Here is a 144,179-nt window from a genome sequence, read left to right on the forward strand (position 1 = left end):
ACCTCTAGCTCAGTAATGATACGGAAGGTGCTGCTTGTCCCATTGCTCTCTCTAGGCTTTATCAGACACCCAAATATTATAGCATTCTTAATTGTACCAGCCTGCTTTCCTACTGTGCTTAGTGTAGATAACTAATGACTAAGCACTGCAGGTTCTCCAATGTTGATTTTGATGAAAATTGTAACAGAGCCGCTGTGGAGTAGACTAACTTGGACAGACAATTAAGGATCCCTGTGTTAAACAGTACCCATGTGGATGTCTGAGATTGCTACCTGACTAAATTCATTAAGTATTGAATGCAATGATCTTCATCCTTCCTACCACTCTAAATCTGAGGTAATATATAGGCATGGTGAACTAATATATGTTCATAAAATTAAGAGGGGAGTTATTCAAAAATATCAGATATTTGATATCAATGCAATGTAAAGCAGAAATTAAAAGTGTGCACGTTAAAATTATTTCTTTTTACAAAATATATGCATGAAAGTACTTGGAAAATTATTGTAGACTATTCAGTTCATTTTTGTTATTGGACTTCAATAGTTTGTACTCCGCTATAATCTGATTTTTAAAATTTAGCATATCCCTATTACCATATGAGATACATTAATTTATTAAATTATCACTTGTTTCTATACTCTGTAATTGCAGAAAATATGTGAAACATTACATTAAATATTAAATTAGAAAGTGATTTAATCTTGATGGGAGAATAAGATAGTCAATTATCAGTCAATGAAGCAATTATTTAGGCTTCCTAAATAAAGTATCTCTGGACCAGGGGGATTAAATATTTTTACGGATGGGATTCATAATTTATATCTAAAATGATGAACGTTGTGCACCATTTTGTTAAGATCTATATACTGCCAGATTTCCTCAGAATATCAATAAAAGGTATCAGCCTGCAGCCCAGAAGCAGCCTCTTCGGTCCACTGTATCCATGCCAGCCATCATGCCGATCTCCACGAATCCAATTTACATACACTAATTCCATACCTATTTATGCTTTGCTCAATCAATTGGGCCATCCAGATGACTCTTAAAAGTTGCTGCTGTTCTTGCCTCCACCACCTGCTCTGGTAGCTCATTCCAGACACCAACTGCATTTTTTGTGAAATATCTACCCTTCAGAACCCTGCTAAAGCTCCTTCCCCTTGCCTTAAACCTATGCTCTTTTAACACTTCTCTCCATAAGAATCAGCCTCTGACTATCTATCTTATCAATGCTACTTATATTTCTTATACCGTTGCCATTTTATCTCTAAGTTGCTTGTGGGAATCAATCCTGGTCTATCCAATCTCTACTTATAGTTTAAGCCCTCCAATGCAGGTAATGTCTTTGTGAAAAATTTTGCACCCTCTCTAGTTTAATCAAGTATTTTCTGTAGCTCTTCAACCAGAAATACACACAATATTTGAATTGCAGAGAAACCAATGTTTTGTACAACTGCAACATGACATCTCAACAGTTGTACTCAATGAATCAGCCAGTGTAGGCAGTCATAACACAACATTTTTACCACTGAGTTGCCACTTTCAGAGAAATATGTGCTTGGATCTCTGGTCTGCCTGTTCAGCAACACTCCTTAGGTCCTCATCATTCACTCTGTAGAATTTAGCTTCTGAAAAAACACCACTTTGCATTTGCCTGTGTTAAATTTAATCTGCCATTCCTTTGCCCACTTTCACAGTTCATCAATATCCCATTGTAACTATAAACAATCTTCTTCAGTGTACATTATGCTATAATATTGGTATCATGGACAAACTTATTCCATTGACATTCTCATCATAACTGTTATGATAGATGGCCAACAGCAAATAACCCAATGCAAGTCATTGCAGCACACCATCAGTTACAGGCCTCCATTCTGAAAAATAAAACTCCTTCAGTGTCACCCTTTGCCTTCTGCTGTCAGGTTAATTCTGTATCCAAATGGCTAGCTCACCCAGGATCTCATGTATTCTAACTTTGCAGACCAGCCTATCATGCAGGATTATATCAGTTGCCTTGTTCAAATTTATGTAAGGTAGATCACACCCTACCCTTATTAATCCTCTTCAGAAAGCTCAAGGTCATGGGGGATGATATGATTTCCAACTCAGAACGTCTTTCTGACTACCCCTAATTAGCCCTTATCAATTGTATATCCACTTCTCAGGTTACCATTCTGGGGACTTAGATAATGGTGAGATCTATCACAGGCAAACTTCCAGGGCTAGAAATATATTTAGACTAATTTTTACATTGAAGTCATAATGTTCAACCTTTTAATCTCAATTTCATAGCATAGGGTCATTAAGCATGGTACATCAGTCTGAAGCCTTCTGTTGCATATTGAAGTTAACACTGGAAGAGGATTTCATCTCAGGTTTATGTGGGTTGTATTGATAATTTTCATTACAATGTAGTCAAAATCTCTCACAATAACTTCAAGAAGACTACTTCATTTCCTGTTGAGCTTAAAATTTGGAACATTATTTTACTTGTGTCCTGAAGAATAGTTTAATGATGTTTATGTGCAAGGAATATTAACGTTGAGGAAAATCAACATCAATGTTTTGGAAGCAAGTTGGAATGGAAAACAAAAAGGTAGCTGAATGATAATATTTCTTTGCAAAGTACACATACAGACACAAATGTCCTCCATTTTAAACTAGTTATATGCTTTATGCCAAGAATGCAGTCTTCTTGGCTTGAAAATTGCATCCAATTTGATATTCAGTATCAGTTCAGATTTGGATTCATGATCATTCTCTGACCCAGCTGTTCACAGATTTTAAGAAATTTTACATATCCTTGTGTTCAATATAATTGCTAACTATATTCTGGTATAAAAATACTTCAAGGTTAATGAACTGGTATCACAAAATAACAGCCCTTCAGGTATCTAAAGATACCAGTTGGAGGCAATGTGTAATTATGATTTTCATTTTCCTTAATATTCAACATTAGCTCAGTGTAAGCTTACTCACATTTGGTATATGTCTGTTTCTAGAGATTTGAACACAAGTTCCAGATTGTCTCTGTAGCCAAGTATAGACAGAATATTGCATTTGTATGAACATGTTCTCTTTTTAATCAGGTATAAAATCAAAGTCCCATCTCTTCTCTTAGCTTGCATTATTTGAAGAAAATACTTGTAGCCTAGGTGAATTAAACCCAAAGGTGTAATGTTAGAAAGTTCCACCAATGGCAGGATGTAGATGAGGTTTACTGAATTTTTTTAAAGAAAAGGATTTTAGGGAAAGAAAAGCTATGAGAGAACAAGGTGTGGCTGACACAGGCACAGACAAACTATTAGAAACTAAAGATATAAACTGTTAAAAGTGGAATTAGCAGTGAATATCTCTACCCTACTTACTTGAAAACCCCAGGGTGAAACCCCTGAAGGAGAGACGATAGCGATAAAAGATGTATTGAAGCAATGGCTATAACAAGAAGCAGCTATAATGAGACAATATTTGCAGAGACGAGTGTCCAAGATCTCTACCATGTAACTGGGAATTAGTTCTGTTAAATCATATGAAGGGATTTGGTGATTTAAACTTTTACTGTTCTGAGTGTATAATTTGTTTGTGAAATACGTTCAGTAGTGTTGAAATGGAAAAGTGTTAGGAAATGATGATGTTATATAGTGTTATTTTGAAATAGAAAATAGAATGTGAATAAAAACTTATGGATTATAATGCAGTTGTATACAGGTCAAGTTTTTTTGCATAAGTTTGTGAATTAACTTTCCATGGATGATCAATTATTTCATCGAACAAACCAAGAAGCAAGATGGCAACCACCCAAGATTGAAGAACCAGTACAGAAACAAAATATTTAGTGATGTGGAGGATTTAATACGGTTGGATGTATAAGCTTATTTCTTATTTGAAGGATCTGAATTTTGATTTTCTGCGAGAACTGATTATTTTTGCAAAGAATTTCGTAAGTTACTGAATGAGATTTACTTTGCTTAAAAGTTGTGATTTTGGAGAATTGTCATGAAAGGAGTTAGGGTGCATATGTATATTTTTGAACTTGAATTTGAATTTGTAGATATACTGACTGGAACTGAAACTGAAGTTAACCATAATACTTATGATTAGGAATTCAATATGTTTTCTAACTAACTAGAGATAAATAAAAAGGAAACGTTAGTCTGTAAACTTGGAATAACACTGATCTAATTAGTTAAAGAAATTAGAGTAATAAAGGTTATTCTAATGAATTTCACTGATTCTATCTAAAAAGGAATTTGTTTTTTGTTTGATATCTTATATTTGGAACCTAAACAGAATGTTGGAATTTTAAATTGTTCTTACTCATGTAAATATTTTTGTATATATTGCTTTTTTTATAAACCAAACTTAGTTCCAGAAGTTTGTATTTTCTATTCACTGCACATGATACCTAGAGTTTCTGATGGCCTACTAGCACTTATGTAGTACTATATAATTAGATTTTCTCACAAAGAGTGTGGCAACCAGTCACATGAGATAAGATCAGTGCTACACAGGATTTACATACTTCTCCCTAGGTTTATGATGGGTATTCACTTTCCAGGGCCTGAGAGGCTTACTGCTTCTACTTTTTAGCACAGCAAAATTACCTTTCCAAAGGACCAGAGTTGTTGGTGATAAAATTAAACTTTTGACAACCAGTCCCAAGTTCTTAATGTAAATTGGAAGGTGCAATCAGTTTGAAGTGAGACACAGCTTTGCAAAGTATAGTAACCAAGAGACTTGTCTTCATCAGCCAAAAACAGGACAATGGGTTGTGTCACTTAGCACATCAAATATGGTTACAAGTTTGTGTACTCAGGAAGTCAGCTCTCACAGCATTAATTGTGAATATTTGGGACCTCTGTCGCTAGAAGCTTTTAAGACCACTGGTGTGAGTTACAAGAAAAGTATCTGGAAAACATCATATGCAGAGGATGTCACCTAGTAGAAAATAGTATAAATGCCATCACAGTTTGGGGGTTGTTAGGGATGACAAGGAAAAGGAGAAAGATGGGGTTTCATTCCTCAACCTTTGGTTTTTGTGACAAATGGCTCGCTTGTCTGCAACTCATTGGTATGTTCTAGCTCACAAGAGTTGTACTTATATCTGAAAATACTTTGCAGTTTGTAAATTTTTGAGTTTTTGAAATACCTTATAAATTAGAAATCCTGTGTGTTAAATGTGTGTTAAAAATTGTTTGATTAAATTTTAATGTGTATTATTAAAAGTAAAATAAACTATGTTTAAACAACTTAGTAGCTGGAAGTATCTCCTCCTTAGTGGGTGGTGGGAGGACCCAGCACTCAAGAAGTGGGAATTGGCAGCTAAGCCTCCAATCAGAGACCAGGCAAGGAAGTAGGTTAGTCCGTGAAGAGCAGGTGGATACTGTATAACTTTCCTGTAGTGAGGGTACACATGGATATCTATATTGCAAAGGGCTTAAAATCTTCATTTATGTTTAGGGCTTCGTGGGCAACAAACCCAATATCATCACAGGTGCTATCGAAAAACTGAAAGTAGCATTGAAAGGAAATAATCTGGTCATTATCCAATTAATGTTTTTGATGTCTCACTGGACATAAATTGCCTGCTATGCTTCAGTTTCTGATTTGGATTTATTTATTTATCTCATGTACAGTGAAACAGACCACTGTCGTATGTGTCCTTTGTATAACAACCAACTTTTTCCAGCAGCCTAATCGAAACTAGGGAAGAGCCCACACACAGGATGTAAAAGAGAATTAAAAGTGGATATTGGTCCACTGGAAAAAGACGCAGGAGAAGTAGTAATGGGGGACAAAGTAATGGGGGACAAACTGAATAAGTATTTTGCACCAACCTTCACTCTAGAAGACACCAGAAGCATGCCAAAGGTTCGTGAGTGTCAGACGGCAAAAGTGAGTACAATTGCTATAACTAGGGAGAAGACGCTTGGGAAGCTGAAAGGTCTGAAGTTGGATAATTCACCTGGATCAGAAGGACTACACCCCAGTGTTCTGAAAAAGTTGTCTGGGCAGATTGTGGAGGCTTTGGTAATAATCTTTCAAGATCTTTATGGTATGGTTCAGGAGGGCTGGAAAATTGCAAATATCACTCCTATCTTCAAGAAGGGAGGGAGGCAGAAGTAAAGCCAGTTAGCCTGATCGCAGTGGTTGGGAAGATGTTGGAGTCAATTGTTAAGGATGAAGTCTCAGAATATTTGGCAGATCATGATAAATATTGCCCAAGTCAGCATGTCTGAAAATCACGTCTGAAAAATCTATTAGAATTCTTTGAGGAAATAACAAGCAGGATTGGCAAAGGAGAATTGGTGTGCGTTGTTCACTTGGATTTTCAACAGGCCTTTGATAATGTGCCACACATGACAATGCTTAACAAGATAAGAGTCCATGGTATTACAGGAAAAATACTAGCATGGTTAGAGGACTGGTTGATCAGCAATAAAGGGACCCCTTTCTTGTTGGTTGCTGGTGACTAGTGGCATTCTGCAGGGGTCTGTGTTGGGAACGTTTCTTTTAACATTATATATCAATGATTTAGATAGTGGAATTGATGATTTTCTGGCCAAGTTTGCAGATGATAGGTGGAGGGACAGGTAGTGTTGAGGAATCAGAAGGACTATCATCAAGTAGCACTTACTGTACATCCACAGTGATTAATTGTTTTGAGAGGTTTGTGTTGAAACATACCAACTCCTGCCTGAAGTGATTTGGATTGTTGCCAACTGGGATAATAGGTCCCTTGCAGATGCAAATCTCTTGCTCTTCACTCAATCTTGGAACAACTTGACAGCAAAGATGCAAATATCAGTATGCTCTTTATCAAAGACAGCTCAGCAGTCAATACCATCTTCTCCTCAAAACTAACCAATAAGCTCCAAGACATGAGCCTGTATACCTCCTTTGCAATTGGATTTCCTGGATTTCCTCACTTGCAGAGCACAGTCATTTTGGATTGGCAACAATTTCTCCTGCATGATTTCCATCAGCAGAAGTGCACCACTAGGCTGTGTGCTTAGTCCCATGCTCTACTCACTTTTTTCAGTTATGACTTTGTGGCTAAGAACAGCTCCCAAGCCTTGTTCAGATTTGCTGATGACATTGCTGTTGAAGGCCGAATCAGAGAAGCTGATGAGTCATCATTTAGGAGGGAGGTTGAAAGTTTGGCTGAACGTTGCCGTAATAACATCTCATCTTCAATGTCAGCAAGACCAAGCAGCTGGTTATGAATGTCAGGAGAAGGAAACAATGAGCTAGTCCTCATTGGAGGATCAGAGGTGAAGAGGGTAGCAACTTTAAATTCCTAAGTGTTATTATTTTGGAGGACCTGTCCTGGGCCCAGCACATAAGTGCACTTATGAAGAAAGTATGGCAGTGCCTCTATCTCCTTAGGAATTTGCAGAGATTTGGCATAATGTCTAAAACTTTGACAAACTTCAATAGATGTGCTGTGCAGAGTATATTGCCCAGCTGCATCACAGCTTGGTATGGAAACATCAATGCCTTTGAACAGAAAATCTTACAATACAGTGGCATGTAAAAATTTGGGCACCCCGGTCAAAATTTCTGTTAGTGTGAATAGCTAAGCGAGTAAAAGATGACCTGATTTCCAAAAGGTATAAAGTTAAAGGTGACACATCTTGTTAATATTTTAAGCATGATTACTTTTTATTTCCATCTTTTACAGTTTCAAACTAACAAGAAAGGAAAAGGGCCCGAAGCAAAAGTTTGGGCACCCTGCATGGTCAGTACTTAGTAAAAACCCCTTTGGCAAGTATCACGGCATACAAACACTTTCTGTAGCCAGCTAAGAGTCTTTCAGTTCTTGTTTGGGGTATTTTTGCCCATTCTTCCTTGCAAAAGGCTTCTAGTTCTGTGAGATTCTTGGACCGTCTTGCATGCACTGCTCTTTTGAGGTCTATCCACAGATTCTCGATGATGTTTAGGTCGGGGGACTGTGAGGGCCATTGCAAAACCTTCAGCTTGTGCCTCTTGAGGTAGCCCATTGTGGATTTTGATGTGTGGAAAGCATCATTATCCAGTTGTAGAAGCCATCCTCTTTTCATCTTCAGCTTTTTTTCACAGATGGTGTGACGTTTGCTTCCAGAATTTCCTGGTATTAAATTGAATTCATTCTTCCCTCTACCAGTGAAATGTTCCCCATGCCACTGGCTGCAACACAAGCACAAAGCATGATCGATCCACCCCTGTGCTTAACAGTTGTAGAGGTTTTCTTTTCATGAAATTCTGCACCCTTTTTCTCCAAAAATACCTTTGCTCATTACGGCCAAAAAGTTCTGTTTTAATTTCATCCGTCCACAGGACTTGTTTCCAAAATGCATCAGGTGTCATGGTCCGGTCCGATGTCCACACTCCGGTTCACAGTCCGGCCCGCAAACTCCGGACTCCAGGTCTTCTGGCTGTCCCTTGTTTTGGTTGAACTTAATCATAAGCACCTGATGCTCATCTTGGGGCTGGGAATATAAGTGGCCCTAGGATTGAGTGTGGTTGGGGGTGGATGTTTTGTCAAGATTCTCTAGGAGCAAATGGCTGGTGGAAGGATAGAATAGCTACTTGTCATCTTTAAGTTGGGTTGGAGAGCCATTGCTTCTTGGAGCCTTGCTCTCACTAGTTAGATCTGCCATTGCTGGATGGATTCAGCTGTTTCCTGAGCTAGCTGGGTGGCTGTCAGCCATTCCAAGCTAGGTAGGGATCTGGTTGTTTCTGTAACCAGTCAAGGTTGCTGGCTGTAACTATGACTTGGAGCAACCCTGATGCAGAGTTGGAACTGTCTGTTGTTCTTTGGTGTTTGTCTCTTCCTGTCCTTGCCCTGTGGGGTAAGTCTGGCTGTTCTGCCATTGCCCTGTGGGGGGGAATCTGTCTTGTCTTTGCCTCCATTGGGTAAGTCTGGCTGTTCTGCCATTGCCCTGTGGGGGGAATCTGTCTTGTCTTGGCCTGTGTTGTGTAAGTCAGGCTGTTCTGCTGTTACCTAATGGAGGGACCTGCCCCACCTTGGTGTGGAGTGAAAGTTGAGTCCTGGCTTGTTGAAAGGTAAGTCCTGGCTCTATGTCTATGTACTGTCCAGTCTTATGTTAGTGTCTTGTTAAAGATGAGTCCTGGCTTGTTAGAGGAGAAGCCCTAGCTCTATGTTGATGTATAGTTCCTAGTTTGCCTCCAAGCTCCAGTCTCTGAGTTATGTAAGCCCCCAGCCCAAGTTGTGACCCAGGTTTTGGGTACTTGTGCAGTTTCAGGCTTGGAGTCTATGCCCAGGCTCCTTGTTCCCAGTCCCTTGTCCTGGTCCTGCTTACCCTGCCTAGTCTATATCCTGTCCTTTAGTTTTGTCCTGTTCCTAGTACTTCAGTGTCTGTGTCCTGCATTTGGGTCCATTCCCAAAACCCCCATTATGACATCAGACTTGTTTGGATGTTCCTTTGCAAACTTCTGATGCAGAATTTTGTGGTGAGGATGCAGGAAAGGTTTTTTCTGATGATCATTCCATGAAGGTCATTTGTGCAGGTGTTGCTGCACAATAGCACAGCGCAGCACCACTCCAGAGTCTGTTAAATCTTCCTGATGGTCTTTTGCAGACAAACAGGGGTTTTGATTTGCCTTTATAGCAATCCTACAAGCAGTTCTCTCAAAGTTTCCTTTGTCTTCCAGACCTCAACTTGACCTCCACTATTCCTGTTAACTGCCATTACTTAATTACATTATGAACTGAGGAAATGGCTACCTGAAAACACTTTTTGCTATCTTATAGCCTACTGCTTTTTGGGCATCATTTATTTTAATTTTCAGAGTGCTAGGCAGCTGCTTAGAGGAGCCCATGGCTGCTGATTGTTGGGTCAAGGTTTGAGTCAGGGTATTTATAAAACTTTGAAATTTGTATCACCTGCCCTTTCCTAATGATGATTGTGAACAAACCATAGCCCTAACAAGCTATAAGGTCTGAGATATTGGTAAAACTTATCTGAAAGTTCAAATGTCTTGGGGTGCCCTAACTTTTACATGGTGCTCCTTTCCTCCTTTTTCACTCTAAAATTTTACAAAATAAAAATAATACACTAATCTTTATTAAAATGTTGAAAAGAATGCTTCATCTTTCTCTTTATGACTTTTAGAGATCAGTCCATCTTCTACTCGCTTAACTATTCACAATAACAGAAATTTTGACCAGGGTGCCCAAAATATTGCATGCCACTAAGTATTCAATATGCCCCTGTCATTCACAGGTAAACAACTCCAACCATTGAGCCTACCTACATGAAGTACTGTCACAGGAAAGCAGTTTCCATCATCAGATTCCCCCATTAACCAGGATATGCTCTTTTGCTGCTCCAATCAGGAAGAAGGTACCAGGGCCTCGGGACTCGCCACCAGGCTTAGAAACAGTTACTACCTTAGCTATTATGCTCTTGAACAAAAGGGGTTAACTGCACTCCACTTGCCCCATCAGTGAAATGTTCCCACAAATGGACTCAATGTCAAATACTCTTAATCTTGTGTCCTCTATATTTATTGCTTATTTATTATTATTATTTGTTTCTGTATTTGCAGTCTGTTATCTTCTGTATTTTGCTTGTAAAACCTAGTTGGGCAGTCATTCATTGATTCTGTTATGGTATTTATTCTATAGATTTATTGAGTATGCCACAAGAAAATAAATCTCAGGGTTGTATATATTGACATATATGTAATTTTATAGTAAAATTTACTTTGTACATTTGACTTAGACAGGTTAAGTCAATGGACAAAGTAGCAGATGGAATACAGAGTCAGGAAGTGTACGGTCATGCACTTTAGTAGAAGGAACAAAAACATTCACTATTTTCCAAACGGGCACAACATTCAAAAATCCAAGGTGCATCCTCATGCAGAATCTGTGACAGGTTTAATCGATGGTGATGTAGACAAATGTAATGTTAGCATTTATTTTGAGGACCAGATTATAAAAGCAAGGATGTAATGCTGAGGCTTTAATAGGAAGTGGCGAGGTCTCACTTGCAGTATTGTAAGCAGTTTTGGGCCCCTCATCTTAGAAAGGATGTGCTAACATCGGAGATGGTTCACAGGAGGATCACAAGCATGATTCCAGAGGAATGAGAAAGTGATCATATGAGGAGCATTTGATGGCTTTGGGCCTGTACACTCATTTTTCTAGTGAGTATCTCATTGAAACCTATTGAATGTTGAAAGGCTTAGAGAGTGGATGTGGAGAGAGCACAGTCTCAGAATAAAGGGATGCCCATTTAGAATGGAGATGAGGAAAAATTTATTTACTCAGATTGTACAATCTGTGGAATTCAGTTGCCACAAGCAGCTATGGAGGTCAGGTCATTGTGTGTATTTAAGGTGGCTGGTGACATGCTCTTTATTAGTCAGGGCATGAAAGGTTACAAGGAGAAGGAAGGAATATGGGGTTGAGAGGGAAAATGAATCAGCTGTGATGAAATGGCAGAGCAGACTCAATGGGCTGATTGACTGAATTCTGTTCCTATCTCTTACTGTCTTAACTCTAACTTTAGTTATAAAGTTCTTTGTGCTTTGACAAACCTAAATCTGTGTAATGTGATATTTATTGAAAATTCTTTCTTTAACCCACAATGTGTTTAAAATGTATATTTTTAAATTTCTAAAAATTCAATTTCTACTTAACATATTCAGTTTGTATAGGAGAATCACTGTCAATGTTTCAGGCCGAGACCCTTTTTCAGGACTAACCAAAAGGAAAGATGGTAAGAGATTTGAAAGTAGTGGGCGGAGGGGGAAATGCAAAATGATAGGAGAAGACCGGAGGGGGTGGGATGAAGCTAAGAGCTGGAAAGGTGATTGGTGAAAGTGATACAGAGCTGGAGAAGGGAAAGGATCATGGGATGGGAGGCCTCGGGAGAAAGAAATGGGGGGGGGGGGGTGTGGGGGGAAGCACCAGAGGGAGATGGAGAACAGGCAAACAACTAAATATGTCAGGGATGGAGTAAGATGGGGAGGAGGGGCATTAACAGAAGTTGGAGAAGTCAATGTTCATGCCATCAGGTTGGAGGCTACCCAGCTGGTATAGCCTCTGGTGCTTCCCGCTTCTCCCCCCCCCCCCCCAACCAACCTTTCTGTCTCCCAAGGCCTCCTGTCCCATGATACTTTCCCTTCTTCAGCTCGGTATCATTCACCAATCACCTTTCCAGCTCCTAGCTTCTTCCCACCCCCTCTTGTCTTCTATCATTTCACAATTCCCCCTCCCCCCACTACTTTCAAATGTCTTGGTATCTTTCCTTTTGGTTAGTCCTGATGAAGGGTCTCGGCCCGAAATGTCGACAGTGCTTCTCCTATAGATGCTGCCTGGCTTGCTTTGTTCCACCAGCATTTTGTGTGTGTTGTTTGAACTTCCAGCATCTGCAGATTTCCTTGTTTGATATTCAGTTTGTTTTTGCTTTACTATTGTATTATATTTTATGTTTTCTAAAGTGGAAAGCAAAAGTGAAAGTGTCCTGTTTTTTGAGGTTCTTTCAAGTTGAAAGTATTTGATGACTTTACAACATGTCAACTTTGTAATGTCAATGTTAGCAAGCAGTGTTTATTTTACAAAACCCAGTTGCAGCTTTAATCTGTGAATAGGTATTCTTGCCTGTTGTACTGTTATTCAAATTACACTTCCAAAGAGGAAGCCTTGAATTTCTTTTAGAATTATCTTTGTCACAATTAAATATTGTAAAGTGCATGTGAACTAACAAAGCTACTGCTGGAGGAGGTATTGATAGACCAAGTTTTTTTTAGTCTTCCTATATCAAAGCAATCTGTCAGATTGGAGGTCAGTATGCAAAATGAAACAAACATAGAAAACCTACAGCACAATACAGGCCCTTTGGCCCACAAGTTGTGCCGAACATGTCCCAACCTTAGAAATTACCAGGCTTACCTATAGCCCTCAATTTTTCTAAGCTCCATGTACCTATCCGAAGTCTCTTAAAAGACCCTATCGTATCTGTTTCCAACAGTGTTACCCATTCCACGCACTCACCACTCTGAATTTTTTTTTTTTAAAAACTTGCCTCTGAAATCTCCTCTGCATCTACTTCCCAGCACCTTAAACCTGTGTTCTCTTGTGGCAACAATTTCAGTCCTGGGGGAAAAAACCTCTGAATATCCAAATGATCAATGCCTCTCATGTACACCTCTATCGGGTCACCCCACATCCTCTGTCATTCCAAGGAGAAAAGGCCGAGTTCACTCAACCTTTTCTCATAAGGCATGCTCCCCAATCCAAGCACATCCTTGTAAATCTCCTCTGCACCCCTTCTATGGCTTCCACATCCTTCCTGTAGTGAGGCAACCAGAACTGAGCACGGTACTCCAAGTGGGGTCTGACCAGGGTCCTATATAGCTGCAGCGTTACCTCTTGGCTCCTAAATTCAATTCCATGATTGATGAAGACCGGTACAGCGTATGCCGCCTTAACCACAGAGTCAACTTGTGCAGCTGCTTTGAGTTCTATGGACTCAGACCCCAAGATCCCTCTGATACTCCACAGATAGAGTTGATCAATCAATAGTTGGGATAATTGTCTACTCGGAGTTAAACATCACAGCATTAATGTTCCCAGAAGTATCTAGATTATTTGTATGAGTTGGGAAGAAAAAGATGAAGTCAAAGCAAGAAAGTCTCTTGCTCTAACTTATTCTTTTCCAGTCTTAATAACCATATAACAATTACAGCATGGAAACAGGCCATGTCAGCCCTTCTAGTCCACGCCAAACACTTACTCTCACCTAGTCCCACTGACCCGCACTCAGTCCATAACCTTCCATTTCTTTCCTGTCCATATACCTATCCAATTTTACTTTAAATGACAATACCGAACCTGCCTCTACCACTTCTACTGGAAGCTCATTCCACACAGCTACCACTCTGAGTAAAAAAAAATTCCCCCTTATGTTACCCCTAAACTTTTTCAACTCATGTCCTCTTGTTTGAATTTCCCCTACTCTTAATGGAAAAAAGCCTATTCATGTCAACTCTATCTATCCCCTTCATAATTTTAAATACTTCTATCGTCCCCCCCTCAAGCTTCTACACTCCAAAGAATAAAGACCTAACTTGTTCAGCCTTTCCCTGTAACTTAGGTGCTGAAACCCAGGTAACATTCTAGTAAATCTTATGAATTACTGAATACCGGTAATGAATGGTTTCATTCCAAAATGTTGACTGTTTACCCTTTTCCATAGGTGCTGCCTGACCTGCTGACTTCCTACAGCATTTTGTGTGTTGCTTGGATTTCCAGCATCTACAGATTTTCTCCTATCTGTATGCATTAATGTCACAGCAAAGGTATCTCTGAAATATCACATGCAAATAATAGCAGCTGGTAGCAAAATGTTAGAAAGTATTGGAGACTATGAGGAATGACAATGAGAATAACAGAAAGGCAGGGTGACAGAAATAAGAGTGAGAATTCATTTCTCAACCTTCGTCATCTGCAATGGACCACTCGTTACCTGCAACTCATTGGTATGTTCTATTGATAATAGTTTTACCTCTGTTTGGAAATCTTTTGCAGTTTATAAATCTTTTATAATACTGAAACCTTTTACAAAGCAGAAATCCTCTGAGCTTTAAATGTGTGATAAGATCTATTTGTCTAAATTTAAATATGTATCATTAAAACTAAAATAAACTGTGCTTAAACTATTGTTAGCTGGAACCACCTCTACCTTAGCTGGGAGTGGGAACACACAACTCAAATGATGGGTACTGGCAGCTAGACCTCACCACAGAGATTAGACAGGGACGTAAGCTAGTTCTCAAAGAGAAGGTGGAATCAGTATAACCTTTTTATAGTGAGGGTGCCCATTGGTATTTTGATTCAATAGGGCTTAAAATCCTCGAGTGTAAGGCTTTGTGGTAGAGGTAAGGTGAATCCTTTTCTGTTGGGGAATTGCTAGTGTTTAGTATTTTCTTCCTCAATGAATCATGAAAGGAGAATTTTGGAATTTTATAATGCTAAAGTAGATTGATTCTTGATAAGATCCATGATTCTTGATGAGTGGAACCTGAAGATCCACACTCAGTGTCTTAGACACTGTTCCTGCTCCTCTGATAACAAATTTCTGAATGATCCATGAGCACGATCCATGAGCACCATCTCATTACTTGTCTTTAGGACTATTTACTAATTTTGTGACTTGCATTTTCTTGAGGCTCTCCGTTGGTCAGGGTCAACTGTGGATGTTTGGTTCCAGCTGTCTGATATGCCAGTTAGGGCAGTCAGTACAATATGGGGAGCAAGCTATAAACATATGAAATTCTGCAGGTTCTGGAAATCCAAAGCAACTCACATGAAATGCTGAAGGAATTCAGCAGGTTGGGAATCATCTGTGGAAATAAGCAAATAGTCAAAATTTCAGGTTAAGACCTTTTCTCCAGGACTGCAATAGAAGGGGGAAGATAATAGAATAAAAAGGTGTTGGGAGTGCTGTTGCCCATGTAGGAAATCCCTCCCCTTCCATGCAGCTGATGAATCCAAAGTAATGGCAGAGACTGATACACTTTGGCGTTGGTGGCATTGCAGGAATTCCCAGTCAGTGTTAAACTCAACATGGGACTCTTTTGGGACTTTAGCTCCATATTTTTCCTTGGGATTTACTCCCACCAAGTATTCCCCATGAGTTGGTATGGCCCAAGGCAGCAGAGTCTTGAGTTTAGAGTTTTGCCTCTCCTAAATGAGCTGCCAACCACAGTTGATGGAGCCCCATCTGCCAGAAGCAAATGGTTTAAGGTACCAGTAACCTGCCTTTGCCCCTTCTGTCAGTAGAAATGGTTTTGCTGGACTTTATGGCTAAGCCACATGTGAAGGCCAGGATCTGAACTTAGTTGTCAGAGGCTATTTGAGATGCAGGCCATTGGGATCATTTATTAAATAGTGGAGGCATATTTCCATTACTATCCCCAGCTATTAATAACTGTAAGGAATCTTGTAATGTACAGTAATTTCTGTATCTTGCACTCTATTGCTGCTGAAAAACAACAAATTTTACAATGCCTATCAGTAATAAATATGAATCTGATTGAGCAGAGGAAAATGAAAAGTGTTGGGGTTTGGGAGGTGCCTATAAGTATGTGTCTGGCAGGAATAGGCTTCCATTTTCACAATTGTATTAAATTTCATTGATTTTAATAATAATATGCTATAGTGAATTGGAAATCCAATTGGATTTTTAAATAATTGAGCTCTAGGAAAGATACATACCTTACATAACTTTCTGTGAGATGCATGCTATTCTACAATATTTTCTATTTTTTCTAGTACAGAATAAAATGTTCTAATAATAATGCTTCAAAAATTGCTGTTGATGATTAGATGGGCCATAATCTTACTGAAAGGCAGAGCAAGCTGAGGGGCTGAGTGGCCTATTTCTGGTCTTGATTTGCATGTAAATATGCATGTACAAAGTCCAACAGTATCACATATTAATTGAGCAATAACATCTGCTCTCCAGTCATTGTAATAAGGAATAACATCTGGATAAGTTGGATACATTTCAGAGTTGCACGAGCCAAGGGGTTTATAAGCAAAAATCTGAATTTCTTGCCAAGTATTTAAAGCAATGGAGAATAATGCTCCTACATGATCTAGTTGGAAAAATAAATTAAAACGTGACTTCTATTCTTTCTTATTGACCTCAAGTTTTGATTCTCTAATTGTCTCAAATAATACCAGAGAAATGCTGCATACTTAACAGACAAATCCTTGCTCTTTTGACGGTTTAAATCCAAGGACAATGAAGGGAGATGCTTGAAACAGTTTAGCCCCTTTTCTATATTTCTACTGTTTCTTAAATTACAGAATGACAATAAAATTTCTGAGTTGTAAGTAGTGCTTCTTTAGTTTGTCTCCAATACAAAAATGGTACTTTAGTGCAATGCTAAACTGCTCATTATTATTATTATTATGGTTATTTTGTACTGCCTTACCACAGTTTGCAATGCAAGTGATATGAACAAAGCAATCTGAGTCTGTGATAACAGCTTGAACTGATTACCCAGCACAGTTGATTCAGTATTGGAGAAATCAACACATTGGTTAACAACATAATCAAGTGCACAAAACTATTTGGTACACTTAATACAGTGAGTAGAATTAGCTTTTTTTACTGATTTATTTGAACATTCTTGTAGATATAAGGATTTTTTGTAATCTAATCATTTCTGGAGGAATCTTTCAACTTTTTTGTATTCAATTTCATATATTCAGATTAATGAAATTCACAAATGTACTGGAAGTAAGTGCTAAATTTATACATTTACAATTGAATGTACAGTAACTTGGTGTAATTCCCACAATGCCCCTATCTGTGCTTAGCAATGATCAAAGAGAAATGAATTGAATTAACTTTATTTCTTACATCCTTCATATACATGAGCAGTAAAAAGCTTTACATCTTCGTCTAAATGTGGAGTGTGCAATTTATACCAACTTATAATAAATAGTATGTAGAACAGGACAATCATATAACAGAAATGCAATTGTATCAGCATGAATTAATCAGTCTGATGACCTGGTGAAAGAGCTGTCCTAGAGCTTGTTGGTCCTGGCTTTTATGCTGTGGTACCAGTTCCCAAATGGTAGCAGCTGAAACAGTTTATGGTTGGAGTGATTCTGTTCCCTAATTATCCCTCGGGCCTTTTTTTACACACCTGTCTTTGTAAATGTCCTGAATAGTGGGAAGTTCACAATCTGCTGATGAGCTGGGCTGTCCACACCATTCTCTGCAGATTCCTGCTATTGAGGGAAGTACAGTTCCCATATCAGGCAGTGGTGCAGCCAGTCAGGATGCTCTCAATTGTACCCCTGTAGAAAGTTCTTAGGATTTGGGAAAGCCAAAAACTTCTGGTGTTTCTGCCATGGTAACTTGTGGGTGCTTGACATGGGTTCATAGACTGAATGAACTGTTCCTGTGCTGTATCTCTTTGACTCCTGCCTCTATGAAAGTAAGTTCAACTTATTATGGGGAGGCCATGTATATTAACACAACTTCCTTCAAGGGAGACCTTGAAAGTACTGCAGGTTGTGATGGGGAATTGCTGCATCTTTGTGCCTCCTTGTCGGACACCACGACAAATTGAACATTAGAGTGAAATCAATAAGACAATCACCACTTCTGGCTAACCACAACAGTGCTTCTGTATTTATGCAATTATTTCAATATCACAGCCAATTATTTAACAATTTTTATATCCAGGGAAAATACACTCAGGACAACAAATTATTTTCAGGTCTTTAATTCTTTTATCTATTTTAGATGTTTTAATGCAGAAAGGGGATATCAAAATAACACAACAAAATGAGTTTGAGAAAGCAACTGTTCTACTGTTGCAGTCTCAGCTTAATTTTGGCCCATACACTTTGTAGTAACTAGCTATGTACACAGTATGAAAATAAATAAAAACAAAATATACAAAACCCATATGGCAATTCTAAAAGACAATACAAACAACACCTGTACACAATGGAGCAGAATGCATTTCATCTTGACTAAGTATACTCACTTTAGTTTCCAAACTTCCAAATACATATAAGCTAGACCCTGCAACAAATTCTCCTTGCACATGCTATGTGAGCAGAGATTAACACATTCATAATAGGTCATAGAACAATAAGGTAAGATAAAAATAAACTTTTACAAAAATATTGACAATATATTGTCTAAATTAAACAGCAATGAATGCTCAAAAGACTAACCTACTAGGCCAATAAGGAACTCGCATGAGTACGCTATCCAATGTCAATAACTTAAAAAAAAAAAGCATACACATGTAAAAAGTGTCAAATTTTGGATATTCCAAATTTGTAAACAAGTGTAAATGAATTTTACTTTGATATTATCAAATATTATTCACTTTTCCTAACTAAATGACCAATATGGTTGGGAGAAGCAGTTCACTGGCATCTCATGTTTGGGCTTTCTGGAACATTGCAGCTATTACTTTCTATTCCCTATTTGCATAATGATGTTGCCCTTTTCTCAAAGGCACAGGCATCTATTTTAGCATTATCAGGGAGAATAGATATGTGCACTTTTAACAATAAAAAAAAAATTCAATAGTCACCTGGTTACAAATTCCACAAGGAATTGATGATGTTTAGTGTGAGAGAAAAATCAATAAACATAATGTTACAGAAAGTACCTGTTCTGAAGTCCTAAATTTAAATCAAGATTGAGACTTTATTGTCAATGTACCCAGAATCAGGTTTATTATCACTGGCATGTGATATGAAATTTGTTAACTTAGCAGAAGCAGTTCAATGCAATATATAATCTAGCAGAAAGGGAAAAAAGATAAATAAAATAAAATGTAATAATAAATAAACAAGTATGTACAATGAATAGATTATTAAAAATGTGCAAAAACAAATACTGTATATTAAAAAGTGAGGTAGTGTCAAAAGCTTCAATGTCCATTTAGGAATCGGATGGCAGAAGGGAAGATGCTGTTCCAGAATCACTGAGTGTGTGCCTTCAGGCTTCTGTACCTCCTACCAGATGGTAACAGTAAAAAAAGGGCATGCTCTGGGTGCTGGAGCTCTTTAATAATGGATGCTTCCTTTCTGAGACACCGCTCCCTAAAGATGTCCTGGGTACTTTGTAGGCTAGTGCCCAAGATGGAGCGGACTAAATTTACAACCTTCTGCAGCTTCTTTCAGTCCTGTGCAGTAGCCCCTCCATACCAGACAGTGATGCAGCCTGTCAGAATACTCTCCACGGTACAACTATGAAAGTGTTTGAGTGTATTTGTTGACCTACAAAATCTCTTCAAACTAATAAAGTATAGCTGCTGTCTTACCTTCCTTATGACTACATCAATATATGGGGACCAGGTTAGATCCTCAGAGATCATGACACCCAGGGACTTGAAGCTGCTCACTACCCATTAGAATCCTCAGTTTAGGGGGATAATACTATCTCAAACTATAATGCAAGGACACAACTGCTTTAATATTTTGAAGGGTTTTAACTGTCAATAATGATAATTTCAAGTGTGTTATCTTTCTCTCAACCAAGGAGGAAATTCTTATAAGTTAAATTAAACAGTTATTTCATTTAAATAATGTCATAGAATGCTATAGTATAGAAAGAGGCTATTTGACCATCTACTCTGTGCCAACCTGTTGTTTTGCCTGGTGCCATCTACCCACACCCAGACCATAGCCCTCCATAGGACACATTAATTCAAGGAGTAATTCAAATAGAGATTATAATTTTACGAAGTATTTCCGAAGACAAATGCATTTTTTAGAAACTAGATGAACATAGCAATGAGATGCAGACAAACATGTCGTCTGTCATAGAGAAGATGCTGGGAAGAGATCTTCTCAGGTCGAGGCTGAAAACTCTCTACACTTCAGTCACACCCTTGAGTAGTATTTCACATTATCTGCAGAATACTAGTAATGAAATGAAGTTCAAATTCAGTGTTATAGAGATAGTAATGTCAGAATGAAAAGGAACACAGTTGGTATCCAGTCCACACTAGCAATGAACATGCAAATTAGTTTCACAGAGCTGGATAAAACCCTGCAAAGTGAGTCAGCACAACCAGATGTTCATTCCCTCTCTGGGAACCTTGCCAATGTCAAACATCCTAGAACTGTGGGTTGTTAAACATTCTCCTGTGCAATAGTGTTGAAAGGTGAGAGATGCAAACCAGAAAATTGGAGACCTGACAACATCTGTTGTCAAGAATTTAAAAGAGTTTATAATTAAATGTAGAATGGCTTAGAGAATGGAAACATTCAATTTGTTAGTGAGAACTAGCCTGGGTTTATAAACGATAGGTCATGCTTGATGAACTTCATTGAACTTCTTGTACAGGCGATGAGAGTATGGAACAAAGGAGTGTCTATTCATGTTATTTATTCAGAATTCTAGAGACATTTGATGAAATGCTTTATAATTGTTTAGTAGAAAACTTAAGGCTCATGGATTTAAAAGTAAATTATTAGTTTAGTTGAGCAACAGAAGACAAAGAGGAAGCAAAATAACATGGCTAGTGCTCTACAAGGATCTACAGTTTGACAAAACATTTACTCTCTCTGTTAATTACTTTTTTGATGAGCTGGAAGTATTGCAGTTTGCTGATAACACAAATATTGTCAGTATCATAGGTAGTTTACTTTAACGCATGACTTTTCTGTAGTTTCTTGAAGAAATAGTGATACCACTAGATGATGGTTATGATGATGAGTTACCCATTCTAGAGACTTAAATTTAAACCAAGACCTTAAGTCTTATAACTTTAAGAGAATTACACTGTAGGTTTTCACAAATAAAGCAACATGAAGCATTTTATATTTAAGAAAAAAACTGTACCACCTCATTTATTGAACTCCAAAATATTGAATACAAAGCGAGGTAGAAGTACTTTATGTAATTACATAATCACCTCAAACTAGCTTCTTAAGGTGAACCCCAAATTAAGGTCAGTGGTTGTTAATTTTATATGTTTCCTCCAATTACAATACACCACATAGGCTCACTCAAAATTCACTAAAACAGGCACTGAGAGCTCGGACAAGGCATCCAACTTGACTCCAATGTTCCATAGTTGGAAGAACAGCAGGTCCCTCTGGCATATCCAGAGGTGTGTTGATACCCTCATGGTCATGCTGCTACCATGCCTCTGCTGTCACAGCATCCTCCTAAACTTGGTAGATCAATTTAAGGGGACCTAACAAAAACAATTCAGGTTTATCCCTCTTATCTATGATAAAAGTCTATTCTCTCCATTCCAAAACACAGCATCGAAAGGGGGCCGAACTTGATGTTGGTGTGTATCATGGCGGATGAAAACAAACGAGGTAGAATGTAGGTCAACAGGAACCCAAGAGTGCTATACTCCATGATGAAAGTCAGGAATAGGTGCAAAGGGATTGAACTTACTAAGGAAGGGAAAATGCTGGTCAGAGGCTGAACAGGTGATTGTGGCATCAGGAAATTAAATCACCTGGCACTCATAATGGTTGCCCATTTACTAACTCAGCCATTTAAGCTGTTGGACTACAGTTGATACAGTGTGTGATGTAGACTAATGTCAAGTTTCTGGGTTGGGGACCATGGTCAGAGGAGATATCAGATTGGGTACCAAACCATGCAAACCAGTGCTAATGAACACCCGAGCCACAGCTGCAGCCGTTGTTGATGCTAGAAGAATGACCTTTGACAACCCAATGATAGATCCACCATGGTCTTCTTCTTATCATGTCCACGGACAGTCTATACATGGCCCAGCTAGAACTGGACACATTTTTGTACCTTGTTGTTGAATTCGGCAAGATCTGCCCCAGTAGAGGGTTCCTCTAGCAATGGGCATTGCAGGAGATGTTGCTTAGTTTGTGGCTCAGTTCCACATTCACAAGTTGTCGGGCTGGTTGTATTTCCCCATTTGCTTAGTGACACCTTTGAAAGACCTACACCAGTCCTAAGTCCGTTAAGGTACTTCCAGGTTGCCCCGTTGCAATTAGCTCCTGGGGGAAGGCTTTCATCCGGTGGAATTTCCATGTTGTTTGAGACTGGCGAGCCAGTTTTTCCACAAGACGATGTGGGCTTCAGATGGGGTTGATTGTAATGGAACAACACTGTTCATGAAGCGCTTCCTTGACTATAGGTGGTTGGGTGTAGGTTAATGACCATGTGAACATCTCATCTGATGTTTGATGGAGTCGTTCTTTCTTGCACACTATCGTTCTTCTTATATCAGCGGAATTATACCCGCCAGGATATATAGATTGTTGGTGTTTGTTGGTTTTAAACAACCTGTGATAAGTCGGCAGCTTGCATTCAGATCAGCATCCATCTTCTTAGCATGAGTAGATCTTTCCCATGCAGGGCAGGCGTATTCAGCAGTGGAATAGCAAAGAGCAAGTGCACTGGTTCGCAATGTTTTTGAGCTTATTCAGGATGTTGTTTCCTGTGCTCACTTCTGCCTTTGTCTTATTGATGTGGTTCTTGAAAGTGAACCATCTGTCAAGAGTGGCTTCTAAGTAGATAGGGTGCTTGCAATGCGTCTGTGTTGCTCCACACCAGGTTACTTTAAGCTGTCGTTTGGCTTCACGGTTCCGGAGGTGGAATGTACAAACTTGCGTCTTTGACGGGTTTGCGCGGAAGGCCAAGGTAGAAGCGTTCACGCTGCGGCTCTGTTTCGACCAACTCTACCATCACCACGCGCAGCAAGTAGGGTATTCAACATTTTTCTACCATCCACCATGGTAAGGAGGTGCATGAAACCCAGGTGGTGGGGGGGAGTGGGAGAAGAGGATCAACAAGATCCACATTGACATAGTCAAACCATCGCTCAGGGACCTCAAAAGGTGCCAATGATGCCTGGATTGTTGCATGCTGGAGCTCCCTACAGGATACACTCCAATCACGCACGTCCTTGTTAAGGCATGATACGCAAGTATTTGCACCACCAGTTTCTGCAAGGCCTTCTGGCCCAAATATAAAAGACAATGCATGGAGTTAAGAACAGTTCACCTCCAATTTGCAGGTACAATAGGGCATTGAGGCATTGCACAGGACAGAAACTCCAGCTTCCCTAAACTTAATGTTAGCCAGTCACAGGCCCATGACTGCTGTTCGGTATGCCTGGACCTTTGGGTAGCTTGGTCGGCACCCAAGCTGGTATAGTCAACCTCTATGTGTATGGCCTCAGTGGCTGGCCATGAGAGCCAATCAGCACAGCATTAATTTTCCCCTTGATATATTGTATATCAGTTGTGAATCATGATCTGTAGGCCAGGTGGCATTGCTGTTGTGCAGATCAAAGATCTGATAGTTTGAATGAGGAGTTTGTGGTCAAAGAATGCTGTGAAATGGCTACCCTCTAGAAGTAATCAAAAATGGCAGACAGCCAGACAGAGACCGAGAAAGTCATAGGCAAACATGCAGTACTTCCTTTTGGGGAACAGAACTACCAGTGGAAGAAGGCGAGCGGCTGCCATATGCCTCTGACCAGCTGAACATGCATAGCACAGTTGAAAGCATCAGTTGTGGGTGTGTTGGGGAGCTGGTGAGCCAGTAGGGTCGCATTGAGATGAGCTCTTTTGGTATCATCAATTGCCCTGGTCATGTCCGCTGACCAGTCAAGCACTTCATTAGAGGAACTCAGCTGACCAGGCAGCATCTATGGAAAAGAGTAATCAGTCGATGTTTCAGTCCAAGGTTCTTCTTCAGGAGTTGATCGGAGGTCTAGCCTTTAAGCACTCTAGATGGGGGGAGCATAAGTTCAGCAGCTTGTGGAATGAAGCAGTGATAGAAATTCACCATGCCTAAAATCTTCTATAGATTTTTAGTGGTGTGGAGCAGTAGGAAATCCATAATAGCGGTGACTTTTGATGGGAGGGGTTTTGCACCTTCTGCGAAGCGGCTATAGTTGAGAAAGTCAATGGTTGACAACCCAGAACTGTCATTTAGTAGTGTTATTAATCAACCTGTGTTGGCTTGGGTGCTGGAAAAGTGTACGGAGATGAGAAGCGTATTTGGAGTTGGATGTCATCTGGGCAGATCAAAAGAAAATCTAAGTCTTTTAATACAGAGTCCATCACCCTAAGGGAAGTCTGTGCTGCATTTTTCAGCCAAGCAGCATGTGCAGAAACTCAGAGTCCAAAGAAGCTTATCACAGCCATTTTGGGAATGTCTTTCAAGCACACAGGCACCTGTGCCAGCCCCTAACTAGATAGACTTTGTAAAAAATAACTTTTCAATTAAGTGTGCTAAGAAGAGTCGGACGTGTGGATCTAGGTAACAGGTGGGGGTGGTGGCCTTGTTAAGGCATTGGTAATCTGCATGAGTGGCAACCACTGTTGCACTTGGGGACCGTATGGAGGGGAGAAGCTCAGAAGCTATTCAACCAGCATACAATGCCAAGTCTTTTCATGTTGGAAAAGTCGGCCTTCATGGTTGCCAGCCTTTCAGCGTTCAGTCTACCTGGGTGGCATGGACTGGTAGGCCAGATGCGGAAATGTGGTGCTCGGCCCCGTGTTTTGTGAGTGTAGTGGAGAATGTGGACTTGGTGAAGTTTAGGAATTCACCCAGAATTTGAGTACACTCACATGCATTGGTGCATGCACTTGACAGAGTCGTTGAGGAGAACTTACTGGGGGAGCAGAATACCAACCCAAAGTTCTTGACGTCCACAAGCTGGCAGTTCTTAAAATCGATTAATAGTACTTGGGGAAAGAGGAAATCGGTACCAAGCAGACATTTAGCCACTTTACCCAGGATGAAGTCCCATGTGTAATGTCGCCCACTGAAGCAGAGCATCACCCAGCGTGTCCTATAAGTCTGGATCCTGCTGTCATTGGCAGAGGTTTTGCCACTCTTTGCCTTCGCATCAGTAGGTTATACTGGCACCTGTGTCACACAGGAAGCGTCACCCTGAAATAGTGTCTGTATTGAACAGTAGTCGACCCTGGCATGTGGAACCCACAGTGTTCCTAAAGCTCAGATGTCCCGATGTGCCGGCACTGTCAAAGCTGTAAGGTGGTCAGTACTTCCTAGCATTCATAGCAAAGACAATGTGGAGAAGGCACAGGCCCGGCATTATCTGTTTCACAGCTGTGGGCATCCTGATATCGGGGGGCCTTGCTGACCAGGCTTATAAAGTAGAGAAAGGAGGAGGAATGATGCACTGTTACTTATGAGCCATTTTATCAAGATCCCTGGAGTCCTTTTTAAGGCGCATTAGTGAGGTTATGCAAACTTGATCAGGCATTTGCTGTATCAAGAGTTCTTTAAAAATAAAATAAGGATGGGAATTTTGCAAGACAGACAGCATGTGATCCATTAGCTCTGAAGGTTTAGCATCACTGAGGCTGGGCTCGGAGACCAACTGTTTGGTGCACTCAGACTCCGATAGTCCAAAAGCCTGTAAAAGTTGTGTTTCACATCAGTATTTATCTTCATTAGTTCTAATAGACTCACCACTCTCGCAGCCATAATGTTTTCAAGTAATGCTACCACATAGTAGAATTTGTTGTGGTTTGTGGTGATTTCTCGCATGTTCAACAATTCAGGAATTGTCCTAGAGTATCGGGAGCACCAATAGAGGTTTTTGCAAATAACACGATGTGAGGTATTTTATGTTTAAGAAAAAATGTACCAATTCATTTATTGAACTCCAAAAATCTGAACAAAAAGCATGGTAAACGTACTTTATGTAATCATATAGTCACGTCAGGCCTGCCTCTGAAGGTGAACCCCAACTCAATGTCGGTGGTTACAATATAACCTAAAATCTGAAGATGAATTTACTTAACTACATTAGTCTTTTATTAGAAGTGGTATAGCTATTAATAAACACTATTTTGAACAGTGAGATTTATTTCCAGTCAAGGAGTAGATACTAATGAAACTGATATAAACATAGTTATTTTATTTAAAATGGAACACATCTATTTTGTGGGATAATTATAACAGAAATTATAACTCTATAAAGGATTTCCAAACACAAGTACATTTCCCAGAGACTAGAAAGCTATACACGTGAGTTACAGATGAACATCTTGTCTGTCTCAAAAGGAAAGCTCTGGGAAAAGAACTTCTTCAGATCAACACTCAGAAGAGGGCTGTATGTCCTCATCTCTGTGACTTGTCCCCACTCTTACTGCCTTCTAATATTTATATCTTTTCTTTTGCCAGTCATCTAATCACAATCTCGTCTGTATGTAATGTTTTCACATCTGCATTGAGTGGGCCAGCTGGCAGGAGCCTTGGGTTAACAAATAATGTTTTTTATTAGTAGTGTAAGGGGGTTTCTTCTTTGTGAGGGTATTTTTTCTTTTTTTTGTTACTGCGTATGTTAATCAAAATGGCTTCTTTGTTTTGTTAAAAGTAGGAATGCTTCTTTGTTGCGAGAGAGTGCTGGAAGCTTGTTTGGATTAAAATTTACTGATAACGAAAATTGTATTCATTTGTAAGCCAATTGGGATTAATGTTTTTCTTCTGAGTCTGTAAGCTATTGTTGGCGGGCTTTTGGGGAGATCGGCGTGAGGGGGTGAGAGAGAGAGAGGACGCGATGCTGTAAGCTGGGCGAGGAACGGACCCCTAGTGGGGGTCCAAGGCCAGGAGACACCCCGAGGAGAGGAGACGAAGATAGATGTGCTTGGTTGACCACTTCGGGTGGTCCTGAGCTGCAAGTTGAGGAGTTCGGAGGGGATCGAATGGTGGCCAGAAGACTTCAGTAATTGAGCTCCAACGGTTGTGCACGAAGTGGTTTGGACTTTGTTAAGTTTGGCGCCTTTTCTTTATTTTCTTTTCCTTCATATATACTATATCATTATTAATCACTTAGTTATAGTAATCTTTATAAATTGCAATCATTTAATTGCATATGGTGTCCTGTCTGTTATTGGGTGAGGTGGGGACATCACACAGCAATCCACACAAGCTGATTATAACAAGCAGTTTGGAGGGGCCGAAGGCTGCTCCCCCTAGACGAGAACGAGCTAAGCCAGCCTGAGGCGACCCAGGGAGCTACAGTAGCAATCTCAGTTTTGTCTACAAATGGCTTTCTGAGCTTGGACAGTAATGTTTCTCAGAAGTATTTCTAAATAGTGCTAGTTGAAAATCAAAAATAAGCATGGAAACATAGAAAGCCTACAGCACAATACAGGTCCTTCGGCCCATAAAGCTGTACCGAACATGTCCTTATCTTAGAACTACCTAGGCTTACCCATAGCCTTCTATTTTTCTAACATTGTAAACCATGAACTTGTGTTGTGTGAAAAATCTGTGCTTTAGCATCAAGCCTTCTAACCCTGGATAGTGAAAAGTCATCACATGATGAAATAAAAACCTGAGACCTTACATCCATAAGATTAATATTACTGTACTGCAGGTGTGAGGCATGATGTGTTACTTAAGAAAATGGTAGCTCTGGGAGCTCCTAGCAATAATAAGCAACTCATACTTACACACACAGAGGAAATAAGGGGAACTGAAGGTCAGGAGGGAAGGGTAGTTCATGTGGATCAATGAGTATAAACCTAGTAAATGATGAAGTGCTAAAGGTGGAAAATGGAAACTCAGACCTAGTGGTACCAATGTAATGTAAATTGCTATTCATGAGTGTGCCAATTTAGAACAGTGAAATGGTTCAAATGTACAATGCAAGGTAATTTACAGCATCATTGTTTAGATTCAGGACTACACATCAGAGTGATGCCAGCCAAGCAGCTTCAGAACATGAGGGCAATACTTGTAAGTGAAAGCTTCAAATGAGAGACTTGCAGGATATGATATTGAAGTTGATCAGCTGAGTGAGGAGTGAAGCTTAAACTTGCATATATGCTACAAGCAGATGTACTGAACAATGCACAGAGTGAAGCATAATTGTCAATATATTTATGAGATGATAAACAGCTGTTAACAGCTTCACTGTGGTCAGAAAATATAGATTTAGAAGTTCTGCAAAGTCCCAGGAACTATCAGGTGAAAATGCAAGTGTGTTGTGTAGGTTTTGTTAAAGGTCAGCAAGTGAAACCAGAAATTATAGAGGCAAGATATAAGATAATTTGTAGTCGAAGGAGATTGATATAAAAAAAATAGAAAGAATGTGCTTATGTTGAGTATTTTGCAAGCAAGAATCCATAAGCAAACTAAGCAATATGTAAGTAGGTTGAAAAACATGTATAGATGCATTAAGGCACAAAACCCCCAAATGAATTAAGCCAAGTGCCAACGCAATTTACTGCAAGGCTAGATAAATAAGATATGCACAGAAGACACAAAGGGAGACACAGTTAAGTAACCTTGAATGACTCAGCACATTGTTCAGTCTTGCCAAAAGCAGAACAAACTGCATTACTTTGCAGGGATTATAAAGTAATCCTCATCTGAACTGGGATAATAAACAGTATTGCTACCTAGCTCACAAGGTCTGTAAACTGAATTAGCAAGAGCTGGACTTGTCACAAGCATACAGCCAATTATACATGAAAAAAACAATCAACACTCATGAGGGGCCTTAACTGCATATAAAGCTGCCCCTTATGACAGCAAAAAACATATTTCTTATGACCATGGAGGAGAAATCATAGAAAGTACTGCCAAGATATTGTTTTGGTTGCATCTGCCACAGAAGAGAAAAATCTATGTCTGGTTCAGCTGAATCTGAATGGGAAGCTGAAGGAAAAGCAGTTGAAGCAAGTCAAACATCACAAACAAAGCAAAATTCAGATTACATTGGCGTAAATGAGTTAGGTCAAAGGGCCTGTTTCTATTCTGTATAGCACCATGACTCCATAACATGATAACATTTGTATGGGGACTCGACAGGAAGATTAGACGTGATAGAATGTAATGATGTGTGGTTTCAGGCATTTCCTCACAGTGCAGGTATGAATTTCAGTCAGCTTTATATCAATGACATGATTTCATTGCTGAATACCGAAGAGAAGTGTGAGAAAAATGTTTACTTTAAATATACTGCTGAAGTAAGTCCAATTATTGGTAAAGAATTGACACAGTCAAGTACTGATACCTTCAATGATTCAAAAAATGGATATTTCATCTCCAAGATCCACATGAACAACAGCAGTATAGTCTACAAAATCAAAGTGAGTTGAAAACCCAAGTAAAACGCCCAAAGTGCTAGAGGAACTCAGCAGGACAGGCAGCATCTATGGAAAAGAATAAATAGTCGATGTTTTGGGTCAAGACCCATTATCAAAGCAGTACAAAAAAGATGAGATGTCAGAGTAAGAAGGTGGAGGGAGGGGAGGAAGAAGTGCAAGGTAGTAGGTGATAGGTGAAACCATGAGGGGGGGAGGGTTGAAGTGAAGAGCTGAGAAGTCAATTAAGGGCCGGCAAAGAGGGAATATGATAGGAGAGGACACAAGGCCATAAAAGAAAGGGAAGGACCAGAGGGAGGTGATAGGCAGGTAGGACATAAGGTGAGAGAGGAAATTGGGAATGGAGAATGGTGGGGGGGGGGGGGGGCATTACTGAAAGCTTGAGAAATCGATGTTCATGCCATCAGCTTGGAGACTACCCAGGCGGAATAGAAGGTGTTGTGCTCCAACCTGACTCTGGCCCTATCTCAGCAGTAGATTGAGGCCATGGACTGATATGTCGGAATAGAGGTGGGAAGTGGAAATCAAATGAGTGGCCACTGGGAAATCTTGTTTTTTCTGGTGGATGGGGTGTAGGTACTCAGCAAAGCAGGCTCCCAATTTATGTTGGGTCTCACTGACATACAGGCGGCCACACCAGAAGCACGATACAGTAGAAGACTCCAACAGACTCACAGGTGAAGTGTCGCCTCACCTGGAAGGACTGTTTGGAGCCCTAAATGGTGGTGAGGGAGGAGATCTACTTGCAAAGTTATGTGTCATGAGTGAGATCAATGGGGAGTGACCACTGGATGAGGGAGCCATGTAGGGAGCGATCCCTGCAGGAAGTAGAAAGCTGGGGAGAGGGAAATATGTTGCTGGTGATGGGATCTCGTTGGCGATAGTGGAAGTTATGGAGAATAATGTGCTGGTCATGAAAGCTGGAGGGGTTGTTGGTGAGGACAAGTGGAACCGTGTCCCTGGTGGGATGACAGGAAGATGGGGTGAGGGTAGATGTGTGTGAAATGTAAGAGGTGTGTTGAGGGCAGCATTATTGGTTGAGGAAGGGAAGCACCTTCCTTTGAAGAAGGAGGACATCTCCTTAGTTCTGGAATTAAACATCTCATCCTGAGAGCAGATGCAGCAGAGACAGAGGAATTGAGAGAAAAGGATGGCATTTGTATAAGTAACAGGCTGCAAAGAACAAGCAAGCAAGCACGATTTTTGTATAGAAATTTTCAAACACAAGGCTGTTTAAAGTACTTTACATAGAACAATATATATAATCAATCATCAGATTTCAGACAATATATAAAAGAATAAAATTACACAAAAATAGAAGTTATAATGCGGGAGATTCAAATTAAAAGCTACGGCAAAAAGGAACGTTTTAAGCCTTGATTTAAAAGAGTTTAAATTTGGGCAGATCTCAGATCCTCTGGAAGGTTATTCCACATAAATGGAGCATAGTAACTAACAGCTACTTCATCATGTGCAGTTTTGACCCTGGGAATGATATGAAGAACTGTCCCAGATGATCTCAGAGCTCAGGAAGGTTCATAATGCAGCAAGAAATCACAGATGAATTATGGCCTGGACAGGTATAGTCCAGGTAGCTGTAAAAGTCAGTGAGTTTATAAAAGACATCAATAAATAATGTCTCCAGAGTCAGAGATAGAGAGATCAAGAAAGGAGAGGGAGGTGTTGGAAATGGACTGGGAGAATTTGAGGGCAAAGTGGAAGTTGGAAGTTGATGCCACACTCAGGGTAGAGGAGCTGCACCTCCAACCTGATGGCATGAACATTGATTTCTCAAACTTCTGGTAATGGCCCCTCTTCTCTCTGTTCCCCATTCCCATTTCTCACTCTCACCTTATCTCCTTACCTGCCCATCACCTTTCTCTGGTGGTCCTGCCCTTTCCCTTTCTTCCATGACCTTCTATCCTCCCCTATCAGATTCCCCCTTCTCCATCCCTTTATCTGTTTTAGCAATCAACTTCCCATTTCTTTACTTCACCCCTCCTCTTCTCCCAGTTTCACCGACCATCTACTACCTTGTATTTCTTCCTCCCCTCCTTCACCTTTGTTGTTTTCTTTGTACCTACCATGGGTTACTAAGAACAAACCATATTCTGGAAGAAATAAAACTAGAACTTTTATTTAACAGCAAACAGCAACCACATTTAACACACAAGCTTCTCGATCATTCTGTAGTTCTGCACATGCTCACAACTCGGTCCAATCACATTCTGACACGTGACACATGATATCACCACAACCTTCCTATTCTGACTTCTCATCATTTTGCTCCAGTTCTGATGAACGGTCTTAACCCGAAAAGTCGACTGTTTACTCTTTTCCATAGATGCTGCCTGGCCTGTTGAGTTGCTCCATCATTTTGAATATGTTACTTGGACTTCCAGCATGTACAGGTTTTCTCTTGTTCAAAATTGAAAACCCAGTTAAGATGATTATGCTTATAAATTTGTAAAGGCAGCTAAACTAGCATCACTCTTTCTTTGCTGTTAGAGAGAGAAAGCAGTATAGGAATATAATGGAGTTGACTCCACTGTTTATTAAATTTGATCTGTTTTCTGAGAAGCTCAGAAAAATTCAGCACAATTTTAGCTCCTTGTGCTCCCCATGCATTACTCTGTACTCAGTACATAGTAGAAATTACGACCAAGTGGAGACCTTTGGTTAAGTGATATTGATAGATTGTGAAAACTTGAAGAAGAATGCAGCGTGCAGAAACGTGACATTATCAGTTTTGAACTCATAAGTTTAGATAGAATAATTTCTAAATTATGAAAATGGAGTAGAGATTCAAAGATATTTTGTCTAGGTCATGCTGGACAAAGGCATGAACTGTTTCATTTGCAGGGTAGTTGCAAATTAAATCAAACATTTATTTATTTGTTTGTTTGTTTATTTTTTATTTATTTTGAGATACAGTGAGAAGAGGCCCTTCTGGTCCATTGAACTACACTGCCCAGCAACCCCCGACACCCTTGACTTAATCTTTAGCTAATTACAGGACAACTTACAATGACCAATTCACCTATGAATCAGTACATCTTTGGACTTTGGGAGGAAACTGGAGCTCCTGGAGAAAACCCATGCACTCCACACGAAGGACAGGCAGATTCCTTAAAGATGATGCCGGAACTGAACTCTGAACGCCGACACCTCGAGCTGTAATGGTACTGTCCCACTTGCTAGGCTACCATACAATTATGAGCAAATATTTTCACTTCTCACCTTATGATAGATGAAAGGTCATTGATGAAGCAGATGAAAATCATAAGGTCTTGGATACTGCCCCAAGGAACCCCTGTAATGATGTCCTGGGGCTGGGATCATTGACCTCCAACAATCCTAACTATCTTCCTTTGTGTGATGTTTAGCTCTAAACATTGAATTCTCTCTTCTTGATACCTATTGATTTGAGGTTTACTAGGGGTGCTTGATGCTAAGCTGTTTCAAATCTGCCTTGAAGTTAAGGCCATCACTTTAAAATTCAGGAGCTACAAACTATCTGCTGGTAGAACTCAAACAAGCTGAGCAGCATCTGTGGGAGGGAAGGAAATCTCAATGTTTTGAGTTAAACCCCTGTATCATGACCTGAAAAGTCAACAATTTCTTTCTGCTCACTGATTGTACTTGACCTGCTAAGTTCCTCCAGCCTATTGTTTAAGGCTCCAGATCCCAGCATCTGCAGTCTCTTATGTCTCTGCTTCAAGATTCAGGTCTATAAAGTGGAGACAGTGGTTGTGACAAAACCCAAACTGAATATCAGTAAACAACACTTTTTTTCTGCATTGTCAGTAACATCTTTCATCAGTTTTCTGATAATTCAGTCTCATCTGCAGCCTCACAAACTTCAAAATAGATTTTTAACACCTATATATGTGTAAATTAAGAGGCATTACAAATAGATGAAATAAGTCCTTCCAAATTGTAGTGTCTTCAAAATATTTCAAAAATAATCTTGCTATCGATAAAATAAAAATCTTGACCTAATTGCCAGAAGAAATGGTTCATTGCTGTACCAAGCATGAGTCTCTTGCAGTGTCAGGTTAGGCACAGAATAATGCCTCTAATCAAATTGCTATTCCAAAATGTTTATACATTGATTAATTTATGCAAGAACTGTCAGTAATGGATGACTGGAAGAAATTCTTAGGACTATTATTCCTAGTTCTGATGCAGGATCTCAACTCAAGATGCCCACAGTTTCTTTCCCTCCACAGAAGCTGCTCGGCCCATTGAGTCCTTCCAGCTTTCAGGATATGCAGTCTCTTTCATCTTCTAGTATTCTTCTGCTATCACATTTTTTTTGACAAGCAATGGGAATCTTACGAACTGTATCATAGCCATCTTGGCTTGTGAGATTTGCAATTATTGCTTCATTGTCCTTCTTGCAGAGCATCCATTTAAAATGAAAGTGCATCCACTAGGGTGCATTCTGGAGTTGAGGTATATAGCAAATAGTAAGATCAACAGTAGTCATTCTTTAGAAATGAATGTAGATTGCAGATTGAGAACAAAGGGCTTCCTAGAGCTGCAGGTTGGTGTCAATTCCAAACAAAGGAATACTCCATGTGCATGAATGTGGTCTAGAATCAGTGATTAACCTTAATGTTCATTTTGAATGTCTGCAACATGAATTTTTTTTGAAAATTATATGCAATTCAAACATTCATTAGTTCCATTTAATATCAGAGAAGGTGAACAACATACAACCTGAAATTCTTACTCTCCACAGACATTCGTGAAACAGAAAGAAAGCCCACTAAGAGTGAATGACAGAAAAAAACATAAGAATCACAAAGCCCCTGCCTGCTCCCACTCACAAGCCACAACAAGTAGCTTCAACCCTCCCCCTCCTGCTTCCACAAATTTCTTTAGCATAAAGCATCAGCATTCCCACCACTCAACATACAAGCAAAAGCAAAGCCCTCAAAGAGATATCATGGTCCACAGTCCATCAAAAACTATTGTTCACTCCAACATATGAATATTCCACAAGCTCTCTCTCTCACTGACAGGAGAGCCAGCAGTCGCTACTTCGCTGCTACAGTCAGACTGAAGTGTTGTATTTTTTATTTCGAGTTCCCCGACTCGAGAATCAGTAAATCGATTACCAAGTTCAGAGCCCTCTGACAGCCACTCCAGCTGTCTTCGATCTTCCCACTACGCTTCAGCATGTGATACCTTTGAGAATTCTTGTCCACGGGGCTGCACAGGCCCCAGACGCACCCGACTTCAAGCCGAACCTGAACATGCTGAAATGCAGCTGATCAGTGAGCTCCAAGAACAGCAACATGCCATGGTGCAGGACCGCAGTCTTTGAGAGCTACTGTCAATCAAAGATCCCAATAGGATCCAGCAACCCCGAAATGAAGCATAGTAACTAGAGAATGTCCTGCAGTTACCTTTGACCTTTAGCATATAAAACTGTCATGTAATATTAGGTTGAGCGGGCCTCTTCTTCCAAGACTGTCTCGAATAGGACTCCTGAATACTCGTTTTGATAGAATAAAGGCTTCTATATCTGCTAGCTTCAGTGTCCCTCTATTGACTTTGTCCACAGTTAAAACATTTGGGGACTCATCCGGGATACAATCATATCCCATTGTGTGGCCAGCGATCTCAACAGTCGAAGTGAGCAAGTATTTTTTAAAGATTAGTACTCATACTTAGATCTGTTCAGATCAGTGACTATGGGATCACAAAGTATCACGGACATGGCAGAGAGCTGAACTAGTAGATATGGGGGGGGGGGGGGGGGGGGGGGGGTGTGTGTGTGTGTGTGTGTGTGTGTGTGTGTGTGTGTGTGTGTGTGTGTGTGTGTGTGTGTGTGTGTGTGTGTGTGTGTGTGTGTGTGTGTGTGTGTGTGTGTGTGTGTGTGTGTGTGTGTGTAGAACTGTATAGTAGCAAATGTATCTATGAATGTGTTTGTATGTTTTAAGAATAAGTCTGTAACCTTGCAGCAACACTTTTACATGCAAAGGGATACAGCAGGCATTACGAGTCCAGACACACGTAAATGGCAGATTGCTGAGTATGTACTCTATGGTTTTAAGTATGAACTGTTTAATTTTTATCCAGCATTTATATTTTGCATAGTGTGTGAAGTAACGTGGAGATATTTGTGGGAGAGTTTATACCCATTGATATATCTGTAGGGATGGCACCGACTGAGGTTAGCCAACGTCAGGTCAAGAACATTGATGAACAAGCCAGATCTTGACCTTGATTACAACTATCCATATGCCCTTCATCCCTGGGGAGAAGCAAAGCGTTTTATCAGAGTTGCCCTCACTTAAGGTCACCTGTGAGAAAGTAGAACTCTGGGGCAAGCTTGAGAAAATGATTGAAATTTACCAGATGCACCCTGAAGATATATACGTGTTGGTAAAAGCGTAGTACTCGAGGAATATGAGCACAGTATGGCCTAGGGGGTGCAGGACGGTAGACGGCAACTGCAGAGAATGTCAGCAATGTTGCTTCATTAAGGGGGAAGTGACTGGGGAACAATAATGTCAGTCATGCAGAGAGCTGATGAGCCTGCGATGGATTAGGCAGAATGTTAATATTGAGCGTATGAGGAGTATTCAGGTTGGATAACTCAGGGAGGGATGACCCAGTCTTCCTGAAAGCGCTGATGGAAGGCCTGAGCTCAGCCCACCAGGAAGTTTTAGATTTGGGGAAAGCAGTGCGATCGACCTGCTCCGCGATAGTATCACGGGTAGTGAGATAGATCAGAGGAAGGGGGAAGAGAAGTCTTTGAGTGGCTGCAGTGCATGTAGCTGCCATGAAGTCACAGAAAACCTGCTTAGTGTGCCAGCAACTGGGGCACACAGTAAGGAACAGCTGAAATAGACACGGGAGGGTAAAGGACATGATTTGTTACAGTTGCAGCTTCTCGGACCATGGTTGAAAGCCGTGTTCTGAAAAGAGAGCAAAGTGTGAGAATCACTCACAAAATTAGGCAGAATCCACAGCAGCACCCTCTCTTTCTGATTTGACTGCTGATCAGATTATAGAGCTGGTGAACTCAGACAAATGGCTGATGGCAGCCTCTGTAGTCAGTGGTGGTCATCCAGGGATGTACACAAGAGGGCCAGCAATGTGAAATGTCAGTGGACATGGGGTTGTCAGTACCGATAACTGATCTACCTTTGCCCACAACTGGAGAGGCAACTTACATTACCAGTGTAGAATGTAAAACAATGAAGACACAGAGAAGTCAGTCCGGGGTACTTGAGACTGAAGGAATGTAGCTTCCTGTACATTTCTGGGTTCGCCCTAACAAATTCCTGGGAATAGGCACACTGAGTAGGGCAGGTTCAAAGTTCAAAGTAGATTTTATTATCAAAATATATATAAATTATACAATCTAGAGATTCTTCTGCTTAACAGGCAGCCAGAAAACAAGAAACCTGATCAAACAGGCAGGTGGGATCTTAGACTCGGAAAAAGGAGAAATAACATGGACAAGAAAGGGACACCAATCAGGTGTGTCCCACAAAGAGACACCCCTTGCAGGGAGGGGAGACAGGGAATCACGTCAGGAGGTTCCAAGGGGAGGGGCCAAGCATAGTCAGAGGCTGTTAGAAGTAGTACAGCTGCCTGAGGGGGTAGAAACGGGAAATAGTTAAGAGCAGAATGTGAACGAGTGTGCAGACATCAGCGTGAAGAGGGTGCTAGAAGAAGAGGAAGCAACAGAATTTACATGTGACTAGGAAGAAACTGCAACTGCGTGGAGACATGAAGGACCACTGTAATGAAGGTAACATATTGTAGGTTCAAGCAAAGCAGTAGTGACATATTGTGGATCAGAGAGAGCCAGAGGGAGAGAAGATAGCCTCCCAGAGCCAGGTGACCAAGTCATGGTAAGGGAGCTGGTTGAAAAGACAGGTTCCGCTCTCAGGTGGATAGAACCACAGGTGGTGCTCCAGATGAACTGCGCCTGTGTTGGTGTACAGTCCTAGAGGCAGCCAGTGGAAACACTGGGCTCAGGCTAAACTGTATGATCCACCTTCTTGTCATCCCCACAGACAGAGAAAGAGATCAAGTTTGCACAGTAAAAGTGTCATTGCAGAGAACCTAAGTGATGAACACCAGCTAACTGCATCGGTTCTGGCCACACCTGATGGAAGTAGACCCATAGCAGACATGAAGGCAGAGGACACTGAGAAAGTGTGACAGCAAGCCATGAACAACATGTTAAACTATAATAGTAACTGTACTCTGTAATAAATGGGAAGGGGTCCGAGTTACAGCAGAGACATCAGGCTCCACAACTTCGATGGCATAGCAGATCGAGAAAGAAAAGTAATTACATACAGCATCCAAAGGCAGTCACCCAAACCTAAATGGGGAGTGAATACAAGTGATCGCACCCCTCTCAGTGGTTGAGCCAATGATTGAATGGACAGTCTAGAAAAGGGGGCTGCCAGGTCTTTACATTCATTCAAATATAGACCACACTAGCCTCTCCTGCACATCGATCAGAGCATCTGAGAGATTAGTCATCAAGATTTTGACAATCTATTGTCATAACATGAGTGTGACCTATTGTCTGTGAGTCTGATACATTTACCTTACTGGTGTTCCTGACCAGAGAGTAACCACTAACAGTCAGTACTAAGCTTTCACAATCAGAGATTGAAGGGGTGAAGATAAAAATGCAATTGGCCTGCAAGAAAGGAAGCAACAGGTATACAAATGACAAAGCTACAGCTTAAAGACTGTTGGTCAAATTTCTGAAACAGTCTCTGATTAGTTTTGTGGGTATGATTAGGGGTAATAGTGTAGAGATAGTTGAACAGAGCAGTTGAGATAATTGGGAAAGGGGGTCTAAAGTACTCAACATTTTTGCTGCTGTATTTGATTGGATCCTCTTTAAAGCTTGGCCTTTCCTGGAACAAATTTATTTTTATCCAGGAGGCTAAGAGGATAGGCTGCTCAGGCATATTCTGGAGTTAAGGTGTATAGCAAATATTAAGTACAACAGCTATTCTTCAAATTTGAACGTGGATTGCAGATGGAATTTAAAACACAATGTGTTTCCTGGAGCAGCTGGTTAGGGTTAATGGCAAACAAAGAAACACTTCACATAGACTTCAGATGCCTGCATATGCATGAATGCAGCCTAGAGTCAGAGATTAACATTAACATTTATTTTGGGTGTCTGGGGTGTGGGTCCAAAGAAGGTGATGTTTGCAAACTACATGTAATTCAAAGGAAGCATTGTAACTATAGAATAGCCCTGCTGTTCATTTTGATCTTTAGCATACAAAACTGTCATGTAATATTGGGTGGAGCAGGTCACTTCTTCCAAGAGTGTTCTCGAATATGATGCCTGTATACTCATTTTGCTAGAATAAAGGCTTCTACGTCCACTAGCTTCAGTGTCTCTCCGGTGACTTTGTTCACAGCTACAACTCATCAATTATCATCTTTATATTGTGTTCCAGCCCTTGAGACCAAATTGAACTTCGCCCAAGTGCTGTATGTAGAAAATGCTTGAATTTGACATTGAGAATTGCAAGTAAGCAGGACTCTACTTCTTCGTTATTATAAATTTAATTGAACCTTAATCACTTTGGCAGAAAGGTTGCCTGGTCATTAATACTAAATAGAAAGTGTAATACCTAAGCAAAATACCATGCCTAATTTTATTATACCCCAAGTTGTTAATGTTGCCAATATTAAATTTGCTCAGATGCAAATGAAAAATAATTCAGGGAAATATATCCCACAGTCTACTATTATTTTTTTCTTGCTTCTGTTTGACAAGTAACTTTGGAAACAGGTTCAGTGAGGTGAACAAACTTATTGCCTAGAATTTGAAGCATTCATTTGTGGATGAGGAGGAGTAAACATATCTCCGATAAATTAAATGATATTTCTTCCAGTAAGATGGCAGCACAGACAGTTGCAGCAGCTTCTACAGGGTCAACCAAATGTGTTATTGTCAGCAAGACCTTACTGGACATTAAGAACTTAAAATACTGCAGGTCTACCCCATCAATGAGTTGTTCGTTGGCGGAGAAACTTAACATGCTGGTGCCTGCATCAGAGAGTCATCATAGGAGTTAATGCCAGTCTGACAGTGAGTGATCATTTTAGTCGCATTTCTTGTGATTGCAAGACCCTGTTGGACATAGCTAACATGGAATGCTGCACAAACTCAGATTTATTGGTGGATGGGCGGGGCAGATGGTGGGGAAGCTGCATGGTTTCAGTTGTAGCAAGGACTAGGCTGCACACCACTGTATCGCCTGATTACAGCTGCACAGGAGGGAGGTGTCAAAATTAATGCGCTTCACTGGAGATGGTATAGCTAGCGTTGGTCCTGCCCCCTAATGTTTGCTGGTAGAACACAGGCTATATTGTGTTCACATGCAGACTACTGCAACATTCATTGACTCAGGGTCTTGAATGATATTTGTTTATGTGTGAATCTATTTTACTAATTATCTAACATGAGTTTGCTGTCTTATAGGTGCTACATGTGCCTTGAGCTGCGTGTGATTGTTACTGCTGTGTTTTGCAACTTGGCACTACAGTTTCACTGTTTTGTTTGGCTGCACTCATGAGTATTCATGTATGGTTGAATGACCAGATAAACATGAACTTGAAAATCATATTCTTATATTTAAATGCTTCAAAACTGACAAAACATGAAAATGGAATAAAGCCAGAAAAAAATAAGTATCACAACATTGAGTCAGATTCTGTGAAGAAAATCCCTGAGATCACTTTGTGTTGTTTTTCCAGTGATTGAAACTTAAACTTGGGGGAGGAAGCTTAGTGAGCTTGCACAGAATAGCAAGATAGGTCAGAGTGTAATTTAAAGCCTTAGAAATTATGGGGTGGTCAAATGATGTACATATCTGATGTCACCTATGGAAATATACAAGGATCTGTAGGAGATTGAAAGAGACATGGTGAGGGAAAAGATCCCAAACATGGGGAGTAAATGGTGAAGATACATTTAATTCATTAGATACGTAGATGGATAATTTTGTCCTGGATGGTCTTTATTTCTCTTTAGCCATTGGGTTTTCTGAGGCTTGGAGAACTTGGTCATCTGGAATTAAAATCATGGTAAAATATCAAATTCATAGCATTTCAACATTTAAATGGCAAAATAAAATCCTGGAAATGGGCTGGTTGGGTCTTCTAACAACATCTCTCAGTTAAAAGTGGAAACAATTATGTGACAGGTGCATTGTGATTATGTTTCAAATATGTTTTTTTTTATATTTAGACCCTCTGGTGTATTTACCGGAAAAGTATTCACACAACAGTAACAGTATAATTTAGTGATTGATAAAAAAAGCCAATGATTTAGAGGATTATCCACAATACTATTCATGTCTACAGCAGCGTGATAATTAGCGAGGAAATTTATTCTGTTTATACTTTCATCTTTGTTCCTGAGTATTGATTAAGAATACGTCTCTGACTCTGTACATATATAGTTCTATTTCCCAGATGTATTAATTTATTTGTCTGTCATTCCCAAACTGTAAATTTAAGGAATGAAGATTTAAGAGAGACTTGAAAAGAAGCAAAAAAAAACAAACTGCTGTTCGAATTCGGTTCGTCAGGCAGCATCTGGAGGAAATGAACAATTGACATTTTGGATCGAGACCCTCATCTTCATGAAGATTCTTTATCTGGACCAGTCCAGATGAAGGGTCTCAACCAGAAACATTCACTATCTATTTCCCTCTAGAGGTGTTGCCTTTCCCACTGAGTTCCTCCAGCATTTGATGTTTTGATTAAGGAATGAAGATCTAGAATATTTAGCTTAAAGATGCACAAACTAGAAGAAAAATAAGGAGAAAAAAGGTGTCCTGTGCTCTTCCTGCAGTCTCAGAGTCAACTCCTACAACCACCAAGGAAGCTGAGGTGGTTTTCACAGCCACAAGTCTCACCTGCCAAGCAGAGTTATTCCCTTGTCAACAAAGATGTTAACCCATAAGAGTAAGAAATCCTCCACAGTGATTATATCTTTAGGCCTGAATGTGACAACTTAAAATTTACTGTGCTGTGGATGTCTGTATATATTTGTTGTATACTGTTTACATATTTGAGATGCATTCTCTATTGAGGTGGAGTTAATAACTATGCAGGGAGGAGTGTTGTGTATTTAATATTTCAATAGTATTTGAGTAATATTGTAAATATTTTGTTTGATTAAGTATATTTGGCCATTTAGATAATTCATTATGGGATATATGTAAAAATAAGTGCATATGTCATGGCACCCACATTACATGTGTACACCTCACTTAAAGTTAAAACAAAGTTAGGCTATCATTTAGGACTCCCTTGTGTCTTCTAATTAGTTTTATCTTTTGGACTTACGCATCATAACAGAAAGGTGAAATGTTATTGTGGTGTTCATTAGCTAATTACAAAGACATTCAGCATATGTGAAGAGGAATGTTGTGAACTGAAGTTGTGTAAAAAAGACGGAATCACCGTACTTCTGCTCATTAGGGTAAAAGAGAGCACTTTTTGAGAATTTAACTGTCTTGGTATGTCTCATTAAAATGCTCTTACAGTTTGGCATTTGTGGTCTGCTGGAAGAATTACATACTCAGCTTTGTCCCATGGTAGATCATCAACAGCAAACTTTACAGAATGCATCGAGCCATGCAAGGATCATTAAGCAGGCTAGCGTGTCGGAGATAATACTCTCAATGTTGCAGGGCCAAATCTCTAGCCTGTGCTCACTTCATTGAGGATCCATGCCAAAAACCTTACTTTGCAAGTTACCTCTTACAATTTACAATTTCTCTGACATTCATGGCTCCATAATCCTGCTCTTGTTTGTGTGACAATTTAGTTCTTGACTTTCTTTCTAAGAGGTCTAGTATTAATTTCAAGGGCTTGGTTGCACAGCCCAGAAATATCAATTTCAGGCACCACTAAAATGCATAGAAACAGAATACAACCTCTAAGAATCCTAAGAATTGGAATAGTCACTGTGTCTGAACCCTTAATTAAAATAATGGTATTATTACTAACAGTCAAGTGTTTTCCTTTATGTTTTGAAAGTTACGATTCTTGAGATATATAGTTTAGTATTTAGCTTGGGCTTGCAGGTACTTTTTCAGTGGGGATGTGGTCGAGATGAAAATCTACTCCAAAAAGATTGCACAATCAACCATCAAAATTGAATATGGCGTCTTCCTGAAAATATTTTGCTTTATTGACACCTTTTCACCATTGTAAGCGGTTAAGAAGTACTAATTTTCATAGAGACAATAAGGCATCAAATCAATTCAGAAATGTTTGGTAAACCCAGATTTTCCTGTCCTGGCACAGCCCTGTAACTGTAAGCTGCAGGTAACTTTGTAGGATATAGAAAGTAGTACAGTACTGCACCGGAACAGGCCTTTCAGCCCACGATATTGTGCCAAAACAATTAAATTAGTAATCAACTCATCAACTTTAGACAACTAAACTAATACCTTCTGCCTGCATAATGTCCATATCTTTCCATTTTCCTCACATTCATGCACCTTTCTAATAGACCCTTAAAAGTTTCTGATATAGCTGCCTCTACCACCACCATAGGCAGTGTATTTCAGATACCCATCACTCTCTGTATAAAAAGCATGCCCCTGACTTCTTTGAAACTATCCCTGTTACCTTAAATGCATGACTTCTGGTAAGGCTTAATCTAGAGTAAGGATATTCCATGTTTTGATAACTAGCTTTTAAAAGCATCTCAAGGGTCAATTAATATCAGCAAAAATGAATAGATTAGAATTCCAACATTTTCAGTCTGGCAAGGAGTGAATGGTTCCTACCAAATCTATGTGATGGCAGTTGGCATCGAGAAGAACAATCCATAACTGTCCTGGCTTTAGTGAATGTCTGCCTGTCTGTTCACCAAATCTGGTCAAAGTTAGACCTTGTGTTTATAATTTCTAAATTGATCTTGCAAATTGAAGGATGTGCAACAATCGCTGCAATATCATAAATAAGGTTTTACACAAATAAAAAAAAACTGTAATTGTGATATTTTTAATTAGTTGTATTAAACCAGTTCCCTTTGAGTTTCCTTGATTCTTTGCTTATTTTTTGAGATAACTCTGAAATGCATCATTGGCTCTTTAAAATGATCTCATTTCATTTTTATTGTACTTACACAGTGTCTCATTGCTCTAGTGTACATTGAAAGCCATCATATAAATTGCCTCCAAATTCATTAGGTCATGTCAAGCAAGAAAGCAGAGCATTGTTAAAAATATGTTCTAGGGAGCAACTTACTTGGCTATAAACTCATTAAAGAAATATATAAACAGTTCACTGAGGATTTTATATAAACAATGAAATTATAAATAAATAAGGCTCATAGAATGCTCCATAAAATTAATAGAATGAAAATTAATGCAATATTGTAGTCATCCCTGCAGAGGGAATCAAATCTCACCCATTCATGACAGTGTTAAGGAAATCCATCAACTTATTCAAAAGCCATTACAGTTTTAATATTCTGCATTTAAGCTTATTTAATGTTCAGAATGACATCCTGCCTGTAAGAGGACATTAATGAATCAATTGAAACATGGAGAACAATTCAAAGGCTTTAGTATTTAAACCACAGGGCCATCAGAGTTATAAGATTTTAGTCAGAACCCAATGACTTCTCTGTTACAAAGAGACTATTGCATTATCTACCTCTTTGAGAATATTTCATGGTTTGGATTGTTCATAGATGTAATGAAATCCAATCCCATAAGAATGACAGAGAACACCTTTATTCTTCATATCTAAAAGAAAGTGGACAATTTGAAAATAAAAACGTGTACTGAATGAGTACATATGAAATAAGTGTCCACTGGGAGGCAAATAAGAAAGCTAGAGAATGTGGAATGTGTGAAGGTCTGGATATTAGTATTATTTGAAAGCAAAAAATCTTCACTATCACTTCTACTAAATGTAACACAGACGATTAATCAGATTAGGGCTTGCAAAATCTGCAAGTAAAAAGTAGATTGGATACCAAATTGACTAAAGAAGGGAAAACTGAAGGTAGAACAAAGCTAGTTATTCAAATTGGAGAAAGTGAAAAAGCAGAATCCCACAAGGATATGTGCTGGGACTACTAAATTATTAATTTAGATTGATTTGGGCTTAGAAACAGAGCACAGTATCAAAATTGTTCATCAATTCATGCTGGTTAGTCATTGATTGATAACTACTGACTTCAGTTGTAAATCAACAAATGTTTTTTGCTTCTGGATTGCCTTGGATTTGTTAACATATAAAAGTTTATATTGACTACGGTTTCTGCAGTGATGTCGTTTTCATTTATGCAGTGATGTTGCTCTCATTTATAGATGTTTTGAAAATCATTTCTTTTTGAGTGTAGTATGTATTGAGAATGCGTTGAGAGCAGGTAACACGTCAGAAGAAAACAATGTAAGTAGACAGTGGGAGATAGAAAATTTCCCAGGAGGAAACCACGTCCATCAAAGATTTAGGAAATAACTCTGTTATGTTCATCTCAATGAGATCAATGCATGAGATGTAAGCAATTCGTTATAGACTTGACATCTGAAATAGGTGCCAGGTCTCTGCCATAATACAACGTAGATAAGAAAGAAAAATTCATTGGCAGGATCTATTAAAGTTATGGTGCTCAGCATCTTATTTCAAGCTGGATGTGGGAATATCAGCATCATGATACAATTTCCCTCATAATGTTCTAAAAGGATTATGAATAAATAATCTCTTGTAAGTAAGCAGCAGGGCCATAAGTCAAAAGGATTTTAATGTTGGACTCATTGTTAGTGAGACCAAAGAGTTAATTGTGGACTTCAGAAAGGAGAAGACAGGAGAACACACTCTAGTCCTCACTGAAGGATCAGCAGTTAAAGGGAAAGCAGTTTCAACTTCCTAATGTCAGAGGATCTATCCTAGGCCCAACATTTCAATACTATCATGAAGAAGGCACACCAGTAGCTATACTTCATTAGGAAGTAATGAGACGATTTGGTATGTCACCAATGACTGCTGCAATAGGCCCACAGCAGCTGTCATTTCATTGGTTCTATACTCAACTCTGGAACATCTGGACAGCAGAGATGCATACATTAGGATGCTCTTCATTGACTACAGCCCAGCATTCAATACTCTCATTTCCTCAAAGCCTGTCAACAAGCTTCAAGACCTCGGCTTCAATACCTTCTTATATAATTGGATCCTCAATTTCTTCACTTGGGATATGCAACAACATCTCCTCATAGTTTCCATTAGCACAGGTGCACCACGAGGCTAGACAACTGCTGTACTCACTTTATACTTATGACTGTGAGGCTAAGCACAGCTCCAATGTTATATTTAAGTTTGCTGGCATCACTACCGTTGATGACTGAATCAAATGAGGTGACAAATCAGCATATAGGAGGGAGTTTGAAAACCTGGCTGAGTAGTGCCACAACAACAATCCCTTGCTCAATGTCAACAAGACCAAGGAGCAGATTATTGATTTCAGGAACATCAATGCTCTTGAATGGAAAATTCTAAAACAATAGTAGATCCAGCCCGATCTGTCACAAGTAAATCCCTCCCCACCATTGAGCACATCTACACAGAATGTAATCACAAGAAAGCAGCATCCTCTATCCAGGACCCCCACCATCCAGCCAGAGCTCTCTTCTCGCTACTACCATAACAAAGAAAGTACAGGAGCCCCTAGACCCACACTACCAGGTTCAAGAACAGTTATTACCCCTGAACCATGAGGCTCCTGAACGAAAGGGGGTAGTTTCACTCTGCCATGAATGAACTGATCCCATTACCTACAGTCTGCTTTTCAAGGACTCATCTCATGTTTGCAATATTTATTGTTTATTTATTTGTAATTTTTTTCTCATTTATACTTGCACATTTTATTGTCTCTACACATTGATTGTTTGCCCATCCTATTAGATGCGCTCTTTCATTGATTCCTTTGTTATTCTGAGAGTTACTGTGTGTGCTCACAAGAAAATGAATCTCAGGGTGTACATGGTGACAATTATGTACTTTAGTAGTAAAGTTATTTGGAAGTTTGAACTTTCTGAACCATCAGGGAGAAGGTGCAGGAGCTTGATGATCACACTCACTGTTTTAAGAACCGCTTATTCCCCTCCTCCATCAGATGCCCACACAGCCCATGAACTCATGAGCATTATATCCTCTTCCTCTTTTGCACTATTTATTTACTTTATTTTTATTGCAACTTAGTCATTTTTATGTCATGCCAGTATACAACAAACTTCATTAAATATGGCAGTGATAATAAACCAGAATCAGATTCTGTAAATTACACTGAATTGTACATTCAAAGCCCTGCATCTGAGCTTGGAAAGGCATTGCATTCAGAGTAATACCTATTTCTTCAATATATACAGCATACCAGTTAAATTAATACCCAGTCTCCTGGTAGCCTGTTATCATGCCTACATGTCATGGCAGTCCACAATTCGATTTGGTTATGAACCTCTCAGCCAACTAGATGGTGACCAGAAGTTGATAACTACTCTCCAATGAATACTTAACACTTAACTCTGCTGCTCAAACCAAGCTCCACCCTGCCAACCACAAACTGGTCGATACTGAGGATGCTCAGGTAATTACTCTGTTTCCTTCATGCACTGAAAGTGCACTGCAAATTTCCATAAAAGAGGTCTTAAGATTTACTGTGGCTATCTGCATGCTACAGATCCATACTACGATGGGCTCATTGCCAGTGGCTGCAATGATGATGGGGCAGAGGCAGACCTGTTGAAGGCAGAGGAAGAGAAGGAGGAAGAGCAGGAGAAGGAGGCACATTATGCCATCCCTTCCTGGCCAACCTATCTTAAAAAAAATCTGATTGTTCTACTAATAAATACACCCTCTTTCCACCAGCAATTATGTCTTCCTATCTTAGAACTAAAGGGATCAAAGTATTTTTGGGAGAAAGGAAAATCTAAGTAGAGAACTTGGATCAGTCATGTTCAAATTGAATGGCAAAGTAAGACTGACAGGCCTACTCCTGCTCTTATTTTTTTATGCGGCCTGTCTCTTGTTGCTGACCAACTGAGCTGAGTGCCAGATTGGCCATAGTAGAACATAGAACATAGAATAGTATAGCACAGGAAGAGGCCCTTCAGCCCACAACATTGTGCAGATCCAATTAAGTTAGTTCAAAGTTCAAAATTTAAAGTAAACTTCATTACCTGAGTACATACATGTCACCACATACAACCATGAAATTGTGTTTCCTGTGGGCTTACTTAGCAAATCTATAGAGCAGTAACTGTAAACAGGATTAAATGCAAATTAAAATAAGTGGCAATAAATAACGAGTATGAAATAACATGAAACGAAAGAGCATGAAATAATAAGATAAAAAGAGTCCTTAAAGTGAGACCATCGATTATGGGAACACTAGAAATAGAATGAGTGTAGTTATTGCTTTTGTTCAAGACCCTGATGGATGAGGGGTAGTAACTGTTGTTGAACCTGGTGGTGTGAATCCTGAGGCACTTGTATCTGCTACCTGATGGCAGCAGCAAGAAAAAAGCATGGCCTAGGTGGTGAGGATCTTGGTAACGGTTGCAGCATTTCTACAGCAATGTTCAGTTGTTGGGAGGGCTTTACCAGTGATATACTGGGCCAAATCCACTACTTTTTGTATGCCAGCCAGTCAACACACAGTTATAAAAGTTTGCCAAGATATTTGATGACATGCCATTCCTCCACAGACTCCTGAGAAAGTCGAAGAGTTGCTGTACTGTCTTTGCAATTATATTTTTAAAATGGGTCCAGGCCAGGTCCTCTGAGATAGTTACATTACTAACCCTCTCCTCCTCTGATCCTCTAATGAGTACTGAGTCATGGACCTCTGGATTCTCTCTCCTAAAGTTTCCAATCGGTTCCTTGGTCGTATTGACATTGAGTGAGAGCTTGTTGTTATTATACTACTCAGCCAAATTTTCAATCTTGTTCCTGTATGCTGATTCATCATCACCTTTGATACAGCCCAAAACAGTGGTGTCATCAGCAAATTTGTATATGGTGTTGGAGCTGTACTTAGCTACACAGTCATAAAGTAAGTGGAGCAGGGGGCAAGGCACACATGCCTGTGGTTCTCCTGTACTGAGGAAGATGGTGGAGGAGATATTTTGCCAATCTGGACAGACTGGGGTCTGCAACTGAGGAAATCCAGGATCCAGTTGCACAAGTGGGTATTGAGGCCCAGGTCTTATTTCTATTTAATTTTGAAGGGATGATGGTATTAAATGCTGAGGTGTAATTGATAAAGTGCATCCAAATGTATGTATCTTTGCTGTACAAATGTCCAGGATTGTGTGAAGAGCTGTGCTTTGCTAGACAAATTGGAACGAGTCCAAGTTGCCACTCAGACAGGAGGTGATATGCTTCAACACCAGCCTCTCAAAGCACTTCATCACTATGGAATGCAAGAGTCACTGGCCAATAGCCTTTGAGGCTGGTTACCACACTCTTAATGGATACTGGTATGATTGAAGCCTGCTTAAACCAAGTGGATACATGCCGGAATGGGAGGTTGATGATATCCGTGAATACACCAGCCAGTTGGTCAGCATAGGTCTTCTCTACTCAGCCAGGTACACCACCTGGACTGGATACCCTCCTTGGATTCCCTCTCTTGAATGCAGCCCACATGTCATCTTCAGATACTGAGGCCATAGTATCATTGGGAGACATGGAGATGCACAATGGTTCTCCCCTGTTCTAGTGGTCAAAGTGAGCAGAGAAGGCACTGAGCTCATCTGGAAGTGAAGCTCTGCCCTCCCCTACATCACAAGATTTTACTTTGTGGGAGCTTATGGCATTTAAACCCCACCACAGGTGTTGAGTATCCCTTGTTGATTCCGGTCTACTCCAGAAACTCCACTTTGCCCTTGAGATGACTTTTCAGAGATCATACCTGCACCTCTTGTAGCAATCTTGATCTCCAGACATGAAGGCTTTTAATCAGGCTCTCAGCAGATTCTGGATTTCATGGTTAGTAATCAAATGGCTAACTAAACTAATCTCTTTTGCTTACATCTTAACTTTTTCTCACATTAATGTATCTATCCAAACATCTCTTGACATTTTCCAATGTTTTTGCCTCTACCGCCAGTCCAGGCAGTGCATTCCAGCACCCAACCATTTCTGTGTAAAATTTTGCCCTTCACATCTCCTGTGAATTTATCCCTCTTCACCTAAATGCAGGCTCTCTGGTTTTAGACAGAGCCAACCTGAGGAGGGGAATCTCTCAGGCTAAACACACGTACAAACAGAGAATTGCAGAGCATTTCAACTCCTCGGACCCTGGTGCATATGGCATGGCTTACAGGTCATTATAGACTTCCAACCACCGAGTACTGTGCCCCCGTCCAGCTCTGCTTCCCTCCCTGATGAACTCAATTACTTCTACGCTCGCTTCGACCGGGATAACAAGGAGGTCACCCTCAAAGTGGATCTCTCACCTGGTGAACTGCTTCTCTCACTTTCCACCTCCGATGTTTGCACCACCCTGAGCAGGGTGAATGTACGGAGGGCGGCTGGTGTGGATGGAATACCTGGCCGTGTGCTCAGAGTCTGTGCAGGGCAGTTGGCCGGGGTCTTCACGGACATTTTCAATCTGTCCCTGGTCCAGGCAGTTGTTCCCACAAGCTTCAAGGTCACTACTATTGTGCCAGTGCCGAAGCATTCCACTGCCACGGGCCTGAATGACTTCCGCCCAGTTGTACTCACCCCCATCATTGCAAAGTACTTTGAGAGGCTGGTTCTATCACATCTGAAATCCTGTCTGCCCACAGCCCAGGACCCCCATCAATTTGCCTATCGTACCAACAGGCCAACAGAGGATGCCATCTCCATGGCACTTCACTCTGCCCTGACCCACCTGGACTGCCCCAACTCTTACGTCAGAATGCTGTTCATTGACTTTAGTTCAGCATTCAATACTGTGACCCCCTCCAAGCTGATCGCCAAACTTCACCAGATTGGTATCAGCTCATCCCTCTTCAATTAGACCTTGGACTTTCTGACTAACAGACCCAATCTGTTAAGTTAGACAACCTCTCCACCTCCACTCTCACCCTGAACACCGGCGTGCCTCAAGACTGTGTGCTGAGCCCTCTTCTGTACTCCCATTTCACCTATGACTGCATTCCTTTACATGGTTCTAACTCCATAATCAAGTTTGCAGATGTCACCATGGTAGTTGGCCTGATCAGAGGGGATGATGAGACGGCCTACAGGGACAAGGTCCAGCACCTGGCCACGTGGTGTGCCGACAACAACCTGGCCCTTAATACCCAGAAGACCAAGGAGATCGTCGTGGACTTCAAGCATGCTAGGAGCCACATTCACGTCCCCATCTACATCAATGGAGCTGTAGTGGAGTGTGTATCAAGCTTCAGATTCCTTGGTGTCCCCATTTCTGAGGATCTCACCTGGTCCCTGAACTCCTCCATCCTGATCAAATAGGTGCAACAGCGTTTTTATTTCCCGTGGAGCATCAAGAAAGCTCACCTCTGTCCCAGGATACTGATGGACTTTTACTGCTGTGCCATTGAGAGCATACTCACTGACTGCATCTCAGTGTGGTATGGAAATTGTCCCGTATCAGACCGCAAAGCACTCCAGCGTGTGGTGAAAACTGCCCAGCGGATTATCGGCACGCAATTGCCCACCACTGAGAACATCTACCATAAACGCTGCCTGGGCAGGACGAAAAGCATTATCAAGAATGCATCTCACCCTAACCATGGACTTTTTACTCTCCTCTCATCTGGTAGGCTCTACAGGAGCCTCCACTCCCGCACCAGCAGGCTCAGGAAGAGCTTCTTCCCTGAGACTGTGACCCTGCTGAAACTCACATCACAGCACTAAGCAGTATTGTACCCATATTGTACTGTCTCAGTACTTTTATATTTGTGTGCTGTAACACTTACTTTTTATTTGCAGTTATTTTGTAAATAACACTATTCTTTGCATTTCTGGTTAGATGCTAACTGCATTTCATTTGGCTTGGTACCTGTACTCGGCACAATGACAATAAAGTTGAATCTAATCTAATTAGACATTTCAATCCTTGGAAAACAATATAGTCTGCATGCTTTATCTATGCCTCTCATAATCTTATAAAGCGCCATCAGATCTCCCCTCAGCCTCAGCTGTTCCAGAGAAAACAACCCCATCTGTCAACCTCTCATTAAGCCCATGCCCTGTCATCCAGGCAACATTCTGGTAAAACTCTTCTGCACGCTGTCCAAATCCTTGACATTCTTCCTATAATTGAGTGACCAGAACTGTATGCAATCCTCCATATGTAACCTAAGTTTTGTAAAGCTGCAACATAACCTCCTGATTTTTGAACTCAATGCCTCGACTATATAGGCAAGCATGCCATATGCCTTCTTAATCACCCTATCAACCTGTGTAGCCGCTTTCAGGGATCCATGAGCTTGGATCCCAAGATCCCTCTGCTCATCAACATTGTTAATGTCTCTTAGCATTTGACTTAGCAAGGTGCAACACTTCACATTATGGCCTGTTTAAACTCCATCTGCCCTTTCTCCACCCATTTCTGAAAATGATCTATCTCCTGGAGTTTTCTTTGCCAGTTTTCTACATTATTCACAACACCACCAATGGTCATATGATCTGCAAACTTACTACTCTACATTTTTTTCAAGGTTATTTATATACATCACAAACAGAAGTCCCAGTACAGAACCCTGTGGAACACCATTAACCACAGACCTCCAGCTAAAACAAGTCCCTTCAACTGCTGCCCTCTGTTTTCTTTGAGCAAAGCAGTTCTGAATCCAAATGACAAATTCACCATGAATCCCATGCACCTTAATCTTCTGGCAAGCCTCCCATGAAGGATATTGTCAAATGCTTTACTAAAAAAATATGTAGACAACATCCACCACTTTACATTCATCAATCACCTTGTCAAAAAACTCAATCAAGTTTGGATGACACATGTTGCACCATACAAATTCATGCTGGCTCTTTCTAATCAGGCCATGGTTTTCCAAAGGTTCATAAATCTTATCCCTAAGAACTCTCTTCAGTAGCTTCCTTACCACTGACATGAGTCTATAGTTTCCTGAACTATCCCTGGTTCCCTTCTTGAATAATGGAACCACACTAGCTACTTGCCAGAGGCCAGAAAGGATGCAAAAATGTTTGTCAAAGCTCCAGCAATCTCTTCTCTTGCTTCTCTTAATAACCTGGGGTGAGGTCAGCTGAAGGGAACATCGGGGGTCTCTCTTTCTGCCATTACAGACATTTACACCACATGTTGCATCCGCAAAGATAACAGCATTGTGAAGGATCCACTCCACTCCTTTTGCAATTTTCTCATTTCTTTCAATTCCTGCTAACACATTGTTTACATTTATATTTACATAATTTATTATATAGTAATTTGCCCTTTACTGTGCCTAATGTCTTGTTTATTAATTATTGTACTGTCTTGCACTGTTTTTGCACTTTATGTAGTCCCGTGCAGGTCTGAAGTCTAATGTAGTTTTGTGTTGTTTCATGTAGCACCATGGTCCTGGAGGAACGTTGTTTCATTTTTATTGTGTACTGTACCAGCAGTTATGGTTGTAATGACAATAAAAAGTGACTTGACTATATTTAATCACACCATGGGGACTTATCTAAATATTAATATTAAAATAAAACAATAAATTGGTATTCCAAAATTTGCTTATAATTCCATTTAACCATCTATTTGCATTCCATTTGAGCCTACTTTCCAAGTACTTAACCTGTCCTGATATTTATTCACTGGCTGCAATTTTGGTTGATGAAAGGGCTCCAGATTTTCAGCAGAGGAATCAAGTGACCTTGAGGAATGTCCTTGAGCAATCACACTTGGGTTTGTTGACTGACAGACAACAAACAGTAAGGGCTCTGGCAAAATGGTAGTGATGAGATAACAAAAGCTGTCATGTTAAGAGAGTACAGAACCTTGTTTCACTAAGCCTTGGGCAGTAGTGTCTCACAGGCATGCAATGTCTTGTAGATCTGTCAGAGAACAATTTGATGGACTGCTGTGACAGCTGCAAAGATGCTTTAAACACTGCTATCTACTGTTGTAATGGTAGCTGCCTGAGCTTGACAAAGAAAAATCTGACTTTCTGCAGCTGGACTCACATGATTTTCTTCATACTATAGGCACTAAAGAGAGCCCAGGAGCTGCCAATCCCATTCCATCTTAGCAAAAGAGTTGAAAGGTATATTTCCAAGTCACCTGGGGAATCATTAAAAGTCTGATAAATATTGAATCATTAGTTTTAGAAAGGATGCATCCTACTTTGGTGTATACTACAAACCTCACTGAACATCCACCAAGATGCTTAGCCCTATCTAAATCATCTTGTAGAGTTAGGGAAGACAGGGGAGACAACCCAACACATCACTTGTTTCAAGATCAAGGGCAAGGAAAACAGAAAATTAAGAGATTTATACCCTGTACGTATTCCACCAAAGCCTCCAAAACCACATCTGAAAACTTAAGCTCCCTCTCTATTAGCTCTGAACCATCTCATTTCAAACAATAAGACTGCCAGATAAATTTCAATTAAGGCAATCAGAAGTTAGTCTTTAAATCAGGTACTATTACCAAAAATAAAACAGAAAATGCTGGAAACATGAAGCACTAATAGAAAGAGAAACAGAGGTAAGATTTCAGGTTCAGAAACTTTCAAAAGGGTTAGGGTTCAACTTTATTCAAAAAATCATTGGTAACCTGCCTCAGGTACTGCTTAAATATATACTTCCTACCTCTAAATCAAACACTTATTTCTTGGCTTCTGAATATCGTTTCTAGAAAAAGTAAGAGTTCGGATGTTTCTGGCGTGGATTTTCATTTATTTTCTGTTTTCAAGACAATTTAACCAAGTTCCTTTTACTGGAATTTGTAATGGTACAAAAACTTGTAATGAATAAATAATAATATGGATTCTATCAATGGTTTTACTATGGAATAGAGTTTATTATCAACTTAACTGTCAGGGCACTGGAGCAGGGATCCAATCCAGACCCAGTACTGGGCACACAGAGAGATTAATTGAGTAACAAATCCTGAGGTGCAAACAAAGTCAGTGTCAAAATTCAGGCAGAGATCAAAATATCCAGAGAAATCAAAAAAAAATCAGGAAACAGGCAGAGTCAATATTCAGACAGAGTACAGCTACAAATGCTGGAAAGGTTCAGGAAAATTCACTGGCACAATCTAGCTACAAACAGGTGAAAACACAGGACTGAAATACACTGAGCAATAAACAGAGAGGCAGATGATAGGTGGAGCACAATGAGACACAGGTGGCAGCAAAACAGGTAATAATGAGAAACAGATGAGAGATGGAGTACTCAGTAATATAGGGGCCGGAGAAGAGCAGGAGTCAGACTGGACTGGACTGCACTGCAGACTGAACCACAGCCAGGGGGAAACATACAAAAAGACAGATCAGCTGGAGGTACTGACATTAACACATAGTCTATTATATTCCAAGGATTAGTCTTGTTGGAGGCTGTGAAAATCTGTGGTATGAGTTATATCTTTAATAAGTTTGAAATCATATCATTAAATGAAGGAAGGAATATTATGTCTTTAACTCTTTTGATTCAGGGGTTGGAGAAAGCAGAATGTTTCTTTTTCTTTAATCATCCATTCAAGTTTTATAATAATTATTACCACATATAACATATATTAAATGCTTGAGGACTTGTAATGGGCATCAGAGTTTATGTTTCAGCTATCTCCAAATGCCTAAGATTGACTGAATCTTCAACTAGAAAATGAGTTCAGGGCACATTAATAGTAACAGCCGTGGAATTTTCTGTTTCTTGCAATAGAAGTTTTTTCCTTAAGAATTTCTAGTGTACTGTGTACCTTCATCATTAAAGAATATATTTTCATAATACCTCTTCAAAGGATTGTGATATACTTAAAATGCTTTTGATGATATATACCAATTAATTTTTACACTGTGGTGAATAAGATATTTTAATAAGGTCTCAACATTAATGGATCATTGCAATGTAATAATTCACAAGACATTATTAATAGACCAAATAGAATTCATTATACAGACTATGCTCAATATATTTCACCCATGTAAGCAGGAACTGAATTTAGTAAGTGTCTTCAGGAGAGCTTGTCAGCAGAAAATTTACTAACACTATTTTGCCATGAAATATGTTTGTTAATCTCTTCTTTCAGTTGTTCCATGTACACAGTAATGCAAATTGTACTAGATCACACACCAGTAAATGTATGATTGCAAATAAACCTCTGCACCTGGATAGCATGCTTCCACTCCATTGTATAAATACGTTTGGCTAATATTTTGTTTAGGAGACTATTTCCATTGACAAAGTTGCATCCACTTCATTCCAGAGAAATGCAGTTAGAATATTGGAAGGTGAGGAAAGTTGGGCACTGGCTGCTAATAGTGAACATTTAAGTAATTCTTCAATAAAGTTCATCTCAAAATTCAATTTGATTGTTTTACCTTTAATGTACAATTTGAATTCATTGCAGATATATATGAGACCCCAAGTGGTAATGGTTTACAATATTCGCACCACACTACAGGTAATGGTAAAGACAAGTCAGTTCATAGTGAGATGAAATGAGGACATTAATAAAATTACTACCTGTGTGATGTCATAATACATTCATACCACTCAGTTTTTATATAGCAACTAAATTGGAGAGCTTCCAAATGCTTTGTGGACTGTATTCTTTAAACTTTTGTCCATCCTTAAGAAATCAGGCCCATTAAAGGAAACAGCTGGAGACTCAAGCATGCAGAGAGGGAGTTAGGCATTTTAACTCTTTGAACATACACTCAGTAGCCATCTTGTTAGGCACACCTGTACACCTACAAATATCTAATCAGTGAATCTTGTGGCAGCAACTCAATGCATGAAAGCATGCATACATGATCAAGAGATTTAGTTGCCTTTCATGGTAAACATCCGCATAGGGAAGAAATGTGATCGAAGTGACTTTGACCATGGAATGTTGGTTGGTGCCAGACAGGGTGGTTTAAGTATCTCACGAACTGCTAATCTCCTAGGATTTTCAAGCACATCACTCTTTAGAGTTTACAGGCAATGGTATGAAAATCAAAACAAAAACATCCAGTGAGTGGCAGTTCTGTGGGTTAAAATGCCTTCTTAATGACAGAGTTCATAGGAGAATGGCCAACTGGTTCAAGCAGATGGGAAGGCGACAGAAACTCAAATAACCACGTTGTTACAACAATGGTGTGCGGGTGAGCATCTCCGAATGCACAACACATTGAGCCTAGAAGTGGATGAGTTATAGCAACAGAAGTCGACAAACATACGTTCAGTGGCTACTTTATAAGGTACAAGAGGTAGTAATAAATTTATGAGCATAAACTTGTGGATTACAATAGCATATCTTTGAAACATTGAGTTTGAAATTGTCAGCCATTTATACTGTTCATGAAAGGAATGTAAATGTTCCAGTTGATGTAATATAGTTGAGAACCCATTGATGACACAAAATAGGAAGACGTGCCATTGTGTGAGAAGAGGAAGGAAGGAAATGGTGTTTCTGGAGATGAAACCAGGGGCATGTGAAACCTTGCTGAGATTACTGATCTTGTAAACCACTGGTTAGGTCTTCAAGTCCTTAATCTAACTTTGAAGGAATTTACTGAGAAATTCAAGTTTGGCTTGTGCAACCAGAGACTAGAAAAAATGATTGGCCATCATTTGGTCAAATAAAAACACTGGCAGATATTGAAAATACTTGTTTTTTCGATTGCCCACTGTTTAGTTTGCCATTAAGCAGAAGTGCAAAATTGAGCAAAACAATATAATATTGAAGACTTAATATTCAAGACTTATTAGGCATCACAGTGATACTGGAGCAAAACATATGAGGTGGCTTTACTTGGGATTAGACTGCTATGCACAAACAAGAAAGAAACCCAGATATGTGTCATCTTCACATGTGGATACTAGAAGTGGGTTCAGTATGAAAATCAGTGAATCATGTGCATACAAAAGGCAAGAGACCTTGTTGTGAATGTTGCCGGAGCCATTTGGCTTCACAGTTCTCATTCAATTTGGACCAATTTTCTAAATGTCACAAAATAGATCACACTGTGCTCATTACACCATCAAGGAGGAGATACAGGAGCTGAAGAGACACACTCAACATTTTAGGAATAGCTTTTTCCCCACCATCAACAGATTTCTGAATGGACAGTGAACCAATGTACACTACCTCACTACTATTTATTATTATTTTTGCTCAATTTTTGTACTGCTTATCTCCTGCTCTCCTGCTGTCTATTCTTATGTATTTCTTATTCTAATTTATTAAGTTTATAATGAAATATATTTCTGAACATATACCAGTGATATTAAACTGATTGTGACCGTGTAGGAGGAGAAATCCCTATAGAAGTTAATAGTCAATATGGATGGTAGTACCTTTACAGTTCCAATGGAAGAAGACACAAGACTCTGCAGATGCTGTAATTCTGCAGTTAAACACAAGGCTGACAGATCAAACAGCATTGATTCCTACTAGATGTAATGAAGGATTTCAACTGCCCATTTGCTTCCATGGATGCTGCCTGACTCATTGATTTCCTCAAGTTCTTAGGTTTGTTGCTTCTAATGGAATGAGGGCAGATTGTGGTATCACTCTATAGGATTTCCCTTTTCCAAGGGTTACAGATGACCCAATGATTTATGGACTGGATTTGTATGTTCACAGAGAAGTTACAATTGCTGCAAATTTCACAATATAAATATATAAAAGAACATCTGGCCCATAACATGGAACAAGATGGCTAGGAAGTAGTGGAACAGCTCACTATAGTTATCTTCCTATTTGTAATTTTCTTGAGCTGGTCAAAGTGTTAAGCCAAGATTTACTTGGCTCTACTTTGCTACATCTCCCCTTCTCTGATTCTGCTCTGCCACGACCTGCTTTTATGGTTGACTTTAGTGACAAAACAGAGCCCCAGATCAATCACCCATTTGGAAACACCCCTTAACTCGTTCATTCAATTGTAAGAAGACAGGTACCCAATTGCGCTCCTCCTTGATCAGTTAACTGAAAAAAAAGTATGTCTTTCACAGGGTTTTCTCTTATCTGTGGCCTTGTTAATGTATCCTTATGCATAGTTTTGCACACTGTACCATTGCACATATGGTGCTTTTGAATGCACAAACTAAATGCTTTAATCATCTGCAGGTGTTCATTATAAAACCTTTTTCATCATTTCTGTTTTAACTACGAAGTCAGGTCTTTTATCATCCCAGTATCTCTCCTTGGTGTTCCAAGATACTTGGCTAACTTATCTGGTTTCCAGTAGGAAATCATCTTTTAAACTCTTTAAGTTAAACCCATCAAAGTTACATTACAATCACCACTATAATCTCACTGGTTAGCTAGGAAGTTTATTTTCAGCATATTAATTATCTACCAACTAAAGCCTTGTCTACTTACGCAGAATGAAATATGATATCCTCATTGAATTCTCACAACTATGCCTTGTATAATTTGGCTATTTATATATTTTTTGCTCACAACACCTAATTTCTTAATTAGATGTTGTAAATAACTCATCCAGACAATGAAACTCATAATACTTCTTGTGGATGTGGGCTGTAATTTTTTTCAGTGCTCTTTTTAAATTGTATTTACTCTGTGCTGCAAAAAATGTGTCTTTAGCTCTTGATTGTCTTTGCTTCCAGGTATCATTTATTTCTATTTTACACAAATATTTTAACTTTATTAAGATTGTTTCATTATCAGACTTCTAGTACTATGGCCAAGCTCCATGTGTTTAGTCACAGCGGCCTCTCCATGTCCAAGAAAGAGTAAAAATATTTGTGTTAAATATTTTTCTTGTGAATGCAAGACCTTGACAGATATTGGTAAGACAAAATACTGCAAGTTCAGTTCTTTGGATCATTGGTGAGACTGCTGGCGAGTGAATTGCGTGGCATCGGTTGTTATGTAAAACAAGCTCTCGTGCAGCAGTGTCGCGTGTTACAACCACCCAGGTGAGGAGGTGCCAGAGGTGGTGTGGGAGAAACAGAGGTGCAGCAAGTGTGCTGGAACTCCAGCAGGCCAGCACCCATCGGTGTGCTGTCTAGTATTTGCTCCCTGGAAGACAGCTGGACTGCCTTCACCTTCAGCTGCAGAAGGTGAGGTACTGCTGTGTGCTTGTTCTTCCATCACAGATACTGTGGGCTGAGTGTATTAAAAAAAAAAAAAATTGATTTCATCTGACGAGACCGAGGCAACTTAATAGAGCCGTTGCCTTGCAGTGCCAGAGATCCGTATTCAAACTTCATCTTGGGTGCTATCTGTGTAGAGTTCTCACTTCTTCCTTGTGACCATGTGGGTTTCCTCCAACATCCCAAAAACATATGGAACTTTAGGTTAATTTGCCACTGTAAGCTACCCCTAGTTTGTGGGTGAGTGGTAGAATTTGGGGGAGTTAGTGCCTTTGTGAGAAGAAGTTGAGAGATGTGATTAACTCAGATTTGTGTAAATGAGTGTTTATAATAGGACTTGTGTGCTGGATCTCTTAATGGCTATATGGCATTTGTTAGTAAATTATGCCCAAGCAATTTCACTAAATTCAAAAACATTTGGGGAAAACTTCTCATATGGTCTTTAACATGTATGATATACTTCATTTCATTTAAGGGCCATACTGGGCTCATGCCAGATTCCAGCAAAACAATTTGAGCAGTTCCCTTTCTCCTTTTTAATTTCCCTGCAATTCAGCAACCTACCCTCTCACACATCACCATTAATGCTCTTCTTGATTATTTTGCCAATTAAGAGGTCATTTATAGCAGTTCACAGATCAGAACACATTTCAAATAGAGGAGTTACCAGCTACTTTTTGATGCAGCAGCTACTGCAGATCTAACCAAAGGTGTATTTGTTCATCCTGTATGTCTTTTTTTTGATGCAAGTCATGGCTGGATACCAAGAACAGCAAATTCTATCCCATCAGTGAACTAGTCGATTGCGATGGAGCTGGATTTATTGTGCACCATTGCTGCATTGTTACCCGTTGTCAACACCAGTGCCAGAGTCAAAGCTAGACTCACCTTCATTTTCAGAAACCTTACCTTGGGAGTCTTCTTAGCTTTTACTGCAGAAATAAGACGTATATTGTACTTAGACAACACACACAAAATGCTGGTGGAACACAGCAGGCCAGGCAGCATCTATAAGGAGAAGTACTGTTGACGTTTCGGTCCTGACAAAGGGTCTCGGCCCGAAACGTCAACAGTGCTTCTCCTTGTAGATGCTGCCTGGCCTGCTGTGTTCCACCAGCATTTTGTGTATGTTGTTTGAATTTCCAGCATCTGCAGATTTCCTCGTATTGTACTTAGATGTTGATTGTTGCGTTGTTTTAGGCGAAGGTAGCTATGTTAGCAAAGTGGGTGTCTTTTTGCTTTAACAATTGAAGCAGGTTTCCGGCTGTTGCACAAGGGATCCAACAGAACATCCTCAGAGAATATGCTTCCCCTCCCAGACAACACCTCAGTAACACTCTACCAGGTCTATCCTTTACACAAGAGCTCTGCTTCCTTCCCATGCTATTCTTCATGAGTCTGTGAGTGTGATTCTGACTCCACCTTATCCTCCATCAGAGAAGGGTTCTGCTACTGACTCCCTTCACTATAGAAATTACACATCTCTGTTTAATGCTCTCCACTCCTGAAATGTGACTCTACTTCCTGAGGTCAGAGGTGTTTCTAACGTGGGAGATTTAAGTGCTAATGCCTACTGTACTGAAGCAGAAGAGAGTTAGGTCAGCAAGCCTGCTAGGACTATTTTGGAACTAGTACTCAAGTTGTTTGCTAAAACAGTTTGGGTGAATTTCTAGGCTCAGATTTGTAACATAATATGGATGTCAGCAAAATGAGCATTGCAGGATTTTAAAAAAACTGGATGAGAAAGCTGTTACATATAAAAAAAAACTGTTACAATTTGCTTAGTTAGTGGAAACAAGATTTTAGGTTGGATTACTATATGTTCCAGGACATGCTTTGATGTTCACTATAATGTAAGTATGAATAAAGACAAAAGAATGAGAAAGAGACAGTTGCAGTTTAACTGTGTAAGTCTTATTTTGAGAAAACACCATCATGAGCGATGGCATTTGTTTTCCAGTATTGGCTAAAATTAAACCTGGAACCTGGAAACACAAAGAGGTTATTGAGTGAGCTTACCTCAGGTTTGAATTACTTAGTTGTGGCTGTTATCTTTTATAACATATAATGGCTCAATTAGAAAACTTAGTTTGAAATTAAAACCACAAGAGATTTTGCTCAGTCTTAGAAATATGTCATCTCTGAGTTTTCCAGACAGATGGCATCAGACTGTGCCGAGCCATTGACATTATACATGGATTTGGATCATGCACTGAATCGAAAAAACAACTAGATTTCCAACTGTGAATAGCTAATATTAACCAAGGAGATAAAAGATGGCAAGCTTGCACCTTTTAACTCATTCAAAATTTGAGCTACATTAATGATAATTTAATTACTTGCCAATTCTAAATACCAAAATGCCCAATTAATTCTGCAAGCTCCAACAAGTTAACAGAAGTAATGAACTTACATAAGTAAACTGAAACAAATAATTCCTGAAGAAATGATCACTATTAAATATGTGAAGGACCTGATTTTCAATACATGACAGTGATCTATTCAGAAAATGCACAGCTGTAGCTGTGAAGGGAATGCATTGACTATCTAATTACCGGTGCTTCGATAGAAATGCCTGTTTATTAATGTTTTTAACTAAAAGTATGCAAGAAATTTTAAAACATTTATAACACCTGATCAAGATGAAATAAGGGTCAGCTAACCATCTTATTTGTCCATTATTATTGAAAGGAATTGCATTTTTCAAAATTGAAATATCTTAGAATTTTATGTGAGGGTCACCAAAAATATAATTACACTTATTTTTTAGTATATATTTTATAAAAAGGATCTCATCCCAAATTTAAACAGCAAGCTTCTCAAAGTCCTCTATCCTACATTGTTTAAATATGTCTATTCAATAACAGCAGTGACTCAAGGTGTATCCAAGTATCTCACTTTGGAAAAAGTCATTCATAGTCAGCAGTCAAATAGATTCATTTTGGATTTATCACTTGAGGAATAACTTCATCATAACTGCTAGTTCAAAAGTTTATTAAAGTTTATTGGTTCAATGTAGTTACACTAACTTCAAAAGAATTAACTAGCCAACAAAGCTTGTATTAGGCAGCCAAAAGAACACTGTGGCCTAAAAAAGTATCTACAATGTTATTTTGTATGTTAAAGATTTTAAAGATTTCTAGAGTCAACAATACTGTACAGTGAACTTAAAAAAAAAAGAATCATTGTCAGTCATGTTTTGTCTTTTTTAAACACTTATGCAATGTCTAAAATGGCAACAAATGCATTTGGCAGTAGCAACTGGTGTTAACGTAAAATTAAATCTGTTCAATACAGCTTGCTGATAGCCACACAACCTTTAAGGACATATTACCACCTCCCTTCTACCTGCATGTGGTGAACTAGATATACCTGTCTGACTGCTCCTGTGGCTCCTCCCAAGACCCTGCTGACTACCCCTGTGGCTCCTCCCACAGACCCCTGTATAAAGGCGACTGTGGCCTGCTGCTCTCCCTCATTTTCCTCAGGATGTAGTGTTGTCCTTCAGTCAATAAAAGCCGATAATCTCACTTCCTAAGTCTCGGCGTGAGTTATTGATGGTGCATCAATTTTATTGACTGAAAGTTACAACATGGAAACCGCTTTACGCCCAGAACGCCTAGACTTGGACCCCCGAGACCCGGGAGCAGCTCTTGCCTTTGAACACTGGCTGGTGTGCTTCCAATCGTACTTAGAGGAGGTTCGTGCCACCGATTCGGCTGTTCGGCACAAACTTCTCTTCTCGAGGGTCGCCCCAAAAGTTTATTCGTTCATCAGGGACATATCCACCTACGAGGAGGCGCTTGCCGCCCTCCAAAGACAGTACCTGCGGCCAGTAAATCCAGTTTATGCACGGCACCGCTTGGCCACGCGAAAACAGCGGCCTACGGAGTCGACTGCTGAATTCCTCAGCGAACTACAGATACTCGCGCGAGACTGTGGCTGCAAAGCGCTCTCAGCGGAACAGCATAAGGAACTCTTGGTCCGAGACGCTTTTGTGACTGGGGTTCGGTCAGTGTGTATCCGCCAGCGGCTGCTGGAAAAAGCTGATCTTACCTTACGCTCTGCGATAGAGACGGCCAGTTCGATAGAGGCTGCGCAACTGTACGCCGAAGAAGTCCAACCGAGCCATTCCCCGGTTCCGAGCGAATTCGCCAACGCCGCAGCCAGTCGCGGTATCTCAAACCCCACGAATTCGCCAGGTATGAGACTCTGTTACTTTTGTGGGCTTCGGAAACATGCACGAGAACTCTGTCCGGCGCGCGAAGCGACTTGTTCCCGCTGTGGGAAGAAGGGCCATTTCGCCAAGGTCTGTAAATCTAAACCGCGCCCGGGGTCGAGCAGCGCCGCGTCTGAGACCTGGGGGCCGCCATTTTGCATGACCGGATGTGGACAACCATCTTTGCCGGCGTCACCTGGCCCCGCCCCTACCTACCCGTGTGCGACCTGGGAGCCGCCCTCTTGCATGCCCGGATGTGAGCGGCCATCTTTGCCGGCGTCACCAGGCCCCGCCCCCGCCTCGCCATCTTGCATGCCCGGATGTGAGCGGCCATCTTTGCCGGCGTCACCAGGCCCCGCCCTCGACACGCCCCGTTCAACGCTGGCTTCCGTGACCCTCGATCAAAGCGCTCCGCACCAGCTCGCAAGGTCGATGATGGACATCCTGGTGGAGGGGCACAGGACTCGCTGCCTGTTTGACACGGGCAGCACTGAGAGTTTTATTGACCCGGCCACAGTGAAACGCTGCGGACTCGTGACACGGCCGGTCCGTCAGAAGATCACCTTGGCTTCAGGGTCGCATTCCACAGACATCCGGGTGGGTTGTGTAGCGACATTGGTGGTGCAGGGCACAGAATATCGGAACTTTGCGCTACTGGTCATGCCTCGACTGTGCGCACCTGTGCTATTGGGGCTGGACTTCCAGAGCCATCTCAAAAGTGTGACTATGGCATATGACGGGCCCCTCCCACCACTCACTGTCAGGAATCCTCAGTTTGGTGGGACTTCGCCATATACTCCGTTACCACACGCACATACACCCCGAACCCCACATCCCGCCCAGCACCATGCCGATAGCTGTGCTGCTGACACTATTTGCAACCTCTCCACCCTCAAGATCCCTCCCCCATCGCTGTTCACCAACCTGACCCCCGACTGTAAACCTGTGGCAACTAAAAGCAGGAGGTACAGTGCGGGGGACAGGGCCTTTATTCATTCAGAGGTGCAGCGGCTGCTCAGGGAGGGGATCATTGAGCCAAGCACAAGCCCATGGCGGTCCCAGGTGGTCGTTGTTCGGACTGGGCAGAAAAATAGGATGGTTGTGGACTACAGCCAGACCATCAATAGATTCACGCAGCTTGACGCGTACCCCCTACCCCGCATCGCGGATATGGTCAACCAGATAGCTCAGTACAAGGTGTACTCGACAATTGATCTGAAATCCGCTTATCACCAGCTCCCCATCCGCCCAGAGGACCGCCCCTACACCGCCTTCGAGGCGGGTGGCAGGCTCTATCACTTTCTGCGCGTCCCATTTGGTGTCACAAATGGGGTCTCAGTCTTCCAGAGGGAGATGGACCGGATGGTGGACCAGTACAAACTGACGGCCACATTTCCCTATCTAGATAACATCACCATCTGTGGTCGCGACTGGTCGGACCATGACGCCAACCTCCAGCGTTTTTTCCAGGTGGCCGATGCTTTGAACCTCACTTATAACAAGGACAAGTGTGTGTTCAGAACCACACGGCTCGCTATCCTTGGGTATGTCGTGGAGAACGGGGTCATTGGCCCTGACCCCGACCGTATGCGCCCCCTGTTAGAACTCCCTCTTCCCACTACTCTCAAGGCCCTCCGGCGGTGCCTGGGGTTTTTTTCCTATTACGCCCAATGGGTTCCCCATTACGCAGACAAGGCCCGCCCCCTGGTCAAGTCTACCACCTTTCCCCTCTCTGCCGAGGCCCGAGCGGCCTTCAGCTGCATTAAAGGGGACATTGCCAAAGCAACGATGCATGCGGTAGACGAGACCATTCCCTTCCAAGTAGAGAGTGACGCCTCTGATGTCGCGCTGGCTGCTACCCTCAATCAAGAAGGCAGGCCAGTGGCGTTTTTTTCTCGTACCCTTCAAGGCTCTGAACTTCGGCACTCCACGGTGGAGAAAGAAGCCCAAGCCATAGTGGAAGCTATTCGGCACTGGAGGCACTATCTCGCCGGCAGAAGGTTCACCTTGCTGACCGACCAGCGCTCGGTTGCGTTCATGTTCAGTAGCCAACAGCGGGGCAAAATCAAAAATGATAAAATTTTGCGATGGAGAATAGAACTCTCCACCTATACTTACGATATCCTGTACCGGCCTGGCAGGCTCAATGAACCGTCTGATGCCCTATCCCGGGGACCGTGTGCTAGTGCCCAGCTCGACCAGCTGTATGCCCTTCATGCCCAACTTTGCCACCCGGGGGTCACCCGGTTTTATCACTTCATTAAAGCCCGGAACCTGCCGTACTCCCTGGAGGACATCAGGACGATGACCAGGGACTGCCAGATCTGCGCTGAGTGCAAACCGCACTTCTACCGTCCTGACACTGCGCAGCTTGTCAAGGCCACCCGCCCTTTTGAGCGACTGAGTATTGACTTTAAGGGCCCCCTTCCCTCCACCGACCGCAATGTCTACTTTCTTAGTATTATTGACGAGTACTCGCGATTCCCCTTTGCCGTTCCCTGCCCCGACACTACTACCACGTCGGTCATCAAAGTCCTGCGCCAGCTCTTCACACTGTTCGGATATCCCTGCTATGTCCACAGTGATAGAGGGTCCTCCTTTATGAGTGACGAGTTGCGCCGGTTCCTGCTTGCTAGGGGCATAGCTACTAGTCGCACCACGAGTTATAATCCCCGGGGGAATGGCCAGGTGGAGAGGGAGAATGCCACAGTGTGGAAGGCCATACTTTTAGCCCTTAAGTCACAAGGGTTGCCGGTCTCCCGATGGCAGGAGGTCCTCCCTGAGGCACTCCACTCTATCCGCTCCCTGTTGTGTACGTCCACTAATGCCACCCCTCACGAACGCTTATTCTCTTTTCCCAGGAAGTCTGTCACTGGGACCACCCTGCCAATTTGGCTGACGTCCCCGGGGCCAGTGCTGCTGCGTAAACATGCGAGGAGTAATAAGTACTCACCACTGGTCGAGAAGGTTCACCTCCTGCATGCTAATCCCCAGTATGCCTACGTGGTCTTGCCTGATGGGCGGGAGGACACGGTCTCTGTCCGCGACCTGGCGCCCGCCGGAGCAGCAGACCACTACCCCGAGCACTCCACGGTAACTATGCACCCTGTACCCGAGGTGACTCCGCACGCCCCGTGCCCCACACAGACTCCGTATGCGTCTGTTCCAGGGCCCTCGCTCACACGCGAGGGGTCCCTGACACCTCCTGTTGGGACAGAATTAACCCACTCTCCGCCTTCGGAGCACACACCACCTCCGGCACCTGTGCCGTCATCACCTCCGGCTCCTGTGCAATTGCAGCCGGAGCTACGTAGATCGCAGCGAATGATTCGACCACCTGATCGACTTAACCTGTAAATATGCTTGGGAATTTTTTTAAACAAAGGGGGGGTGAATGTGGTGAACTAGATATACCTGTCTGACTGCTCCTGTGGCTCCTCCCAAGACCCTGCTGACTACCCCTGTGGCTCCTCCCACAGACCCCTGTATAAAGGCGACTGTGGCCTGCTGCTCTCCCTCATTTTCCTCAGGATGTAGTGTTGTCCTTCAGTCAATAAAAGCCGATAATCTCACTTCCTAAGTCTCGGCGTGAGTTATTGATGGTGCATCACTGCAGAAACATCTTCTCTATTTGCAGATGGTGGCATCTATGATTACTGACAGCAGAGAGTGCCCTCCAGATTTCATGAGAGGTAGCTCCCAAATCTGATGCCATTGGAAAGATACCATATGTTCAAGGGCATTCAGAATATTAGTGAGTAAGACTGAATCCCAATGAAGGGTCTCAATCCAAGCCATAAACTATTCATTTCCCTTCACAAATGCTGCTTGATCCACTGAGTTCCTCCAACATTTTTCTTTTTACTCCAGATTCCAGTATCTGCAATATCTTATGTCTTCAGCGTTATAGCTTGGCAATCATGGCATGTCATTACTAGTGGTTATTTGTACTGGCATGTGTAGATTCTATGAGTGCCCACACTAATGAAACATCTGAAATGGCAGCAAATGCATTTGGCAGTAGCAACTCCTGTTAAAATACCTAAAAATGTGAGCAAAATTGCTTCATTTTGCATTAATATGATTTATAACTTTCAAATGTTGCTCTTTTATCCTTATAGAAGCAAGTGTTTATATCCATCTGATGAGCACTATGAACAAAGATACATTTCAAAGGTATTGGCTTTACATCTGTACTTAGAAAGCTGAAGAAGGTCAATAGTATCATAGGTTTATATATCTGAAAGTTGGAATTTGCATTTGTTCTTTCAGTATATATTAATGTCTTTGAGGTGTGCACTGCTAGATGCTATTGTTGTGATATAGTGACTACATGTACAAAAAAAAAGGCAATTATCTATTGCAACACACACAAAATGCTGGAGGAACTCAACAGGCCAGGGAGCGCCTATGGAAAAGAGTGCAGTCAACATTTCGGGCTGAAACCCTTCAGCAGGACTGGTCTATTGCTCAACTTTTGCAGAATACGGGAAACAATGCTCAGCTTCTGCCATCAGTATGCAAAGGAATTGAGGAGTTTCAAACATGCATTTATTAAACCAGAAGTCTGAAAGTTATTGTCAGTGACTCCATGTGTGGAGTCTCCACGTCTCTTGTTCAGCATGGGAGAATGAACTTGGTGCAAATGGACTGCACTTAGGTCTCTTGTTCCTCATGACAATCTACACCATGTCTGCAAAGGCAGAAGGGATCTTCTCCTCAATTTGAGTCGAGGAGAATTTGAGAGTCTCCAGTAAGAAGCTGGGAATTTACGACAACTCTTTTAACTACATGTAGATCAGCAATGAAACAAACTTATTAGTTCAGCATTTTGAATCTAACAGCAAGGCCCATGATCAACAGCAGCATTTGCAACCAACACAATCAAAGTAATTGGACCTTCCTAAGAAGCTATATATATTGAACAACTTCTTGAACAAATATTCCACGTTATTATAAGCACAATGTTGGCACAATGACTTTGCATCAAGATCAAGTTCTTCCCAGGCTGTGCTTTTAGATTATGTTGAATGTCTCTTGATTAAAATGCAAGGCAATCAAAATACTGTTGATGAGCTGGTCCCACTCCCACCTCTGTGATTTTTGAGTTCAAGTCCCATTCTCGTGGTTGGAGTATAAATTCTCATATTAAGGAAGAACTGCCTTTCAAATGAGACATTGCACACCTTCTCAAGTGGATCAAAGGTATTATTTCAAAGGGAGATGAACTGGCCAATATTCACTACTTGCTCAAAACTTACAATTCCTTACCTCACATCGTTTTAGTTCAAGAAGAATACAGACCTCCAGCTTCTTAAGAGCAACTAAAAAGAACATAAAATACTGGTCATGCTGGTAATGTGTTGTGCCAAGAATGACAAATAAAAATCAGTTTTGCTTAGGGACTGCTAACAATTATCAGATGTTTAGAATTATCTCTCAAGCAATCAGGCTGATAGTATTTGCTCAAATCTTTGGTCATTATTGCTAATATATTTTTGAAGTGGTTGGGATATGATGTAAACCAGTGGATTACAGCACGTTATTCATTCGGTTGTACAGAAATCGTTTATGATTCATTCATCCAGTAATAAGTATGTATTTTATTATTTATTAAGGTAGCACTGTATAGACATTCTAACCTTCACCAATATACATGTATTATTACATTGATATGGAAATCAAATTAAACTAAAAATCAATCCAGCATATTTTATTATTCTTCATACGATTTATTTCATACTAAAATTAGTTGTTCAATTCTTCTACAGGGAAATAGATCTTTTAACCTTGAACCACTACACATCAAAATTCCCAGTTCTGTTATTGACTTAACTTTGCAGTGAGAAGCTGTCAAGGTCTGTAAAAGCTCTTTAAATGGAAGTCAGATTGCTTTGGCCATACAATCTACTGTATATTCAAGCGTGCTCTGACATTGGGAATCTGAGCTTTCTTTTCTTCTGCGAGGAAATGACCCATGATGTCAAGCATCCCTGCAGTACCTATAAACAGATTTGAGTTACTCTGGATTGCACTGACCTCCATAACTCACTATGCTGCTGAGTACACCCTGATGCATTTACTGTATACATAACGGATCAGATCAAAACAGTGCATTCAGTATTTTTTTTATTTTGCAACTCCAACCAGGTGTCCCTGATATAATCTGAGCGGACGCTATGGATCGGAATATAGTCAAAGACTAACAAGGCGTACAGACTGTTCAAAGAGTTGTTTGCAAGCAGAGAATGCTCATGCATTTTGAATATGATGAGAGTTATGAATTCAGAATGAGTTTGCAGTGCACAGCATGAGGCATCAAAAACGGAGGGCGGAAGGATCCAAGAACAAGTTCGGTGTTTAAAAATAAGCTTTGATTAAGCATTAGTTACAGTAGCAACATGTTCATTTTTATATGCACATCTGTAATAAAGTATAATATTTGTTATTTCATTGTTCTTTTATATATTATAATGGCAAATAGAAAAAACTGCAACAATATTTTCTTGTAATACATTTAAAAATACATGTGATAGGGAAAGTGTTAAAGGATATAAAATAACACCAGCAGCAGGTATACAATATATTCAGTTGAATGATTTCACTTGGATTAATTCTTTTCCGTGCTTATGTGCTAAAGATACCAAAGCTCAAATCATTATTACTGAACTGTTTCTCTTGATTAAAGTCTTGTCCATAACACAGAATATAGACCTTTAAATGCTAAAAGCAGGCTGCGAAAAGTCTTCTAGATTACGGTAAGCATATCTTTCAATAATATCTGCACTGGGGTACTGAGATGGTGATGGGACTACAGCAAAATTGAAACGGCTGCATTTTTCACCTACAATATGTTGAAAATCCAAGAATGCCACAAATTCAAAAAAAAAGTTGTATTTATTTAGCAATCCAGTTTATTTGTACCATGTATATTAGCAGAGGGCGTTATTATTGAATGAATCAGTGTTCCAAAGGGCGGGGGGGGGAGTGAGTGTGTGTGTGTGTGTGTGTGTGTGTGGGGGGGGGGGGAGGGGTTGTTTCAACACTTGGAAATAGTTCTTCCAGAGGGGAAGAGAGCTCTACAAAGGATGGCAATCAACAGTGTCCACTGATGGCTTGCACATTGTCACTGGGGATAAGAAGATCTTCCAGTATTAATACCAAAATAAATAAATATTATTTTGTTGTCAGATTAGGTTTAGTCATAAAGAATCCTGTAAATTCTGTTTTGTTATGCCACAGACAGCAAATCAAACAATTTGTTCCTTGTCAGTGTGCAATCTTTCCCGTTTTAATTCTGCAGAATTCAAGTGTTTTTCGGAAGAGATTAGAAAGCAGATTACTTCGATGTAGTTTTGAAATCAATACATTTTTATTATATCGTATTACAATGTTAGTGTTATTCATTGTGCTTAGTGGCTTGGTACAGAAATGTCTTCAGCTTGCAACAAATCAATGCAAACATCATAAAAGTAAATGTGGTTGAAGCTATAAAAATGTTTTCCTGGAGATCACATCATATCACCACCATTGCTACTGTGATTATGATACATCCTGCAGATCAGTGATGTAACCTGGGGCTGTTGGGTGTTTCAGGTCTTTCAACATCATACACCCTCACCTGACTGACCCAGTCGGGGTTGATCAGACCCCAGCTTGTTGTCACAAGGGGACTTGGAGACTGGACCCAAATGCAGGATGCAGGCACTGAAGTACTAGGGGCAGGACAGGAACAACGAAAAGATAGAACAAGATGGGGAGACCGTGGCATGCAACGGTAATCCTGGGGTTCAGGGAGTTCATGGCAAAGGCAGGACACTAGCTAGGCTAAAGGATGGGTCTATGGGCCAAGTAATGCTGGGAGGATAGCCCCCTGGGTAGGCCACATTACTTCTGGGCAGGGCCCAGCCTCCCAGGCAGGAACACAGAGGTCTGGGAAGGTCACAGGGCACCTGAGCAGGATGCAGGATACAACCCATCAAGAGCAAGGGGTAGGAAAGGGTCTGAGTCCTCAGGGCAGGCCACATAGCTCCTGGGCAGGGCCGCCTCCCAGGCAGGAACACTGGGGCCTGGGCAAGATGCAGAGCACTTGGGCAGGTTGCGGGGCATCACCCATCAGAAGAGAGGGGTAGGAAAGGATCAGAGTCCCCCCACTGGGCCACAGCAGTCCAGCCTGCTTACCCAACGGAGGCAAGGGATTGGAAGAGAGTCAGTCCAGGGTGACTACAAGAACAGACTTATAGAACTAGATGATTAACAGTGGGTACTCCAAGCCAGGGTCAAAACAGGACAGCCAGGTGAACAGCACAACAGCGCAAATAAGGCAAACCAGACAGAACAGCAGGTACAAGACAAACAGGGGAACAGTACAAAACAGGTTCAGAGCAAACCAACCAACCAAACTCAGTCCCAGAGCCCCTTATATCCACCTGCAAGCCGATATGTCTCAGGTGTACCTCCTTAAGCCAAGATGATCCTATTTGAGCTTAAGGGTGAAAGGAGGGACGGTAAAAGACCCGGAGTCTGCGGACCGGATCAAGACCTGGAAAGTGGGCTCCGGACCGGACCATAACACTTGTGTCCCAGCAGCACTGGCCCACGGATCACCTCTTCTGATCCATAGCCCTCTGGAGCCTCTCTCAGCGTCCTCTGTGATGGTCCTGATCGCCTTCCTCTTGCCAGCCCCAGTGATGCCAAGTAGGGTGTAGACTCTGCAGAGTGAGCGGCCGGCAAAATGCCTCACCCTACTTCGATGGGTTCACAGCGATCCTCCAGCACTGCTCCACCAGCTCCCGGTACCAGGCCCCCTTCTGCTCATTTGCCTCCTCAATGTGGTCCTCCCAGGGAACTGTCAACTCGATGAGGACAACCTGCTTCGAGGACACTGAAGAAAGGACCACATCCGGCCTCAGTGAAGTTGTTGCTATTTGGTCGGGAAACTTCAGCTGCCTCACCAGGTCAACTTGAAGCAGCCGATCTGCTGCAGTGCTAAGCAGGCCCGATGATAATGATGGTCTGGGCTGACGTAGGGACTGTGCTCCAGCTCTGACAAATGAAATGTTCTTCCTCTGACCACTTTGTTTACTGGTGGTCATGGCCATCGCAATGCTCTCTGTCACTGCCTTCAGCACCTGGTCATGACACCACCGGCAGTGACCTTCCCACAAGTCTTTAGGGCAGGTGCTAAAGATGTGCTCCAGTGATCTTCTTCCTGGACAGAGAGGACATGCTGGTGTATCACTCTTGCCCCAGACATGGCGATTTGCAGGGCTTGGCAAGACATCATAGACAGCCTGGATCATAAATTTAATGCGCTGGGGTTTTGCCTGCCAGATGTCAGACCAGGAGATTATCCGCACCAGTGCACCTTCCCACCTTGTCCATGCTCCCTGCTGCCACGTGCCCACCATCTTGCTATCCCTCTCCTCTTCAATGCCAGCCCACACTTCCTCCAGGACTAGTTGGCGTCTGTCCTCACCTTTGGCCTTGTCATAGCGAGGTTGTGAGATGGAGCCCAGCCCCTCTCGCCCAGTTGACACTGTCCCCACCAGAGCCCTGTGTCTCAGCCGGGACTCTGCTATCACCAGCCCTTCCTGTGCCTTCCTCTTCCTGCCCATCCGTACCTGATGCCCGCTGCTGTCACTTAAGGGTCGTTGGAATCCCTGTACTGCAGCACCTCTCTTGTGCGGGAAACCCTGAACTCCTCGTCCAGGCTGCTGAAGGGAAGTCTCAGATTATTGCACCTTTCATACAGGCTGCGCCACTTGGACTATGAGGTGGGCCCAGCCACCTTCAAAGGTAGTTATGGACCTTTTTCTGCAGCAACTCCACAGTTGTCATAGGCACCTGGTATACCAGTAGCGGCCATAGGATTCGGGGTAGGATGCCATGCTGGTAAATCCAGGCTTTGAACCTTCCAGGTAAGCCTGACTCAAACACCGTGGTGAGCCAGCTCTCAAGTTCCATGGAAGTAGATCAGATGGCAGCTGTATGTCTGAGGCTACAGTCAAAGACCTTCCCAAAGCTCTTGACTAGCTTCTTGGCGATGGATGGAATTGTAGTGCCACCCAAAGTAAAACGAAACTTGTCCAGCACTTTGTCCTTCTTCAACAACATGGACCTGATTTAGCTGGTTTGAAGCTCATCCTTGCCCATGCCAAGAGCTTTTCCAGGCTCTGGATGATCCACGTGCTGCCAGGAACCGATGCTGTCATGACAATGAGGTCATCCATAAGGGCTCTGATTGGGAGCTGCTGAACACCAGACTTGGTCAGCGGGCCTCTACATTCTGCCTCAGCTGCCTTGACTATCATAGTCAAGAGAATAATGGAGATTGTGCACCCATTTATAATCCCCTTCTCCAGCCTATGCCAGCCTGATGTCATAGCTCCAGAAGTGACTCTCAGTCTGAAGTTCCTGTAGTAGTTCATGATGAGGTGCTTTATCTTTCTGGGAACGTGGTGTTGGTCCAGTGTAAACTCCCCCAGTTTGTGAGGTATTGACCCACACGCATTGGCGAGATCTAGCCAAAGCACGACCATGTTTCCCTTCCCCAAGTGTGCCTCCCTGATCAGCTGGGACACCACTCCAGTGTGCTCCAGGCACCCAGGTACTCCGGGAACTCCACCCTTCTGCACTGAAGTTTTGATATAAGCGTTCTTGAGGAGAAAGTACGTCATCCAGCAGGGCAAGACACTAAAGAAGATTTTCCCTTCCACACTAAGCAGCGGGATGGATCTGAACTGCTCCAGGTTCGACAAATTTTCCTCCTTGGGGATACAGACCCCCTCTGCGTGCCTCCACTGGTCTGCCACAGTCCCCCTGTGCCAGATCACTCACAGAATCTTCCAAAGAATCTTGAGAAGCTCCGGGCAGTGCTTGTACACCTTGTAGGGTACTCCGCTGGATCTTGGCGCAGAACTGGCTCTGGCTGAAGACGCAACTTCCTGGACTTGCTTCCAGGAGGGCTCCCTCACATCGAACTCCACTATGGGAAGTGGTTGGCTTGTAAGGGCTCTGTGGAGACCCAGCTCTTGCTCCCTTGCCGGGTCGCTCAGGATGTTATGAAGGAAATGGTCTACCTCTTCTTTAGAGCACACAAGGCGGCTACTGTGTTTCTGCCTTCGGAGCTGTTTTGTAAAACCAAACGGATTGGCTATGAAGGCAGTTCGCTTCCTGGCTCCTTCTCTCCCTTGCCTCCTGTGCCATTCTGCTCTGCGCAGGGTCATTAGCTTCTTCCTGCAGATGTTCCAGAGCTCAACCAGGGAAGGTTTCTCCTCCTCTGTTGCTACCCTGAAATGCCATGCCAGGGACCGGAGCTTGTGGCGCAGTTGCTGGATCTGGGCTGTTCTGTGCTTCATAGTATGTGGGATCTGCTGGTCTTTCCCTCTTCTATCCCACACTTCTCTGTGGCAAAACTGACAAGGATGGTGGTCATTGTCTGAAGCTATCTGTCAACATCTCCCTTGGCTGTCAACTCTATGATCCTTGCTACATCCACATCGAACTAGAGCCACACTTTCTTGTTGCTGGTTGGGGGCCACTTGTTCCGATGCTGTTGAACTATGTTGCTTGGGACAGAAGCTTCTGGCCCTTGGAGATCCTGGACTCTGTGGGGTGACTCCAGGCCGGGCTCCTCCAGCGTCTCACCAGACGTAAATCCTGGATGCTGCGCAGCATTCTCCTGCTCCAAGCACTTCATTCTGGCCTGATGGATCTTTAGGCCGCGCTTGTTCTTACAAATCTTGCTGCAAATGCATCTCTCTCTCGTCATCGATAATACATTTGCCTATTGTTTTAAGTAGATAATTTCCAATAGACATCCATATCTACTTTAGAAAGGCCATCCTCTTCGTCATACACAATTTCAAGAAATTTGAAGCAATCTTAAAATAATTAAATCAGCTTGAAGCATCCGTTAATGACGAATTTGTCTTTCCTTATGGACTTAATGGTAATGTTAAATATTTTATCTTTTTCTCTTGATTGAATTATCCCAGTTGGAAATTAAAAGTTGATTTATTTATTTTTGGAAGGGACAAGATTTGAGTAATGCTAATAAACTGCTAATCCGAAAAGTTATTCCATATTATCGTTCCAAGGACTATTGAAAAGTGGGCTTCATCTCTCTCGAGTTGTGGAATTCAGTCATTTTGCTGCAGTTCATCCAGCCAGGACTTTGTGAAATTTGTTGACCTTCAGGCCTAAGTGCTTCTGTGATGCGTTACAAATGGGAAGGTTGAGGCAAACTGAAAGGAAGGTTCAAAGGTCCAATTTAATGTCAGAGAAGTGCATACAATATACATCCTGAAATGCTTTTTCTTCGCAACCGTCCATGAAAACAGAGGAGTGCCCTTAAGAATGAACGACAGTTAAATGTTAGAATCCTGAAGTACCCCCCCCGCTCCCCTCCCTCCCGCACGTAAGTGGCAGCAAGCAACAAACCCCCCTCCCCCCACCGGCATGAAGAAGCATCAGCACCACCACCGAGCACTCAAGCGTGAGCAAAGCAATAGCAAAGACACAGACTTGCAGTTACCCCAAAGACTTGGTGTTTCACCCCGTATACGACATACCATAGGCTCTCTCTCTCCCTAATAAGGGAGAAGGAGGTGCCTCCATTTTCCCAGCAAGTGGGGAGACACAACAAACAGCTCACTGGTTTACGGTATTAAAATCCCTTTACGTTGCTTTTTTGGGGCTCTGTCCCTGAAGATCTCAAAGGTCTCGGGTCTCCTGGCACACAACCACAGATATCCTGACTCCCCCGCTGACACACTGGTCTCCTGCCATGACACCTACCCTTGAACCACCCATCTCTAGAGTTCTGAGATCCTAGGTTTCCAAATCTTAGCCTGAGCCCTTGGCGTGCTGAACAATGACCAGTCTTGAAACCCCAAGAGCAGGTCTCATTCCCGCAAAGAACCAATATCCGTGTGTAACTCCAGGTCAGGGTCTTCGAAAGGGGAAAAATAAAGATATTAAAGATGGAAATAGAACTGTTTCTGAAAATACAAGCAAAGGAGCACATCATTAATCCGCTCCGTCCTCTGAAAGGTTGCAGCAATTTAAGGCTGAACAAAAATACTGGAATTTCTTGTTTTGTGAAAGGGAAAACTTCCTTGAAAATTATTTGATAAGTGGAAAGATTACTTATCAAAAAATATGGGTGAAATGAATTATAGGTATTTTGATCATCGGTATTTCCACAGTAATGAATGGAGACCCACTTGCTATAGCAAAAAATATATTTGCATATCAAAGATACAAGCCTTAAAAGATTAATGAGTTAGAGTAAAAGTTGGTAAATACAATATTTGTAAATTGATAAATACTTGAGTAGCTTGATAATGTTGCCACATTCTGGCTCTAGCTCAAAGAAGCCTGTCAGGAACATAGAGATATTTCAAAGGAAACAAAGTTTTGTGCCAGTGTCAGATGACAGTGACACTTATCTCATATAATGTATTAAGAGGAAAGATCTGTTCCTGCAATATCATTTGCAGACAATCAGAGACATGAAAAAGTTAAAGATAGTGACCTCAAGCTGGGAATTTCAAGGGCAAAAAGGACTGGATGTGCTTTTAAAAATGCTGTTAAACCTGCATATGGTCATATATAGAAGAGTAGCAATCTGCACACCATTAACAGATCAGAGTAAGAAATCAAGCACAAAAGGGTTTTGAGTATTGGAACTGTTGACTTTGAGTTATGTGTTCAGTACAATGTGAAGCTCTCTGTTGTGCATAATCCTGTAGAAATTACCCAGTCCAATGTTCTATTTCAGAATTACAAATCATAATCAGATCCATAACAGCAAGAACATGTTCTTTTTTCTCTCTGTATGGTCCTCTAAGATAGTTAAAAATTCCAATGTATTTCACAAGAAACAATATTAGTACCAAGTCACATAAGAAGATGCTACAGGGTCTAAGTAAATGGAAATACTTTGGGGGGAAAAAAAAGATAAAATGCAATAGGTCATGTGTGAAAGAGGGATTTATTGAAAAAATCCCAAATCCTAACTTATACAGCTGAAGTCAGAAGTTTACATACACTTAGGTTGAAGTCATTAAAACTCATTGTTTAACCACTCCACAGATTTCATATTAGCAAACTATAGTTTTGGCAAGACATTGAGGACATCAACTTTGTGCATGACACGAGTAATTTTTCCAACAATTGTTTACAGACAGATTATTTCACTTTTAATTGACTATATCACAATTGCAGTGAGTCAGAAGTTTACAAACAAAATCAAAAGAAATCAGCCAAGACCTCAGAAAAATGTTTGTGGACCTCTACATGTCTCGTTCATACTTGGGAGCAATTTCCAAATGCCTGAAGGTAACACATTCATCTGTACAAACAATAGAACACAAGTATAAACACCATTGGACCATGCAGCCATCATACCGCTCAGGAAGGAGACGCATTCTGTCTCCTAGAGATGAATGTACTTTGGCACGAGAAGTGCAAATCAATCCCAGAACAACAGCAAAGGACCTTCTGAAGATGGTGCAGGAAACAGGTAGAAATGTATCTATATCCACAGTAAAATGAGTTCTATATTGACATAACTTGAAAGGCTGTTCAGCAAGGAAGAAGCCACTGCTCCAAAACCACCACAAAAAAGCAGACTACAGTTTGCAAGTGCACATGGGGACAAAGATCTTACTTTTTGGAGAAATGTCCTCTGGTCTGATGAAATGAAAATTGAACTGTTTGGCCATAATGGCCATCATCATGTTTGGAGGGAAAAGGGTGAGGCTTGCAGGCTGAAGAACACCATCCCAACCGTGAAGCATAGGGGTGGCAGCATCATGTTGTGGCGGTGCTTTGCTGCAGGAGGGACTGGTGCACTTCACAAAATAGATGGCACACAAGGAAGGAAAATTATGTGGATATATTGAAGCAAGACATCAGCAAGGAAGTTAAAGCTCGGTCGCAAATGGGTCTTCCAAATGGGCAATGACCCAAAGCACACCTCCAAAGTTGTGTGCTTAAGTACAACAATGTCAAGGTATTGAAGTGGCCATCACAAAGCCCTGACCTCAATCAGATAGAAAATTTGTGGGCAGAACTGAAAAAGCATGTACGAGCAAGGAGACCTACAAACCTGACTCAGTTACACCAGTTCTGTCTGGAGGAATGGGACAAACTTGCAGCAACTTATTGTGAGAAGTTTGTGGAAGGCTACCCGAAATGTTTGACCCGTTAAACAATTTAAAGGCAATGCTACCAAATACTAACAAAGTGTATGTAAACTTCTAACCCACTGGGAATGTGATGAAAGAAATAAAAGCTGAACTAAATCAATCTTTCTACTATTATTCTGACATTTCACATTCTTAAAATAAAATTGTGATCCTAACTGACCTAAGACAGGGAATGTTTTCTAGGATTAAATGTCAGCAATTGTGAAAAACTGAGTATAAATGTATTTGGCTAAGGTGTATGTAAACTTCTGACTTCAACTGTAGATAAGTTGAGTAGTGCAACATTGGGAGAATAAATGGTATATAATAATTCAAATTATTATTTTAAGATTCTAAATTTTTGCCTTTGAGTGATTGTGCAGAAAGTTTGAAGTTAATAACTCGTCCCTTCTACCTTAGGCCACGAACCTATCAATCACCCCTGATGAGTTATTAACTTCAAACTTTCTGCATAATCACTCAAAGAGTTGAACTGCATGTGCATGTAACGAGAGCTGTATAACTCATCTCCTTCTATCTTAGGCCATGAATTTATCAATCACCTCTGCTGTGGACACTTTCTGGAAGTCCAAGATCCGTATGCTCCACGACCGCTGGACTAAGTGTGTTTAAATGTAGGAGGGGACTATGTTGAAAAATAAACGTGCTAGGTTTTTTAATATTGACTCCTTCTACTGCAGGCCATGAACTTATCAATCACCCCTCGTATTGTTTGGTTTACAGCAATTGTTGGGGTCCTGTTAGCTAAAATATTCTCTGCTGGCTCGATAATCTGTTTTTAGAAGCACTGCAAATTCAGAATGGAAAGCAGACAGATTGCTGATTGATAGATGCAGGAGACGAGTGCACTTTCTCTTTGAAAAGGGAAGAACTTTTGTTAACTGTGAATGAATAATTTAGATCATTTTAAGGCATGAGCTTCCACATTAAAATCCCAAAAGAAATAGTCTGCTTGTGAAGTCCCTTAGAAAGGCTGAAATGCAACCAGAGAACAAATGTAATTTTGAGGTATATATATTAGGCAAGGCTTATTACTAGAGTCAGTGTGTATGAGGAACGCTGTGTGAATCACAGTATATTATTAAAATATTCTATACTTAAACATGATATGTAAGTTAGGGATTCAGAATTGATGTCTTCTGGATTAAAAGTTAGCCATTGGCTACCATTGTTCTTGACAATGTGATCTTTACTTATATGGAGAATACAACATAATATTTTATACTAAACAAGATATTTTCATCTGTTCCATAATTCTTAGGAAGCTCCAATTAATCCTTTGATAGCTTAAAAAAGAATATTCCCACTCCATCTGTTGTCAATGTTTTGATAAGTACAGAAATTTAAATTGAAATTAACCAACATATATTCCCCTATTTCATCATCAATTGTCCAAAATTTACATGATTATTGTTAGTTATAAATCAAACACTAACATTGAAAATTCTTGTTGAGCTTAACTAGTTCAAAAGAAAACATAAACAAGGTTCAAGGATAAAGATCACAATTTCTCCATGCTAAGATACAACTTCTCACACTTCATAATCACTCTTCATAGTCCTTCAATATCGTGGACTTCAGACTTTCATGCAGTCTCCTCCAAGGCGTTAGGAAGAAATCTCAGGGTTTGAAAGTGTCCTCCTTTTGTGAACAGACAGACACATTTTAAGTCAATTTATATGCTACAACAAGCATGCAATTTGACTTTCAATCAAATTGGCACTGAAAGTTACATGAAGTTGTTAGCATTTGCTTTCTTAGATGAAAAATGCATGAACAAGCAATAATTTAGTGAAAAGAATTTGCATTGCCTTTATGTCCTAGCTATAATTTTAATGATGCTCTTCTATGCTGCAGGAATGAAGATTTCTCCCATGTAGTCCCTTATTTCCAAATTGCTGTAGCCACTGGACATATTATGAATACAAAGGAAGCTTAAGAGTAATTTTTTTCCATATCAAAATAATCTGTAATTATTCTCATCTGAAGTGTCAGACACAAAGACCCTGATTTTAACCTGTAGAGCAGCCTACCATGTGGATCCTTATGAAAGACCTTCATGGTCCATATTAACCATGTCTACCACCTTGGCCACATTAACTTTCTTGATCACATCATCAAAAAAATTGATCAAGTTTGTAAGAAATGATTGCCCATTCACGAAGCCATGCTGACAAAACCTCATCAACCCCTGTATTTCTACATTAATGTTTATCTTATCCCCCAGAATACTCTCCATTAATTTAACTACCACAGATGTTAGACTTACTGGTCTATGGTTCCCAGGGCTTTCTGTATCTCCTTGAATAAAGGCCCAACGTTCACTACCCTCCCATCTATTGACACCTCACTGCTGGCTAATGATAATACAAATGTCTCAGCCAAGGCTTCAGCAATTTCTTCTCTAGCCTCCTATAATATTGGATATACCTGGCCAGGCCCAAGCCTTTTCTACTTTCATACTTTTATAAACATGTGACATCTCTTCCTCTATAATATAAATTATCCATAAGACATCTCAATTTACCATTCCTAGTTCCAAAGTCTTCATATCTTTCTTCTTGGTAAAAAAAAAAAGAGAGAAATATTCATAAAGGTCCTTGTCCAGCTCCATATAAAGATGGCCCCTTTAACCACTTAAGGGCCATATTCTCACTCTAGTTATTCTTTCTTTCCTTAAAATACAGTATTATGCCATGGACCCCTTTGACAATCTGGTGAAGCCTATGGACCCCTCTCAGAATAATGTATTTCTACAAACGTTTGTACATATAAAATATAATACATAGGATTACAAAAGGAACCAATTGCATTGAAATATAGTAATCAAAATATATAAAGAAACAAATTTGTGATATGGTAATATGTGTGCTTCATTATTAATACATTAAATAACAAGAATATACACTTAGAATAAAAGCAAGTTAAAATTAATTTTTATTTTTTAAAAGCATCTCCGTGTGAAGACTGTTGTTGCTTAGTTTGCATAAGAACATTGAACTGCTATGGTCTTTGACACAGCAACACACAGCTCATGTTGGACATCCAATCACAGGGCTGTCTGATAACTGGCCAGCTACATCACACAAGCACCTACAGACAGACTGTGATCACATTCTATCTAGCGGTGGGTCTAATAACTACAGTAATTTCATAGTAATGACTTTGTATCAGCTTCAATGTGCTATGAAAATATCTGAGATTTCTATTGGTGACAAAGTCACAGGTACTGCTAATACTGCTATGGTTTGTTGCCTACCTTCATAATTGAAGGAAATGTTAAATTTCATTTAGAGGTTAGTGAAAATGAAGATGTATTTTTTCCCCAGCCAAGTTCACGGACCCTGGAGGGTCTGTGGACCCCAGGTTAAGAATCCCTGCTTTAGATTGTCCATTATTATCTATCAAAGTGATCTTCTTCTGATTTCCTTCCTGAGTACACTTCTGCATCCCCATTGATTTACTTGATCCCAGATGCCTATCCTTGATTACAGTTGCCTATATATGGTCCATTTGTTTTTTGATGATATTCTGGGTATTAGATCCTTGGTTGCCAGTTGTGAAGAAAAGCTATTTCTGGGGATTCATTGTCCTGCTCTGTGTGATTGCAGTGGGACCATATAACCGTGATTCTCATAAAGTGACGTGGGAAGTGATGGTAGACTATGGGAAACTCTTATCGATATTACAGACACATCAATAAAGATGTGGACTTTGTTGCAGTCATTTAGAATTAAATTTATGACTTCACTAAAAGCTGCTAAGGTCCTGTGGTAGACATGAAAATTGATTAGAGGCAAAAAGGGAGATCGAAAGGAGATGGACATTTAAGCTACAGGTGATGGTGTGATGGTGTGACAGGTGATGAGGCAATAATTTGCAATCTTACGTTTTATGATTTGGTTTTGAGCAGGAGAATTATGATTGATTTGATGGTCAGTGAATGAGTACATTACGAATGAGAATCTTTAATAATACTGCATCCATAACGGGTATCAACTGAAGTTAATCGTTCAGGATTTTAAGGGGTAATAGGACCTAACACAGCTACCTTTTGAATTCCCTGTCATTACAGAAGCCATTATGCTGCCAGCTTTGATTTATTCCACATAATATCACATAAAACAAGTGTGAACATTGGATACAGCTTAAAACTATGAGAATGGAGAAAAAGTAGTACTGAAAATTTGTGTTCCAGAACTAACTGCACCTCACAGCTAGCTGTTACAGTGCAATCACAGCACAATTTGGAAATTGGCCCAGGTATATCCTATTAACAAAATCTAGAGCAAATTCAAGTTGACCAATTATTGCCCAATCAGAATACTCTCAATCAGCATGACACAGTAGGAGCAGTCATCATCAATGCGATCAAGTGTTATTTACGGAAGAATAATCTCCACTCTTGGGTTTTGATGAGATCACTAAGATCTGGATCACATCACAGCCTTAGTTCAAATGTGAGCCAGGACTGCATTCCAAAAAAGAGGTAAGAGTAATTACCTTTGGCATCAAAGCAACATTTAATGGAGGCTTGGTTAAAATGAAGTTGACAGGCATTAAGAAGAAAACACTCCAACAGAGAGAAGGTTCATTGCAGTAACTGGAGATCAACTAAGCCAGCCCCAGCATATTACTGCAAAAGTCCCACATGGGCTCACCTAGATTTGGCTGCATGAACAGTATTCTTTTACCTATCACAAGTCCAGTCAAGGAATGTTCACCGCTGACGGGACAACATTCAGTTCTATTTGTAAATTTTCATAAACGAAGCACTGCATGCAACAAGTTCAAGACGATATCCCAATAGATAAGTAGCATGTAGAAGGAACCTGATTACCTATCTTTGACATTCAATTATACTACCACCCCCAAGGCCCTCACTATCAACATTCTGAGAGTCATCATGAAACAGCAATTCAACTGGACCAGTTGTGTAGGTATCATGCCAATAAGAGCACTGCAGAATGTTGTTATCCTGCGAGAAGTGACTCATCTCAATGCATTTTAAGTCCTTTCCATCTTCTACAAGGCACAAGTAAGTACCATGATGCCATATTCTTCATTTTCCTAAAAGAGAAAAATGTCAAAAATTCTCAAAGTTTGACTCCAGTTTACCTGACTGGCACCACTTCTAGATGAATGAACGTTTATTCCTCCCATCCTTAGTGCACTGTGGCTGTAGTGTTTACCATTTACCAAATACGCTTTTGTTATTCACTCTGGCTACTTTTCAAAAATCCAGAGACTATCATTAAGAAGGGCAAAGACAGCAGCCACATGGGAACACCACCAACCGCATGAGATCCGAAATCTGCTGAGAGCCAGATCAAAGACATTTAAGTCTGGTGACCAAGAAAGTTACAAGAGGTCCAGGTACCATCTCCAAAAAGCCAGCTCATGGGCAAAGTGACAATTCTGGACGAAACTTGGGTCAACAAAGAATGCTCAACAATTATAGCAGGGCTTGAATGGTATCGTCTCTTATAAAGTTAAAGTTAATCCTATGATTTCAGTCTCTGAAGCCAATGTGTGATCAGCATTCATGAGGGTGATCCCACAAAAAGTACTGTCTCAGATGAGGTACCTGGCCAAATACTGAAGAGTTGTGTTGATCAACTGGCAAGTGCGTTCACTGAGATCTTTAATCTCTCCTTCGGTAGTGTGTGGTACCCACCTGCTTCAAGTAGGCTTCAAATATACCAGTGCCCAAGAACAGCATGGTAACTTGCCTCAATGACTGTCACCCAGTAGCACTTACATCCTCAGTGATGAAGAGTTTGAAAGGTTGGTGATGAAGCGTATCAGCTCCTGCCTGAGAAGTGACTTTGTTCCACTCCAATTTGCCTACTGGTGCAACAGGTCCACAGTGGATGCCATCTCATTGGCTCTTCACTCAATCTTGGAACATCTGGACAGCAAAAATGCATTCATCAGGTTGCTCTTTATCAACTATAGCTCAGCATTCAATACTCTCATCCCCTCAAAACTAATGAATAAACTCCAAGGTGTTGACCTCTGTACCTCCTTGTACAATTGGATCCTCAATTTCCTTACTTGTAGACCCCATTTTGTTCAGATTATCCATGATCTCTATCAGCACAGGTGTACCACAACGCTGTGTGCTTAGTCCCCTGCTCTGCTTGCTTTACATTTGTGACAGTGGCTAAGCACAGTTCAAATGCCATATTCAAGTTTGCTGGTGACAGCACTGTCATAGGCTAAATCAAAGGGGGTAAAGCATCAGCAAATGGGTCGGAAATGGAATATCCGATTATGTGGTGTCATAATAACAGCCTCTTACTCAATGTCAACAAGAACAAGGAGCTGATTATTGACTTCATGAGAAGGAAACCAGAGGTCCATAAGACAGCTTCCATTGAAGCACCAGAGCTGAAGGGGACAGCAGCTTCGAATTCCTCTATGTTATTATTTCAGAGGATGTGTCCTGGGTCAGGCATCTAAGTGCAATTACAAAGGAAGCATGGCAGTGCCACTACTTCCTTAGGAGTTGATGAAGTTTTAGCATGACATCTAAAATTTTGAAAAACATTTAAGAATGTGTGGTGGAGAGTATATTGCTAGCTGCATCATAGCCTGATATGGAAATACCAATGCCTTTAAATGGAAAATCCTACAAAAAGTAGTGGGCATGGCTCAGTCAATTATAGGTGAAGCCCTCCCAACCGATTGAGCACATCTACATGAAGCATTATTGCTGGAAATCAGCATCCAACATCAGGGACCTCCACCACCCAGGTGATGTTCTCTTCTCCCTGCTGCCATCAGAAAGTACAGGAGCCTCAGGACTCACACTGCCAGGTTCAGGATCAGGTACTACCCCTCAACCATCAGGCTCTTGACCAAAGGGGATAATTTTACTCAACTTCACCTGCCCCATCATTGAAATGTTCCCACAACCAATGGATTCACTTTACAAGATCATCATCTCATATTCTTGACATTTATTTCTTATTTATTTATTATTATAATTTTTTTTTGTATTTGCACAGCTTGTTTTTTGCATACTGGTTGAACAACCAAGTTGCTGTGGTCTTTCATTGAATCTGTTATGGTTATTATTCTATAATTTATTGAGTATGCTCACAAGAAAATGAATCTCAGGATTGTGCATGGTGATATATGTACTTTGATAATAAAATTCACTACGCTTTTGCAAGTTTCACTCCAAGACTTACATCATCTTGGCCTGGAAATTAGTTACTTCTCCTTCATCAATGTAAGATCAATGGAACTGCTTCTCCAATAATATTGCAGGACAGCCTTAAGCAGAAAGATAGCAATGGTTCAAGAAGTCAGTTCCTCACCACCTTCTCAAGTAAATACACAGTTTATATACTGGTCTTGCATAAAAGCCAAGGTCTTAAAAATGGATGTAACAAAAACTAAAAGAAAACTATGAAGTACTAATACAGCAAGAATAATCTCTGTAAGAAGTTTGGATTGGTACATGGATGAGAGAGGTATGGAGAACAACAATATGGTCCAGGTACAGGTAGATAGGACAAAGCAGACCTGGGTAGCATGAACTATATGGGCCGAACAGCCTGTTTCTGTGCTCAGTGCTCTATGACTCTATAACTATAAGCCTCGATGGAATTGAATTCATATGCTAGATTTTTGGAGCAGATTTCAGACTGCGAGTGCTGGCGAGATGAAAAATTTAGTTTTGTTCCTGCACTCAATGAGGAACTAAGTGCCTCCAGCTTCAGCAAGCTTAACTTCACTTATATGGAAACATAATGTATCTGTTGGCACTTCTATATGAAATGCCCAAACTACTGGCAGTTTTCTTTAAAATCTCCCCTACAAGAATATCATTGCTTTTGAGAGCATAGTTTACTTCTCAATATACATATTACTTTCATTTACTAGAGTTTCTTTAAATGCTCCAGCTCTAGCTATGTTAGTCCATTTTAAAGTCCTTTGAGCAGAATTTTACTTGTAAATTCATCTTGCTATTTCATTCTTTTAAGTGGAATCATTTGCATCATTTCTTGAAATAATTTTACGGAATGGCAAACCTACAGTAGCAATTGGACAATAAATTTGATAACAATTTGTTTAATTGGAAAATCATCAGATTTTCTATACTGTTCTAACCAACTTATTGTATCATTGTGCCTCATTACATCAGGCTGCATGTGTAGTCAAAGGGATGGTTGACCCAAAATGTTGACCAATGCTCCGACTCCACAGATGCTACTTAACCAACTGTGTGCTTCCAGCAGATCATTGATTGTTTCAGATTCCAGAATCTACAGTTGTGTGTGTCTGCAATACAATCTTGATCTGCATCTGTACAGTTGTAATTTATTATGCAATGAAATTTTGAACTTAATTTTATCTTTAACACGGATTATGAAAGCCATGCTCGGCATTATAAGTTGTCATTAAAATTATGAATTATAATATTGACCCTGCTGCTAATGCAGTACATTATACATTTATTAGTTCTGTTCTTTCCCAAGTATGCAAACCAAAATGAATTGAGAAATCAGTCAATATTTCCGAATATGATTTTCTTTTGTCTCACTCTATACTCTCTACATCATTTTCCATTCTGAATCTGCATGTAATGAATGCTATGATGCTTTGAACTGTTGTGGCATTTTCAATCCTTAACAAGGTAGCAGTTCTTGTTTTGGAGTGCCAGTTTGTTATAATTTCTTGCAAAATACAAACTTATAAATAGAAATGAAGAAAACTGATCCCAGCTCTTCCTGGATTTGCCATTTCTGAAATATGTCATCAATTGTGTTTGAGGCGTAACTGCAGAAGCTAGTTTTAAGAGTAACATGTTTACTCTCATATTCTAGAGTAATCAAGTAAATTATTAATATTTTTTGGCCAAAATTACATTTTTGCTGTTCCAATCAAGATTTCCCATATGACTTCTTCAGCTGAAGTGAAAAGCAATAAAGCAAAATATACTCCCACACCAAAGTGAAGTTTTGATAATAATCATTATCTGCAATTTCAAAAGTTGGTTGACATGAGAAAAGAAAATATCAGACATCTTCTAACAATTTCAGAAAGCATATGGTTTGACATCTGATAAGATATTGACCCTGCTGCTAATGCAGAATATTATACATTTATTAGTTCTGTTTTTCACCAAGTATTCAATCTAAAATAAATTGAGAAAGCAGTCAATATCTCTGACTATTATTTTCTTTTGTCTCATTCTACATGGTAGCATACTGGTTAGCACAATGCTTTACATTATCAATGACCCAGGATCAATTCCCGGTGCTATTTGAGGAGTTTGTACATTCTCCCCATGACCACGTGGATTTCCTCTGTGCTCTTGTTCCCTCCCAATCCAAAGACGTACTGGTTGGTAGGTTAACTGGTTGACTCAGTTCACAGACTTGTTTCGTTCGGCTGCCTGGCTCTCCGGGATTAGGTGTCGGCTTCGGGGCCAGACCTGATCGACAGCCCGGGCCCCCGGCAGTTGGAAGTGGCAGCGGAGCCTCCTCCGTCACTCGGCCCGATCTGGAGCGCCTGACGACGTGGGAGGTGTTCATCAACCTCAAAGAGCTGCCAACAACACACCACATCGATGGAAACCTGGAAAGATGCACTATTTACCAAGGAAGTGTGGGAAAAGAGCTGGGCTGCTGGTCAGATTGAAGCGGACGGGCTTTAGGGTCCCTCTGCCCACCATCCTACTAGCCAATGTGCAAGCCATAGAGAACAAGGTGGATGATCTTAAAGGGAGACTCACTTACTGCAGGGAGATGCAGAACTGCTGGGTATTCTGTTTCACAGAGACCTGGCTCTCCCCTGCCACCCCCGACTGTGCCATCTGACCGGAGGGATTTTCGATCCATCGGATGGACCGCACAGCATCTTCAGACAAGATGAAGGGAGGTGGTGTCTGCCTATTGATCAACACTGCGTGGTGCTCGGACACAGTGGCACTGACAAGCTCCTGCAGTCCGAATCTGGAACATCTGTCTGTGAAGTGTTGTCGCAATTATCTGCCACAGGAATTCACCTCTGTCATACTGACAGTGGTCTACATTCCCCCCCTGTGGACGTGGAGTGTGTGGTGAATACACTATATGCCAACATCAGTGAACTTGAGACCAGGTATCTGGAGGCTTCGCTCATTACAGCCAGGGACTTTGTGGTGAACTAGATATACCTGTCTGACTGCTCCTGTGCCTCCTCCCACAGACCCCTGTATAAAGGCGACTGTGGGCTGCTGCTCTCCCTCATTTTCCCCAGGATGTAGTGCTGTTTATTCTTCCAGTCAATAAAAGCCGATATCTCACTTCCTAAGTCTCAGTGTGAGTTATTGATGGTGCATCAATCACCCCCCCCCCTTTGTTTAAAAAAAAAAAAAATCCCCAAGTATATTTACAGGTTAAGTCTATCAGGTGGTCGAATCGTTCGCTGCGATCGACGTAGCTCCGGCTGCAATTGCACAGGTGCCGGAGGTGGTGTTTGCACCGGAGGCGGAGAGTGGGTTGGTTCTGTCCCAACTGGAGGTGTCAGGGATCCCTCGCGTGTGAGCGAGGTCCCTGGAATAGACGCGTACGAGATGCCCGGTACATGAGCGTCGTGAGGAGTCTGGGTGTGGCACGGTGTGTGCGGTGTCACCTCGGGTACAGGGTGCATAGTTACCGTGGAATGCTCGGGGTAGTGGTCTGCTGCTCCGGCGGGCGCCAGGTCGCGGACAGAGACCGTGTCCTCCCGCCCATCAGGCAAGACCACGTAGGCATACTGGGGATTAGCATGCAGGAGGTGAACCCTCTCGACCAGCGGTGAGTACTTATTACTCCTCGCATGTTTACGTAGCAGCACTGGCCCCGGGGACGTCAGCCAAACTGGTAGGGTGGTCCCAGTGACAGACTTCCTGGGAAAAGAGAATAGGCGTTCGTGAGGGGTGGCATTAGTGGACGTACACAACAGGGAGCGGATAGAGTGGAGTGCCTCAGGGAGGACCTCCTGCCAGCGGGAGACCGGCAACCCTTTTGACTTAAGGGCTAAAAGTGTGGCCTTCCACACTGTGGCATTCTCCCTCTCCACCTGGCCATTCCCCCGGGGATTATAACTCGTGGTGCGACTAGTAGCAATGCCCCTAGCTAGCAGGAACCGGCGCAACTCGTCACTCATAAAGGAGGACCCTCTATCACTGTGGACATAGCAGGGATATCCGAAAAGAGTGAAGAGCTGGCGCAGGGCTTTTATGACCGACGTGGTAGTAGTGTCGGGGCAGGGAACGGCAAAGGGGAATCGCGAGTACTCGTCAATAATACTGAGAAAATAGACATTGCAGTCGGTGGAGGGAAGGGGGCCCTTAAAGTCAACACTCAGTCGCTCAAAAGGGCGGGTGGCCTTGACAAGCTGCGCAGTGTCAGGACGGTAGAAGTGCGGTTTGCACTCAGCGCAGATCTGGCAGTCCCTGGTCATCGTCCTGATGTCCTCCAGGGAGTACGGCAGGTTCCGGGCTTTAATGAAATGGTAAAATCGGGTGACCCCCGGATGGCAAAGTTGGGCATGAAGGGCATACAGCTGGTCGAGCTGGGCACTAGCACACGTTCCCCGGGATAGGGCATCAGAGGGTTCATTGAGCCTGCCAGGCCGGTACAGGATATCATAATTGTAGGTGGAGAGTTCTATTCTCCATCGCAAAATTTTATCATTTTTGATTTTGCCCCACTGTTGGTTGCTGAACATGAATGCAACCGAGCGCTGGTCGGTCAGCAAGGTGAACCTTTTGCCGGCGAGATAGTGCCTCCAGTGCCTAATAGCTTCCACTATGGCCTGGGCTTCTTTCTCCACCGCGGAGTGCCGAAGTTCAGAGCCTTGAAGGGTACGAGAAAAAAAACGCCACTGGTCTGCCTTCCTGATTGAGGGTAGCAGCCAGCGCGACGTCAGAGGCGTCACTCTCTACTTGGAAAGGAATGGTCTCGTCCACCGCATGCATCGTTGCTTTGGCAATGTCCCCTTTAATGCAGCTGAAGGCTGCGCGGGCCTCGGCAGAGAGGGGAAAAGTGGTAGACCGGACCAGGGGGCGGGCCTTGTCCGCGTAATGGGGGACCCATTGGGCGTAATAGGAAAAAAAACCCAGGCACCGCCGGAGGGCCTTGAGAGTGGTGGGAAGAGGGAGTTCTAACAGGGGGCGCATACGGTCGGGGTCAGGGCCAATGACCCCGTTCTCCACGACATACCCAAGGATAGCGAGTCGTGTGGTTCTGAACACACACTTGTCCTTGTTATAAGTGAGGTTCAAAGCACCGGCCACTTGGAAAAATCGTTGGAGGTTGGCATCATGATCCGACCAGTCGCGACCACAGATGGTGATGTTATCTAGATAGGGAAATGTGGCCTTCAGTTTGTACTGGTCCACCATCCGGTCCATCTCCCTCTGGAAGACTGAGACACCATTTGTGACACCGAAGGGGACGCGCAGAAAGTGATAGAGCCTGCCACCTGCCTCGAAGGCGGTGTAGGGGTGGTCCTCCGGGCGGATGGGGAGCTGGTGATAAGCGGATTTCAGATCAATTGTCGAGTACACCTTGTACTGAGCTATCTGGTTGACCATATCCGCGATGCGGGGTAGGGGGTACGCGTCAAGCTGCGTGAATCTATTGATGGTCTGGCTATAGTCCACAACCATCCTATTTTTCTGCCCAGTCCGAACAACGACCACCTGGGACCGCCATGGGCTTGTGCTCGGCTCAATGATCCCCTCCCCGAGCAGCCGCTGCACCTCTGAATGAATAAAGGCCCTGTCCCCCGTGCTGTACCTCCTGCTTTTAGTTGCCACCGGTTTACAGTTGGGGGTCAGGTTGGTGAACAGCGATGGGGGAGGGATCTTGAGGGTGGAGAGGTTGCAAATAGTGTCAGCAGCACAGCTATCGACATGGTGCTGGGCGGGATGTGTGGTTCGGTGTGTATGTGCGTGTGGTAACGGAGTATATGGCGAAGTCCCACCAAACTGAGGATTCCTGACAGTGAGTGGTGGGAGGGGCCCGTCATATGCCATAGTCAACACTTTTGAGATGGCTCTGGAAGTCCAGCCCCAACAGCACAGGTGCGCACAGTCGAGGCATGACCAGGAACGCAAAGTTCCGATATGCTATGCCCTGCACCACCAATGTTGCTACACAACCCACCCGGATGTCTGTGGAATGCGACCCAGAAGCCAAGGTGATCTTCTGACGTGCCGGCTGTGTCACGAGTCCACAGCGTTTCACTGTGGCCGGGTCAATAAAACTCTCAGTGCTGCCCGTGTCAAACAGGCAGCTAGTCCTGTGTCCCTCCACCAGGATGTCCATCATTGACCTTGCAAGCTGGTGCGGAGCGCTTTGATCGAGGGTCACGGTAGCCAGCGTTGAACGGGGTGAGTCGGGGGCGGGGCCTGGTGACGCCGGCAAAGATGGCCGCTCACATCCGGGCATGCAAGATGGCGAGTCGGGGGCGGGGCTTGGTGACGCCAGCAAAGATGGCCGCTCACATCCGGGCATGCAAGATGGCGGCCCCCAGGTCTCAGACGCAGCGCTGCTCGACCCCGGGCGCAGTTTAGATTTACAGACCTTGGTGAAATGGCCCTTCTTCCCGCAGCTGGAACAAGTCACTTCGTGAGCCGGACAGCTGTTTCTGGAATGTTTCTGAAGCACACAAAAGTAACAGAGTTTTATACTCGGCGAATTCGAGGAGTTCGTGATACCGCGACTGGCAGCAGCGTTGGCGAATTCGCTCGGAACCGGGGAATCGCGCGGCTGGACTGCTTCGGCGTACAGCTGCGCAGCCTCCAACGTATCGGCCGTCTCTATCGCTGAGCGTAAGGTAAGATCAGCTTTTTCCAGCAGCCGCTGGCATAAATACACTGACCGGACCCCAGTCACAAAAGCGTCTCGGACCAAGAGTTCCGTATGCTGTTCCGCTGTGAGCGCTTGGCAGTCACAAGTCCGCACGAGTGCCTGTAGAGCTCGGAGAAATTCAGCAGTCGACTCCGTAGGCCGCTGTTTTTGTGTTGCCAAGCGGTGCCGGGCATAAACTGCGTTTACCGGCCGCATGTACTGTCTTTTGAGGGCGGCAAGCGCCCCCTCGTAGGTCGAGAGGTCCCTGATGAATGAATAAACTTTTGGGGCGACCCTCGAGAGGAGAAGTCTGAGCCGAACAGCTGAGTCGGTGGCACGAACCTCCTCCAAGTACGATTGGAAGCACACAAGCCAGTGTTCAAAGGCAAGAGCTGCTTCAGGGTCTTGGGGGTCCAAATCTAAGCGTTCTGGGCGTAAAACGGTTTCCATGTTGTAACTTCCATCAATAAAATTGATGCACCATCAATAACTCACGCTGAGACTTAGGAAGTGAGATATCGGCTTTTATTGACTGGAAGAATAAACAGCACTACATCCTGGGGAAAATGAGGGAGAGCAGCAGCCCACAGTCGCCTTTATACAGGGGTCTGTGGGGGGAGCCACAGGAGCTGTCAGCAGGGTCTGTGGGAGGAGCCACAGGAGCAGTCAGACAGGTATATCTAGTTCACCACAGACTTTAACCAGGCCTACCTCAGAAAAGCGCTGCCAAAGTTATACCAACATGTCTCCTACTCCACTAGAGGCCCGAATATACTTGACCACTGCTACACAGCAGCCAAGGATGCCTACCTTTCCATCCAACGATCTCAGTTCGGAAAATCGGACCATCAGGCCGTACTCCTCCTCCCGGCTTACAAACAGGAACTGAAGTGGGAGGTCAGGGTGTCAAAAGTGTGTCACATTTGACAGAGGAAACGGATGAGGTCCTCCGTGACTGCTTTGAATCGGTGGACTGGTTAGTATTCAAGGACTCGGCAGCTAACCTCGATGAGTATGCCTCAGCTGTCATGGACTTTATCTGGAAATGCACAGAGGACTGTGTGTCTTGCAAGACGATCCGGGTATTCCCTAACCGGAAACCTTGGATGAATTATGAGGTCCAGTCCCTTTGAAGGCTAGAGCTGCGGCTTTTAGGTCCGGAGATACCAGTGGCTACATGGAATCCAGGCGTGAACTCCGGAAAGCCATTAAGGGCACCAAGAGGCAATATCGAGCCAAGTTGGAAGCCCAGGCTAACCAGAGAGATGCCAGTAGACTATGGCAGGGTCTAAATGAGATCACTGGGTGCAAAGAAAAGGCTTGGAATATTAATAGCTGTAGCACTTCTCTTCCTGACGAACTTAATGTATTCTACGCAAGATTTGAACAGAAGAGGAGCGTCCCGCCCCCTCTGGATGAACCAGACCTGGTGGCATCAAAATTCATTGTCAAGGAGGAAGACGTTAGAAGAGCCTTCCAGAAGATAAATCCAAGGAAGGCGATGCCCCCAGATGACGTACTGGGACAGGTTCTCTGGGCCTGTGCAAGCGAGCTAGCTAAAGTGTTTGCTGACATCTTCAACTGCTCCCTGCTTCAGTCTAAGATCCCCTCGTGTTTTAAGAAGGCAACGATAATCCCGGTGCTGAAGAAAAGCAAGGTGGCCTGCCTGAATAACTATCGACCTGCGGCTCTGACATCAATTGCTATGAAGTGCTTTGGGCGATTGGTTATGGCACACATCAACCATAACCTGCTGGTCAACCTCGACGCTTTGTAATTCGCCTACCGGAGCAACAGGTCAATGGCAGATGCGATATCTCTGGCACTACATTCCTCCTTAGAACACCTGGAGAATAAAGACTCATATGTAAGGCTCCTTTACATCGACTACAGCTCTGCCTTTAATACCATCATTCCAAATAAACTGATTCCTAAGCTCCGGAACCTGGGTCTTAGCACTCAGATCTGCAGCTGGATCTTCAACTTCCTCACAGACAGAACCCAGGCTGTAAAAATAGGGGACAAGCTCTCCTCTACAATCACTCTGAGCACCAGTGCCCCACAAGGCTGTGTACTCAGCCCCCTGCTGTACTCACTGTACACCCATGACTGTGTAGCCAAGTTTCCATCGAACTCAATATTTAAGTTTGCTGATGAAACCACAACTGTAGGCTGTATCTTGGGTAATGATGAGTCTGAGTACAGAGAGGAAATTAAGAACCTGGTGGCATGGTGCGAAGACAATAGCCTATCCCTCAACGTCAGCAAGACGAAGGAATTTGTTGTTGACTTCAGAAGGGGTAGCGGACCGCACAACCCTATCTACATCGGTGGTGTGCAGGTGGAACAGGTCAAAAGCTTTAAGTTCCTCGGGGTGAATATCACAAGTGATCTGACTTGGTCTAACCAAGCAGAGTCCACTGCCAAGAAGGCCCACCAGCGCCTTTACTTCCTGAGAAAGCTGAAGAAATTTGGCATGTCCCCTAAAACCCTCACTAATTTTTATAAATGCACTGTAGAAAGCATTCTTCTAGGGTGCATCACAACCTGGTATGGAAGTTGTCCTGTCCAGGACCAGAAGAAGCTGCAGAAGATTGTGAACATAGCCCAGCACATCACACAAATCAATCTTCCATCCTTGGACTCACTTTACACCACACACTGTCAGAGCAGTGCTGCCAGGATAATCAAGGACACGACCCACCCAGCCAACACACTTTTTGTCCCTCTTCCCTCTGGGAGAAGGTTCAGGAGCTTGAAGATTCATACGGCCAGATTTGGGAACAGCTTCTTTCCAACTGTGATAAGACTGCTGAATGGATCCTGACTCGGATCTGGGCCGTACCTTCCAAATATCTGGACCTGACTTGCACTACCTTACTTTCCTTTTTCTATTTTCTAATTATGATTTATAATTTAAATTATTTTTATATTTACTTCAATTTGTATTCCAGGGAGCGCAAAGCGCAGAATCAAATGTTGCTGTGATGATTGTACGCTCTAGTATCAATTGTTTGGCGACAATAAAGTAAAGTAGTAAGTAGTAGCAGTAGGTTGTAATAAATTGTCCTGTGATTAGGCTAGGGTTAGATCAGAGATTGCTGGGTGGCAAGACTCGAAGGGCTGGAGGGCCTACTCTACACTGTATCTCATTAACTAAGTAAAATTCAGCATTCACATTCTTAGATGTTAAGAAATTAAAGAAAACCATAATCTGTGAGAAAATGTTCAAAGTGATGATAGGATCATTCATGTATTACAATAAAAGCATTTAACCAGAACATATCGTAGCTCCAGTTGTAATTAAATTTGTCCAGAAACACTTTGCATTGTATATCCTACCTCAACAAATTCAAATAAATGCCATTTATCTCAGACAAAATATTAGATGAGTAACTTTGTTTCAATTCCTCTGCATAAGACCATAAGACATAGGAGCAGAATTAGGCCATTCAGCCCGAATCTGCTCTGCCATGCCATCGTGCCTGAATTATTATCTCTTTCAACCCCATTTTCTTGCTTTTTACTTGTAACATTTGACGCCTAAAGAAACTGCTCCTCATCTCCATTCTGAAGGGGATCCTTTTACTCTGAGGTGGTGCCCTCTGGTCCTAGACTTCCCCACTATAGGAAACATCCTCTCTATATCCACTCTGTCTAGACCAGCGGTGGCCATCCTTTTACATTCCATGCACGAGTTCAGATGTGCCACACAACTCTTTTGCCCCCATTCAATTCTTATAAAAATATGTTAATATAGACATACTTAACATTTTTACATGATATATTGATTTAATATAGAACAAAATAAACATTATTTACCTTAATAAGACATTTAACAAATATATTTTGTCTTCTCCTTTTGATTTCTTCCTTTTTCTTAATCACATATTCTTTCTGTAACTCAGACCCAAGCACTAGCTTCTGTTTTCCTTCTATTTCAGTCTGATGTTGTGTTTCATAGTGTCTTCTATTATGTGAGAAAGTGTTTTCACAAACAATGCACAACGGTTTTCCTGATGGACCCGCTATAAATAAGAACTCATTTTCCCACTGTTCATTGAATTCACGCTTACTATCACTTCCTGCTTTTCTTTTGCTCATTTTCTTTTGCACTGTGATGGGTAACTGAATGTAAAAACAAGGATTAATTTTTGAAAAAGTACAAAACTGCAAATGTTCACAAAGGACGAACAAAGCACAACTCCGTAGCGCACGAGTGTCAATTGTAAACTGACTGGCAAAAATGTGCGATGCACCGCTGGTGCAGACGCCTGGCATCTCTGGATCAAACAAGTATCAAACGTGTATTGAACAGTTATGGAACAACTGCAGAACAGAAGTCCTTCTTTCCTAGTTTAACTCTTTGAACATTTTTCTTAATTGAAAACAGATTAATGTGAAAGAGGATAACATTCGCCAAAAGATGTGCATAAAGTAACAAGTTCGCTAAAAATAATTGCGAAGTTTTAGATTTATTCTCAGTAAACCAATTTCTAGCTCTAAGCTACTTGAATTCCTGTTACAGATTTTTTTTCTACAAATTGGTTTTTGTTTAATACTTTTTGCATGAGTAGGCTTACTTTTTTATTATTATCACTGGGGTGCAATGTGCCACTTCTGGCACATGCACCATAGGTTGGCCATCCCTGATCTAGAACATTCAATATCTGATAAGTTTCAATGAAATCCTCCCCCACAATCTTGTAAGCTCCAGCAAGTAAAGGCCCAGAACCATCAAACGTTTCTTTGATCTGTGTATGATTATCTGTGATCCAAGCAGAGTGATGGAATCATGGTGGCACAGAAAGAGACCATTTTATTCAACCAGACCAACATAACATTAATACCGTTACTCACACATTGCTAAAACTATTTACTATCCACCAAGATAAGAACATAATCTCTCCATTGCTGATCCTTTGCATGTTATCACATGAAATGCATTTTTTTTTGCTTCTTGTTTGAAGTATCATATTTTCCTCAATATATAACTACAGCAGATTTTACTTCATATGATTTCAAGAAGCAAAACATTCAGGTCACTGTTAACCAAAGCAAAATTACCCCTGTGCTCTGGACACACTTTGCATTTGGTGCAGTTGTTTGAGATTATGGGATTTCTTCTGTTTGTGATCCTCATCTTTCCACTTCTCATCCATGACTCCCTGTTATATGTGTCATCTCTGCTGTAAGTTTAATATTTCAGTAGTATTTAGGTTACATTGTAAATATATTGTTTGATTAAGCATTCTGGTTTGTTTAAATAATTCATTGCGGGTTATACGTAAGAATACATTTAGTGCATACATCTTCATGCTTCCATGTGATACATGCCCACCTCACTTAAAGTAAACTCGAAGTTACACACGCATTTCGGGTTTCCATGTCTTCCTTTGAATTATTTTAATGTTTTAAAGTTATAAAACATAACAATCTCTATGGCAAACCAGAATTAAGCAAAATATTAATAATTTACAAATTGAGTACAAAAGAATCTTCATTCTGTGAAAGTTCACTGCCTTTTATCTATGAGTTTGCAGTGAAATGCTCTTACAGATAAAAGTTATTGACAGTTTTAATCAACCCTTTCTTGAAACAATCAGCCTATCTGTTTTATTTCCTTCTTTATGCTAAAACAAATATCTTGAAGCATCTGCTGTCCTATGTTTACTTGGTTTTGACGTGCTTACAGAATGATCAATGAATAAAAATGAAACAAGTACACTGGAAATTTATTTGTTTGTAGCAAGCCTGAATTATACAAGATCCTGTTGCTACTGCAACACACACAAAATGCTGGAAGAACTCAGCAGGCCAGGCAGCATGTATGGAAAAGAGTGCAGTCAATGTCTCAGCCCGAAATGTCCACTGTACTCTTCTCCATAGATACTGCCTGGCTTGCTGAATTACTCCAGCATTTTGTGTGTGTTGCTTGGATTTCCAGCATCTGCAGCTTTTCTCTTGTTTCCTATTACTACTGGGAAGTTTCTTGGCAAGCAACTATTGTGTTTAATGCTATACAATTATTCTGTACAAAGCTGTTCCTTATCAACATCATCTCTTGTTTTCTTCTATTGTATCTGGTGCTGCTGGTGTGGTCTCCTCTACATTAGTGACACTCTTTGTAAATTGGGGGATAACTTTGTTGAACACTTCAGTTCCAAATGCCAAAAGCAGAATTTCCCAAAGACCAACCATTTTAATTCCTATTCCCATTTCTGATTTCACATGTTGTTCCAATGCCACAATCAGGACATCCTCAGGGTGGAGGATCAACAGCTTTTATTCTGTCTGGGTAGCCTCCAACCTGATGACGTGAATTTTAGTTTCGCCTTCTGGTTTAAAAAAAAAACCTCCCTCTCCTCTCTTCCCCACACTGGCCTCTTACCTCTTCTCACCTACCTACCACCTCACTCTGTGTCCTCTCTTCCTTCCCTTTCTCCTATGGTATACTCTCTTTTGCTCTCAGATATTTCCTCTCCTGTCCTTTACCTTTCCCACCAACCTGGTTTCACTTATCACCTCCTGGCTATCCTCTTTACCCTCCCCACACCTTTTTATTTTGGTATCTTCTCTCTTCCTTTCCTGTCCTGAAGAATAGTTTCAGCCCAAAACATGGCCTGCTTATTCATTTCCATGGATGGTGGCCTAGTCTGCTGAGTTCCTCAAGCATTTTGTGTGGGATGCTTTAGATTTCCAGCATCTACAGAATTTCTTGTCCCTATCAACATTAGATAGTTTGGATGCAAAGTGGACACCAACAACTTGGACTAAGAGAAACTATTGGTTTATTACTGATAATGCTAATATGGGCAACTTCTGGGTCTAAACATGAAAAAGTAATATCACAAAAATTGAATCAGAGTACATCTTTTTCTGTGTGACTGATTTGCTTTGATTCATCAGTTATGGACCCATATTGCATAGTTGTAGCATACATTGTGCTACTAGTTAAATAGACTACTTTGACTATGTGCAAAGCATACAGAAAAGATATGAAAATCAAATATAACTGTAGATAAGACCACAAGACCTAGGAGCAAAATCATACTATTCATCCCATCAAATCTGCTCTGCAATTCAATCATGGTTGATTTATTATCCTGCGTCAACACCATTCTCCTGCCTGCTCCCCATAATGTCTGACTGCCTTACTAATAAAGAACATATCAATCTCCTCTTTAGATATAGCCTAATGACTTGGCCTCCACAGCTGTCTGTGGCAACAAATTTGATTGATCCACCATTCAGTTGCTAAAGAAATTGCTCTTCAAGTTTGCTGTAGCTGTGCCCTCTGGTCTTAGACTCTTTCACTATTAGGAAATTCCTGTCCATACCCACTCTATCTACAGTAGACCTTTCCATATTCAGAAGGTTTCAATGAGATCCTCCCTCATTCTTCCAAACTTCAATGAATACAGGCCCATGATTTGAAAATCTCCTCAATCCTCTAGCTTCCCATTATTTTTTCTATATTGTATGCTCTCTCTTTTACTTACAGTATGTGCTGTCGTTGACCTCCCCTGTCAGCCATGGTTACCTCTTCCTCCCATTAAAATGCTTCTTCTTTGGGATGAACTGACCCTGTGCCTTCCAAATTACTCCCTGAAATTCTTCCAATCATCTTCGACCAGCCTCTATAATTTCCTTTACTCCACTCTAATACGTATACATACAACTTTAGTTTTTCCCTCTCAAACTGCACGATAAATTCTATCATATTATGATCATCGCTGCCTAAGGGCTCCTGTACCTTAAACTCTCTAATCACATCTGGTTCATTTCACAACACCAAACTTAGAATTGCCTTTTCCCCAGTGGACTCAATTGCAAGCAGTTTGAAAAAAAGACATCTTGTATGCATCGACAAATTCCTTCTCATGGGAAGCAATGCGAACCTGATTTTCCCAATCTACCTGCATATTGAAATCCCCCATGACTATCATAACATTGTAGACAGCATAAAAGCCAAAGAGAGGGCATACAATATAGCAAAAATGCTGGAAATCTGAAACATATAGAAAAAGCTGGAAAAATCTCAGCAAGTCAGGTATCATCATTGGAAAGAAAAACAGTTGATACTTTTGATCAGCAATCCTTTATCATAAATAGCATTTGCATGTTGTACAGCATGATATTCTTACAACAGAGCACGAATAGTTGAGGACATCAGTCCTTGGGCAATGCTGAGTTAATCCTGTCCTGCCAATTTGGGGTGCATTGTTTCAGCACTCCCAATCAGATCTGTGCTGAATTTTAAACCTGCACTATTTAAAGATCCTTTGTTACTTGGTTTCAGTATGGATGGAATGAATGATTCACAGGCAAGTTACCTTAGAAATTGTATCCATCATTCATCTGCTGCATAATGGGATGTATGGTGTGATTTTAAGCAAGGGTCCCATAATTGTCCTACCCTTGTTGTTGTAGAGAGAACCTAGCTTTTACAGAGGTGTGATCTTGGCCTCAATCAGAAATATTTGACCAGTATGAGCAGCTGATTATAATGCTTTTGGAATTTTTAATGTGCTAACAGAAAGGTTGGAGCTGCATGATGCTACAATATTTTGTCTGACTGGTACACAATCCAAGTGCACTGCACTGAGCCAATGGCCAGATTGCTCGAACATTGTCATTGCTGCATACATAATCCAGCAAGATCAAATTTCTCATCAAGATACTCAAATAGCAGCATGCTTTGCTTTACCTAGAGTTATAAATTTGCACAACATGGAAACAGGCCTTTGGGCACAACTGGGCCATGCTGACCAAGACATTTATTCAAACTATCCTGCTTAAAGTTTCCTATCTATTCACCTGCCCATCTGCTTTTAAAAGTTGTTATTGTACCTGCCTTAATCACTTCCTCTGACAGTCTTACATTGGTCTCATTAATCTCCTCTGAATGCAAAAAACTAGATTGGAAGCCATCAGGTTTGTACAGTTAGGCACCTCCCATTCTCCACCCAGCTAACAGGAATCAACTGACACTCATTTCCGACGCATCACCTGTAGTTTATTTAAACCCAACGCTTCATCGAACCAACCAGCCTCAACCACTTGATCCTAGCCTTCTGTTATCTTGTTGATTGTGGTGTTTACCATCGGTTCTCTCTTATTTTGTAGTCCCTCATAGCTTAACATTTTGTATTTTATTATTAATGTTATTCCTCACTGCTAGATTGTTTCTACGGCTCTGCTTTTGGGTCAAGCCTACTTTGAACTTTCTCAGAGAAGCAAGTCATCTTCAATCTCAAGGAAACATCAAAGAAGAAAACACATAGAGTTGCATGTAGGTTTTGAGGAAACATTGGGTATGTTTAATTTGGAATAAAAGAGACTGAGAGGGACTAAATAGAAATGTATTGTGAGAATACATGATGATGGTAAAAGGCAGATTTCTGATGGCAGAGTTCAATAAACAGAATGCACAAATTAATTAACCCAAGGACTAATGGGACTTTATGGAAAATGTGCTCCATTCAAGGTGTAGTGAGAGTTTGGAATTCATGCAAAAGGAGGTGATGAATGCAAAAATAATTTTCATATTTAAAAGGAACCCAGGAAACACCTGAAGTTCAACGGTCTACAAGGTTGAAAGTTAAGATTAACCCAGATATGAATTTTGTGGCTAGCCTAGATGTGATGGGCTGAATTACCTCCTCTGTGGTATATTCTCATCAACATCCAATTCCAAAGATTCTCTTCCATATTTTGCTCTCTTCCCATTTTATTGCCTTTTGACTGTACACCTAACTCCCCACCTTCCTCTTAACCCACTCACCTCATCTACCCACTGCCTTCCTCTTTAGTTCTGCTAACCCCTTTCCATGACTGGAATAGAAACTTGCATTTTGCAACCAGCTTCAAACTACATAATAGTCTTCATCATGATTATTAATTCCTGATCATTACTTGGCAACCTGCGTCAACAAATAAACATGAATCAGATGTCAAGCTTCCCTTGCAAGGTTTGGCTTCATATTTTCTCATATTTAGACTCAGGACAAAATGCTGTAAATGTCAATGAAAGCAATTCCAGTGTTACCAATGGGCACTGAATATTGTTTTTATAGCACATAGAAGTAATCATTTAAATTGCACCGAAAGCTGAATTCTGTTCTTTTGCAGTTCAACTAAGAGTGCACAACAATTCAGCTTGATGGAGTCAAAATACCTCTTTCTGATGGCTATAAGGGTCTGAAGTGAAAAGAGCTTTGTAGTTTCTCTTCAAACCCCATGGGAATAAATCCACAGCATAAAACTGTCTATAATTGGCAGACCCAGTCAGATAAACCATAAGAACAGATGGAGTGGAAAATGGAAATGTCACACTGATAGAGCATGGAGCTCTAGCTTGCATCTAAACCATGACCCCAATGTCCTAGATCCCTCACAGGATGAGGAAATGGAAATACATACCCCATCCTTCAGAATTACACAGCAAGATTCTCTCAAAGCAGCAAAAGCTTTGGAAAAAAAATTACTGACCTATCCAACACATTAAGTTGAAATGGATTATATATTTACTGCAGAGACGGCACTTCCTTCCAACAGAACGGTGGCAATTTAATGTTTATTCTGCACATTGCTTGGAAATGTAAAGTGTGCCAGAAGAGGAGAAGATAATGGGTAGAAATGAGTACCTTTGGAGAATATTGACAAATGTTTACTTTTTAAGTTACCACTGGCTAGCAGGTGCTATTCGTTTTTGAGAATCGTGAACGAGAAAGATTTTTCCCAAAATTCATGACTTTTTATCATCAATATCACTGCATATGGTTGGCCATATTGGCATGCAATTTAATTTTGTTGTAGACAGTGAACTGGTGTTTATAAATGACACTCAAAAGTACAATTTTAATTTTCAGGAGGACAATAGAAAAGTCAAACCAGGTGTATAATGGATAACCTGAACCAAAACTGCTTATACTCAAAACGAAAATGATCCTGCTTCTTATTGTAATAAAAACATAACTCTCCATTACACAGATATGTCCGATGAGAATGGACTTATATTGGGATCATGATTAACAAGCTTCTACTCAACATGCAAAATTTATGCTTCCTGCTCATTATTGAGGTTACAATATCTACTCAGCAATTGTCATATTATTTATTTTATTTGCTAAAGGTAGTCATAATCTCTAAATGGGGGGATATATTTTGGGTGGAGTCAGTAGTACAAACCATCTCAATTGCAAACAATGGCCATAAACATTTCCAAGTAAACACCTTTGACAGCAATGCCATCAGGCAATGCACAGCACAGAACATTCTGCAGATCCTGTGCGACAGGGGCAGAATTAATATGATGGAGTTCAGGTTGTCCAAACCATCTGGCCGAACACCTCATCACCAGATCTGACTAACAAGTACCAAGACCTAACCTGGCTGTTGATGAATGGGCCTTCATTGTCAGATGCTTCCTCTAGAGATTACACATCTGTGGGCTGATCCTCAGAACACACACTGAGAAAGACATCAAGTGCCCTGCCAAGTCATCTAGCTGGTGAAAGACTCCTTTGGTCTGCCTGAAACTTACTGGTCTACCATCATAACAAGATGTCTGTATACCCTGACCGATGCACTAGAGCTTTGTGTAGTTTATGCTCAGTCTCTGTGGGAAAGGATCCCATTCTAGTCTCATTCTACTACCATACATGGGGAGGCAGAGTTGAGTGGGAAAGCCTTTCAAACAATGAAAGAGGTTTAATCACCCCAGGGGGCCATAAGTGTGGCATTATGCTATGTCTGTTTTACTTTTAACTAAATGTTTGCACCTCTCAATGTAACAACTGTGAATATAAAAGATTTTTTGCACTGTTTCTGGCTTTGTATATGCATTTTATTATGAATAAAGTTTATTTTTGAAATATAAAACAAAAATTAGGTTCTTGCAATTGGAAGACAGCAAATGTGAGAGTCTAGATCAGCCATTCATTCTGGAGTAGTTACTAAACTCCATCCATGCCCGGAGGATGAACAAAACTCCAAGTAGTGATAACTTCGCTGCTGAGTTGTGATCAGCTCTGGGGGACTAGATGGGCCTGGACCCAGTGAAATTCTACAATGTTATGTTTCCAGCTGGCAAAATGTCAGAATCGTGAGAAAGGACATCATTACCCTACAGACTGAAGGGACATCAGGAACTGGTGATCCATTTCATTGTTGAATGCAGATAACAAAATTCTGTTCAAGGTCAACGCCTATTAGATCAGGCCCGTGCTGGAATAAGTGATCCACCAGAGACCAAAACTTTGCCATACCATGAAGGGAAATTTCTGATAGCGTTACACTCTGCAGGGATATAAACACATACCTGGAAGGCAGAGGGATGCATGTATGTCTGCTCAGCTGAGACCAGGAGAAGGCTTTGACATAATACTGCATATATACATGATAGAAGTGGTCTCCTAAATGAACTTTGGGGTAGGAATTATGAAGTGGATCCAGTTGCTCTAGAGATATATCTGTAGCACAGTATAAGCTAACAGTTAGGAAACAAAAACCAAGTCCAGAGTCAGGCAAGGCTGTCCATGATCTCCTTACTTGTTTAGGTGTTGCATAAAATCCTTTGCCAAAACCGTTTCTAAAGATGCAAGTTTAAGCAGGGTGACAGATAGGAGACTGAGATCAAAGCATCCCTGCAAATGGACAAAATAATCCTCTTCTGGTTGAATCTATGGCCTATCCGTGGATTGTTTAGTATTTTCAACCAGGTAGAAGGGTGACAACATGCTCTTTGGTAACTGGCCCAACTAATCCTGTGTTCCCTTCACCTTCAAGTCTGACTGCCAGAAGATGCTGGGGATCTGGTCTGGAATTGCTTCACCTCAAGGACTGACAAGAACATAATCATCAAGCATGAGATGTTCTCACTCCTCAAGGGATTATCCATGCAATAACATCAATGCAAGTCTGTAACTTCATTAATTCTACCCTTTTAAAAAGTCATGATGCCAAATGAATAACTGACGTTAAAAGGAAAACTGCAGAAGAAGAACAAAAGTTTGGAGTAAATGAATAGTTCTTCCAAAGGTCAGTCAGAAGGCTTAACTGGCTTCTTAAGCAATGAAAAGCAGTGACAAAGGAAGAAATCACACATAAAGTTATAATTGATACTAGTTCAATTTAAAACTAAAACATAAACTGGGTTCTTGTTATGTGAAAGCTTCTACCCATGCATAATTGAATTATTTTATTCTGGTTTGAAAGTAAGACTGATATTTTCTTATCTTTCTTCTGTAGCTTCAGGCCATATCTTAATCCTTTGATCTGGTTGATTCCCCTGTTCTGGATTGCATAAAGAATAAGAAAGAAGCTCATATAAATGACCACAGTTTCATTTATCACATTAATTTAATCAAAAGGATAGTTTTAAGAATTAACGCATTTGTGAAAACCACCTTCTCCTCAGAAATTACTTTTTGAACAAATTATTCAAAAGCAAGATTTCCTTCAATTAATCCTTTGGGACTAAATCAAAAACTAGCTAGTACAAAAAAAAGATAGTTCTATATAAAACATTACCCTTAAAAGGAACATCTTCCAGCTGTGTGGGGATTTGTCTAAAGTGTTCAGAACCCACTTGGTCCGAGCCTCACCACATCCAAAATGCATCAGAAGAAAATTTATGGACCCAAAAGAGGTGGTGCATATTTTATACATTCTCTCAAAATCTAATTTGTTATTCATGTGTTGGGATTGTGGCCTGCTGTACTTTCAGATTAATTATATTTGATTAATACATTGGCACACAGTTCAAAGGAGACAGTAATCACATACATTTATTTAATTTTCATGAGACAGTATCTATTTGTTTGCCTACATTCAAGATGTGCTGAATTATTAAAGACTAAATATTGTCAAATTACTTGTCCATTGTTTCATAAAATGTACTACACTTACACATCAGAATTTTTCTTTCCATGGTTTGTAGAAAACTATTGAGAATCATTTTGCGATATATTGCCAGGGTGTTCCTCTATATGTGTCCTAAGGTGCTGTGGAGGGAGCTTGCACCAGTTTGGTACAAAGCATTTAGGGACCATGTTCCACTGTGCAAGACACCTAGAGGATGATGAGCAATAGAAGGCCACATCCCAGCTTTGCACACCAGATCACTCATGAAGACGTTTCCCCTCTGGTGGAGCGATGAGACAATAGATGGGCTGGTAATCAGAAGTTTAAGGTGGGGAAGAGATTTTCACTGTGGAGAAGATTATAGAGGAAGAACACAGAAACAATACTGCGGAATGTGATAGGAAAAAATCGGGAATACTGGGAAAAGATCTGGAGGAGAGTGGAGAAGGCAAGGATTCTATGGGGAATATTTTGTTAGGGAGAATGAGAAATGGGGAGAATATTTAAATAGAGCTAAGGAGAAGTTCAATAAATGGAGTGGAAAGCAGATCAGTGATCTGGTAAAAGGATGTGCTCAGAATGCCAGGGCATAAATTATTAACAGTGTGCTGCCAATGCATAAAGTAAATGATTGTAATTTGCAATCAGTTTCAAATAAACTTCTATTGCATCACATTTGAAAACATTATGTGACTTAGGGGAAATTCTAGGTGCATTCTTCTGAGTTTGTTGTTCCTTATGAAGATGAGAACTAAAGCATACATCCAATGGAGTCTGATCTATTAAAACAAGCCAAATTGATCAAGTCAAGTTCTTTGCAACATACACAAGTATCGTGATGCGCACGTATAATGAAAATTTTGTTTGCAGCAGACACATCACAACTTATACATAAATTACATCGGGCAGTGAAGAAAAAGGTGCAAAATATGCCATTAATGCACAAAAACACAATAAAGGGAAACTCCATGGTAGAGCCAGAGGTGCTCCATAATGATTATTTGCTGAGAATGATTCAGTCCATCCATAATTTCTTGATGTCACTAGCATGGAAATGTCTATTGATTTTGAGAAACATATGATAAGAGCCAGCAAATACAACTGTTGCAATGAAATAATCTGTGTGACTGGTATGTTAGACCGGTTTCTTACTCTAAGTGTGAAAATGATAAATTAACTTACTTATTTAATCTGCTCTGTTCATTTTTAATAAGGGACCAGATTGAGATTATAGGTGAGGTTATCAGCTAACACCATACAGCAACTTAGACTCTCACATGGTGGATTGGATAGTGGACTACTTGACAGATAGACCTCAGTATGTGCGGTTGGGAGACTGTAGGTCTGACACGGTGGTCAGCAGCACAGGGGCGCCGCAGGGAACCGTACTCTCTCCGGTCCTGTTCACCCTGTACACATCAGACTTCCAATATAACTCGGAGTCCTGCCATGTGCAGAAGTTCGCTGATGACACGGCCATAGTGGGGTGTGTCAGGAATGGACAGGAGGAGGAGTATAGGAAACTGATACAGGACTTTGTGATATGGTGCAACTCAAACTACCTGCGTCTCAATATCACCAAGACCAAGGAGATGGTGGTGGACTTTAGGAGATCTAGGCCTCATATGGAGCCAGTGATCATTAATGGAGAATGTGTGGAGCAGGTTAAGACCTACAAGTATCTGGGAGTACAGTTAGATGAGAAGCTAGACTGGACTGCCAACACAGATGCCTTGTGCAGGAAGGCACAGAGTCGACTGTACTTCCTAAGAAGGTTGGCGTCATTCAATGTCTGTAGTGAGATGCTGAAGATGTTCTATAGGTCAGTTGTGGAGAGCGCCCTCTTCTTTGTGGTGGCGTGTTGGGGAGGAAGCATTAAGAAGAGGGACGCCTCACGTCTTAATAAGCTGGTAAGGAAGGCGGGCTCTGTCGTGGGCAAAGTACTGGAGAGTTTAACATCGGTAGCTGAGCGAAGGGCGCTGAGTAGGCTACGGTCAATTATGGATAACTCTGAACATCCTCTACATAGCACCATCCAGAGACAGAGAAGCAGTTTCAGCGACAGGTTACTATCGATGCAATGCTCCTCAGACAGGATGAAGAGGTCAATACTCCCCAATGCCATTAGGCTTTACAATTCTACCGCCAGGACTTAAGAACTTTTTAAAAGCTATTATTAATGCTTTTTGAGATAGTGATTTAGATGCATATCATATCTTTTACTGAGTTAAGTATTGTATGTAATTAGTTTTGCTACAACAAGTGTATGGGACATTGGAAAAAAAAAGTTGAATTTCCCCATGGGGATGAATAAAGTATCTATCTATCTATCTATCTAACTTCCTAAGACTGAACATGCATGGCCAAAAAGCAGAAATTCAGAGTTTTTGTCTGATTAATCTTGTTCTCCATGGGCTCTGCTAGCGCAGTATTTCACATGACAGCTGACAATAAAACCAACTAATCTCATCAGTGAAAATTAATATTGGTAAATTCAAGGGCAAGTCAGATTTTAGTGGTATGATTGATCACAATTAGGGAAATAAGAATAATAGAAATCTTCTGTATGTTCTCTGTAAGAGTTTTTTATATAAAGATTCAACCCCAGAGTGCTGTGTGAAGTATAAACTATTTAACTTTTGGAAGTTTTATCCACACAATATTTAATAAAAGTAATCAGATAGACAACACCTACAATATGTAAAAACATTTTGAGTTTCCTATTGCTTTTTATTCTTCTTTCAGCATACACATGATGATCCAGGTATGTTTGCTGTTCCACTTTTGATGTTGTTATCACCACATGCACTGAATAATATTGGTCTTTGTGTACTTACTGGAAAACTATCATAAATGCCAGCAATTCTATGGTTTGTGCTCCAATTATCTAGTGTTCCACTTGCTGTAGAAGAAGTCATTTTTTGAAAATGAAGATCAAACTATGTTGAGACAAAATACACACTATGAGAATCGATGAAACAAAAAAAATAATTCCTTCCCTGATAGCATATATAATCTACTCATTTGTGCACTACAACCTGCTTGTCTTTGTATCAAAACAGAAGGTACTTAAATTATTGTCAGCTTCTGGCAACTCATCTCTTGAAAGATCAACTTTGTCACTATCAATGAAAGCCAGCATAGGCTTTTTATTTGATTTGATTTTTGCACAATAAAAGCAGTTGTTACATGCAAATGCTGGAATGCCATTTGACAGCAAAAACAATTGAGGAAAACTTTCAAGCACCTTGAACCTGGTTTCAATGAAGGTCACATTCTTAGTGGGAGGTTCAATGAAACATATATTACAATCTGATGGGAAGGGAGCAAATCCTCATGATTATGCTTGCTATATATACTCAGTGGCCTTTTTATTAGATACCTCTGTAACTAATAAAGTGGACACTATATATATGTTTGTGGTCTTCAGCTGTTGGAGCCCATCCACTTCAAGGTTTGATGTGTTGTGTGTTCAGAGATTCTCTTCTGCACACTGCTGTTGTAACTTGTGGTTATTTGAGTTTCTTTCATGTTTCCTGTCATTTTGAACCAGTCTCACCATTCTCTTCTGACCTCTTTCATTAACAAAGCACTTTCATCCACAGAACTGCTGCTCACTGGATTTTTTTTCCTGTTTTTCTCACTTTTCTCTGTAAACTCTGGAGACTGTTGTGCATGAAAATCCCAGGAGATCAGAAATTCTGTCTGCAAGTAATAATCATTCTACAGTACAAGTCACTTAGATCACAACTTCCCCATTCTGCTGCTTGGTTTGAACAACAACTGAATCTCTAGGCCATGTCTGCAAGCTTTTATGCATAGAGTTGCTGTCACATGATTGACTAATTAGATATTTGTATTAACGAGCAGGTGTACCAAATTAAATGGCCACAGAGTATATGTAAGCTTCTCATTGGTCTTACTTAATAAACTATTCCAAAGAATTAGAGGAGAAGAGTTAGTTATTTAATATAAAGGGCATTAGCAATTAAAATCTTTAATCCTGAGTGATATTTCAATTAGCTGGTAAGTATACAGGCATACTACTTTGGAGTTCTGCAATACTTTTCTTTTTATGCTATGTTCTCCATAATATTATCATGCGGCATGGAAGCAATATGTAAATCAACCAGGAATTTTATATCATCATTGATGACTGAGGAACCACAATGGGAAATAACATAATCCAGCTCCTTTTCAACCAATGATTTGTGGCTTTTCAGATTTCTTCTAGATTCATAGTTGAATATCACGTGAACTTATTTTTTTATCATGTTTAGTTAATCTATTTGTTATATCCAGTATGTTATATAATACTTTGTACCTCATTCTTCATCAGGCCAGTCCATTTCTTCCTCATACATTAATGGGAGCATAAATTAAATGAAGTAACTTACTTCATCCAGAAGAAAGCATGCTGATAGCAACTCAGAATAACATCTATTCTGGCATAAATGTTCCTGAATTGTTCATTCTGTTACCAGAACTGTTTTTTTTTCTGTACACCTTAAATCTGTTTCTCCATGAGCCAGTCCAACTTGAACTGTTGTAAATTGATATTACCATGACTGTTTCTTAAGATGAGTTAAATTTATGTCTATGAATAGTTTAGATGACAGCTATTGGCTCATCTGAGTGAATCTGTTTGTAAATATCTTATAATTCCTTCATCACAGCATTCACCTGGAATTTTCTGGTAAGTCTTCTCACATAGTGTTTATACTATGCAATAAAGCTCCATCAGACTTTCAGTATCTGTTTATATATTATCATTTTGAACTATCCCACTTATTATTTTGCTATAATGTTCTTAATAAAACAATTTTGTATCCATTTGCTGTTCAGGACTTTATAATCTTTCAAATAATTATTTTAATATTGTGTTGTCTGAAACTAGATGTAAAGGTGAAACTACATCCAAGCCTGGAGGGAGAATATGTCTTCGCTTGCCTAAGTTCATGGAACCAAATATTCCACGTGGAGAACAACACAAAATTAACTGGGATCATCTTGAAAGGAATTGAGGAGATAGAACTTTTAAGGTGAATCCCAGAGAAACTTTTGGGCTAAATAATAGATTATCCTACTGTGAATGAATGGATCAAACAGGTGGGAGAGCTTTTCAGAGATTGTGACCAGAACTCTATATAGTTATGGGAAAGAACAAGGGGAGTGTAGATACAAAGGTCCTGAACTGTGGGGAAAATTCAAAATCAAAACATGGCAAAGATCGACTGGAAGCTGTTGGAGCCCATCTCAATTTTCATATTTGAAAAGTGAGAATTTTTAAAAAGTGATATGAAGAAAGTCTTCTAGTAAGAGTAAAAATTAATAATAACAAGTTCAAGGTACCAATGGATATTGATAATGTAGAGGAGCAGAGGAGATTCACCTGGATGTTTCATTGATGGAAGGACTCACCTGCCAGAAGATATTGGATAGACTGAGTTTGTCTTCCTTTGAGCTGAGGAAGCAGAAGGGAGAGACCTGATAGAGATCCACTCCTTCACTCCAACACAAAATTACATGTAACCCTCTCACTGGGCTTGTATCCAACTTGACTCATTTGTAAGAGAAGTTTAGAGAGGTAACGCATGGGTAATGGTGAGAAAGGCCACCCTCAATAAGCAGCACACATCTAGGATTGGTATGATTCAGGAGCAACCAAACTGGAAAGCTGGATGTTCCAATGAGGAAAGGACAATTGTGGTGAATGCTGTGTAAATACTGCCCCATGAAAAGTTATCACTTGACAGGAAATAAAAAAGCGACAGGCAGCATAAAATTATAGTGGGAGTATATTTACCAATATTTCAGCTGCAGCAAACAATTAACAGAAAAAGAAAAGTGCCCATTACAGTTAAATTAATCTAAATGTACACATAAACATTGGAGCTTGTTTCTGTAGTTGTTGGGTGTGTTGCTTTACTTATGACAATGAACTCCTATCACCACCCACAGGTCGAACTTCCCTTGAAGACATTGAGAACAAACTGGCTAACTCAAAAGCATTGGCATTTGCTCCTTGAAACCATTCATCTGCACAAAGCACTCCTTGCAATAGGGTCTCCCCTTCTGGTGGGATCATCTGATTGCCTCCCCATGTACTTTTCTCAGCACCCATCACAAAAGACCCCAAACCAGTCTATTGTCCTTCAGAAATCTGATCCCACCCTGCTCTCTCAAATGTTCAATGACATCCCCCTGATTGGCTGACACAACATTCCTAGACTGAGCAAATGCTCCTGATCTCAGCTGAAGCCGAAACATTAGTCTATGAAGCTTAATTAACAGAACAAATTGCATTTGCAGAAAACTGATAAAATAAAATGCCAAACAGCAAAGCAGTAGAATACAATTTTAACCACCAACATCCTCATGACTTTGTAAACCTTTCAAACATATCAAACCATTATTAATAATACAGGATTGAAATGAATTCTGTAATTTCAGGACCCCCAATCCATTTGTAAAAGGAAGTATCTCACTATTGGGATGGACACAACACTCTATTTCCCAAGTGCATCATATGTTGGCTTCTCTGAAGTTTCCTGACTCTCTGAGACATCCTTAAATCATCTTCACCTTCTTTAGGCTCAACCACTCCTTGTGACCATTTTGTCTACTTGAGGATGCCTCCCCTGCCTATCACTTAGGCCTTCCAGCAACTTAGATCCCCTGCCCCAGTGACTGAGTTCAGCTTCATTTTTGAGAAGAGAAAATCTGCAAATGCTGGAAATCCTGATGTCCTGATGAAAAGTCTTGGCCCAAAACATTGACTGTTTACCCTTTTCCATTGATGCTGCCTGGCCTGCTGAGTTTTTCCAGTATTTTGTGTGTATTACTCAGCTTCATCTCCAATTATATTTGAGCCCAGTTTCCCTTCTCTGTCTACTTTCACGTCTGACTGTTAGTCCTCCCCGCTATATCTGGATTCAGACTGGAAGATTCAGACATCACTTCATCAGTGCTTGGGAAATTTCTGTAAGGTGAAGAAGCATACTGTACTCCCATTTCCTCAGTCTCTGAGTCTCTGCAGTATTCAGAGGTTGGTTCATCTGGTTCCTCTTCAGCTCTTTCCACTGAAATCACTCTAACATCAGCTTGTTCCTTTCTGTTCTCCTTCTTCTGTACAGTGTTCTTCTACCAGGTGCAGGTTTTGTATCAGACTCTAGGTCAACATGCACCTCCTGCCCTGAGGTAAAAGATGATTCTGATGGAGAATTTTGACAGGACTATTCCCATCCTCTGGCTTCACCCAGAAAACTCATGAATTTAGCATCTGGCTCTCCTCTATGGAAGACATAGAAATGCAATGTTCGGTCAATATATAGTTCCCTTGTAGCCCCAAATTTCTTATCAAAACTCTATCTCCTGGCATCAGTTCAGAGAACCTAACCTTTTGATCATATCTCCCTAGTTTTGCTTAGTAGCAGAAGATGCTGCTAGCTCATAAACTTTTTGCCATTCTTTCCTCATGTCAGACACATACTTGAGATACATCTTCTGTGGCAAGTCTTCACTGCTGGTTCCAAAACAAAGCTCTACAGGTAACTTTGCTTCATGTCAAATATCAAGTAGTATGTCGAGTAGCCAGTGGCTTCTTTTTGTGTACAATTGTAGCAGTGTACCGAATGTCCAATATGCTGGCTCTACTTGGTCCTTTACTTGGCATCCAGAGTTCCAGCATATCTAGTAATGTCTAGTTGATTCTTTCAGACTGAAGATCACCCTGAGGTTACTATGGTGCAGTCTTTGACTTTTTGACTCCAAGCATGCTCAGTAGCTCATGTATGGACTGACTCTCAAAATCCCTTCACTGATCACCATGTATCCTTCCCAGGAGGGCGTAATGAATAAAATATTTCTCCAATATTATTTTGGCAACTGTGGATGTTCTCTGATCCATTGGGGGGAAGGCTTGAGTATATCTAGTGTAGTGATCCGCGATGACCAAGACATTCATAGCATTACTGGAATCAGGCTCTATGGAAAAGAAATCCATTATCACTAAATCAAGTGGTTCTGTACATTGTAAATGAGATAATGAAGCATCTCTTTGGTTGTGTCTTTCTATGAATACATGGTATGCACAACTTACAGTACTCTTCAACCTTAGGATTCATTCAGGGCCAATAGAACTGATCTCGAACCAATCCATCTGCCCTGTCAAACATCAAATAACCTGCGACATCGTGACTGACTTTAGTATAATCTTCCGTTACTTCTCAGGCAAAACCAACTGGGAATGCAGAGGTTTGTCTGGAGAAGATGTAACCCTATATAAAACGTTATTCCTCAACTCCAGTTTGTCACATTCCCTCATCAATATGGTTAGTCAGCTTTATCTTCTCAACTTGGGTCATGTCCCCTTTGACAACAGATAACCAGATGGCACTTATACAAGGGTCATATTTCTGGGCTGCTGCCAATTCCACAGGACTCAAGGCGGGCAACCAATTCATATTCAGTACAGCCTATGGTAAATGCATTAAATACTAGTTGTAAAATGACCTGTACAGTAAAGTAACTTGAGAACCTGTGTCAAATATGGCTCTATCAAAAATCCTTCAATCTGTATGGATACATCAGAGGTTAGTGCCACTAAGCATTCAGGAATAGTATTTTGCACTTTAGTATTTCCCTTGATACACTGATTGGAACATGTTCTCTCTAAGATGCCAGGCCATTCCCTCATTAGGTTCCCTTGAAATTTCTCGTCTTCCTTTTTGGCTTAAGCAATCAGCTGGGTTACTTTCCTACAGTTTTCCGGTCCTTCACACTCCCACTTGAAACAACCATCCTCTCCACAGTTTTAATGTAAAATACCAGTCGCTTTCCTTGTCAAATGACCCTTTCCAGCAGTATTCTCCTGCTTAGTAAGTCCTATTGGTGGGCCGGGTTTCCTAGAAAATATGTCACATTTGGTTACAGTACTAGCTAACATAATTTGAGATACCTCAGCTTGCAGGTTTTTCATTTCATTTTGCAAAACCCTTACTTGTGGTTTTGCTGAAGCATCAGGGGTCACTTCAGCAACAGAAGCTAAGGATGAGGACATTGCCCAAATGCTGAAAACACTCCACTCCTCCATCATATTTTCTCCTCTCTTAATTCTCTAAATAGCTCAGAAAATGAGGGAAGGCATTGCATCTTGTAAGTCAGTCAAATGCCAAGAGCAATCATATCATGTAACCTCACACCCCTCACTACTTGCTCCACCATTAATCGATTTATCTCAGCCAATTGAATGGCCCTGTTATGGCAGAAGAAAAGCAACTATTTATCCAGCCTGAAAAGATAGACATCAACCTTCTCTCCTTCCTCCTAGAATCTGTGCCTAAACTTCATCATAAGATTGGCTGGACTGTCCCTTGTGCCAAGATAATTTTTAATGCTTGTATATAGTTAACTGACATGACCAATAGGTTGTCTTCCTTTAAGGACCTCATTACATCGGCAGCCAAACCTTTTAAACTCTCCATCAGTCTCCATTTTATCTGAGCACTGCCATTCACCCAGTAATTGAGAAGTCTGCTCTACCCAAGCCTCATATTCTTCTTCCTCAATGGGTGAGGGCTTGACTCCAGAGAACATTCTCAGCCTATGATAACTTTGGCTCTCCACAGGTACACTGCAGCATTTATCAACCAGTGGAACCAGCTCCGAATTTAAATCAACCGCTTAAGGACCCGTTAGACCTTTCACCTCAGACAACTCCATTCCCTCACTTCGCAGAAAAGAGAACAACATCTTCACCTTCAGCTACATCCTCCCCTTCTCTAAAGATATGGACTGGCTATGGCCCTGACTCTCCAGGTGTCCCTGTCCTATCGGGGAGTGTGACTTCAGTCACATCACTGGTATTTTGGACTAACATGACATTCATGCCAGCTGATACATCAAAACACCACTTAATCAGTGTAACTTTCTCTAATACTTTTACAGAACTCAGCACTCTCAGTAGCAGTTCGATGGGAATTCAGACAGCTCTGCTAAGAACATAAACATTCAGTGTGCATATTCTTTTTGTATTGCACTAGACCTTTATCTGCACTGCATTCATGTTAAAGTATCTTAATTATGACGCACCTCACTTTCCACAAAACACTAGCTTAAACACACAAATAAGCTACTTAATCAATCCTTTTACAGCATTTGATCCTGGACAAGACCCCACAAATCCCTCACAGGGCTTGTAACAGACTTGGGTCATTAGCTAACTCTGACTAATGGCCTCATGACTCATCATCACATGGGTTACAGTAGGATTGCCACCTTCATTAAGCACCAGGCGTCAGGGGTCGATAGATTCAACCAAACAGGAAAGTTGGAATGTTCCGATGAGGGGACGGAAACTGTGGTGAATGTTGTGTAAATACTGCTCTATGCAAAGTTATTTCTTGTCAGGGCGTCAAATATTGTACACTGGCAAAGGATTACAGTGGAAGTATATTTACCAATATTTCAACTTTAACAAACAGCTAACAGAAAAAAGGCCCATTACAGAAAATTACAGGAATCTGGAGCCAATTACTGAATGGCTCATTGGGTGAACTTTTAAAAATTATCTCAAGATGAGTACTTGAATCATGAAGGCATAGATAGTTACTGGCTATTACTGGAAAATGGGACTGGTATAAATGAGCTCTCAAGAGGCAGAATAGATAAGATTGAGCAAATAAGATATGACCATAAGACCTAGGAGCAGAATTAGGCTATTTGGCCATCAAGTCTGCTCTGCCATTTCATCAAGTCTGATCTGTTTCCCTCTTAGCTCCAATTTCCTTCCATTTGCTTGAAACCCTTCATGGCTTGACTAATCAAGAACCTATGAACTTCTATATTAAATATATCCAATTACTTTGCCTCTATAGTCACCTGTGGCAAAAAGTTCCAAAGAATCTCTATTCTCTGGCTGAACAAAGTCCTCCTCATCTCCATTATAAATGGACATCCCTGTATTCTGATGCCATGCCCTCTGGTCCAAGATTCACACAACATAGGAAATATCCTCTCCACATCCACCCTATCGAGACATTTCAACGTTCAACAAGTTTCAAAGATATCACCCCTCACTCTTCTGAATTCCAATGAGTACAGGCCCAGAGCTAGAAAACACTCCTAAAATGCTAAGCCTTTCAATTCCAGAATTGTTTTCATGAACTTCCTTTAAAACCTCTCCAAAGTCAGCACATCCTTTCTTATATAAAGGGCCCAAAACTGGTCTCAATACTCCAAATAAAACCTCATCTGTATCTTAGAAATCCTTAACATTACATCCTCCCTGTTATATTCAAGTCCTCTCAAAATCTATGCTAACATTGCATTTGCCTTCCTCACCACTGACTCATCCTGCAAATTAATCTTTAGGGAAACATGCAGGAGGACTCCAAAGTCCTTTTGCATATGAGATTTTTGATTGTTTCTCCATTAACAAAATAATCTATGCTTTTATTTCTCCTACCAAAATGCATGGCTGTATACTTTCTGACACTGTATTTAATCTGCCAAATCTTTGCCCATGCTCCTAATCTATCTAAGTCTTTCTGCAACCTCTCTGATTCCTCAATATAACCTGTCCTTCCACCTATTCTTGTGTTGTTTGCTAACTTGGCCAAAAAGCCATCAATTACATCATCCAAATCATTGACATATATCATGAAAAGAAATGGTCCTAACACAACCCCTGTGGAACATCACTAGTCACCAGCAGCCAACCAGGAAAGACTCCATTTATTCCCACTCTTTGACTCCTGCCAATCAGCCAAAACTCTAAGTAAGCTAGTATCTTTCCTGTAACACCATGAACTCTTAACTTGTCAAAGGCCTTCTGAAAATGTCACAACCACAGACTTGGCTGTAGGTTCTACACTCCCCTGCTGATGGGCTGCTCGGCCGACTTAGCAATTGCACTCATGAATATGCATGTATTAGCTAATTATTATTTCATTATGGCAGTATTTAACTCCATTCTTTTCATTATAGCACTTATTGAGACTTGAGCAAAGCACAGCAATGTTATATCGCTTGCTTGCATTCGGCCTAGACTGAGAAAGTGGACTATTAAGTTGACTGATGCTGAAGACTAGTGATATTCATTTTATATTTAGATATTCCTTTCAGCTGCAGCGTTGGCAAATAATTTTCCATTTGCCAGTTTTAGTTAACGGCCCTGTTTGCATACATCGCTTTCTTTTCACTTAAATCCTGTTTGCGTTAGAATATGTGAACTATCGATCTGCTTCAGTGTCTCTCTTTTCTTTTTACAATATTTTTATTCAGAAGAAAAAAACAAGATTTACAGAGTACAACATATAGATACATCTCACCATAACTTGTGTACATTCATATATTGTAATAAAATTGATCAAAATGTTATAGCATAACACATAAAGGTATACCACTCTGTAATCAAAAATTTAAAGATAGGTCGTACATCATAAAAGAATTTTTTTATATAAATAAGTCAACCCCCTACCAACTACCAAAGAAAAAAGCTGATGGATGATAATGGATAATTAGAAAAAAAAACATATTCGCTTAAGAAGAGAAGATAAAAATATATGTGAAAGTCTGTGCACTGTTAAACTTTATAAATTAGAAGAGTAATTTAGGAAAGGTCCCCAGATATCATAAAAAAGATTGTTTTGAATTTAAGACAGAGCAGCGGATCTTTTCTAAATTTAAATCAGACGTAATATCACATAACCATTGAAGATGTGGAGGGGTAGACTCCTTCCATTTAAGCAAGATTTCTATTCTTGCTGAAAGAGAGGTAAAAACTAAAACCTGTAGGTTAGGAGTATTTAAACTTATATCTTCATTTGCAATAATACCAAACAAGGCAGTAAGGGGATTTGGGTCAAATTGGACCCTAAAAAGTTGTGAGAAGGTATGGAGTACTTCCCGCCAAAACTTTTCAATTTTAGGGCTAAACCAGAACGTATGAATTAAAGAGGCAATTAAAGTTGCATTGATTACAAAGTGGAGAAATATTCAGATAAAAACTGGACAGCTTTTGTTTAGAAATGTAAGCTCTTTGAAACACTTTAAATTGTAGAAGAGAATGACGAGCACAGAAAGATGATTTATTAACCCATTTAAGAATTTTATTCCATCTATCATCAGAAATCTGACAATTTAGGTCATCCTCCCAAGCTTTTTTTATTTTATCTAAAAAGTCTTGGCTAGAATCAATCAACAAGTTATAGATACTGGTAATAGAACCATTAACAAAAGGTTTTAAATTTAAAAGATCGTCCAGTAAGTTTTTATCAGGACCTATAGGAAAAGTAGTTAATTGGAAACATAAGAAATCTCTAATTTGAAGGTATCTATAAAAATGTGTTTTTGGGAGTGCAAATTTAGTTGACAATTGGTCAAATGAAGCAAGAGATTCTGAGATAAAACAGGTCCCAAAAACACTTAATACCTAGTTCATCCCAATCCTTAAAGACTTTGTCAGTCATGGAAGGGATAAAAAATAATTAAGGAGAATGGGAGATGATAATGAAAAATTCGCTAAACCAAAACATTTCCGAAATTGAGACCAAATCCTTAAAGTTTGCTTAACAATTATGTTATCTGTTATTTTATTTGCTGAAAAAGAAGAGTATGATCCAAGAAGAGAGACAATAGAGGAATTTTTTACAGAGTTAACTTCTAAGGAGACCCATGATGGGCAATCTTTATAATAAATATAATAGGACCAGAAAGTAATATTCCTTATATTGGCAGCCCAATAGTAAAACCTAAAATTGGGTAGGGCTAATCCACCCATCTCTTTATCTCTTTGTAGGTAAACTTTACTTAAACGAGCTTGTTTATTATTCCAAATATAAGATGTTAAAATTGAATCTAAAGAATCAAAGTATGTCTTAGGAATAAAAATAGGTAAGGCCTGAAAAAGATATAAAAATTTAGGAAGAATCTTCATTTTAATCAAATTAATTTGGCCAATTAGGGATAAAGAAAGAGGAGACCATTTAGAAAGCGTCTTTTTCACATAATTCAATAAGGGGTTTAAGTTTTCTTTAAATAAATTCTTGAAGTTTTTAGTAATTGTTACACCTAGATATGTAAATTGACTTGTAACAACTTGGAACGGAAATTTGGCATTTGATGACAATAGGTCATTTAAAGGAAATAACTCACTTTTATGTAAGTTCAGCTTATATCCTGAAAAAGAACTAAACTGGGAAATTAAAGAAAGAACCGAAGGTAAAGAAGTTTCAGTGTTAGAGATAAAAAGTAAAATATCATCAGCGTATAACGAAATTTTATGAGTCATACCTTCCCTTAGTATACCAGAAATGTCCTTAGATTCTCAAAATGCTATTGCTAAGGGTTCTATAGCTAAAGCAAAAAGTAAAGGACTAAGAGGGCAACCTTGTCTAGTTCCCCGCTGAAATTTAAAGGGTTTAGAAATTTGAGAGTTAGTAATAACCTGAGCGGTAGGAGTAAATTAATTTAACCCAACAAATAAAATTAGGTAAATTAATTTAACCCAATGAATAAAATTAAGCCAAAAATTAAACTTTTCTAAGGTCTTAAAAAGATAATTCCACTCAATCCTGTTGAAGGCTTTTTCTGCATCTAAGGATAATATACACACTGATATTTTTTTTGGATGGTGAATATATCACATTCAATAACCGACGTATATTAAAATGTGAGTAACGATTTTTAATAAATCCTGTTTGGTCATGTGATATAATAGATGGTAAAATATTTTCAAGTCTTTCAAGCTAAGATTTTGGATAAAATTTTTGCATCAACATTTAATAAAGAAATCGGTCTGTATGAAGAACATTCAGCTGGATTTTTATTTTTTTTTAAGAATAAGAGAAATAAAAGCTTCATAAAAAGATTGAGGGAGTTTACCTGATTTAAAGGACTCTGATAAAACAGGATAAATAAGATGTCAGTAACGTAGTGAAAGTTTTATAAAACTCCCCAGGAAAGCCATCAGGTCCTGGGGTCTTACCAGAATGTAAAGCACGTATAGCCTCAGCCACTTCTTCATTGGAAATAGGCTGATTAACTGTGTCAGCAGACAATGTAGGAATGTTGATATTACTGAAAAAAGCATTCATATAGGTATCATCTGAAGAAGAGTCAGACTGATACAACTTAAGGTAAAAGTCTTTAAATACGTTGTTAATTTCAGAATGGTCTGATATCTTAGTACCATTATCTTTAAAATTTTCTGTGATTTGACGATTAACTATAAAAGGTTTTAAGCGATTGGCTAATAAACTACCTGTTCTATCCCCGTGAATGTAAAATTGAGTTTTATCTCTCAACAGCTGTCGTTCAATTGGGTAAGTCAGCAAAAGATTATACTTGGATTGGATTTCAATACGCTTATTATATATACTTGGATTTGGAGATAGGGCATACTTTCGATCAAGATCTTTTAATATCGCTGCTAGGTCAGACATTTCTTTGTCAGCTTTTTTCTTTATATAGGTAGAGTAAGAGATCATTTCTCCATGAATATATGCTTTAAAAGTATCCCAGACTATAGTACCAGCAGTATCTCCTTTAAAGTTTTCTTTAAAGAAAAAAGTAATATGGTTTTCCAAAAACTTTAGAAAATTTTTATCAGATAACAATGATAAGTTAAAACGCCAACTTCTATTTGGTACAGAGTAAACAGGTAATCTTAAAGCCAGAAGTACAGGTGCATGATCAGACAAAGCAATCTCCTTATAATCACAGGATCGTACCAGTGGAAGCAAGTTTCTATCTATAAAAAAGTAGTCAATCCGAGAGTACATATGATGAACCTGAGAGAAATATGAATATTCCTTTTCTTGGGGGTGTAAAAAACACCACACGTCGAGAATACCACATTGAAATAGAAAAGATTTAAAAAGTAGGACTGATTTATTAGTGACAGGGGTTTTACTTGAAGAGCGATCTAATATAGGGTCAAGCCAAAAATTAAAATCTCCACCCATCGCTAAGGAATACCGATTCAAATCAGGCAAAAAAGAGAAAAGACGTTCAAAGAACAAGGAGTCATCTGTATTTGGAGCATATACATTCGCTAATACGATTAGTTTATTCTCAGGACTACCCGAAACAATAACAAAGCGCCCATTTGTATCAGAAATTACATTATGTTGACTAAAGGATACATTCTGATCAAACAGGACAGAGTCACCTCTCGATCTAGATTGAGAGGGTGAATGGAAATGTATACCCTTCCATCCTTTGAAAGAACATGAAATATCATCTTTACAAATATAGGTTTCTTGGAGAAAGATTATACGAGTTTTAAGTTTCCGGATATAAGAGAAAATCTTATTTTGTTTAACAGGGTTATTTAGACCTTTCACATTAAAGCTGAGTATATTAATAAAAGAATCCATCAAGTATCCTTTAGTAATGTATAAAAGGTAATCACAGACATGTGATTAGTGAATAAATAAATAGTGAATAAATAAAACAGTAAAAACATCCAATCAGCTTTTTGGAAGAACCCATTTCCCTCCTCCCTCCCCCCAAAGAGAGAAATCAGCCAGGGGAGGCTGAAGACTAATTCTAACGTTCCCAACCCAAAACTCCGGTGGCTCCAAAAAATATATATGTATAGCTGTGCTGAATAAGTATATATATACAAAAACAAAATATCAAAGTAAATAAGTTCGCTATTTATGAGAAAAAAGGGGAAATATAAGTATTAGTCTCGGTAAAAAGGAAAGACAAATAAGGAAAATCAATAAGTAAAACAGCATATACTTGCGGGTGCAAAAAAAGGAGTAAAGAAACAAATAGAAAATAATTAGAAAGGGAAGCGGTTTAGATAGCTTCCTACATGACTAATTTAAGGCATTCAAGGGAAAAAAAAACAAAATGATAAAATGGTAAAACAATGAAAAAACCAAAAACCAGCAATAAGAAATATAGAATATTGTATACTATTGAAAAACAGTAAAAGACTGAAAGGTGTATAAATAATCAAAAGAGGAAAAATCTGAGTGAATTTAAAGTAAAGCAAAACACCCTATAGTTTCATTCCTCGGAAATTACTACATGTACACCCTACATAATTACTTTCAGTCAAATCACTAAAAGGAAGGTAAAAATCAACATAACACTGAGAGAATATAACGTATTGTTTAAAAAGAGCTGTGAAAAAGTAACATTAGAGGACCCATATAAAGGCGGAAAACAGCAAAAGAGAAAATGGATGCAGTCTGCCTGCATGTTTTGCATAGTTTGAAAAATAACAAGGTGCCGGTTATTTAATCAAACAAATGATTAAGACTTTGTAAAACCAAGAAACCTTGTTATCAACAAAGCGCCAATTACTTGATTGAACACCTGAAATTAAAACATTTAGCATAAAGCAACTCAAGGTTGAATTTAAGCATGGAGACTTTGTAAAAATTTCTTAGCTTCTTCAGGCTTTTTAAACCAAGAAACCTTATTATCAGAAGTAGTAACCTTGAGTTTACACGGATCTCTGAGAGAAAGGTGACAGCCAAGCTTAAAAAGATCAGACATGACCTCTTTAAAAGCCTGTCTAGCTCTTAGAACTTCCGGTGGATAATCTTGAATGATCGGAAACTGTTGATCACAAAATTGTAATATGCGTTTCTTCCTTGATTCATGAAGGATCTGTTCTTTAATCTGATAGAAATAAAAGCGAATGATAATAGAGCGAGGTTTGGCAGGTTTCCCAATTAGGCGGGGTAACTCAGTGAATGCGTTCAAATTTTGGTAGTTCCGATAATATATCAGTGAATAAATCTTTCAGCATTTGAGCACAAAAATCGATAGGTTGATTACTCTCCAGTTTTTCAGGAAGCCCAAGAATTCTGATATTGCACCTTCGGTTCCTGGTCTCCAAATCTGTAAGTTTCTTCAGTAACGTGTCGTATTTTTAAAGTTGTTCCTTAGAAATTTTCTTGTAATCTTTGATATCCTTCTGCAATACTGGCAGAGATTCTTTGTGTAGCTTAATATGAATTTCATGGTCATTCACAGTCTGCTGTATAGTTCCAAGTTTCCAATTAAGCGTTTTCAGTTCAGATTTAACCAGGTCGAAGGAATTCTGTAACAAGTCAAACTTGGATTCCAAGTCATCCAGTTTATCCAATTTTTCGAGTCTCTCTGACATTTGTTGAAACATTTCAGTCAGTCTCTAAAGTAACGTCTTTTTTAGAGTGTTTTCTACTCATGGTGCTCTCACCGAGATAGGTTTAAACAGCAAAGTAAGCAAATAATTTTGGAGCATGTAGCTACTGCAACCTACTCCATTACAGCCACCGGAAGTCTCCGAGTGTCTCTCACTCCGTACTTGGGCCATATCTGAATATGCTGACAGAAAATCTGCATAGACAACATCTACCAATTCTCCTTTGACTATCCTTCTTGCTATTTCTTCAAAGAATTTCATGAGATTTGTCTGACAAGATCTTCCCCTAAGAAAACCATGCTGATGCTGGCCTATTTTATCATGTGCCTACAAGTACCTCAAAACCACATTCTTTACAGTTGACTCCAACATCTTCCCAACCAGTGAGGTCAAACTAACTGGCCTGCAATTTCCTTTTTTCTGCCTCTCTCCCTTCTTGAAATGTGAAGTGACATTTGCAATTTTCCAGCCTTCCTGAACCACGTCAGAATCTATTGGTTCTTGAAAAATCATAAGGAATGCCTTCACAATCTATTCAGTTAACACATTCAGAACCCTGGTGTGTTGACTGTCTGGTACAGGTGATTTATTTACCTTCAGACCCTTCGGTTTCCCAAGCACCTTCTCCCTGGTAATGGAAACTTCACTCACTTCTGCCCCCTGGCATTCTCAAACTTCCAATATACTGCTAGTGTCTTCCACAGTGAAGGCTGATGCAAAATACTTATTCAGTTTGTCTGTCATTTCCTTGCCCTCCATTACTGCCTCTCCAGTTTCATTTTCCAGCAGTCAAATATTTAGTCTCTTCTCTCTAACTCTTCATATATCTGAAGGAACTTTTGATATCCTCTTTAATATTATTGACTAGCTTACCTTCATATTCAGTCTTTATCCCCCTTATGAGTTTTTTTAGTTGCCTTCTGTTGTGTTTTCAAAACTTCCCAATCCTCAAACTTCCTACAATTTTTTGCTCTATTATATGCCCTTTCTTTGGGGTGTATTTGTACTGTGCCTTACAAAATGCTCCAAGAAACTCCAACCATTGCTGCTCTGTCATCATCCCTGAAAATGTCCCCTTGCAATCAACTTTGACCAATTGCTCTCTCCTGTCTCTGTAATTCCCTTTACTCCACTGTAACACTGATACATCTGACTTTAGCAGCGCAAATTCTATCATATTATTATCACTTCCCCTAAGTGCACCTTTACCTTACGTTTCTTAATCAATTCTGGTTTATTGCACAGTACCCAATCCAAAATAGCTGATCTCCCTAGTGGCTCAACCATAAGCTGCTCTAAGAAGCTATATTGTAGGCATTCTAGAAACACCCCCTCTTTGAATCCAGCATCAACCTGTTTTTTACCATCTACCTACAGATTGAAATGCCTCAGGACAATTGTAACATTGCCCTTTTGATATGCATTTTATATCTTCCATTGCAAATTATAGACCACATCTTTACTACTGTTTGGGGGTCTGTATATAACTTCAATCAGGGTCTTTTTACTCTTTCAGTTCCTTAGCTCTACCCAAAATGATTCTAGATCTTCCAATCCTATGTCACCTCTTTCTAAGCATTTGATTTCTTTTTTTCCCAACGAGGCCACCCATATGACTTGATTGCCCCATAAATTTGTGTCTCTAATTGACAATACTAACATATTACCGTACATTTCTTTAATGTAATTGACAGAAAATGACATTTTACATGATAAAATTTTTTTAGCGTCATTCTTAGCTGTTGGAGAGAGAAGAGAATTTCATTCCCTTGGCTCCTCATTCCTCTTATATCAGTTTCATAAAAAGCTTATTGACTCAACTCATCAGGCCTTCCTTCTTCTGAAATACTTCGGTGAGAGGGTTAAATGCAGCAGCCTTCCAATAATGGCAAGCAATTTTCCATAAACAGAGCTGTCGGTGAACCAGGCGTGCTGTTGCTGAGCAGGAATCTGAAGATCAAAGGGAATGCCTATGCAACAGGTGAGACCTCAACCAGAGTAGCTGTATGTGTGAGTGAGGGAACTCAGCAACCAGTTGATGTATTTCATTAATTCCATTCGAATGTTTTGTAGCTTGCTCAGACATATACCACTTCCATTTGACAATTGAACTCTGTTGTGCATGACCTACCTCATGGGTGAGTGTGTCAGAGAGTGCCCATCCAATAATGGGAATGTCAGGGTGGAGAGAGATGAGAGATCCTCCCATCTGTATTTCAGACTCTACCAAAGCCCAGAGGCAGGCAAGAAGTTGTTTCTCAAACACAGTGTATCTGGTGGTAGCATCAAGAAGCTTTCGGGACCTGAAACCCAGAAGGATATTCTTTCCTCTGCACTTCTGCCACAGGGTCCAGATGGACACATCATCCTCAACAGAAACTTGCAGTTCAAAGGGGAAGCCCTCTCGACAAGGACTCGGGGATAAGGCCATGACAATGGCCTCCTTTGCCGCCTGCAAAAGCAAATTGTTGTTCAGGGCCCCATGCAAATCTAAGTTTCTTTCTGGTCACAGCCAGTCAAATAGGGTATGTGGCAGTGCTAGGATTCCAGAAGTGTTATCATTCTTGTTTTGTCGTTGAGGATGCTATATCTGGGATCTTATTTCTGACCTAATTGGAAACTATCCTATCACCCTTAGTCCATTGTATTTCCAGAAAATGAATAGTTGTAACTGGGACCCATACTTTTTCCAGAGTTAATTTCCCATCCACTCGATTGCGCGTGATCAATCAATGCATTGAGGGCTTCAGAAACCTCCTCTTGAGAGGATCCCTGCAATAGTACATTATCTATATAGTGAGATACTGTAATGCTGGGGGATAGGACCCATTCATACTAATCCTGTCATACCACAATATGGCATATAGTAGGACTGCAGGCATATTCCTGCCAAAGCTGTAATAAAAGTTATTCCATTTAAAAGCAATCAGGATGGTGAAGAAAGCATTAGCCAAATCAACGGCAAGAATAATAACTGCTAGCCTAACTGAAAATGGTCATCAATTGAAATCACACCTAGAATAACTGTGACCAGCAGAGGGGCAAACTGGTTTAACTGGCGATAAGCAAACCTCCTGCACCATGAACCATCAGGTTTTTGAATTGACCAAACAGGACTATTGCAAAGGGATAAAGAAGGAAAAAGAACCCTCAGATTTAGGAGGGACTCAATTGCCTCATTGATTTCCTTATGTCCTCTGGGATACAATAATGCTTGGTAACTACTATTTGTGAAGGCAACACGAGTGAATCTGCAGATGCTGGAAATAAATAAAAAACACAAAACGCTGGCAGACCATTTCCCTCCAGCCTATCACTTCCCAGCTCTCTACTTTATCCCTCCCCCCACTTCTTCTCCCCCCTCGACCATTCCATGTTACTTCACTCCTGATGAAGGGTTTCGGCCTGAAACGTCATTATTACCTCCTCCCATAGATGCTGTCTGGCCTGCTGAGTTCTGCCAGCATTTTGTGTTTTTTTATTTTTTTTGTATAAAGACAGTTACTCATTTTGGCTTTCCACCCAGAATAGATGTTTTCCACATAACAAAACCACATTTGCCATAGGGTGTTGTGGTAGAAGTTCATGTTAGCAAATCAATTCCTAAAATGTTTTCAGGTAGCTGGGAGGTGAGCATAGTGCCACAGTGTGCTGTTGGAGAACAGAACCCTGGTGTGGAGGCTTTCTCTGTCACAGAGGTTGCTGACAATGACTGAACCCTGGCTTACCACTCAACACAGGAGCAGCGAAACTACAGGATCCCCGGGAGGAGACAGAAACAAAAGGTTAAACATATTGATACTAACAGAGCTTCAAGAATAGCATCTGAGTACGATCACAAGACAATTCATTCTCTCCAGCACATTGTCTCCACTAATGCACTAAATGAGAGTTCTCTTTAAATAATCATAGGATGTGGGGAAACGTGCCAGCACAATTAACTTGACAAGATTAAACCAAGAGCACAAGGGCTTAATGACTCTAGTTAAGATAATGATTAGTAAATACAGGTGCACAAAAACCTAAGAGTTCAAAGATCTGTGGCAAGCCACTGAGACCACAGGGTTCATGACACACGAAGGAGATCCCTCACCCACAGAGAGATAAACATTTGTTCGCATAGCATCTATAACTGATCTTCCATAACCCTGAATACACACTCACTCCCCCTATACAAATCTGGATTCCCATGTAATATGATAACCTTAGCCCCAGTGACCACCAGGGCAATTTGCTGCTGCTTATTACCATGTGGCCGCCAAAGGGTAATAGATATGTATGGCCTCAGCTCTCGCACTGGGACACTGAGAATATGAGTTGCCATAGCAACAGCAGCAGTCTCACAGCCCTGGCAACGGGCTGAGTAACCTGCCATCCTGGGTCCAATTCACCCAAGAAGGATATAACTAGGGAATATCTTGCTTTTTGAGATTAACATTACATTCCAGCATAGAGACTTGAAGGTCGACTATTTTGTTTGTCTGGGCTATTGAACGCAACCCACCTGGTTCACAATGTTAATGGTATAATATATAATAAGAAACAGTAGGGATGGTCCATTTTTTTCCTTTACAGCCCTTGCTTCAGCAGGGACAGAGACATTTCCTTTCTACTAAAGAGGGAAGAGGGGCTCTTTGATACTGACTGCTGGGGCACAGTAATCAGCTGCTTTGTGGAATTCCCAGTTCCATTCATCACGTGCCCAGATTTCCCCTGTTGCTGCTGGGATTTAAAAGCAGACTTAACATGTAACAGTTCCAAACTACATCTGACCCTTCAAATAAGGCAAATGGAGTGCAACAGTTTGACCCTCAGCTGGCCCTAACAGAGTCAGCAATGTGCCTCTCCACTGTGACCATTCCCATTCCATAAAATGGATCTGCATACCAGAGGAAAAGGGTACGGCCTCGGGGCTGTTAAACACATTAATATGATGAATGGCAGATTGTGTTGCCACAATTTACACAGAGACGTGAGGGTATTTCCAGAGATGTGGAGATGCATCCCACGGAGCAGGGTAGTGAGCACAGACTGCTCGTCTGATGACTATACAAAGAAACATTCACCTTTGTCAGCCTGACCAGCCTGTACTTCAGCCAGGACCAATGGGGCCGTCATTAATGACCCAAACTAGATCAGTTAATACACATAGAAAAAATTGTTGGGAGGCTCCTAGATCACAAAGGCAGATGAGCCAGTTGGGCAAAGACTAGCTAGGCTGCAGTTGATACAGCCTTTAGGCTAAATCTTGTAACTTGGTGGTAGTGTAGTTACAAATGGTGGTCTGTGTGATAGTAGGGACAGCTGCTGTAGCTTGGTTTTGCTTATCAGTTCCGCATTTCTGCTTAACTTTTACATGACAGAGGAGGTGAGACTCGATTACTTTTGTTCTCCTCCACATCCAAGATCATCATTGTACCAAGTAATCCCATCAGCCACAGCAAACTGTTCAGTTTCTGAGTGCTTAGCTCCTCTTGCACTGTCCCGAGAACATAAAAAGGTGAACTTGCACTGCAGTTGCCTGTTTTCCTCAGAGTTCTGCTGTTTTAAAATTCAAATGCCACAATGCCATCATAAAACTTCCCCTTATACGAGGCAGAGAATCCCACAGGGAAAAGCTATATGCTTAAGGTATTGCAATACTGCTTGTGGAAGCTTAAATGACAATTCAGCAAATACTTCCTCCCAACATCTGGGAGGACCCCATTTACTCAGAACATTAGCCAGCTATCTAAATCCCTCAGAATTATCCGTCCATCCAGAAACCTGATTAGTCTTGAGTATGGTATTGCTCGACTTGCTTATCCTCCTCCACGTTTTCTTCTACAATGTTCACAGCACCATAATGTAATGGGCTGTGTTAATCAGAGCCAAACTAATTGACTGTCCAGGAGATGTGGTAATAAGCGTACAAGCACAACAAATTAGCTTATGCCTAATTTATTATCATAAAATAGAAAGCCCATAAACTGGACAAAATACTATGGAGCAAATCACCAAGTTTTCAGGGCTTAGGATTTAGTTACCATTTGTTTGTTGCTGTTGTTGGGGGAACTTCAAATTTCAGCTCACTCATGAAGCCACCTCAAGGCACCAATCACAATTCTTGGCCCTCATTTGAAGTCCAACGAAATCAGGAAAGGTGCTCCAATAACTATGAGTTTCACAAGATCAGAGAAACATCAAGAAATAGACAACCTCTTTATTCCTTAGTCTTGTCACAGCCTGTCTTTCTTCAAACAAATCCTGCCCATTAACTCATAAATCAATTAGACTTTTTAATAGTCAATTTTCATCCACTTGTCCACCAGTGTTCTGGACACACATTCCTCGCAGTTATAAAAGGACATTAATATTATATATAAACGATAAGCTTGAATTCAAAAAAGAATCACAATCCAATTTGACAAACATTCGCATTTTAATGGTGCCTGAGCCTAAGAAAGAATCCAGTTGCTATCAGCAAACATTTTTAATTAGCAGACCTACAGTGTTTACCATGCATAGACTACATGATGTAAGCTCAGAAAGCTCCTCGATTTCCCATACAACTGTGCTCACCCCATCTTCCCACCTCTCTAATAGTGATAGAGTTCCTCTTGTCTTTACCTACCACCCCATCAGCCTCTGCATCCAACACTTAACCTCTGCAACTTCGGCCATCTCCAAAGAGATCCTCCCACTAAACATACCTTTATCTACTCACTCCTCTCAGCTTACAACAAGGGTCCCTCCCTACACAACTCCCTTGTCCATTCATACTTCCGCACTGATCTCCCTCCTGGCACTTAACACTGCATCAGCCTAAGTGCTACAATTGCACATAAAACTCGCCCCTCACCTCCATTCAGGGCACCAAGCTGTTCTTCCGGGTGAAGCAACAGTACATTTGTGAATCTTCTGGAGTTCTCTATTGTATCCAGTACACCTGATGTGGTCTCCTCTATATTGTGAGACCCATCATAAATTGGGGGACCAATTCGTCGAGCAGCTCCACATCATCCGCCACAAGTGGGACTTCTCAGTGGTCAAATATTTTAATTCTGATTCCAATTCCTGTTCCTCTTCCTCTATTCCTCACTCTGACTTTTCACCTCTTCTCACCTGCCTATTACTTCTCTTTGAGTACCCTCCACCGTTTTCTCTCCTATGGTCCGCTCTCCTCTCCTATCAGATCTCTTCTTCTCCAGCCCTTGACATTCCCACTCATCGTGTATCACCTATCACCTTCCAGCTAGCCTCCTTCCCCTCCCCCAAACTTTAAAATCTGGCATCTTCTCCCTGTCTTCTCAATCCTGAAGAAGGGTCTTGGCTCAAACTACCGACTATCTATTCTTTTCCATAGATGCCGCCTGACCTGCTATTTTCCTCTAGCGTTTTGTGTGTAGAGCACAGAAGTAGTTCAAATGTCATTTCACCCTTCAGACATTCATCCAATGTTTTATAAAATTTAATCTTACACCGGGTTATCAGGTTCTGGTGGGATAAAAGACAACAGTGATAAGAATAGGAAACTTTGGAAGGCAAGTCTATTAAAGGTGTGAACAAGAAACATAGGAAGCAAATGACAGGTGAGGTACAATGAAGAATGTAGGAAAGCTAATTTTGTTCTTTTGTTGAAGAAGGACATCATGGATAAACTTGCTAACTACAGGCAGTGAACCTGAAGTAGTAGGAAGATTATTGGAAAAAACTTTTAAGGGTCGGTATTGATATATATTTGGAAAGGCAGGAACTTTATTGGGATAGTCAGCATGGTTTTATAATCCTGTCTCACTAATCTGATTGTGATTTTTGATGAGGCAACAAAGGAGACTGTTGAAGGCAGGGTAGCACATTTATCTGTATAGACTTCATAAAGGCTGTTAACAAAGCCCCATCTGGTGCAGAAGGTAAAGGCACACAATGTCCTAGGTAACCAAGGTAACCTAATGTAGATAATTCTGTGTGCCACTGTTCAGAATCCAAATCGGAATCAGGTTATGGATACATGTATATAACCTGAGGGTTTGGTGCAGTATTCTTGCTGTTTCTAGTAGTGTGCACTTAAGACCAAGATCTCAGATGTTGTTTCTCAGATTTGTTGGAGTCACTCACCCAGTCCAGGTGTCACAGCTCCTCTTGCCACTAGGATTACCCTGGCTTTAACCTTCCACATCCTATCTGTCTGCTCTTTCAAGCCCTGGTGTTTTGAGTTCTCAGCAGAAGAGAGAGGCCAGACTGCGCAGGTGCGTGACGTCAGCCAGTTGAGCACGAACAGTTTAAAAAGAAGGCAGCCATATCCATTGGGCAGCGTTGGGAGAGGGCAGTGGAGTGAGAGGCAGCAGAGTGAAAGGGCTTTGGCTCCATGGGCTTCGGTGGTAACGGGACGAGGTGAGGCAGTTGTTGATTGCTAAAGGAGGTAGTATGTGTGTGAGGCCAGTTTTCTGTGGTCGGTGTCAGGTGTGGGAGGTCCTGGAGTCTCCCAGTGTCCCGGACGGCCATGTCTGCACCCAGTGCATCGAGATGCAACTCCTAAGGGACCGTGTTAGGGGACTGGAGCTACAGCTCGATGACCTTCGTCTGGTCAGGGAGAGTGAGGAGGTGATAGAGAGGAGTTACAGACAGGTGGTCACTCCAGGGCCACGGGGGTCAGAGAAATACATCACAGTCAGGAGAGGGAGGAGGAAGAGTCAGGTATTAGAGAGTACCTCTGTGGCTGTACCCCTTGACAATAAGTACTCCTGTTTGAGTACTCTTGGGGGGTCAGCCTACCTGGGGGAAGCAACAGTGGCCGTGCATCTGGCAGAGTCTGGCCCTATGGCTCAGAAGGACAGGGAAAGGAAGAGGAAGGCAGTAGTGATAGGGGACTCTATAGTCAGGGGTTCAGACAGGTGATTTTGTGGATGCAGGGAAGAAACTCAGATGGTAGTTTGCCTCCCAGGTGCCAGGTCTGGAATGTTCCTGATCGCGTCCAAGATATCCTGCGGTGGGAGGGAGAACAGCCAGAGGTCATGGTACATATTGATACCAATGACATAGGTAGGAAAAGGGAAGAGGTCCTGAATGAAGACTACAGGGAGTTAGGAAGGAAGTTGAAAAGCAGGACCTCAAAGGTAGTAATCTCAGGATTACTGCCTGTGCCACGCGACAGTGAGAATAGGAATAGAATGAGGTGGAGGATAAATGCGTGGCTGAGGGATTGAAGCAGGGGGCAGGGATTCAGATTTCTGGATCATTGGGACCTCTTTTGGGGCGGGTGTAACCTGTACAAAAAGGACGGGTTGCACTTGAATCCCAGGGAGACCAATACCCTGGTGGGCAGGTTTGATAGAGCTGTTGGAGAGGGTTTAAACTAGTTTGGCAAGGGGGTGGGAATCAGAACATGAGTGCAGGGATTAAGGTAGAAGGACAAGGACATGATGCTAAGAGTTCTGAGTTGATGAGGAAGGACAGGCAGGGGACAGAACAAAATTGTAGCCAGTTAAAGGGGTTGAAATGTGTCTATTTCAATGCTAGGAGTATTAGGAACAAGGAGGATGAACTTAGAGCATGGATTAGTACGTGGAATTACAATGTTGTGGCCATTACTGAAACATGGTTTGACGAAGGGCAGGATTGGATGATGCAGGTCCCGGGGTTCAGGTGTTTTAAAAGGAATAGGATGGGAGGTAGAAGAGGGGTGGGGAGTGGCATTGCTGGTTAGGGATAGTATCACGGCTATAGAAAGGGAGGATGCTGCAGAAGGAGTGTCCATGGAGTCAGTCTGGGTGGAAGTCAGAAATAGAAAGGGATCAATCACTGTGCTGGGAGTAGTCTATAGGCCCCCAAATAGCCCTTGGGACACCGAGGAGCAGAGAAGCAGGCAGATTTTAGAATGGTGCAGGACATACAGGGTAGTAGTTATGGGTGATTTCAACTTCCCTCATATTGATTAGTACCTCCTGAGTGCAAGGGGGACAGATGGGGCTGAATTTGTCAGGTGTGTTCAAGAAGGATTCCTGACACAATATGTGGACCGGCCGACAAGAGGAGAGGCTATACTGGATCTAGTTCTGGGTAATGAACCTGGTCAGGTGACAGACCTCTTGGTGGGGGAGCATTTTGGTGAGAGTGACCACAACTCCCTTAGCTTCAGCATAGGAAAGGGATAAAATCAGATGAAATAGTAAAGTGCTTAACTGGGGAAGGGCTAACTTTGAAAGGATGAGGCAGGAACTAGCAAGAGTAAATTGGAAACAGATGTTCAAAGGGGAAAGCACAGAGATAATGTGGGAGAAGTTTAGGGACCACTTGAGCTGGGTTCAGGATAGGTTTGTCCCACTGAGGCAAGGAAAAAAATTGTAGGAAAAGGGAACCGTGGCTGATGAAACATGTGAGGCAACTCGTCAAGAGGAAAAAGGAAGCATATGTTAGATATAAAAAGCAGGAAGTAGGAGGGACTCATGAGAAATATAGGGTAGCCAGGAAGGAGCTAAAGAAAGGACTTAGGAGAGCTCGAAGGGGGCATGAGAAGGCCTTGGCATGTAGGATTAAGGAGAAACCTAAGGCATTCTATGCGTATGTGAAGAATAGGAGGATGACAAGAACGAAGGTGGGACCGCTAAAGGATAAAGAGAGCAACATGTGGCTGGAGGCGCAGGAGGTTGGGGAGGTCCTAAATGAATACTTTGCTTCAGTATTCATAAGTGAAAAGGATCTTGATCAGGATGAGGTCGAAGCAGAGCGGACCTGTGTGCTAGACAATGTGGAGATTAAGGAAGAAGAAGTGCTGGATCTTCTTAAAAACATTAAGATTGATAAATCCCCAGGGCCGGATATGTGTTGTGGGAATTGAGAGAAGAGATCGCAGGAGCATTAACTATGATCTTTGAATCCTCTTCGGCTGCAGGGGAAGTGCCGGAAGACTGGAGAATGGCAAATGTAGTTCCCTTGTTTAAAAAAGGTAATAGGGAGAAACCTGGGGACTATAGACCGGTGAGTCTTACGTTGGTGGTATGCAAACTACTGGAAAGGATTCTTAAGGACAAGATCTACGAGCATTTGGAGAAGTACAGTCTATTCATGGATAGTTAACATGGCTTTATGAAGGGAAGATCGTGCCTCACGAGCTTGATTGAGTTTTTTGAAGAGGTAACAAAAGAAATTGATGAAGGTAGGGCAGTGGATGTGGTCTACATAGACTTTAGCAAAGCATTTGATAAGGTCCCTCATGAGAGACTCATCCAGAAAGTCATGAGGCATGGGATAAGTGGAACCTTGGCTGTTTGGATAAAAATTGGCTTAAAAGTAGAAAGCAGAGGGTATTTGTGGAAGGAAAGTATTCTTCCCAGAGGTCAGTGACTAGTGGAGTGCCGCAGGGATCTGTCCTGGGACCCCTGCTATTTGTGATTTTTATAAATGGCCTGGATGTAGAGGCAGAAGGATGGGTGAGTAAGTTTGCAGATGACACAAAGATTGGAGGAGTTGTGGATGGAGCTGTAGGTGGTCGAAGGTTACAAGAAGTTATAGACAGGCTGCAAAGTTGGGCAGAAAAATGGCAGATGGAGTTCAATCCGGACAAGTGTGAGGTGATGCATTTTGGAAGGACAAACCAGAAGACTGAGTACAGGATTAATGGTCAGTTACTTAAGAGTGTGGATGAACAAAGGGACCTTGGGGTTCAAATCCATATGTCCCTCAAGGTCGCTACACAGGTTGATAGGGTAGTTAAGAAGGCCAATGGGTTGCTAGGCTTCATTAACAGGGGGATTGAGTTCAAGAGTAGAGGGGTCATGTTGCAACTCTACAAATCTCTGGTGAGACTGCACTTAGAGTATTGTGTTCAATTCTGGTCACCTCATTATAGGAAGGATGTGGAAGCTATGGAGAAGGTGCAGAGGAGATTTACCAGGATTTTGTCTGGATTGGAGAACAAGTCATATGAAGCAAAGTTAGCAGAGCTGGGACTTTTCTCTTTGGAGCGTAGAAGAATGAGAGGGGACTTGATAGAGGTCTACAGATTAAGAGAGGCATAGATAGGGTGGATAGTCAGTACCTGTTTCCCAGGGCACCAATAGCAAACACCAGAGGGCATAGGTACAAAATTAAGGGAGGGAAGTTTAGGGGAGACATCAGGGGTAAGTTATTTACACAGAGGGTTGTGAGTGCCTGGAATGACTTGCCAGGGATGGTGGTGGAGGCTAAAACATTAGGGGGTATTTAAGAGCCTCTTGGACAGGCACATGGATGAAAGAAAAATGGAGGTTTATGGGGTAGTGTGGGTTTAGTACTTTTTTTAAGGATTATATGGGTTGGCACAACATGGAGGGCTGAAGTGCCTGTACTGTGCCGTAGTGTTCTATGGTTCTATAATTTTGTGTGTGTTGCTTTGGCTGAGGAGATGGTGCAACTAGGAGGGCTTCAGATTTATAGGTGATTGGGCTCTCTTCCAGGGAAAGTGGGAATTATGTAGAAGGGATGGTTTGCATCTGAAATGGAGAGTGACTAATATCCTTACAGGAAAGTTTGCTAATGCTGAATGGAGGATGGGGTAGAAACTAGAGTTGCAGGGGTATAGGAACCAGACTGCCGGAGTAGATAGTGGGGTAGGAGTTGTGGTGAAAGATGTTGTTAACCCTACATAAAAATTCAGGAATCAAAAACCTGAGGGTGGTGTTACTGAGTGATGCACTGTATATTTCATCACAAGGAGTATTTTGGAAAAGAGGATGAGCTTACAGGTACAGATAAGCACACGGGATTATGGCACTGTAGCAATTAGTGAAACTTGGTTGTAAGAGGCACAGGACTGGCAGCTCAGTATTCCAGGCTTCTGTTGCTTTAGATAGGGAGGGATTAAAGGATGAGTGGTGATGTTACTAGACATGGAAAATGTCATGACAGTGCTCAGACAGGTCAGACTGGAGAGCTCATATATTGAGGTCTTATGGGTGGAACTGGGGAATAAGGGATGACCATGTTAATAGGATTATATTATAGGTCTCTGAACAGTCTAAAGAGTTTAGGGGAAAAATTTTCAGAAGAGATCACATACTGTTGCAAGAAATGTAAGGTTTGGTAGTAGGTGATTTCAACATATTGACCGGGAATCCCAGACAGTGAAAGAAGTGGATAGGATAGGGTTTGTCAAATGTGTTCAGGAGAGTTTCTTTAATCAGTACGTAGAGGTCCCAACTAGATGGAGAGAAACACTAGATTGCCTGTTAGAGATCGAGATTGGGCAGGTGACAAAAGCTTGTGTAGGGAAAAACTTTGCATCTAGTGATCATGATGACATTAGCTTCAAGATAATTAAGAAGTATCGGTCTGGTACTCAGGTTGTGATTTTAAATTGGAGAAAGACCAATTTTAATGTAACAGAAAGGACCTGGCAATTGTAGAATGGGACAGGTTGTTCTTTGGAAAAGGTGTACTTGTTAAGTGGAAGGCCTTCAAAAGTGAAATTTTGAGAGTACAGAGTTTGTGTGCTTCTGTCAGAAAAAAAGGTAAGGATTGCAAGTTTAGGGAACCTTAGTTTTTAAGAGATAGGGTAGCCATGGTTAAGAAAAAGAAGGAGGTGCATAGCAGCTTTATGAGGAAGGAGAAAATGAGGTACTTGAAGGTTATAAGGAATGCAAGAGAATACTGAAGAAGTATATGAGGAGGGCTAAAAGAAAACATGTTGCACTAGCAGACAAGGTGAAGGAGAGTCCAAATAGCTTCTACAAATATATGAACAGCTAAAGGATAGCAAGAAACAAAATTCGACCTCTGTAAGTTCAGTGTGGTCTTTTATACAAGGAGCCAAAGAGATGGTAGAGATCCTAAATTGTTTTGTTTTTATCTGTATTTACTCGGGAGAAGGATACAGAGTTGAAAGAAGTGAGGCCCAGTTGCAGTGACATCGAGGACCATAAGCAGATTTCAGAGAAGGATGTGTTGTGTTTGCTGTCTTGAGGAAAATGAGGGTGGCTAATCCTCAGGGCCCTGTGTTAGACTCGTTCAGAAATTGCAGGGATCCTGGCAGTGATATTTGGAATGTCCTTAGCCATAGGTGAGGTGCCGTAGGATTGGAGGACACCCCATGTTGTCTTGTTGTTTAAGAAGGACTTTAAGAATAAGCTAAGGAATTAAAGGCCAGTGAGCCTGATGTTACTAGCGAGTACGTTTTTGGAAGGTATTCCCAGGTACCAGCTATAAAAGTATTTGGAAAGACAGGGTCTGATTATGGATTGTCAGAATGGCTTTGTGCTTGGTATGTCTTTTCAAACCAGTTTTTTCGAAGAAGTTACTAGGAAAGCTCATTAGGCAAGGCAGTGGATGTTACCTACGTGGACTTTGGCAAGGTCTTTGACAAGGTTGTGCATGGGAGGTTGGTCAAGAAGTTTCAGTCACTTGTCATTCAAGATGAGGTAGTAAATTGAACTAGATATTGGCTTTGCTGGAGAAGGCAGAAAATGGGAGTAGATGGTTGTGTCTCTGAATGGAGGTCTCTGACTAGTGGAGTGACATAGGGTTCAGTGCTGGGTCCATTATTATTTGTTATCTAAATCAACAATCTGGATGATAATGTGCTAAACTGGATTAGCAAATTTGTGGATGACAACAAGATTGTGGTGTAGTGGACAACAATGAAGACTATGGGATTTTGATAAGCTAGGAAAATGGCAGAAGGAATTTAATGCAGATAAGTGTGAGGTAGAACAATTTGGGAGGACAGATGGAATTTAATGTTGTCAAACATGAGATGTTGCATCTTGGCAGGACATAACAGTGAATGGTAGAGCACCAAGGAGTATTCTTGCTCTTATATTCCAGTCCTCTCAAAATGAATGCTAAAAATGTATTTGTCTTCCTTACCACCAACTCAATCTGTAAGTTACTCTTCAGGGAACCCTGAATTTTTTCTACCAATGTGTATAACCATACACTCCCCTATGCTATATTCTATCTCTCAATTCTTTGTCCATTCTCCCAATCCGTCAATGTCCTTTAACAGACTCCCTAATTCCTCAACATTCCTCTCTCTCCAATCTTTGTATTGTCACAGAGCTATCAATTTCGTCATTCTTGTCGTTGACATTTAATGTGAAAAGAAGTGATCAAAATACCGTCCCCTGCAGAACACCACTAGTCACTGGCAGCCAACCAGGATAGGCAGAATACAAGCAGTCTGAGGTTGAGTGAGAATGGAATGAGAGGTCATGGGTTAGGGGTGAAAGGCAAAATGTTTATTTCCCCTCCCCCCACCTTTTTATTGTGGTGTTTACCATTTCAGTCCTGAAGAATCTCAGTGAATGTTGATTCATTTCCATAGATGCTACCTGACCTGCTGAGTTCCTTCAGTGTTTTGTGTGTGTTGCTGAAAGCTGAAATGATTAAGGGAAACTTTTTCATTCAGAGGATAGTATGAAATAAACTACCAGTGGAAGTGATGGATACAGTTTTAAGTTCAACATTTAAGAGAGATTTGGATATGTCCATGAATCAGAGAGGTATGGAGGGCTACGGTCCAGGTGGAGTTTGTTTACAACTAGCCAGCTTATTACACAGATATAGACTAGATGGGCCGAAGGGTCTGTGACTGTGCAGCAGTGTTCTATGACTCTGACTCTAAATTAATCTGAACTAGACTTTACTTGGCGATAGAAGATGGAGGATAGAGATGAATTCCAAAGCTGGGTGGAGCACTAGTGAAAAGTATTTAATCCTGACAAGTGTGATGTGATGCATTTAAGAAAGTCAGATGGTAGCAGGACAAGTACAGTGGAAAGACAATGAGGAATGAAAAATAACAAAGTATTGCATACTGTATGTGCACTGAGATCCAAATCAAAATAGGCTAATCAATTAACAAGATCTTTCCTAATATTGTATATGAAAGTCTAAGACATGTTACCAATTTACTTAACATTCAATAAACCACAAAATAGAATTTCATTCTCAGTTGCATGTCTTTATGGAGATTTTTCTCAATATATGAAAGGTATGTTTTCTAAGAAACTATTATGTTAAGCAAAAGTTCATAAATTACAAATATTGTGTAAAATGACTGTAGGTGTTTCAGTGTGTATAATTCCTAAGCATGGAGAGTGACCTACCATTCAAAACACCAAATTCTAAAGAGTCATTAGTGTTATATTGAAAAGTCATAAACTAAGTGGTTTGTACATGAACAAATTTCTTTAACAGTTATACATTCTGTATTTGATATTCTACTGCTGAAATTGAATTCGACTCAACATAATCACAATTTCTAATAAACAAGTCAGTGCCTAATTATCAAGATTAATGATTTGGGGATTTGGAATTACAGAGTGAGCATGTGAAAGAGTCATTGCTTGTAGTACTGTTTTCTGAGAGTGCATGGGAAGATGGTTTAAAATGGGATTTTTGCATTAAATATCAAGCAAACAGATTGGTGAAAACAAAATTAACTGTGCAATAATCTGGGCAACCCAGGCAACTCATGCAGAAAAGGACTCAGAATCTAATGTCTCCCCATCTTCTTTCTCTTATTCCTCTTCTTCTGTCCCTCCTCCTACTCCTGAGAATTTGCTGACAAACATCTGTGCTCTGAGATAGTTTCCTCTCCTTTGTCTAGATCTACAGCCAATGATTTGCAAAACACAGAGTGCTACAGTATCCCTAGAGATTCCAACTGTGTATGTTTAAAGAAATCTCTGGAACTTTCCTGATACCTAAAGCATATTGGTAGTAAACAGAAGGGTTGCTTGATATTACATCTGGTAGAACTTGCGGTATCTATCGCAGTGATGTCCGAGAGAAAGTGGCTGTCTAAGCAAATAACACTGCCTTCTGGTGCAAAGAGACTTTAGGGGGTGGATTGGAGCAGGTTTAATTATTTCAACTATAAGGGTTTATTATGTTCATTTTAATTAAAGGTGATCACCACTAATATGGCCAACATTTACTGCTTAGTCCTTAGTTGTTCTTTCAGAAGTTAATCATCATTTAACTTCTTGAGCAGTTTCAGTGTTCAGTTGATATTATTCCCACAGTTCTCTTCCAAGAGTATTTCATGATCTCAACCAAGGTCTAAGGAAATCATGGTACATTTCTCAGTCACAGTGAACTGTTATTTACAGGGGAACTTGCAACTAAGGCCTACCTCTGTAACTTTGTCTTAGGCCAACCTGTTGTCAAAGGACTTAAGCTTTGGAGGAAGCCTAGACAAAGAATAGCAGTGCATTTCATAGTCAACATGCACAATAGCAAACTTGCTGGTGGACAAAACTCATCAAGCTAAACAGAAAATGGTGGGGATGTTCACTATGTCAGGTAGCATCTCTGGAGAGACAATCAGATGAATGTTTCACTCCAGCTTTCCTTCATCGTAATTGAAAAAACAAGAAAATAAATGTGCTTTAAAGTAGAAAGTGTGGAGAAGGAGGAGAGAGCAAATAGAATATTTGTGATAATCTCTTTAGTGAGAAAGGTGAAGATCAATATGGTCAGAGCAAAGTTGGAGCTGTGAAAATAAATAAGCAGAGTTGGAGAGAGAAGAAATGCTGAAAATGCAATGCAGAGCACAGAACTACTGGAAATTTGAAATAAAAGGGAATGCTTTGAATATTCAGCAGGTCAAGTGCAACCTGTGGAGAGAGTTAATGTCGTATCAGACATGTTCAGTTCTGACAATAAATATAAAAGGCTAATTGTCTGAAATTGTTGAATTCAGAATTCAGGCTCCAGGTCTGCAAAGTGCCTGTTTGGAAGAAGAGGTCCTGATCCTCAAGCTACAACGGTGGGCTGAATATCAAGTAAAAGATCTACACTGTGCATGACGATGCTGGACTTCTTAAAGGTTGTTGGAACGGCATCCAGTCAGGAATTTATCATGTCCAAGTTGTATCTTTAAGAATGTTTTGGGGAGTCAAGGTCTAAGTGACTCACTGCTGAATCTGCAGGAAAATATTTTTGCGTGCTTATTCATACCATATATTGATAGAGGATGTCTTGTAGTTGCTGGATACATCTGAAGGTACTTTCATTGTCCTGTGTGAAACCTCCAAAATCCTGCTCCTGTGAAAATCCAGACAAACTTACAAGCCCTAGCACCTACTAGTTTGACTGACACCATCAAAAATAATATCCAGAGTTAGATAACAACAATGTATTATGTGTCATGTTGTTAATAAGCAGAAAATGAGATCCTGTAAAATGAGACCTCTGGAACAATTCAAGGGCAGAATATAATTGTTGATTGTGGGAAATTTGACAATCACTGTTCATATACGTTCATCCGGCTTTGCTTCAGTTGTTTACAAATAGCTGAACTACCTGACAAGAAACTTTGAAAATTTTGAGGCTACTGATAAGCTTTCACTTCACCTGATGACCCATTGTGCTGGATATGACATTCTGTAAGTTACATCTCTCCGTTATTGACCTGTCATTGTTTTTGCTGGACTAATTGTCGTAAACCATGGACCCAATGCTATAGAGAAATATTTGCCTCAACATTGCTCCAATTAAGCAAATGTTACTTAATGATCCCACCTCTCCTGTGGAACTAACTACTGTGGAACAAGGCAACGTCTGTCTCAACCGGAATAAATACCCCTCAGATTCTTCGAGTGAAAACAAGTGAAAACTGATCTAAAACTGCCGAATAAATAGACAAGTCCTTGTACTCTTGTCAAAAGAAAGTGTAAATACACATTCACTGAAATGTTGTAAACTAAAATAGAAGAAATAAAGACTATGGGAGTCAAAAATTATCGCCGATCACCAGTTGTAAGAATACTAAGTGTCTGTAAACCTTGAGTATTCAGTTGTGCCAACTTCAATGGAAACAGATGTGGAAAGTTGAGTGTAATCGATAGTTTATATTCCTTCTTGCATTTAACATTGGTGTCCAAATGTTCCCTCTAAATTATTCTTTTGTTGCCCATAAGATTGATGATGCCGTGAAATAAAAGTTAATAAATGATTAGACAAGCAGTTCAGCACTAACCTGTTAATTTGAAAACAT

The 144,179-nt window shown here is 40.9% G+C and overlaps 1 pseudogene; it reads right to left on the reverse strand.

Annotated features, from left to right (window-relative positions):
* Positions 1-36,440: 36,440 nt before the first annotated feature.
* LOC140733985 (uncharacterized) lies at positions 36,441-75,618 on the reverse strand (annotated as a pseudogene).
* Between the last annotated feature and the right edge of the window lie 68,561 nt (positions 75,619-144,179).

This window comes from Hemitrygon akajei, chromosome 10 (genome assembly GCF_048418815.1).
Source record: "Hemitrygon akajei chromosome 10, sHemAka1.3, whole genome shotgun sequence".
Classification (NCBI taxonomy): Eukaryota; Metazoa; Chordata; class Chondrichthyes; order Myliobatiformes; family Dasyatidae; genus Hemitrygon; species Hemitrygon akajei.